General features: G+C 39.7%; 10 protein-coding genes, 2 long non-coding RNA genes, 1 other non-coding gene and 1 pseudogene across 19 annotated transcripts in view; 7 read left to right on the forward strand and 7 right to left on the reverse strand.

Moving 5' to 3' along the window:
- The window catches only part of LOC146484873 (uncharacterized), a 3,231-nt gene extending 3,052 nt beyond the window's left edge, over positions 1-179 (forward strand). For both annotated transcript variants that reach the window (XM_085104177.1, XM_085104176.1), the window contains one exon: positions 1-179. This exon is cut by the window's left edge and continues 33 nt beyond it. The gene's annotated coding sequence lies outside the window, so the exon portion shown is untranslated.
- A 1,913-nt stretch (positions 180-2,092) lies between these two features.
- LOC146484874 (monocarboxylate transporter 10-like) lies at positions 2,093-12,674 on the reverse strand. Its single transcript, XM_085104180.1, has 4 exons — positions 12,608-12,674; positions 4,972-5,371; positions 3,307-3,863; positions 2,093-2,667 (listed from the first exon to the last, which is right to left on the reverse strand). Exons 2-4 carry the CDS (start codon positions 5,219-5,221, stop codon positions 2,101-2,103), a joined length of 1,374 nt encoding a protein of 457 aa, XP_084960306.1. The 5' UTR covers positions 5,222-5,371; positions 12,608-12,674; the 3' UTR covers positions 2,093-2,100.
- Positions 6,442-10,951, forward strand: LOC146484875 (WAP four-disulfide core domain protein 18-like). 2 transcript variants are annotated; one of them, XM_085104178.1, is made up of 5 exons: positions 6,442-6,524; positions 7,571-7,639; positions 9,464-9,503; positions 10,022-10,177; positions 10,800-10,951. In XM_085104178.1, the coding sequence occupies exons 2-5, from the start codon at positions 7,583-7,585 to the stop codon at positions 10,814-10,816; spliced, it is 270 nt and encodes an 89-aa protein (XP_084960304.1). In that variant the 5' UTR covers positions 6,442-6,524; positions 7,571-7,582; the 3' UTR covers positions 10,817-10,951. The 2 variants fall into 2 exon arrangements, with proteins under 2 accessions (XP_084960304.1, XP_084960305.1); XM_085104179.1 differs by having other exon boundaries at positions 6,444-6,528.
- Positions 12,675-21,124: 8,450 nt separating the features above from the next.
- On the forward strand, positions 21,125-38,438 carry LOC146484876 (monocarboxylate transporter 10-like). Of its 2 annotated transcripts, XM_085104377.1 has the most exons (5): positions 21,125-21,200; positions 31,924-32,025; positions 33,438-33,686; positions 36,456-37,006; positions 37,588-38,438. In XM_085104377.1, the coding sequence occupies exons 3-5, from the start codon at positions 33,455-33,457 to the stop codon at positions 38,278-38,280; spliced, it is 1,476 nt and encodes a 491-aa protein (XP_084960503.1). In that variant the 5' UTR covers positions 21,125-21,200; positions 31,924-32,025; positions 33,438-33,454; the 3' UTR covers positions 38,281-38,438. The 2 variants fall into 2 exon arrangements, with proteins under 2 accessions (XP_084960503.1, XP_084960504.1); XM_085104378.1 differs by lacking the exon at positions 31,924-32,025 and having other exon boundaries at positions 21,182-21,200.
- Positions 22,438-57,135, reverse strand: LOC146484877 (uncharacterized). The gene is made up of 20 exons (XM_085104373.1): positions 56,566-57,135; positions 53,398-53,459; positions 49,573-51,553; positions 48,218-48,456; positions 43,970-47,909; positions 43,554-43,662; positions 42,906-42,976; positions 41,980-42,042; positions 41,132-41,188; positions 39,943-40,011; positions 38,546-38,662; positions 30,253-30,387; positions 29,414-29,470; positions 29,025-29,087; positions 28,260-28,379; positions 27,591-27,662; positions 26,793-26,864; positions 26,041-26,098; positions 24,659-24,744; positions 22,438-24,165 (listed from the first exon to the last, which is right to left on the reverse strand). The coding sequence occupies exons 1-20, from the start codon at positions 56,653-56,655 to the stop codon at positions 24,103-24,105; spliced, it is 7,524 nt and encodes a 2,507-aa protein (XP_084960499.1). The 5' UTR covers positions 56,656-57,135; the 3' UTR covers positions 22,438-24,102.
- Positions 57,136-58,655: 1,520 nt separating this feature from the next.
- LOC146484878 (uncharacterized) lies at positions 58,656-62,484 on the forward strand. 2 transcript variants are annotated; one of them, XM_085104356.1, is made up of 2 exons: positions 58,656-58,742; positions 58,879-62,484. In XM_085104356.1, exon 2 carries the CDS (start codon positions 59,009-59,011, stop codon positions 61,694-61,696), a length of 2,688 nt encoding a protein of 895 aa, XP_084960482.1. In that variant the 5' UTR covers positions 58,656-58,742; positions 58,879-59,008; the 3' UTR covers positions 61,697-62,484. The 2 variants fall into 2 exon arrangements, with proteins under 2 accessions (XP_084960482.1, XP_084960481.1); XM_085104355.1 differs by having other exon boundaries at positions 58,708-58,766.
- Positions 62,485-72,465: 9,981 nt separating this feature from the next.
- Positions 72,466-74,956, reverse strand: LOC146484879 (adenosine receptor A2a-like). The gene has a single exon (XM_085104181.1). The coding sequence runs from the start codon at positions 73,552-73,554 to the stop codon at positions 72,640-72,642; it is 915 nt and encodes a 304-aa protein (XP_084960307.1). The 5' UTR covers positions 73,555-74,956; the 3' UTR covers positions 72,466-72,639.
- Positions 74,957-75,599: 643 nt separating this feature from the next.
- Trnav-uac (transfer RNA valine (anticodon UAC)) lies at positions 75,600-75,672 on the forward strand. Its single transcript has one exon. It is a non-coding gene; the product is annotated as a tRNA-Val (tRNA).
- A 3,956-nt stretch (positions 75,673-79,628) lies between these two features.
- Positions 79,629-87,933, reverse strand: LOC146484881 (protein Wnt-1-like). 2 transcript variants are annotated; one of them, XR_014863536.1, is made up of 5 exons: positions 87,786-87,933; positions 87,436-87,683; positions 84,578-84,843; positions 80,460-81,637; positions 79,629-79,736 (listed from the first exon to the last, which is right to left on the reverse strand). XR_014863536.1 is itself a non-coding variant. In XM_085104358.1 (4 exons), the coding sequence occupies exons 1-4, from the start codon at positions 87,869-87,871 to the stop codon at positions 81,143-81,145; spliced, it is 1,095 nt and encodes a 364-aa protein (XP_084960484.1). In that variant the 5' UTR covers positions 87,872-87,933; the 3' UTR covers positions 79,787-81,142. The 2 variants fall into 2 exon arrangements, 1 of the variants encoding a protein (XP_084960484.1); XM_085104358.1 differs by lacking the exon at positions 79,629-79,736 and having other exon boundaries at positions 79,787-81,637.
- LOC146484882 (uncharacterized) lies at positions 79,691-95,229 on the forward strand. 2 transcript variants are annotated; one of them, XR_014863537.1, is made up of 3 exons: positions 79,722-79,790; positions 93,571-93,645; positions 95,154-95,229. It is a non-coding gene; the product is annotated as an uncharacterized LOC146484882 (long non-coding RNA). The 2 variants fall into 2 exon arrangements; XR_014863538.1 differs by lacking the exons at positions 93,571-93,645; positions 95,154-95,229 and adding an exon at positions 87,459-87,587 and having other exon boundaries at positions 79,691-79,790.
- Positions 91,199-92,731, reverse strand: LOC146484883 (uncharacterized; annotated as a pseudogene).
- A 6,371-nt stretch (positions 95,230-101,600) lies between the features above and the next one.
- On the reverse strand, positions 101,601-107,683 carry LOC146484884 (protein Wnt-6-like). The gene is made up of 4 exons (XM_085104357.1): positions 106,885-107,683; positions 106,546-106,766; positions 105,998-106,353; positions 101,601-104,494 (listed from the first exon to the last, which is right to left on the reverse strand). Exons 1-4 carry the CDS (start codon positions 106,950-106,952, stop codon positions 104,033-104,035), a joined length of 1,107 nt encoding a protein of 368 aa, XP_084960483.1. The 5' UTR covers positions 106,953-107,683; the 3' UTR covers positions 101,601-104,032.
- A 19,384-nt stretch (positions 107,684-127,067) lies between these two features.
- LOC146484885 (protein Wnt-10a-like) lies at positions 127,068-134,893 on the reverse strand. Its single transcript, XM_085104359.1, has 4 exons — positions 134,648-134,893; positions 134,290-134,558; positions 132,623-132,885; positions 127,068-129,265 (listed from the first exon to the last, which is right to left on the reverse strand). Exons 1-4 carry the CDS (start codon positions 134,722-134,724, stop codon positions 128,789-128,791), a joined length of 1,086 nt encoding a protein of 361 aa, XP_084960485.1. The 5' UTR covers positions 134,725-134,893; the 3' UTR covers positions 127,068-128,788.
- LOC146484886 (uncharacterized) overlaps positions 134,866-142,337 on the forward strand; it is an 8,559-nt gene continuing 1,087 nt past the window's right edge. The window contains exons 1-2 of the long non-coding RNA XR_014863539.1: positions 134,866-134,993; positions 136,764-136,984. This is a non-coding gene — a long non-coding RNA (uncharacterized LOC146484886). The remainder of the gene's footprint in view (positions 134,994-136,763; positions 136,985-142,337) is intronic.

Here is a 142,337-nt window from a genome sequence, read left to right on the forward strand (position 1 = left end):
TCCAGAAAATTGCTGGCTAGAATGGACAAAGCCTTGATAAAGCTTTTCAGGAAACATAACGTGCAATAACCGTTACGATGTTTATAGCAATAAATGTTGCGGGAATCAGTATGAAGTACTGTACTTAAATAAAGTTACGTTACCTTATGTTTGCCTTTTAGTGCGATTTCCTTTCTTGATGTACAGTATTTACATCAGACCCAAGGACAAAAAAAGTGCTTGCTTGCAGCCCTCCCTCCCCGCCCCCGATGTAACTTACCTTTTTCCCACCCACACCCCTGGGAGAGGTGGGGAGGGGCTGATTCTACAAAAGTAACTACAAAAGTATTTTAGCTACAGCAGTGAAACTTGGAGGACAAGTCGTTGAGGTTAAAATAGGAAATGATGATGTCATTTGAAGTGGGATTACGTCATGAATTCCAGAAGACTGTCATCTTGGATCCGCCATGTTGGATTTCAGGATTTCTCAAAAACTTTAGGAAGCCAAAACAGGTGACCATTAAATTAAAAACAGGAATATTTCAATTTCGTTAAAACCTTCCGGAGAAAATTGGATTGCCATGGAAACATCAACTTCAAAGAACATTGTTCGATGATATCAAAATCTGCCCAGATAAGTTTCTGAACGTCGCCCAGAATCCCTATTGTTCTCGCGACATTTACTTACAGTAAATGAAATATCTAAGGTCTGTCATGTTGGCATTATTATTCAAATACGCATGAAAGGAACGAAATTCATTGGTTGACATAAACGCTGGTTGTCCTGGTTTGTTCATTAAGTTACTCAGGGCAGATCATAGAAACAATGAACCTAGAGGACTATTGTGTTCGCTTTTGTTTGGGCAATTTTTTCCCTGAAAATGCGAATTTACTGCTTTATAAACTACACAACTGTCGGGCAAAAAAGAACTGTGAGAGTTTGCTATTGAATCTTACAGGAAGAAAACAACTTGCGTGCCCTTAATCTACTCGCCGCGCATGAGGCAAATATCAGAAAATACTATCATAACTGTTATACTGAATGTGTGCTAATAGTGTCCCGTTGCACAAGTTAGAATAGTAATAAATAAACATGCATGGTATGTTCTATTCATGCCCTTGTAAAAATTTCGATGTGATCTCGCCATGATCGCGGTTATCTCTGCGTTGTTCGGGTTTTGATTTTCGCGATTTACAACCGACTACAGAATAAACTTGAAGATCTGGGAAAAGTTTTTCCTTCACATAATTAACTTCACTGAAAGGACTGAATACATTGCGAACACAAGAGACATGGTGAATGACAGCCACTCCAGATAGCCGATCTGCTCAGAACAAGGTATTAGGTAGTTGGGTGTCCCAAACTTCACACAGTTAACATTATCATAGTATTCAGAAAGTTTTTTCTTCCTTCATTCCTATTTTTTTAAATCTATTTTTCGTAACAATGAAATGTAAAATTATTTTTTGATTTTTTCTCTTTACTGTATGTACTGTATCCTTTATTCTAATGTGTTTGACCCATGCAATTATCAAAAAAATATTCATCTCAGTCGGTTCTATTCCGGTGTGAGTTAAATAAAATTGACTTCAGTGACTTGGCAGATATTGGTTTAATTTATAAAATAAAGAACGATGTCAATATTCTCTTTATACGGTCTGAACAAGGTAGTAAAATAAATCCAGAAGAAATTTTCATTTCTACGACTCTTTCACAAATTTATACCGCTAGTCTCAGTCGCTAAAAAGACGGTTGAGTGTGAACACGTTTTTTTTTATTTCGTACCCCTTTCGCAAACGTTTTCCTACAAATAGTTTTCTTTTGGAATTTTTCTTGAAAACACAATTCAGTAAATCAAATTGTGAGCTGTGCCATTTTTCAATTCAATCAATTTTATTATTAATTCAATCAATTTACTTATGTCCACACGTAGAATGAGGTTGCCCTCTATATCCGAGCCAGAGGCTCATGTGTAAAACGCATGACGAGAGTTTCAAAAAGCCAATTTAAATAAATATGTTAATGCTTACCCACCCACGTTAACAGTATTAAATAATAATAATAATAATAATAATAATAATAATAATAATAATAATAATAATAATAATCAGCCGTAGCTACTAAGTGTATAACAATCTTTTTCGTGAACCCGATTCCTCAAACTCTGGTGACGACAACAGCCTTTCGTTCTCTCCATCCGGGTAATCAACAGGCCTAACGCAGTTAAGTGTAAACATAACGACCGCTGCTAACGTGGCAACGCCCCCCGTAATGTAAAACGAGATGCTGTAACTTTTCGAGGCGTCAAAAATCCACCCTACTACAGGCGGACCCAGCGTTTTTGGAAACGCCATCAGACAATACAAAGCGCCAATAGCAAGACCAACTTTTTGCACGCCGACAAGATCTCTGGTAATAACCGGAATTAGCATTTCATAGCAACCGTCGCAAAAACCAAACGTGACCGCGTACACGCTAATCCATTCGTATCTGGTTGCCACGGTAACGGCAGAAGAGAAAATACCCATGAGAAGCACGGATGCTGGGCAGACTTTTAGTCGGTTGAACTGTGGGTAATCGCACAGGGAACCCAAGACTAAACTGCCGAGTACTCCTCCTATTGACATGAAACCAGTTAACATAGAAGCCTTGGATTTACTGATGCCTTTGTCTTCTGCGAAGCGGACCTACGAGGAAAGAAAAAGTTGCACTAGTAAGGGAAGATAATTGCTGTTAAGCCACCAGGCTTCGCAGTTGACTATTTTAGGCTGCATACATGAACAGCCTGCAAAATCTGCGGGGGCTGCCAGATATGCGTCCCAAGATCCATTCATTCCATCAACGTTGTCCCATACAATCTTGACTCCAATCTGCATTAGGAGTGCGTTCTTTCTACGTCGTACGCAATCACTAATTCGCAAAGCGCGGGAGACGTACTTCCCGGTGGTCTAGGGTGTCACTTTCATTTATGGTTTGTTAAAGTGTTGAGCATTAAAAAGGAATTTTTCCAAATTTTAAAATTCTCCAACAAGGTATCTACATTATCTAGCGAACTCCTTTTCTAAATTCATGCATTTGTTCTGGGCAATCCACATTTTTCCTTTTCCTTTTTTCCAGACTGAATGAAATAAGCAAAGAAGCACATAATCAATCAATCAATCAATCAATCAATCAATCAATCAATCAATCAATCAATCAGTCAATCAATCAATCAATCAATCAATCAATCAATCAGTCAGTCGTCAGTCAGGCAATTAATCAATAAATCAATGAGTTACTTTGTCCATTAGTCTATCAAAAGGAAAGAGGAGCAATGCAGCACTTACCAAATGGACAAAAGGCACAAGGAACACAATCATAAAAGTACAATTAGCCACGACCCATATGCAGTAAGCTCTGGTCTTGAAAATACTCAAGTCAAATGTGATATCACGTGGTCGCTGATTCTCCCCTGTTACTATGGTTATGGGTCTAAAAGTCAAGGCGCTTAAAAGCATCAATGTCTGCAGACCAGCAAGTATCCGGAACATGGTCGAAATACCAAACTTTGAGGACAGCATCTCTGTTATAGGACCATAAACCAGGCCCCCTGACGCGGCCCCTGCCAGAGCTATCCCGGATGCAAAGGTAAGGCGCCTTCTGAAGTAAATGGTCAGCATCACAAGCGAGGGGAATAAGCCGAGACTTGCTCCTAGTCCCCAAATAATCCCATAGGTTACGTACAAAGGTTTAAGCGATGTTACAAAGGAGCTGGCGAGGAGGCCTGAGGCGGAGACAAATGAACCAGCGATCACCACTATTCTGCTTCCATAACGATCTGCGAGGGAAGTGCCAAGAGCAGCGAACAGATACATCATGCTTGAGGCTATGGAAGTGACCCAAGCTGAAAACATGAAAATATACAAGTAATAATCAAAGATCAGGGAATGCGTTCGATTACATCGGGCCCTCTCGCCAGATACGCGTCCCAAGATCCATTCATTCAATCAACGATGTCTCATACAGTCTCGACTCCAATCTGTATTAGGAGTGTGTTCTTTCTATGTCGAACGCGATAAATGAACGAATAGATGAATGAACGAACGAACGAACGAACGAACGGACGGACGGACCTACGGACGGACGGACGGTCGGACGAACGAACGAACGAACGAACGAATGAATGAATGACGCGTTTAGCAGAGGGTGATCCCTCCGCAAATAGGGGACACATTTCAGAATTCCGTTTACTACTCAACTAAGAAAACCCAAATAACCTACACGATCACACATACAAATAACAGGTATTCAATGAAAAACTTGGAAAGAACGACAGTTGAAAGACAACAAACTAAGTCTGACTGGAATTTTCACTGTGATCCAAGCCAAGGTCAGCAAGAATTGCCAAGCATGTCCATCTCGAGAGCCATCGTTAAAAGACAAAAGTTATAATCAGTCAACTAGAATATAGACGGCAACATTAAACATTTGACTGTGTAGGATAAACTAAACCTTGGGTCATAAGATTAACATGACATTCACAAGTTTTTGAGTCATGCATCTGAAACAACTCGGCTCATCTAAATTACTACATGATGAAATTCCACTTCATAACACTATAAATTAAGTAACTATGGGATAACTACGTAAAAAAATATGTAAAAAATTCAAAATCGCTCTATTTAACAATTAGATTATGAGCTCGAGATTCCTATCACGCAAAGAAATCAAGAGCGAATAATCTTATTGGCATGTTTCAGTATAAATCTACTAGTCGTTCAAAACTTAACAAGTAAATTATCCAAATCCTCCTCACAGACACTTCGAAAACGCGAAGAAGCGGGCTGAATTTTGTTGACAACCGTTACTCACTATATATCACAGAATAGATAACGGGTAGCGTAGCCAATCAGAGAACGGCATTCGTAAAAGAGTACTAGGAGATTTATACTAATAAGAAGTGGAAGGAAAGCGTGCGAGAGATAGTAACGCAACCGAACCAAATAAAATACCTGTTTCTCCTCTTGGTGTCGAAAACTCGTTCATTATCGCATCATACACCACCCCAGCCGCATTCTGTTGTCCAACGGTCAAGAAATTCACTATAGAAACGCCTAAACAGACAGACCATCTCCACCCTCCCTCGGGAGGGTAATTGACCTCACTCCGCTCTCCCAGTTGTGATGTAAGTTGGGTTTCGTCGATAGCGCATGCGCTTGTCCTCGAAGCCTCTGATGCTTCTTTGAGATCTTCTGTCGTCATTGGCACTTGTCTTCGAAAAACTTCGTATGTCAGAAGCTCTCGACTGTCTTTGAAATCCAGTAACTTATTTAACGGCCAGGACTTTTGGGGAGTGTCTGACTTCCTTTTTCTGTAATTTCCTTATTTTCTGCCCTAATTTATTTGGATGACCTGTAGATGTAAATGCAAAGTACTCGATAACATTGTTCGGTGAAGAGTGGGGTGGGGGTAAGAGGTTTGGGTGTACAGTAGAACACTGCCTTACGACCATCACCTCGTTATTACGACCATTAATTTTTTTTGCCCCGAACGAACTGAAATTCCAGTCATTTCCTTAGTTTTACAACCTCGTTAATCCGACCACCCCGTTATTACGACCACATTTTCTCGGCCTGAAGGTGGTCGTATTAACGGGGTTCTACTGTAGTCAGTGGTTACGGATATTGGTTGGAGATATCTGTTGATAACTACTGGGAAAATATTTGATGTTTATCTTTCTCTGAATAGTTTCTTCAGCTGAAGGCGTTACCAACAGCTAAAGAAACTAAGGGAGGCAAAATATGCAGCAAATATTTTAATGTCAGCCAAGTAACCAAAGAGATCGGCAGAGAATGCCAGATTGACCAAGATTGCGAATAAACGGTTTCGTTAAGTAAAAAAATGCTAAAAGTCTTTAGTTTAAGAGCAGTAGGTTGTATCTGCTAGCTTTATCTCAAGACTTTGCACGCCTTGGATAATCACGGCTTGAAAGCTAATCGTTTTTCGTTCCCAGTTGTCATTCGCGTTAATGCGATAATATGTCATAATTTGTGTACCCCATTTTAAGTTGAAATCAGCTGTATTTGGTGATGCCGACCGATCGCTGACACTTTCGGTAAATTTGACAAACACTGTCTGTGTGTACTGTCATAAAATTCTCCGAAATTGCTTTTTACAGAAATTATTTTGACGTGCTTGAAATTTAGTATAATTAGTACTTTGGTTCAAGTATTGTGTTAAATCATTGCTTTAACACCTTTAACTATTTAATTAAAACATTCTTCGTTTTCACAAAATTCGACCTTTTCTTTTACAGTTTTCATTCTGTACACTGAAAAAGAACCTTTTTATGAAGAAACGTTATGACATTCATCAACAGTTTTCGTGCAGTGTGTCATGTACATGAAGTAATGTCAATCAAGTTTTAATTTTCCCTGTTGATAATGAATTTAGCTGCATTTATCGTCTAAAATTAACATCTCTTTAAACTGTATTATCAATTACGAAAGCTCACTTCGAACGAAGTATCCATCGAGAACATTTCAGTTTGGGCGTTTTCGCAGAGGTAAGTCAGAGAATGGTTAAATGCGTTTGGCAAGAGAGGATATTTGGTTGGTAGTTCAGTTCAGTTCAGTTTAATTGTTTTGCCATAAATTGTACAAAAGCAAGAAAAACTAATTATTTCAACACTAATGGCGAGGAAGCCAAAGGGAAACCACTGGGCTTATAAGGAATGGGCTCACTCAGTTAAGTAATTAGAGCAAAGTATTATCATAGTTACACATGGGACCAAAATCAATGGCAGAGCTGCAGGTATATATGAGTTCGCTCAAAAAAACCAATAAGAACTAACAAATCCAGAAGTTTACCAGTGCTCCTGAGAAGCGAAAATTACGCAGATAAAAATAATATTTTACAATTGTTTAGCACCGTTTTGGTACAATAGAATATAATCCGCCGAGGTTTTCGTATGCGTAAACATTTTGTTACGTACCAAGGCTTGTTAAGCGTTTTCATGCAGTAACAGCCTAAAATGCAGTTTAATCTAAAATTTTTAGAACCTTCAAAACCAATTGAATCACTAATTTATCTGTTGGTCTAATAGCCGTGTACGTCAACTGGCTGTATAAAAATGATTAAAACTTGCTTGTTGCGCGCCTAAAAAGGAATGAAAAACCTTGACATGCAGGAGTGCAAAATACTGAAAGCGTATTTATATTCAGTTCAGGCAACTTTACACTCAATCCAAAAGGTGAAAAAACTCCTTCAATAAAAAAAAACTTTACAGCAGAATACGATTAAAGGCAAAGCTGACGTGGACATTCGCTCGCGTCTCCGGCGGGGCAAGAAGACTTCGTTTTAGTGTCAACCACGTTTTATAAGTAAAGGAGTTAAGTATCAGTAACTGGACATTAAGGAACGTGAGCGGTTCAACATACAAGCTTTTATACTCTGCTGTGCTGTAAACCCAATAACATTTTGAAGAAGTCTTTTAATACTCCTGTAAGACCCAAACGGTATTTGCTGAATTTGATTGCTTCTAATGTAGGTAATAACTTCTTTTTTTCTCTGAATTATCACGTTTTTTATTTTCTATATCTTGTATTTTAGGTCGACTTCAATATGAAAGGTGCAATGATTGTTGCATTTATGGTGCTTGTTGCTTGTTCATTCTTGACTGTAAGTAACAACAAGTGTTTTACTTGGTTTCGCGAGCAGTTGTGTTATTTACAGAGAGACTGATCCACTCATCCTCTTGGTTTGGGATTGGGCGTAAGGTTACAATTACTCTCATGCATTGGCCTAAGCCACAGTGTAAGGCAAAATTTCCTGTAAAATCCAGGGCCGAGACTAATCCACTCATCCTCTTGGTTTGGGATTGGGCGTAAGGTTACAATTACTCGCATGCATTGGCCCAAGTCACAGTGTAAGGCAAAATTTCCTGTAAAATCCAGGGCCGAGACTAATCCACTCATCCTCTTGGTTTGGGATTGGGCGTAAGGTTACAATTACTCCCATGCGTTGGCCCAAGTCACAGTGTAAGGCAAAATTTCCTGTAAAATCCAGGAAGACTGATCCACTCATCCTCTTGGTTTGGGACTGGGCATAAGGTTACAATTACTCTCATGCGTTGGCCCAAGTCACAGTGTAAGGCAAAATTTCCTGTAAAATCCAGAGAGACTAATCCACTCATTCTCTTGGTTTGGGATTGGGCGTAAGGTTACAATTACTCGCATGCATTGGCCCAAGTCACAGTGTAAGGCAAAATTTCCTGTAAAATCCAGAGAGACTAATCCACTCATTCTCTTGGTTTGGGATTGGGCGTAAGGTTACAATTACTCTCATACATTGGCCAAAGTCACAGTGTAAGCCAAAATTTCCTGTAAAATCCAGAGAGACTAATCCACTCATCCTTTTGGTTTGGGATTGGGCGTAAGGTTACAATTACTCGCATGCATTGGCCCAAGTCACAGTGTAAGGCGAAATTTCCTGTAAAATCCAGGGAGACTGATCCACCCATCCTCTTGGTTTGGGATTGGGCATAAGGTGACAATTACTCTCATGCGTTGGCCCAAGTCACAGTGTAAGGCAAAATTTCCTGTAAAATCCAGGGAGACTGATCCACCCATCCTCTCGGTTTGGGATTGCGCGTAAGGTTACAATTACTCTCATGCGTTGGCCCAAGTCACAGTGTAAGGCAAAATTTCCTGTAAAATCCAGGGAGACTGATCCACCCATCCTCTTGGTTTGGGATTGAGCGTAAGGTTACAATTACTCCCATGCATTGGCCCAGGTCACAGTGTAAGGCAAAATTTCCTGTAAAATCCAGGGAGACTGATCCACTCATCCTCTTGGTTTGGGATTGAGCGTAAGGTTACAATTACTCTCATGCGTTGGCCCAAGTCACAGTGTAAGGCAAAATTTCCTGTAAAATCCAGGGAGACTGATCCACTCACCCTTTAGGTTCGGGATTGCGCGTAAAGCGACAATTAGTTGCAAAGTTGATGAGGCGGTATCGCAAAAAACCCACCTCACAATAGTAAATATTGGCCTAAGTCACAATGTAAGACAAAATTTCCTTTAAATTCCCCCCTTCCCCATATAACACTTTTGCCCTATCTTTTGCACGTGGTCTAGGCCTGTAGCCGAGGGGGATCGGCGTGGAGAGAGTACAGACTGTGCAAGCGTATTCCATGAAAATAGTACGTTACAGAAATCGATCGACCAGTACCGATACCAGGATCGATCAAACAACAGAGATGTGAACTAACAACAAACCCAGCCCACGGTTTGATTCAACCCCAAAATAATTTCGTTGTTAAATGGTGTTAGATCCTATTTTTTTGGTCAGATCAGTGTGGAGTTGGGTCGAGTCCATTGGGTTCTTGGTTTGGTTCTGTGAAGCTGATGCTTTGAATTGCAGCCGTAACTTTATGTGGACTACCCCTTTGTTAATGTAAGGTTGTGATCCGAGTATAAACTCGGTTTTTTTTCCTTTTTAAGGAGCAAGTTTGGTCAGCCACTTTAGAGAAGAGGCAACCATGTGAGTAAGATTAATGTAGCATTCATCCAATTGTACTTGGCTCGGCTTGAGAGCAAATATATAAAGGGAGTTGATTTAGACGTGAGAAACCTGAGTTTCACTTTTTAGAAACTATCCATCATTATCTCATTATCACTCTATGTCTCTTTACTAATGTCCATATTGTGAAATCAACAAGTTATGGTATGGTATGACATTGCGTGACTACACAAAAATGTCTGTCTGTTTGTGTGTGTGTCTCTTACTTTATTCATTAACAATCTTTTTTGGATGTTTTTGTTGTTGTTGTTGTTGTTGTTGTTGTTGTTTTATAATTCGTTCCTTTGCCAAGCTGGCCGGGCTCAGTCATTCAGTCAGTTATTCTGTCTCTTGCTTTGTTCATTAACCATCTTTTTTTGGATCTTTTTGTTCTTGTTGTTTATTCATTCCTTTGCCAAGCTGGCCGGGCTCAGTCATTCAGTCAATTATTCACAATGAGCTATTCTCGTTCAATACCATGAAACATCTTGTTATTGCAGTACGGTCAGGCGGTAAACCTGGTGAACGGTGTCCCCCGCCTACCGGAGGCGCCTGCGTGGAGGAGTGCGACCCTTCACGGCCAGTTGGTCAGGGTGGTTGTCCGCCAGATCAGAGATGCTGCTTTAACGGTTGTGGCCATGTGTGCGTGAGGCCAGGTAACATGTTATCGACAATCTTTACTGACATCATTGTTTATATTTTGCCTGAGCATATACTGTATCAAGTAACAAGCTATGCACAAATGAACAAGCTAGTTGGTGTAAATATTGATGCGCTTTTGTATTTTCAATTTGATTTCGGCTTATTGAAATAGGGGTAGCCGGAGTCCACTGAATTTGACTTTATTCTATAATTAGGGATTAATTAGGGTTAATTATAATTCTATAATAAGGGAAGCAGAGACACTGATTGCTTTTCAACGTGGACTGTCGTAAGCCATTTTATGATCCTTTTATAGTTCTACTTTTTACTCTTGTATATATATTTTTTTATTTCTTGTTTCTTGTTTTTATAATTTAGGTTTTTATTTGTTCTTGTAATTTTTTAGAGGACCCTTCTGTAAACCACTTTCGTGATGTTGGTTTCCTCATTAAAGATTACTCTCAATTATATTTTAGTGTTAGCGTTCTATATTAACTATAATGATAGGTATTAATGAGCTGTTGTAAATATACCTTAGTAGTTTTAGTATTTCAAATGTAAATGTTTTACTTAATTTACTTAAGATTCCTCAGATAGACTGCACTAATGACTTGTTCGTTTCTTTTCCTTTCTTAGTTTCCAGATTGTTCTAGATTGTTGTCAAGGTTGCTCATAAGCTACATTATCTTAACAATGCCTGTTTGGCCATAGCATGCGTGTAAGCACAAGGATAAATAAGCAAATAGTTAAAAAAAAAAACAATGAGCAAATAAATGGCAGCACATAATAACGTGTTTGTTTTAGATGTTGTCTACTCTATCATCAACAAGATCACAGCAGATTTTTAATAATCTGGTTGGGTGGGCTAGGCAAATAAATAGGTCAGTCGTTGAGGCAGAATTTTAAAGCATACTGTTATCACGAACTTGTCTAAGAGTGGAGGAGAGTTGGCTACGGCCTTTGTCCTGGCCTCCCACGCAGACGTTCTTAGGGGTTCATCACGCGTTCCTGGGGCAGGAACGCGTGACGATCCCCAAAGAACGCAGGCGTGGGAGGCTAACTTTGTCCGAGAACTCGGTGGTTAATCAGGGCCGTACCTAGGATTTTTTGTCTGAGGGGGCAAACAGGGGTCTCCTGTATACAGACAGGGTTTATAGTTGGACGTTTTTGTTTTCACCCCTTCACAGAAAGTTGCCTCTAAGACCTTTTAAGAAAACAAAACACACTGATGTTTATTATGGCATAAACACCTTGTTTAGCTTGAAATTGCCCTCGAGGTCTCTGCTACACAATGATGATTTATATACCATCTTAAATTCAATCTATAAGTACTGTGAACTGAAGTTTAACACTAATTGTATGGAAGGTTTTAAAAATGCTTTGAAAGCCTTCATCAGTTTCAACAGATACAGCGGTATTGAAGGAACTGGAGCTAAAATTCCAGGTTTCGGTATAAGAATATCAAGTCTCAGAAACGAGCCTACAGTGTATAATACTCTTTTAGATTCTTCTCCAATTTGATTTCATGTCATAGTTCTCTGTTGGAGTGGGAGTGCAGCCCATTCCGCGATGAATGAACAGCATGCAAGGCCTCTTAATCGATCTTCTGTCATTGATGACCGCGAGTCCATAGATCGAGTTCACAAGAAAACTCATACTGGCGTTTGCCTCGAAAGAATTTTCAAAATGATTATCCAATACAAACTACAATATATAGCTCAGCAAACTCAAATACTATGCCAGTAAATTTTTCCTGGAGTGAATGTACGCTCATGATACAAATCTTACTTTTTCTGCTCCCGATCATGATGAACTGTTTTCAAACATTGGCATGGCTGGATGCTAATCATTTAAGCCTTAACGTCGTTAAGACCAAATGTGTGTTTATTGGGTCACGACATAAAATTTCACCGTTTCCTGACCAATCTCAAAATAGTCTTCACGGATATCAAATCGAAGGGTTGTGACTCTTAAATGACTTGGGGTTCATCTAGATGTTTCGGGCGAGTTGCCGCGAGTTATGGGCGAGTCGAGTCACGCGTGACGCAGTCTCCCGTCACGCTGTGTTTGTCTCGCTCTTCGTGGCTCGAGCGATTTATGAGCGTGTTGCGCGGGCTCGACGATTTAAACAGAACGAACGACAGCCGAGGCTTTATTCAAGGCAAAACGGAATAGTAGACAATTTTACAACCAGGAGGCTGTTTATACAACTCAAGCTGCAGTTATACGGTTAATCTTTCACGAAAGGAAGTCATAGTATAGTAAACGTGGCACATGCATTTAATAAAATAGCGGTATAAAATCGTACAAGAAACTCCATTCCTTCGCGGTATTAATAAATATATATGGCAAGATTTTTATAACCAGCGTTACTGAACTGATCAGAGTCAAATGTCTGACGCTCCTGTTATGTCATGTCAAAGAGCAAATGTTTCTGAACTCACCTTCAAAACATCGAGGCGAGTTCCAATGACACGTTTTGTCGATTTTCCTTCACTCGGGAATTTGAATACTGTTTGCCCTTAAACTCCTTATTTCCAGTGTTTCAAAGGTACGCTTGTTGAAGAGATAAATGAAGAGATGCGACAAACATTACGAAATATGGGATTACTTAAATCATGGCTTGGTCACGGTGGCGTTGCGACATATCTTGTAACGTATAAACGCACTGGACTGGACTGGACTCGACTCGACTGGACTGGATTTGTAAGACACGGATTTGCCGAAACCTGGATTTGTAGAACGATGATTTATAAAACGAGGATTTGTAAAACGTTGTTTTGTAAAACATGGACTGGTAAGAATAAAGAAGAGCAAAACAAAAACAGAACAAAGACAATTTTATTTCTTTGATTATTATTACTCACATTTTACTTTAACTGCTCCTTTACGCCCATTTTTACTCATCGATTTTATTTTTACTTTCCTCCATTTGCTCTTTAATTCACACTTTTTTCCATTGATCTGAAATCAGAAAGGGGCTCTCCTATTTTAGCCTTGGTTTCAGACGAAATTTACCGCCGGTCACCGGTCTGCAACGCAGGCTAGCATTTTTAGAACATTGTACTTTTCGTCCTGCACATGATGCGGTAAATGATATTGAGTCAGGAACACGATTAAAAAAATGTAAAGTATTTAAAAGGTCGCGGTATACAAACGAAACGAGAGACTGGATAAAAAGGTAAATTATGTATACAAAATTAACCTATTTACGGCTCGAATAACTTTATAATGGGCGAAAAAGGACATTGAAAGTAAAATGTGAGTAACGATAATCAAAAAAGAAAATAAAATTGTTTTGGTTTTGTTTGTCTTTTGCTTTTTTTTTTTTTTTTCTTTCCATTCCATATTTTACAAATTCAGTCCAGTCCGGTCCAGCTCAATCTACTCCATATTTTACAATATGCCACAAACACACGGATGGGAGTGACCTTGGGCTTTTCAGCTGACTAAATCGAAAATGTGTTGCAGCTCCAATTAATACATAGTAATAGTTTAAAATAGAACCCGTCTGTGTTTTCTTTCCACGCATTTTCCTTATTGATAATTATTGTCTTGTATAAAAACGAGACAGATCATGGCCGTAGGATACGGGGAGGAGGGGGGGGGGTTACTTGACCCATGTTTGGGTATCGGGGTGCCGCTTGGGGTTTGAAGCCCAAACCCTATTTACGGTAACACAAAAACCTAGGCTATTTAGGCTATTTAGCCGTATATCTGAAAAAAAAATAGCGCTAATATCTAGTCCTGAAAATGATCTAATGTTGACTGATGACCTGCTAAATAAATATAGATGAACGTCTCTGATCTCGGATTGCTAAATACTCGACGACAGTCTTGCAACCATACCCTGTCTAAGACGGGTCCAGACACTGATTAGGACAGACTCGCTTGACCCTGTTCAGGGCAGAGCTAAAAACCATACCCTATCCAGCGGCATGTCTACCGTATAGGCCATATAGGGGAGTACACCCCCTAGCCCTCCGGTGGTAGGATGTAAACGTTTCATTCACGCCCTTGTTATGGCCTTGCCTACCTGTCAGGACTTGCCGTTCAACTGAAGGCAGATCAATCATCGATATACAAGTCACTGAGAGGCTCTTTTGATTTCAATGATTAGTTAACGTAAGCTTGGTGTTTGAATCAATAGTTTCAAAGTAACCGGTTTAGGTTGACTTGTTATTAAAATCATGGTGCGATCAAATCGAACACTGCACTTCTTACTCATTCATGCCCGTAATGTTGGAGCAGGATGCCCTCGCCGCATGAGGTACATGTACTTGACACACTCCTGTTTGTAGTACTGATCCGGCACTGAACAACACTTTTTGAATTATTTAAATAAATAATTATTTATTTTTAAATTTTCTAAGTAAAAACAACAGCATCAGCAGTTTCTGAATCACAATAATAGAAGACGTCTTTGCCAGGCTTGACGATTAGGAATTAAAAAACAACAACAACAACTTTGTTTTAACGAAGGAGACACTAAACAGTCTGTTTCCCTCAGATTCCATGTCGAATTGGAGCAGTAAACTTCTTTTGTGTCAGTTCATTGTTCTTGCCTCCGATCGTTTGTATCGTCGCGTAATCTTCCCTTCATCTTGAAGTGCGCGTAAAATAATAAAATTGCCCTGGTCGAGAAAAACGAGGTCAGTGGTGAAATGTCCCACGATGCAATTTAAAAAGACATTGATTTCTTCGTTTTTAGGCTTACGTTTATTCTGAGGAAAGTTTATTTAAGCCACACACAGCCTCCGCAGATACTGAGTCCTATTTTTTAGTATTGTACATAGCGGTCACAGACGCTCTTTTAGCTCGTCACTCAATCTTTCCTCCCCAACAAGAATCATCTACCATCCACGGTTTACTTTTTCCTCCTCAAGCGTGGTATTAAAGGGGCAGTATCACCGATATTTAGTGTTTCTTTGAATAGCAGGGGTATATATCTAACGGTCTTTGGCAGTTTGTGAGCACTCGTGAGCATGCGAGTACTGCGGGGTTTTTTGCAAGGTACTGGCAATGATCTGAAAATTTGTCGTGGGCCGGGTAGCTAGCGAGTACTTTAGAAAATACAACTGGCGCCAGCGAGCACTTCGTAAATTTTCCGCTAACAGCAAAGCGTAGACGTTATTTCTATTAGAATGCGCCTATAGTAGCCTGACTGTGACACCTCCACAATACGCAACACTTTTACAGCTTATCGGTATGGCATGTATAATTACATTAACTTACGTTGATCTGAAAATTTGTCGTGGGCCGGGTAGCTAGCGAGTACTTTAGAAAATACAACTGGCGCCAGCGAGCACTTCGTAAATTTTCCGCTAACAGCAAAGCGTAGACGTTATTTCTATTAGAATGCGCCTATAGGAGGGGGGTGAATAGGTCTACGGATCGGCGGATTTGGTAAATATTTTAGACCGGATTCTGGATTCGGAGCGAAATTTTAACGGATCTGCGGATCCTATGATCATAGCGGATCGCGGTTTTATCCAGTTTTGGGGTTTGAATTTTGGATTTTGGTTGTTAGGAAGTTCAAGTTTGCTCTTTTTTCTCGTATCTGCAAGATTTTGTTTCGATACAGACGTTCGTTACATAAATATTTCGCTGATAGTCATCCTCAACGCTAAAACACAATATCACGCAAGGCAACTCCAACAACTGAAGTCGTCTTGTATCTCGCGTATCATCTAATTAAAGTGAACGCGGCAAACAATTTGCGGATTCGGATTTAGTTGATTTTTTGAGCGGGTCGACGGATTCAGCCATTAATGTTAGCGGATCGGCGGATTTACATACGCCTATTCACCCCCCTCCTATAGTAGCCTGACTGTGACACCTCCACAATACGCAACACTTTTACAGCTTATCGGTATGGCATGTATAATTACATTAACTTACGTAGTTGTCGCGCACGTTTTCAACTGAACTTGACAGCCACATTCATTGGAGTTCACTACCACGCTGAGATAAATTTATTTCTGTACCGAAAAAACCTAGCTACAAAGCACGATTTACGAAATTGCGAGCGTGCGAACAGTTGCGAACATTTTGCGAGTTCTCGTTTAATTTTTGCGAGCAAATCGAGCAAAGGCCAAATTTTGCGAGCACCAGATAATTTTAAGGGACCATTCGAAACCCCGTAATAACACATTTGCATCGATGGAAATGTTAAAATAACGGTTCAGAAATGTTAACAATTAGTATTTATTATCTTTTACTGGGGCCTTAGATGGAAATGGATTACAAGTTGAAAAAATTAGCCAATGTTTTCAAGATCTTCCGAATTTTAGAGAAATTGCAATAAACTTATTCATAGTTTATTCTTCATTGGAGAAATTAGTTAACATTTTCCTCCCGATGCCCAACAAACAATTTTCATGTTAGAGAAAAGGTTCTATGTTAAATATTTGAGTAGCTTTGAAAATCTCCGTGAATATGAAAGATGATCAAATATCACTCATTGACATTTCAAATCCTAGCAGTTACATGAGCCAAGAATAACCAGGTCGTCAATTTAGCGCTACCTTCGGGCTGGACCCAAGTTATCTATTGGTTGAATTCCGTCAATTTTAACATCGAAAAATTAAGTGATTATGATAAAACGTTTGGCTTCATCAAGGGTAGACCACATTGGACAAATACCACTGTGCAGATATGGTGCAGTGTGTGAAAATAATACGTAATACGTGAGAAGCCTCATTCCTAGTAGTGCTTTGCGCGTGGTCAAATGTGACATCACTCGTTCAGCTATCAAACTCAAACCCAAGCCTCCGAAACGAAGCTAGGCGCGCTGTGGCCTGAGAACGAGGCTGAAACAGGGTGCATCAGAACAAAAACACACCAAGACTGCAGAAAACAACAAAGTAATTAACGATGAATGGAAACTAAAAAGTGGAAGCATTCAATTGACAAAAGCTCTTTGCTCGGGGAGCGACCTTCACTCCAGATGCCACAGACGTTAGTGAATAGTTTCCTGCAGTGACGTTTATTATAGGCTGTACAAGTTTGTTACGACTTTTGAGTCTGTGAATGAAATCCTAAAGTGTGATGAATCGATTAAATATAAATATATACATTTATTAAGTGGGTACTTTTGAGTGGCTCCGTTTACTTAAATACTGAAGTGTGACCACTTTTCCAAAATACCAAACGTTTTCAGGTCAAATCACTATAGATGGAAACTCTCGTAGGCGACCACCTCTCGTAAGCGACCACTTTTAGAGATGGTTGTTTAAAATTTTCAATTGTTTTTAACCTCCCGTAGGCAACCACTTACAATCTGCTGCATCTCTCACGGGTAGCCTCCCACGCAGACGTTCTTGGGGGTTCGTCACGCGTTCCCTAAGAACGTCTGCGTGGGAGGCTATCTCACGGGCGGAAATTGAAAAATGTGACGTCATTACAGTGGACGCCGTAAATCTTACAGTCTAGTCGGAGCCTGACCGGAAGTGTTTCCCGAAATAGCTTAGCACTGAAACAATTGATAAAATACACATGCACTATACTGTACACTGAAATAAACTAAATAAATAAACGTTACTCACAGGACGATACGTTGATCCCACGTTGACAGAAATTCTTTACGCGCTTTGAACTGAGTTGTTCACAACAATGTTTGCGACAAAGTCTATAGTAAAACAGCCTTTATTGAACCATTACGAAGCGACGTTAATGAAGCGTTACTAGTGAAGCGATTGTACCGTTGAAGCGGTTGTATTTGAAGCAATTGTAAAGCGAAGCGGCTTCGACTCAACTAAGAAATAACGAAATAAAAACTATAGTTAGACTAAGTACGAAACTATTACTAACTTCAGAAAACATACGTAGGACTGACTTAATCCGATGTAACTATAAGGTAACAAGTACAAGACTCACTAGAAGCTAGTATTACAAACTATAGAAACGAAAGTTAACGTTCGCTGATACGAAAGTAACAACTAGATACAAAAAAGGTATGAAAACTTACATCTGTGTCCACTTGAGGGATCTTAGACTCAAAAAGGTAGACGTTACAAACCTGACGTTAGCGCGGTGACTCGTAGACTAGAACTGGTGTTTTTCCTAAACACGTAGCAAGAAAAACTACCTAATACAAAAGGTCAGACTACATTTCTTTGTTCCATATACCGTACGTGGGCAAGTATATCCGTTGTCCTAACCACAGGAACCAAGAATTATCTAAAAAAAAGAAACTCTAAAACGGCTTGAAAGGAAATACTATAAACCATCAAGAATTTGGCAGCAACATCTGGTAAGCGACCACCTCCCGTAAGCGACCACATATCCTTGACATTAGAGATTCAGCACCACGTTTACGGCAAACGGCAAACGGCAAACGGCAAACGTGAGATTCGCGTTTATGTTTTCTTGAAAATATGAGTACGTAGGTGAAAATAGTACAAGATAATTCTGGCCTTTAATTCTAACGCAAAAACTTCAATTTTTCTGAGAAACTGAAAACAGCGAGGGGCAAACGAAGGATAAACCGATGGTCGCGTGGTCATTTCTGCCGTTTGCCGTTTTGAACTGCGGGTAAAAGATTAAATTAAAGAAAGATCCCTGCAGGTATTTACGCTTTATTCGCGAATGCCTTTGTTTTGCTAGTTTGTTTTTCTTCGGTTGTTACTAGAACAAGGTTGGACACCTTATGACATTTACACAACAGAAATCTTCAAACGATAAAAGACGTTTAAAAAATCAAATTAGTGTGCGCCTCGAAGACGGGTCATTTACTTCATATCCCTTATCCACATCCACTAAACCAAAGAAGGCTACCTGACGAAAATAGTAATTTTTAATTTTTTTTTTTTTTTACTTATTGCAGAGAGTTAGCCATGACAGCAAATGACAGCTAACCGTTTTTAAAGGAATGCTTAGACCCAAATAGTGTAGATCTGTTTTTAAACCCCTAAATGGAGCTCTATTCTCTCCGTTCTCTTCCAAACAAATTAATGTCATCTGTTCTCGTCTTAGTCAGGGCTAGCACGATTGAGAATACTACTTTTGCAACTGCTTAAGTTGCGTAAATGGGTGGTCGCTCACGGGAGGTTCGACCGTATAACCGTAGAAGAAAATGGCAGTCGTTATTATGTCATCTAATTGCTAATAAAGCAGAAATAGGCCTTATCACGGTTTTCGACGCCACTTTGACGGGTACGCAAACAGGCTTGAAATAACAGTGTTTGTATGGAAATCCAATGTCCAATAATTTTTATAAAACATCGCTTCTGAAAAATTCATGAATTAGAAACTTTTGGCACTAGGAAAAGGATTTTAAGAACAAAATTGGAGGGATGTAGCTGTGACAGAAAGCGTCCAGTCGTGTTTTGAACTTTCCATACATTTGTCTGTATAGCGAACCAGCCGTGAACTGTTACTAAAAATAGTTCGCGGGAAAAAATACAGGGAAATGTATGGAAAGTTCAAAACACGACTGGACGCTTTCTGTCACAGCTACATCCCTCCAATTTTTTCCTTAAAATTCTCTTCCTAGTGCCGAAAGTTTTCAATTGATGAATTTTTCAGAAGCGATGTTTTATGAAAATTATTTGACATCGGATTTCCATACAAACACTGTTATTTCAAGCCTGTTTGCCTACCCGTCAAAATGGCGTCGAAAACCGCGATAAGGCCTATTCATTGAGGATATTGAATATTTTATAGCTTAAAGAAAAAGTAGGCTCGCTTTTCATCAACAAAAGTGGCAAATTCTAAAAGAGGCTTATTTGAGCTCTTTGCACACCAATATTTACATATTAGTTTTGTTTCCTCGTGTTTGATCCTTTAGTTAATTTAATCTAAGCCTGAAGTTTGTAATTTAAATTAGTATATTTCTGTTTCAACTGTTACTACAAATTTATGTATGTAATGTCAATCATGTAGGAGTTTGTATTATACTGTGTAGCAGGCATATATGAATAAAAAAATTATGGCAGCGCTTGAAGAGCGCTCGGGTATTGGTTTTCTTTACTTCCATCATCGCTTTCAAATCAGTTTTGATGGTCCAAACTTTGGTTTCGGTGATTTCGATACTGGGGTCCGTTTCTCGAAAGTCCCGGTAACTTATCGGGTCCGATAAGTATATTTTTGAATGTTTTTTCGCCGATTACACAGCGATTACAGACATGGTATTTGGCCAATGTTTTCATAGAATTATAAGATTTTAAAATTTAGTACTTAAAGCTAACAAAAATTGATTTCTGTTCAGAAACATTTATCACCAAAGACATTTATCGGGCCCGATAAGTTACCGGGGCATTCGAGAAAAGGACCCCTGCTCAGAATTTAATTCCTCGTTTCGGTTTCTACTCTTTCGGTCGTCTTCGATGGTTTCGTTTCGGTTGTTCATAGTTTCGATCGTCCGTTCCGTTCTGGTGTTTTTGGTTTTAGCAGGTGCAAAAATGCCCGATTTTGCATTCAAATAGAACAAGCACCCGATAATTTGAAGTTATCACCCGCCAGTTTTCGTCGTAAATTGAAAAAATATCCCTCGTAAACTTGCCGGAATAAGGCCGCGAGTTCCGCTCATTTCTGGGTGCTAAATTTTGCACCGTGGTAAGGAAAGGATCAAGAATTTACTTAGACAAAATATGAGGCTGAAAATCTCGAAACGTGGGGCACTGAATGTTGGCACTGAACAAAACAGAGCAAAAGTGAGTAATGCCGACTGACAAATTCGCTGGCTTAACGGCTCTGAAATCACAATTCTCCGTTTACAGGAAGAAAACTAGAATTATCATCTACAATTTGAACAGCTGAATAGTGAAACTCTGGTAATTACGAATCTGTTCCAGCGTCTTGAGTAAACGCTATAAATTTTTATGTGAAAACCAAGCAGATTCTGTGCGAAACAGTGATCACCTGAACACTATTTTCATCTAGACCGTCGCTGAATTTGTCCAAGTTTTCGTACTACTAATAGCATATATATGTGCATAATTATCACCACATGACCGCTGCTAAAAAGACGCCGGAGAGAATAATATTTTAAACGCAAGGAGCCAAAGTGGTAAGGAAAGTGCTTCAGTTATGCAGGTAAGAAAAATGCAATGTCTAGTCTCCGAAGGTACGGGAAAATTGTCGATATGTTTCTTTAATGGAAAACATAGAACATGATGTCCGTACAACGTCCAATGCAGCTCTAGGAACAATGTTACGATGTTATTGTTGCGATCAGTTTTTTGTCTAGCTCAATCAGGTACTAAATTCAAAACAGTGCGTACAAAAAAGAAAAAAAAATCCAAATCAAAAACGCAGATTTGTCGTGTTTTTAGAATTAAAACGATATTTCATCCAACGATCATTATCGCACAGACTTTTAATAAGAATCCTTTCAGTTCATTTTGCAAATGTCTGCCAGTCTCTGATAAAAATTAAACAACTGCGTTTCGTATGTAAATTCGAGAAATTTGCTGGTGGCAAAAGAGTTTTTCATGACAGTAACCTTAGAATCCCGTTGTCAAGGTATCCCAACTTTGACTTTAACAAACTGCCGTTATTTTTTCGTCAGTAACGTTGGCTACTTTAACAACAATAAAATATCATATACAGCGTGAGAACAGCTAACTTCATGCAAGCTCCTGGCGTGAAGTGTGCAATCACCCCTGAGGCCATTTTATGTATATCTTTTCAGTATGGAAAGTATAATCTTATTTTACGCAACTGTACAGTTCAATTATACGCAATCAAGGTTTGGCTTGCAAGGACAATAAGTCACCATTGATTGCACTGCAAATTCTCCTCAAGCCGCAAAACAACGTATTCATTCTCAGCACGGCTTATTTTGGTTATCTTTGGATTTTCTACGAGGACTCAGAGCGTTACGTTACGTTGAGGATAATTGTAAAATCAGTTTTCATTTCATTTCATTAGTTTTTAAAATTATTGTTCAGAGCCATAAGCAAACAAAACTAATTTTCATAAGAAAAGGTTTGCACTTAGCCTCGTTTTCATTATGAGGTTCAAAGCAACTCGGGAATGGCCTATAGACCTTTCTCACTCGGCGGCCATGTTGAGTCTCAGGAGAATAAAAAGCTTTGTTTTTACGGCTAGCCTCGCCCACACGCGAATTCAGTGCGAGGCTGGCCGTGCAAAAACGAAGCTTTTTATTCTCCTGAGACACAACATGGCCGCCGTAGAGTGTACATTTACGTTATAAAGTAAAATCACTTGAAGGGTATAAATACAGGCACATAGAATGTGCATGCCATATATAGGCCATCTACTAATTTTATCGTATCATGACCATTAAAATGAACAAAAACAGTCAATCAATTATAAACAATAACCAAATGAATGCTATGTATTATCGAAATTTCAAATAACAAAAAAATAGAGGTTAAACAGCCGATATTAACGACAAAACGTTCAAGTTCAGCTGAGGACTCGTTTGAGTACGCATTATCAGTTCCCGGATGTTCTATAAATGAGTATCTATACAAACCGTAACAATACTAATTACAATACAAAATAGCATGGCTAATTTAAAAACACCACTGTGCAGATATGGTGCAGTGTGTGAAAATAATACGTAATACGTGAGAAGCCTCATTCCTAGTAGTGCTTTGCGCGTGGTCAAATGTGACATCACTCGTTCAGCTATCAAACTCAAACCCAAGCCTCCGAAACGAAGCTCGGTGCGCTGTGGCCTGAGAACGAGGCTGAAACAGGGTGCATCAACACAAAAACAAACCAAGACTGCAGAAAACAACAAAGAATGCTGGTAATTAACGATGAATGGAAACTAAAAAGTAGAAGCATTCAATTGACAAAAGCTCTTTGTTCGGGGAGCGACCTTCGCTCCACATGCCACAGACGTTAGTGAATAGTTTCCTGCAGTAACGTTTATTATAGGCTGTACAAGTTTGTTACGACTTTTGAGTCTGTGAATGAAATCCTAAAGTGTGATGAATCGATTAAATATAAATATATACATTTATTAAGTGGGTACTTTTGAGTGGCGCCGTTTACTTAAATACTGAAGTGTGACCATTCAAATGAAAGCTACTAAGCAGTACTTTCTTGTGGTGTTGTTTATGAAGCTGTGCAAGGTGGTTCTAACTTTTGAGTTTGCTCATTCAAATGAAAGCTGTACAGAATTACTTTTTTGCGGTGCTGTATACATCTCGACCTTTTGCTCGGCTGAATTTTAACCTTTCAAACGAAATTTGCGTCATTTTTTTTCTCGTTCCTATATTTGAGAAAGAAATTTGTCTTCCTGCTCTACTTTAACCAGATTCGCCACTTTTTGAGAATAAAAGTTTAATACAGAGGTAATTTGGGGCAATGTATGACTACATGGGAAAAACAGATCTTAGCAAGGGCTACTGGAATCCAAAAAGAAACTTAGGGTAACCGCGCATTTTTCAGAGATAATTTCAAAAAAGCTCTAAGACACATAACAATGCACAGTTTTTTTTTGTCCAAACTGAAAGTAAATTACTTCTGAATAAATGCGTGGTTGTCACCAATTTTGTTTTTTGGATTTTAATTAACCTTGTTACGATCTTCTTCTGTATATTTATAAATCGCGCAAAAAACCTTTCAATTAGCAGGCACCGTCCTTAAGAAATCTTCGTTTGTAATGGCGAGCGCAACCTAGGGAGAGTGCCTAAACTACCGAGGGGGTCCTAGTGAGGGTACGCCTCCCCACTCCCGCTCCCCTCAGTAATTTAGACACTCTCCCCAGCTTGCGTCCGCCGTTATAACCCAAGATGGCGGGAGTTCGATCGAAGCGTTCGAGTCTCGAAAATCCCACGGAAAAGTATGGGACTGTGAACAGTCTAGGAGATGTCAGATCCTGTTCAGTACTAGGGTGACCCAATCTAAATTCTTGTAAGACTAGACTTCATCAAAAATGGATCGGATTCCTCTGATATTTCCGATGCCATGAATGTGTCTCACGATCGCAGTTGAGAAACGTGTGGACTTGTTGATATCAGCTCGCCGATTTTCTAGCTGTTCTTGTAATGACGTGACCCAAAACATGCTTGAGGACGGCCTGCAGTGTGACAAAAAATAAAAAAAAAATAGAAGTTGCTGGGGAGGTTTAGGCAAAACGACAAAAGCGACATGGAATATCACTAACCCAATCTTTTTTCACTGAACCAACAAGCGACAAAACCAAACCAATCGCCTGTTCCGGAGTTCAAATGGAGACTAAGGACGAGTTTTAAATTTTCATTTAATCAGAAATTACAGTCCATCACAAGAAATATCACATTAAAATTAGTCACTTTACCACGTTTGAAGTTCTGTGGTTAGCTGGCAACCAAGTAGAATGCTTTCAAAAATCGGAAAAATTAGAGACTGTATGGATTTGGGGTACGCGATCCTTTGTATGGAATTTGGGCGACCTTTGACAGGTCACGGTTATTACGCAGTGAAACATAACTTCGTAAACTTGTTTTGAATATTTAACTGATTATGGAAAATAAATCACCATCACTCAGAGCCTGCAGAATAGAACAAAAACAAAACAAAACAAAACTCACTGAGATATCATCATCCGGGGAGAACTGGTGACCACACTGGAACCAGTGACACGCTTCCACGATGCCTTGCTCCATCACGTGATATTCTATAACGTGACGTAATAAGACGGAGATTAGAAGAAAAATGGTTGTTCCTAGAATGGATACCCCAAAACAAGGCTGGACACCTTATGGTGTTTACACAATGTATATGAATACATTATGAAACACATATTTGAATTGCGAGTGAAGGATTGAGTAGAAGAAAGATCCTCGCAGTTAGTACGCAACTTAAGCAGTTGCGAAAAGAAAGCCTGAAAAAAATTCAGGGTTGAACGGGATTCAAACCCATGACCTCTGCGATGCCGATGCAGTGCTCTACCGACTGAGCTATCAAGCCAACTGGGAGCTGGTCATATTGTGAGTTCGTAATATACCCATGAAGGATGAATAAATGTATATGGATATATGAAACATATTTGAACTGCGGGTGAAAGATTAAATAAAAGAAAGATCCTCGCAGTTATTTACGCAACTAAAGCAGTTGCAATGCAGTATTCTCAATTGTACTAGCCCTGACTTAGAAGAGAACAGAAGACATTTGTTTGGAAGAGAAGGGAGAGAATAGAGCTTCATTTAGGGGTTTAAAAACTGATCTACACTATTTAGGTCTAAGCATTCCTTCAAAAACGGTTAGCTGTCACTAGTTGTCATTGCTAACTCTCTGCAATAACTAAAAGAAAAAATGCTATTTTCGTCAGGTAGTCTTCTTTGGTTTAATGGATGTGGATAAGAGATATTAAATGACCCAAGTTCAAGGCGCGCACTAATTTGATTTTTTAAACTTCTTTTACCATTTGAAGTAATATTTCTGTTGTGTAAATATCAAAAGGTGTCCAACCTTGTTTTGGAGTATCCATTCTAGTAACAACCGAAGAAGAGCAAACTAGCAAAACAAGGGCATTCGCGAATAAAGCGAAGATTGATTGTGCAGTGCCAAGCTCAAAACTTGAGAAATTAAATTCCCTATAATTTCATGGAAAATCAGTTGTCAGTTCAATCTGATTGTACACGCTCTTAATCTAAAATAATCCGGACTAATTTACGAAAATTACCAACAATAAAACCAACATGCGTCGCAAATTTAGTATTTTGTCACAATCTGTCACAACAAACTATCTAAAGAAACTGTGGCACTGCGTCGGTGGGTGTTTCATCAACAGAGTTGACAAGGTATATTGGCCAACGTACAGAGACGCAAGTGCTGACGTTTTAAGAGTTAGTTCTTCGGATTCGCTCAAGCGAAGGGCTTAGCGAACGAAACGACAGCACTAGAATCTCTTTACGGTGGCCAAATTACGTAATTAACTCTGTTGATAAAACCTAACATATGTTATACTCACCCTTGATGTGGTCCTTCAGGTGCGAGGCTATACCGAAGTTAAGTTTGCAGCTGTCCCACTGAAAGACATAGAAACGACCAAAAAGTGAGACGATATAAAGAGATACATTTCGTGTGGAGAGAGGAAAATTGGGAAAAAGAAAAACACGACTTAAGTTGCTAGACACGGGACTGTGTGCTGGTAGACATTTTGAATATTCCGAAAATAGATCAGTATTTGTATTCCAAAACCCTGAAAGAGGTCGATATTTGTCGGCGAATGGCGACACACACATTCACACAAGGTGCACTAGATCAACAGACATTGAGAACTCAACTACTGGACAAAATTCCTGATCGCTTCCAGATAAATTCTTGAGAACATGAGCAAGTGTCCCCTTAAGAGAGGTGTCCACAGTTATGGGAAGTTAAACATTGTATGTGGCTAAGAACATGACCGAGTGTCTGCTTAAGAAAGGTGTCTACTTATGGGAGGTTAAAAATGTAGTGTTTGTATGTGGCTAAGAACGTGACCAAGTGTCCGATTAAGAAAGGTGTCTACTTATGGGAGGTTAAAAATGTAGTGTTTGTATGGAGCTGAGACCATGACCAAGTGTCCACTTACAAGAGGTGCCCACTTATACGAGGTGAAAAATGTGTTTGTATGTGGCTAAGAACATGACCGAGTGTCCGCTTAAGAGAGGTGTCCGTTAATGGAGGTGCGATCGTAGTAGAGACTTTAGTTTGCCAACGAACTCTGAAAACTGTTCTCACCTTACAAGGATGGTAAACCCGTAAATCTAGTTTCGATGCGACGACGGATCCGTCTCGTCCCCCGCTAAATATCTGAAGGCCAAAAGAAACAATAGGGGATCAGTAAGAGCGCATGTATGTCCAGGGTGAATACTCTCGGCTAAAGTGAGCCTCCTCTGTTACAACATATTGACATTGAATTGTTGCAAATGATAGAGATTTAAAATTACGTTACGGCAAACGTAGAACCGCAGAAATGACCACGCCAACATGTTTACCCTATATTTGCCGCTCGCTGTTTTCAGTTTCTCATGCAGTAAAATTGAGTAGTCTTCCTTCAGCATCAAAGGACAGAATTATTTTGCACAAGAAAACATAAACGCGAATCTCACGTTTGCCGTAAACGCGATTCTAAATCGTTCTAATATCATATTTCCAAATTTAAGTTGTAAAAGTGGAAGCGACATCTCTGTACCGGTTGACTCAAAACGTCCCGCGCCCCGCCATTTTGGATTTTATGACGTCATACGTTTGCCACTACTGTCAGAAAGCAGAAGCTGTTTTGTGTGAAATAATACGGCAACCATAGGACGTCATGAAGTCCAAAATGGCAGCACGTGAGAATTCACACCGAAAAAAGACAACGATGAAATCCCGTTTTGTTCGATGATGTAACCTTATTTCCATGCGAAATTTGAAACTACAATGTATTTTCAACAATTTGACTTCAATTTGTTTCAAGAGTAGAGATTGTTTTTAAAGTTTTGTCGCTAGAGTAAACAAACTTGGAAGTTAACGTTAGCTTTATATTGTACTTACCCGTCCATTACTGACAAGAACGGAAAATATCATGTCCATTTGGCCACCATAAACTTGAAGAAGATCACCAGTCTGAAGGACAACAGAAACAAACGGATATTTGACAATGAATCCTCTGAAAGTAGGGGAATGTAGAACGACTTTTTCAACTTCTAAACTTCTCGTAACCGTTGTGTTAAGCGATTACTTGAAACTCGTTGTTTTTGACTTGGAGCGATGCTCACGAGAGACGCGAATCCAAGAACAAAAGAAATCCTTCTATCCAATCACAACACACGTAAACATCCCAACAAACCAATTAGAATTCGAATTAAATCAATGCACCGTAAGCGCGCGAAAAAAGAACATTGAACTGTCACGGTCTCTTTTTAGTACAACTCTCAGTAGGTTGAATAGGCAGGGCGTGTACAGTTCACAAGACAGTAAAACCAAGCCAAGCCAGAATTGTTTGGGACATTCAATACGCCATTCATTTGTTGTGAGGGTCATTACGAAAGCGAGGCTACGTGCAAAGCTTTTCACATGAAAATTAGTTTTGTTTGCATATGAATGAAAACTAATTTTCATAAATGTAAAGACTTTGTATTTAGCCTCACTTTCGTGATGAGTTTTAAAGCAACTCGGATATGGCCTATTGATAACCACTCTAGAAGACAACCTCAAACATACCGTTAAGTCAAAGCAGCGAATGAGTTTGTCCAAGCACGACGTCACTAGCACTCTACCAACAATCTGAAGACCGCTGACACTTCTCGTGTGGCCATCAAAGCTACGTAAGAGTTCTCCAGTCTGTCAATCAACAAAAAACAAAAACGCAGGGCTGTTAAATTATTGTCACACGTATTAAATACTTATGTTCAGAAACACGTCTAACCCTGAATTTGGGTACTTTATATAACACAGACCTTTTTGTGGTCTTTTTTTATATTATTTTTTTATGACTTCATGTTTGACACAATTACTTGTGTTTTAGTAAGAATTAAGGTTAGGGGACACCTTGTGATGTATGTCATGGAGTTCATGCATCTCATTAGTGTACATTTCTGGACATATCTCGTATTCAAACATAACTGATAAAAACAACAATAACAACTCGTGTGCGATATAAACTTTTTATAGAGTGTGTTCACGGCAGCCATATTGGAGGAGCGAAACAATAGAATGATTTTCCTTTAGGAAATAAATTCTCTTTTTATGCAAATATCTTTTATTGCTTGGTTCCTAAAAGATGGCCGCCATGAACACGCTCTATAGATGGTTTACATTGCCGCCATGCTGGTAGACAAAACAAAAGAAAATTTGCTCACATAATTTGCATAGAAATGGCAGTTAACTCCCAGAGGAGAAAAATCTTATTGTTCATGTCCACCAACATGGCCGCCATGACGTCACATGCAACCTATGAATTAGCTGATAAGCTCGCGTTTAACTTACGTTCAAATTATGAGCCTGCACTTTCATGTCAGCAGATCCACTGTACACAATATTATCCACAACCTGAAAAAGCAACATGAAAGGCCATAACGCCCATCTGCTCACACACAAAGGATTGGCCAACATAACCCTTTAACCCCTAATATCAACGAACAAATTCTCCTATCTTGTCCCCATACTTTTCTTATAAAAGTACTGGGGAAAGGTTGTTAAAATATCAAGAAAATTCACATTGGGTGATCATATCCTTAATTCTCATGACCTCAAGGGTTGAATGGGCATCGATGTTACAAGGAGAAATTTGATGCTGATCTTTGTTAGGGCTTGAAGGTTTAAGGGCTAAGAAAATGTATGAAAGAGTATGAAAAAATTTGATGTGAAAAACATACCTGCAGGCATAAGATCGTCATGCTGTGATCACTAATCGTTCGAATAAGCAGGCCAGACTGAGATTAAAAAAAAAAAGAAAAAGAAAAAGAAAATTAGAATGTTACGAGCACTTTAAGCGATCCTTAGGGTGATTCCCTCGAAATAAAAGTTGCCGTGAAATTTTTCTCAAACTATCTGCGATTGTGTACTATATTGTGCAATAAAAAAGAAAGGTGACCGGGCCAGCGAAAGAGCTATCACCCACTCAAGTTACCTCATTATAATGCTTGTAATATTCGCTTTCAAAAACGAGTCTATTTGATCAGTTCTTGCCACATTTGGTGGTAACAGAAGATACATGGATAAAGCAGAACTTAGGAAAACGTTACATATAGAATCTATGAATCATAAGTAGCAATTAAAGATAAATTTCTTGGCAGGGGAGCACAATATGAAGCAGTATTGCCCAAACCGTTTCTTGCGTGCGTGTTCTCAGTATTACTATTTTATGCAGCGAGTGGCGGGAAAGAAAATCTCTGGAATTAGATTATAAAATGATCTAATTTTTAATAATTAACATGATTCCACGAAAACGACCAAGAAATGTTACTAGATCTTGCTATTTCATTTTGCAAGTTAAACCAAAAAACGATTTAATGGCCGCTTTTTCTCGGTACAAGAACTCATTTCTTGAGCGTATTGTTTTGATCAGCAACCCCAAGGGCGTATAAGTGTAACGTTTGTGGCGTTTGATGTTTTCCAAAGAAATTTGACGTTATTCTGTGGTTCTAACAATTTCGCCGAAATTTAAGGCCAAATTGTCGCAGTAGTGAGGATTTGTTTCTAAGACGCAAGGTACCTTGTAGTCCCTAATGGTGATAGTCGAGTCAAATGAACCGCAGCACAGCAGCTTCCGTTGTCCCTCAGTGGCTGAGGTCAGGCAACTCACTCCGCGAGGCTCGTGACAGTGCAATCGCTCAAGCAATTTGTTAGCCTGCGAAACAAAAAGAACAATGGTGAGGACGTGTAAAGGAATCCCTTGCAAGAAGAGCCAAGGTGGCGGCTTGCTATCCGCAGTCTTGTCATTTTACTCTGGCGCCAAAGCTTGGATTAGGCAAATCTTCTAATATAAAATTTTAATTTTCTTGAGAGCTTAAGGACGGCGCCTACTTTTGTTACTGCGCATACGTTCTGTGCATCTCGAGATACTCGGATTTGTGATTTATGTGTGGTGCCTACTAATACAGGGATATTTTTGCGCGGTTTAAAACGAAGAAAGCAGAACTTAGCAAGTGATCTTGGTATCCAAATGGAAAATTGGAGGTAACCATGCATTTTTCAGAGATAATAAAGCGTCAATTTGAAAAAACAAAAAACAAAACAAAAGAAAGAAAACCTACCATACATTACTTTGTATTTTACTGCTTTAAAGAACAATTGTTGTTGAATTATCTCTAGATCTTTATTTTGTCATTTTCTCCCCGACACATGAACTATATCGCAGGATACCTGTTGACTACGGACGACGAATATCCAATGCCCCATGACCATATTTTTGGGCAGTGTTACAGTGCGTTGAATAATAACACGCAACGGCTTTCATCTGAATGGTAACTCTTCGGGACATCATTCACGGACTCAAAAGTCATAATATTACTTAAACGTACAGCCTAATAAACGGTATATCAGGAAAGTACTCCTCACTAGCTTTGAGTGGAGGAACATAAACGTCACAAGCACCTTGAACAGCATGATAAACAGTACTAAAGGAATGCACCACTCAACAGAATTCAACTTCAACAATTCCACTTCAATATTTCATTTACATAATTTTATTCACAGTCAAGTTAGAGCCACCTTGTACAGCATGAACGCCACAGATAAAAGTACTGCTAAGTAACTTTCATTTGAATGGTCACACTTTAGGATTTCATTCACAGACTCAAAAGTTAGAATCACCTTGTATAGCATACAACATACTAGTATGTTTTTGTATATTTCATTTCAATGTTCATGCCATCTACGGTAATTCAAATCAGCGGTGTTTGTCTCAGCTGACGTGACACCAGTCCAAAGGGCAAAAATGAATTGAAACTCGATCAACGGATGTTCCTTCATGATGAAGATTTGCCGCTTTTATATTTTATTTTAGGAACCGGAAGCGTAAAAACGTTAAGCCTTCGTCACAATTTAATCTGAATTTCTGAGGCGGGTATTGTCTTTCCAAACAGATACTCCACAGAAACAAACCAAAAGGTACGTCTCCGTGTTCATTATCTTTGGCTGGGGATTGCAAACTTGAAAAATTTGGCCATAGTTTTTTCAAGTTATTCCAGTGTAGTTTGGAGAAATTGCTTAAAACTGAAGTTTGTTTTTCCCAGGAGAAATCATCATTTAACATTTCCTCGGGGCTCAAAGATCAACTTGATACCAGAGTTTTGACAAAACAGAGGTTAAACATTGCTCACTGCACGTCAATCAGTATACCAACCAATTATCAAACGCACGCACATTTATCTTCAACGTCTAGGAAGAATAAACGCTGCTAAACTTCAAAACATATAACATTTGCCAAGTCACGGGGAAAAACCGCTCGGGATTCTTCCAAGCCGGCCAAGGTTACTGCATGCAAGTAAGTAAAGGTCAAGTTAATTAGAGAGATTTAGCTTGGCGTTTACGGCTAACGCCAAACGGGAAACATCAAGCCGTTGTTTGTTCTAAAATGCATAAACTTGTGTTTCTCGTACTCACTTCTCTCTTTTTCGTGTTTGCTCGATAGCTGTCGCCGACTGGGTGGAGATAAGCTTAAACCAAAAAAGCTTCATTGTTTTTCATCAAAGAGAGAATTTCAGCCTGTCGTTTGCCGTTTGCCGTATTAAAACGCGATGCTAAATCTCTCTATAATCAATCTAAAGTACACACTAAACAAATTAATGCATCTTCTCATCGAATACAAGGATCATACATTACGAAAAGAATTAAGACGCCATGCAGCCAGCCTAGAACTGCCGAAGTTCACGAAAATCTGCTGTGTATAGAATCTCTCGGCTGAGGCCATCAATTTTGTGAAATTTTGGCTGAATAGTTTACAGACAGTTAAAAAATCTAAATCACTGTCATCTGAAAAAGGTGAAAAGAGACGTCTAAGCTTGAATCGAACGTCTAAATACGTATGAGGCTAAACATGTAATGACAAACACGAGAGACGAGAATTAAAACTGCTTCTCTAGAAAAAGAAAACACGAGAAGTTACGTGACCAAGTCTGGTATGTCGATATCCCTGGAAAGACGCCAATTTTCGAGGGATTAACCTTTTTGCACATGGCCCCGGCTAAACACAAAACACGCAAGTAAACGAGACGACAGTGTTTACTCGGGCTTCGCTTGAGAAAATGTAGTTTTTGTTAAAAAAAAAAAAAAAGCAGGGTTTTTAACTCTTATCAATTGTGGCGCCTATGTTCGAGTCCTTTCTTTTAGATGGAAGGGTAAACTACATACGTGAGGTCATATGAAGCTAAACATATAATGAGAAACACATACGAGAGACGAGAATAAGACTTCCTTTCTTGAAAATAAAACACGAAGGGTTACGTAACTAAGTCTGGTATGGAAAATGTAGTTTTTCTTAAAAAAAAAAAAAGCAGGCTTTTAAACTCTTATCAATTGTGGCGCTAATTTCCCAGCCCTTTCTTTTAGATGGGAGGGTTTTCAGTACTGCTCCGCACTTTCACGTCAGCTCTGGTAGCCCCGAAATCTACGCTCGCATTATCTCGTGTCACCTCAGGCCTAGTGCTGTTCAGAGCATAGTTACTGTCATTGGAAACTTGGCCACGCGCCAGTAGTCAGCGCAAGTGGCAGCTGTCATTTAATCTGTGTACAGTACTTCTCACGCAAGGTAAACTAAGTGCTAATCAACATTAAAGTTATTCTACCGGACACTAGAATGCACACGGGTCATAATTTAGAAGAAAAACGCTTTTAACAAGAAACTTCAAGGGCACGCTTGCCGCAATTGTTAGAGGCATTTCTCGTCTTTCTCGGCAGCAAACGGCGTCAGCTTGATGGAGAATACAAGGCCAGAGGAAAAGTGTGAAGTCATCTCGGCCGCAGAGAACAAGAAACGTGAAGACCGGTTCCAAATCCAAAGCGAACCACCTAAAGATGGAGGATGGAGGTGGGTTGTTTGCTTGGGAGCTCTGACTGTGAATTTCCTGACGGTTGGACAACAGAACTCGGCTGGAGTACTGTACTCGGCTGTGTTAAACGAGTATTCCACGCAAAGGGGAGAAACGGGTGAGAAAAGAGAGTATTGTTTTTTTTAGAAAATCTAGTTCATTCTGTGACCTTGATACACGTGTATAACATACCAACAATGATCAAAGCTTACATATAAGGTGGCATGACTGAATTAAAATCAAGGACTAAACAACCAGACCTATACAACATGCTAGACAACATCACAGAAAAGTACTGCTCAACACTTTCCATTGAATGGCTAAACGTCATTTATACACAGCTTAGTCAGCATAAAAAAAAAAGAATAAAAAAAAAAATAAAAAAAAAAAACAAAACAGCACGACAGGAAGGCACTGCTCAGTAGTTTTTATTTGAATGGTCACATTTAAGGATTCCATTCACAGATTCAAAAGTTAGAACCATCTTGTACAGCATAATAAACAGCACCACAGGAAAGTACTGCTCAGTAGCTTTCATTTGAATGGTCACACTTTAGGATTTCATCCACAGACTCAAAAGTTAGAACCACCTTGTGGGGCATAATAAACAGCACTACAGGAAAGTACTGCCCAGTAGCTTTCATTTGCAAGTACACCCTGTAGGATTGTACCCACAGACTTGGTCGTTATGACCACCTCGAGCAGAATGTTGGAACAGTACTAAAGGAAAGTAATGCTCGGTAGGTTTCCGTGCAATTGGTCACTTTATAGACTCATTCATACGAACCGTAGCACTGTAAAGTACCATTTGATAGCTTTGATTGGTTTTGGGTTTAGGATTACAACCAGAAAGTGGAAGATAAATAGATAGATGGTTTATTGAAAATAGATATGCAGCCTGAGGGATGAATTGCGTAGTTTAAAACTATCTAATCAACAATAAAGTATTTACAACGAAACGATATAGCAAATATACATGTAATGTGATAGTAGATGGAAACAAATCAAATAAATGAATAAGATTTAAAGGGGAAGTATCACGAAAATCTGATGTCATTTCAAAACCCAAACATGTTTGTCTGACAACAGAAACAAAAAATAATTGTCTAGGTTTGTTATAAATTATCACCCCACCACAATAAAACTGTCGATTAGTGCCTCTAGCCAGAGATAGAGTAGGTCGGAATGGATTGAAACTTGAAAAATGTTAGGCTAAAGTTTTTCAAGTTCTCTCATTTTTGTTTCCAAAATACGCTAGAACAGATCACGAGTTGTTCCTTTCAAGAACTGAGTTGATTTCTCTCCTCTCGTTGCTCTAGAATTATTTTGTAGCAAAGTTAAGGTCTTATTTTACCATTTTTTTTTAAAAAAAGGTCAAAAACCCTATGATACTTCCCCTTTAAAATTACTACGAAGAAAACTTGTTATGTATACATGAGCTCATTATAAATGTGTTCTTGAAACGGTCGGTTTTCCAGTTCGGAATGGAGAAGCGCCAATTACGTGTTTAAGGAGCACCATCACGGCAAGTTTGCTGCATTTTGGTCAAAACTGCTCAAGCATTTGACGAAAAATCTTTTTGCTAACATGAAATTGCTCTCAGAAAACGGGAAAAAAATATTAACTTAAAGGGGAAGTATCATGGGTTTTTCTTTTATATCTTTTGTTAAAAATGATGAAATACGGCCTTCAATCAGCTGCCAAATAATTCTAGAATGACGAGAGGAAAGAAATCAACTCAATTCTTGAAAGCAACAACTCGTGATCTGTTCTAACGCATTTTGGAAACAAAAATGCGAGAACTTGAAAAACATTAGCCTAACATTTTTCAAGTTTCAATCCACTCTGACCTACTTTGTCTCTGGCCAGAGGCACTAATCGACAGTTTTATTGCACTGGGGTGATAATTTATAACAAACTTGGAGCACTCGGAATTTCTTTTTTCCGAGTATGCCTGCGTCACTTTCTTGAATAATCATCATTCTCATTCATTCACCAGGCTGGAGATATACCATCACATTTCTCTCATATACCACACGTTCGACATTCAAATCCTAGCAGTATGCAGGATGTTTGTCCCATGAACCTAGTTTAATGGCCTTAGCTCCCACGAGTCTCCTGTAGCTCAGTGGTAGAGCATCCGAACTAGTAATCGGAAGGTCTTAGGTTCGACTCCTGATAGGAGCACTCGGAATTTCTTTTTTCCGAGTATGCCTGCGTCACTTTCTTGAATAATCATCATTCTCAAACTTGACAATTATTTCATTGTTCCTGCTGACAGACAAACATTTTTGGGTTTTGAAATGACAGCAAATTTGCGTGATACTTCCCCTTTAAGTGATTTCGCCAAAGAAGAACTAGTTACAATTAGTTTTGTAGCGACTTCTCTAACATACACAAGAACATGAAAAAACAGGCCAATTTTTTTTTTCCATCCAAGCCATCCGCAGCCAGACATAACTAATAATAGTTTCTGGTCACTAGTAGGGTTATTGTTAACAAAACTGAACCATTATTTTAATGATTCTATCGATTGAAGTATAGTTTTTGGCTATTCAGAGTAACATTTAAATAGGTGACACTCTTCCTTTAGCCCTTTAAGCCCTAACAATGATCAGCATCAAATTTCTCCTTGTAATATCAATGCTTGCTCAACCCCTGAGGTCATGAGAATTAAGGACATGATCACCCGAGGTGAATTTTCTTGATATTTTAATAATTTCTCCGTAGTACTTTTATAAGGAAAGTATGAGGACAAGATAGCAGAATTTGTTCTTTGATAATAGAGATTAAACGCTTCGTGATTGGTAGCGGGCAACAACTTGTTTCTTATCCTCCTGACTAATGAACGAAAAAATCTTTAAAATCTACTTTGTTTTGTTGCTAGCCTGGGTGTTTTCTCTAGCCTCAAGCATGATGTATCTGTTCGCTGGTGTTGGCACCTTTCTGGCTGAACGATATGGAAGCCGTACAGTGGTGATTGTTGCCTCATTTGTCTCCGCCTCAGGCCTCCTCGCCAGCTCCTTTGTAACCTCCCTTTTACCACTTTGTGCGACCTATGGCGTCATTTGGGGACTGGGGGCAAGTCTTGGTTTATTTCCCTCGATTGTAATCCTGACGAAGTACTTCAGAAAGCGCCTGGCCCTGGCATCTGGGATAGCGCTTGCTGGGGCCGCTTTAGGAAGCCTTGTCTATGGTCCTCTGATAGAAGCACTATCGTCGAAATACGGCATTGCAGTTTCATTCCGGATCCTGGCTAGTTTCCAGGGTATGATGTTCCTGAGTGCCTTGTCCTTTCGCCCAAGACAGGAACAGAAAGCTTACATCAGAGGCCAAAGAACATGTGACTGCAGTGTTTTTAGGAACAGGGGTTTCGCGATCTGGGTTGCAGCACTCTGTACGTTTATGCTGGTGTTTCTAGTGCCTTTTGTTCATTTGGTAAGTTGAATGGTTAAATGATAAAACATTTTCGTAGCACAAACTTTCAAGTTGAAATATGCCACACTTGCGGATAGAACGAAGGCTGCAACCAAACCATTTAGGATCTCTATACATCCAAACCTATACTCGATATCATCGATACTTAAATACTCGATACTAAATACTCGACACTCCGATACTAAAATATCGATACTCAGCACCGGTTTCGACCTCATGAGTTTACACTTGACAAGTGACCACTTGTCAAAAATAGAAAAAAAAAACAAAAAGGAAAAAAATTCGTCACCTCTGCATGCATTAGGTGCACATGTTTTTCATAGCGTGGAGGAAGGAGGGGCGGGAAGGGGGGGACATCCAGCCCAACACCCCCCTCCCCCCCATGAATGTAAATGAACAGAATTCGAACAGGGAACAAAAGCGAGGCGGTGTAAAAGAAATACAAGATAGAAACGAAAAGAAGAAAGAAACTACTCTCTTTTCTCGTCCTTCAAACATTTTGTTCCTTCTCATTTTCATCTTGATCTTGTAAATGACTTACACACAAGAAAGTAACCATTTATAATTTTACTCTCCTTCAGGTTCGCTTTGCTGAAGACAGAGGAGTGCCTCAATCCAGGGCTTCTTTTCTAACTGGTTACTTGGCCATTGGCTGTCTCGTTGGAAGCTTAGTATTTGGACTTGCATGCGATAAATTAAACCGAGTCAAGATCTGCCAGCTGACTCTTCTCTCAATCGCAATCTCATCCTGCCTTGTAACCCTAACAATCAAATACGACTGGATTTGCGTGTACGCGGTTGCGTTCGGCTTCCTTGACGGCGGCTATGAAATGTTAGTGCCCGTAATCACGCGCGATCTCGTGGGTCCACGCAAAGTCGCGCGAGCCATAGGCTTGCTTTACTGTGTAATGGCGTTCCCTAAGACGCTTGGACCGCCCATCGCAGGTTCGCTGTTCGACAGATTTAATGACTACAGCGCTTCATTTTACCTCACGGGTGCAGTGACGATCTTATCTACAGCCATTATGTTTCTTTTAAACTGGGTTCCACTTGACAAAGGCATCCAAGAAGAGGAAGAAATTGCGATGCCATCTTCCAAGTCTGACGCCATTCCCTTGAACAGAGATGACCGCGACGGCCTGAGACAGGGTTTAATGGTGGTAACCGCTGACGGTTTGCAAGCGCAGCGATACGGTTCTAAGATATGGTTTCCATATTACTTTGTGGAAAGCAACGGAGAGTGTGTATACCTAGAGAAACTGACTGTAGTTTGATTCACTTTAAACTGGTCTCTTTCCTTCTATGATACGTGTGCCAAAATGCTTTTGGCACCAATTTCGACACTAGGCATCAAACAGGATTGCCGTATACTACTTATTATTATTTATTTATTTTTTGTCGGAAATAGTGTGAAAATGATTGATGTATCAATTTATAAACGGGGAAACGCAATCGAAATTAATTTGGCTCAGACAGGTCTACATCAATTTTTCCCAATTTTTGCACCATGCGTACAGCTAAAGTGTTCCCGCCACTTACCACTAAGTCTATAGAAGCCACTATACCAGTGTTGAGTCCAACAAACAGAAGATCAAAGGCTCCATGAAGACACATGACACGACCATCAAACGTAAATTTGTGAGTACAAGCACCACTCTAGCACAAAAAGATAAAGGATCTGGGCGTTAATGTTTTTTATTAGTCCGTTTCTGTAACATGGGGTGCTTGCCATTTACATGGAAAACCCGAAAATTCCAGTTGCAAAATCAAATGGTATGCATCATTCTATTTGGGGTACTTCTGAAATTATGGGATTCTGGTCAAAGTGATGTATTTTTATTACTCCTCTTAAGATTTACAGCAGATGTTCATAAAGTTTGCATGTTATCCATCTTCTGTTAAGACAAGCTAAATCATTTCGTATTTATGCCGAAAATTTCCATCCGGGTGGTTTGCGTAAATGGTAAGCACCCATGTTCTCCTTTGTCGTACCATTTTATCGCTGCTGTTTCATAACCAAGTAAGTGATTTTTAGGCGCTCTTGTGCATAAACTGTTCACTAAGTTATCAAATGTTACACAAGATGTCATTTTTATTGTGTTTAACGTGTATTATGTGCAACCTGTATTAAGCGGTCAACCTTTGCTAAGCAGTCACTTAGCCATTCCTTGAGGATGACCACTTGATACAGGATAGACGGTATGCAGGTATGTGCGACACCAACGGGTATGGGTTTTAGTTTGGGCCGTTTTGGCCTGAAATGGGGTATAAAAATTCATCATTCTGTGCTGAACGTCTGAAAATAGGTACGGGTTTTTCAGAAACGGGGCTGAACTTCATAGACCAGGGGCCCGTTTCTCGAAAGTCCCGGTAACTTACCGGGCCCGGTAAGTATATTTTTTAATGTTTTTTCGCCGATTACACAGTGATTACAGACATGGTACTTGGCCAATGTTTTCATAGAATTATAGGATTTGAAAATTTAGTATTCAAAGCTAACAAAAATTGACTTCTGTTAAGAAACATTTATCACCAAAGCCACTTATCGGACCCGGTAAGTTACCGGGACTTTCGAGAAACGGGCCCCAGGTCTAAGGGTTGAATTTTAGACCCAGGTCTGAAAAAAAGGTATCGCAAAAAGGCATATTTTGATCAGAAACAGGGGCAAGAGCTGCCTCACCAAGAATCATAGGAGCACACCCCCCCCCCCCCTCCCCTTCCCCAACCCTTGGAGTTGGCGCTCGCCGAATTGTACAAAGTCTTAATGTAAAAACAAGTCGTAACACCGTGTTTTGAAGCAACGACTGGAGATCACTTCACGCTACAAAACGTAAGATGTGAAAATGTTTCCCTAATAACCGCTCATCGGACGTGATGACGACATGAGACGATCAATAACAGTTAATTATTCCTAATATTTAACATTGGTTATTTACCTTTATGTTGTAACTTCTGACCGTTTGGTCATTGGAACCTGTGAACAGTCTCTCCTTGTCTTCGGATATCTGTTTTGCAAAACGCAGCGAATAAGTAAAAAGGATTTCAACCAAATTTCAATCGTTAGTCAGTAAGACTTTTCTTCGGGGTTAACGGTAGCCTGCGTAGCGGAGGGTCGTGGGTTCAAATCCCATCTGGAGCTCGGATTTTTTTCCGAGTACTGCGCGATGCAGTTATGAGTATGTGACTGTATGATGCAGTTCTAGTAAAAGACCCACATTTCACCCTTGCCTCCAGTAGCTCAGTGGTTACAGCATCCGACTAGATCACGGAGGGTTGTGGGTTCAAATCCCATCAGGAGCTCGGATCTTTTTCCGAGTTTCCAATTGATGCAAAAACTTGTCATGTTGTGATTTATTTTAAACAAAGTTGATTTATTTATTTATTTATTTATTTATTTATTTATTTATTTATTTATTTATTTATTTATTTTTATTTCAGCCTGCGAAGCAAGCTTTTCAGTGGGGTTTTGTGCTTTTTTTCGATGCTTGCCAAATAAAATAAAATCAACTTTGTTTTCTTAAGAGCGGTTTTTAATTGAATGTCGTAAGACCAAAACCAAAGTAATTATTCTGGCCAATCACAACAGACGCAAACAGCGTAATGAACCAATCAGAAATCGAAGCAAATACATGTAACAGGCGTCAAGCCACGTGCGAACACGTGCGAACGAGGCACGCTTGGTTTTGGTTTTACATCTTATTGGTTGAGAAAGTGGCGCGAGTTTTATCAACCAATCACAGAGCGTAGTAATGCAAAACCAAGGCAAAAACGCAATTACTTTCGACACTCAATTGAAAACCGCTCTAAACAAAGTTGATTAAAATATTTCTTTCTTTCTTTTTATTTTAGCCTGTGTAGCAAGCTTATCAGTGGCTTTTCGTGTTTTTCGCTGCTTGACAAGGATGCAGTGCCTCTTATAACTTTATACAGTTTAAAAATATTTCCTCACTTTGGAAATTGTGGCAGAGTATTTGAGATCGAAACTAAGCCCACAATGGCACTTGTCTTAGACTAGCTTTTTCGCACTATTACAACTATAGCTTCGTTTGCAGAAATTTGTGTGTGAAAGTGGACCCCTCTCATACAGCGTAAAAAGCACAAGGTACCATAAGCAGCTATACAAACCTCGATACAGTTGACAGCTTGATGATGGCCTTGGTAAACTTTGACGCACTCTCCTGTCTGTAAAAAAAAAAAGTAGCCCTTGATTAGATCTTCTTTTCCTGCATAGTCATGAACCGCGCAAAAACACCTTTGAATTATGGGCACCGTCCTTAGAATTCAGTTTCTCAGACAATCCCGAGTTTCGCAGAACGCATGCGCAATAGCAAAAGGAGACACCATCTTCACTAATCAACACCTTCCTACGATTGAAAGACCTCAACATTTGCATTGTTTGACCGGTGTCATATGTTAGCGGGCCAAATCTTTGATAGCGCAACTTCTTGTTTAACGGGGGGGGGGGTTCACATTTCAGCGCATGCGCATGAAATCTAAATGCTTTTTTCTTTTTCTCATCAACTTTATGACCTTAAAAATCCCACTCACATGCACTTCAGTAATCACATTCTATAATTAGTCCAAGCAAAATGACTGATGACCAAAATTCACAGAAAATGCTAGTGGATTGCACTCATATTGTCCCTATTGAATTTAGTGTTGACCCGAAGGATTTATTCCACGGTTGATGTGTTTACAGTTATTTGCATGCGAAATAACGCAATCATATGAAAAAATTACCACCCGAGTTGCCTATTCCCTTCCAAATGGTTCACAAACAACGAATTAAATTAATTAGGCTTGGGTCATAGCGATCAAAGGCGAAAAAGTATTTTGATTCATGGACATGCGCAGAACCGTGAACCCCTCCCTTTAAACCCTTTATCCCCCGGTATCAACATGGAGATTCTCCTCGCTGTTCGGTTCATATTTCCTAAGGTTCTAGTTGGGAGAATTACAGAAGCGACACTGACCTGAATGTTAAATGCTTTGGTGGTTTTGTCCGCCGAACAAGTAAACAAATGACCATCGTGTACCTGAAAATTGCGACAGATTTAGAGATGTTACACAACATTCGCAAAATTATTCTCCTTTGCCAATGAAACGTTTCTCAAAATAATAATGATCATCTTTACTGAGGAGGAGAACTGCCTTAAACAGTTACAAGTACTGTAGACTGTTCACAGTTCCCCTATTTTTTTCGTGGGATTCTCGAGACTGGTACGCTTCGATGGAGTTGCCGCCATCTTGGTTTGTAAAAGCGAGCGGGATCTGGGGAGAGTGTCTAACCTACCGAGGGGAGCCAGAGTGGGGGTTAGTTGAGCCGCTCCCCTCGGTAGTTAAGACATTCTTCCCAGATCGAACTCGTGCAAGATAACGGCAGCTCAATCGAAGCCTACCAGTCTGGAGAATCCCACGCCTGAAAAATAGGGGGACTGTGAACAGTCTACCAGTACACGTGAGCGAATTAAATTGCTGGCACCTCAAGAAATAATAACGATTTTATCCCTGAGAAGAAGTAAAAAATTAACTTTATAAACATGTGCAGCCACGCCTAGATGCTCCCTGCTCTCTCAGCTGGGGTCAGTTTAATAGACGATTTGCACTTGTGGTTTGCAAACTGAACCGTTTGTAAGCATGCGCACACACAGTAAAGAGTTCAAAAGCGAGTTCAATAATTATCGTTTAAGACTCCAAAATGTTTATTGAACTCATTTCCTGCATACGCGTGTAATAACAAGGACCCCTGATTGTTGGTTACAAGGGTTACAAGTGTCAACATTTTGCTGAAAATGCAAACGTTGTATTCAAAATGTGACAACCATGGAAGTGAATTCCAACCACTGGCTTGAGATTCAGAGCCACACGAACTTATGCATTTTCGGGAAATCTAACTCACCTTCAGACCACACACGGCTCCTGTATGACCTTCAAACTTACAGGCCGCTGGTCCACGGTGCCTTTTCTTTCCTGGGTAAGTAACAACAATGAACGTTACAAAACTACATTTACAGGACACCGTTCATTGGGCAAAAATTGGCCTCTGAGATGGCGTTTCATTCCTCTCTTGGACTAAGAAATATTACAGAAATCTAAGTTTCAACCAGGAGCCCATGGTTTCAATGTGTTATCGTGTTGGCCATCGAAACTCGACGCATTTTCTCTACGACGATAAGACCTTTTTTGATGTGCTTGAGTGTAACATAACAGGTACGAAAGGCACGCGGAACTCGCGCGTGATTTCTCTCTTTTTTTTGGGGGGGGGGGGGGTGGGGAGCAAAAAGTCTGAAGTGCGTCAGCTGAAGAATTCTGTGAAGACATGTTTTCTGAGAATCAAAACGAGCCCTGAATTGAGAAGCCAACGCTTCAGAAGGCTTGATACTACCAAATAAATGACCCAGTCATGCCTTAGTTTCCATGGCAGAGGGTTCACAAAGAATAAGTAGCGCGCGAGAGAGGATATACGGGTCTCCCCTCGCGTGAGCCTCTCGCACGATCACACCGACGAAATCACGCTCTTCAAGTACTCAAGCGCCTGTCACCATACCTTTAGGGTTCTGAAGAGTTCTCTTTACGGACTCTACAGTTGAAGACGGAATTTGCAGGTGACTGGCACGGGAAGGGGCACTGCTTGATGTATCATCTGATTGGCTATCCTGCAGAAAATAAGTACGTTACTATCAATCATTTATGCGATAAAAGAAAAGACAGCCCTACTCTTATCTTTGTAATAGTATTCAGTTTCCATGCTAAAAACATCATAAAACAATTACGGAACTTGGATTGCATGGCTTTTTTTATCAGTACAGAACAAAAATTAATCTGTGTGAAATGTTTCCGACTTTTGAATTTATGGATGGGCAAGGCCAACAAATGGGCACAACAGTAGCGCTGTCCTTTCTGTAATTGTTCGACAGATAAATAAACTTTCTACAATGATGCTATTAGAAAGCATTTACTTACGATATCACGTGTGGGAATCTCGTCCCCAATTTTGGGCCTTTCCTCGGTTCCAGATCCCCCAAGGTCAGCTGTGGTCGTGTGAGCCGCGGCACTGACAACTTGACCTTTTCCTTTTGGAGATGTTTTCTTCTTGGAGGAGACGCTGAACTGTGGGTTACATGAAGTATCGACCTTTCGCCTCTTAGAAGGAAGCTCTTCTATTTCTTCACTCTCCTTATCTCTCCGCTGTGATTTCTCTGCCTTGTGTTTTCGCGATTCCTTTGAACGTTTCTTACCAGAGTGAAAGAGGCTGGATTTTTTAAGCTCTTTTGTCGTCTTTCTAGGAGAAGGCTTGTCTTCAATTGGTATTTTACAAGGCGAAGGAACGTGCTTCTCATTAGAGGGAATCTCAGAGACAATTTCGACGCCGTCTCTGCCGGAAGAAGACGGAAAAGAGCTGCTATGATGCCCAAGTTTCTCTTCGTGTGATTCAAGCACGTCAATGCCCTCCTGATGTTGCTTCCATCGCTTCATATTCTCTCTGACGGACTGAATCTTCTTCCTGCTCGCCTCAATAGTCTTGGACACATTCACATCGGAAAAGCTCTTTTTCCTGAACAGACTTTTATCTGTCGGATGGAAGTGCTTGGCTTTGTCCAATGATTCTTTCCTGCTCCGCTTTCTAGAGACTTTGCTCAGCTCTTGCACGTTTGAGTTTTCATTGGATTTGCTAGGATTAAGAGAACTCGGATCGACAACGATTCCCGGAGCAATAACAGCACTTCGGTCTGAGCTCTCAGCAAACCTGCTGAGTACACCGACTTGCTGCCTCTCAGGGATATCTTCAACAAGGTCTCTTGAAGTAACACTTGTTTGTGTCCCTGAAGTTTGCACAGCGATGTTTGCTCTTCGAGTTTCGCCACTGCATGATCCACTCTCCTTCACTGTAAGTTTTGGTGCTGCGGTCAGTCTTTCGGCCAGATTTTTCTCCTGTGTTTGTTCATTTAGCGATGTTCCTTCCCTCAAAACAAACTTTGTAGCTGTACCAACAGATGCAAACTGTACACGAGACTGAGTGATGTAGCTTGAACTGCTCGCATGCAATGGCAACTCCGCACTAGAACAAGCAGTAGAGTCGCCATCACACCTCTCCGCGCAATCTCTGTGCTCCGTGTCTTTACCACCCTCGCAATAATCACTCAGAGGACTTTTCACAACGTTAATACATGAAGTATCTTCCCGCGGAGAATTAATAGAGTTATCACCAATCTTTGTGCGAAAGTTTCCAAAAGTATCGTCGTTATTAGTTCGTATCCCTGTCTCAGAAGACACCGTGAACATTCTGCTACCGTCTCTAATACCCTGTGATGTAGCTGAGCTGGTGTCCCTCACCGCCTCGATCCTAGCTGGTGGAGGCAGTCCTTGCCTCTCGTAACATGCGCTTTCAAGAATGCCCAGTCGCATATTGCGCAATTCCCCCATTCTCAGTGAGATCCGCTGCTCGTCGCTGCTCAAGGAGTCCAGCTCGGTACACAGTTTCTGAATTTGGGCCCGAACGGATTTTAATCTGGACTGTACTGTGTGCAGATTCTGCAACTGATTCTGTTCTTCGCGTTCAATAGTTAACAATTCCTGAACATTAATTCCCGATCCGTAGGTCACCGCTTTGTCGTTTCCAGCGCTTTGGTCCTCCTGTTTTGGTCTCTTCACCATCTTTTCATCTCCTAAACTCGAAACACTCTCCGACGTATCCGATGAGTTAAGTCTCTTCCGTTTCATGACCGACAGCTGTGCGTCAAGACTTTCCACAGGTGCCTCTCGAGCACGATATTCCACACTGGTGTTCAAATCAATTAATCCTCGGCCTTGAGGAGCAAGAGGTCTAGGAGGCGATCGTAGGTTATCAACGGTTAATCGAGACGCGTCGGTCGGTCTTCGCACTGACATTTGTTCAAGGTACGAAGTGGAGCTTAAATCGATAAGCCCTCGGCTTTGAAGCTCGTCTGACGCCTGCTGTTTAGGTGCACTAGTATGAGATGACGCACTTACGGTCGTTACACCGAAAGGCGGGACTTTTGTAGAAGGTACGTGTACTCCGAGTGAAGGAGCGGTAGTCGACACCGCGGGAATGTTGTCCAAAGACGACAACCCCGTCGACTTATTTCCATCGTTATTTATGCGCATATTAAGAAATTTATGCGTGTCAAAGATATTTCCACGCTCAAGAAGCCCTGATCGTGACGTGCCTTCCACGTTCTCTCTCCGTACAATAGGTGAGTCTAAACTGACACTCCTTTGAGCTCGACCCCGAAGCCTTGCCGGCAAGGGAGAGGCTTTAATGCCTTGGTCAAACGTCCTCTCGGGCTTGTGTTCTGAGAAAAGAGGTTGTGATCTGCGGCCTTCAGGGGCTTCAACCGAATGACTACTTGTGCATCCGCTCCCTTTCTTTCCACTGTACCGATCCGCCAACGCTTTGCGCACCTCTGGAGGAAGATTAAACCTTGACAGGTCAAGTGACAGGCTGGGAAGCGAGATGGTAGACCCAGGGGACTGGTCAGCTGGTGACGGCGATGTGGTGGAAACTCTTCTAGCTTGGCTTTTAGGTGAGGATGGTGCAAGGCTTCGAGGAGAAGAAAGCACAGAAGATTTCCCGGAAAATTCGGATGGTGATTTTGTAAGTTCCCTGGGCGGTTTTGTATGTTGTGGAATGGTTGCATTAAAAGGTGTGACAACAGAATGGGGAACGCCCAGTAGCTTGGTGCTAAAGTTCAAATCCATCATTTCCGTGTTCTTACCTGGAGGCACCCTTTCCCCATCTTGATCGGGTTCAGTTTTCACTAAATGCAACTGCGGATGTAGAACATCACGTTTTAGGCGTGACGCCACGGAACCAGTTGCAGCGGGTCGATTTAAACTTGGCGCCTGTGATTCTTTGAGGTCTAGACTAGCGAATTCATGCGTGGTTCGAGATCCTCCAGGTTGTGGTATGGTCTCATTCAGGTCGATGCTAGGGCCACTATCACTCCCAAGAGATGGACCACGATTCGATTCTGTTACACCCCGGTCAGTATTAGACCCGCTCTCGCGTAACGTACCCAAATGCTTCCAAGATCGACCGTGTTTTAGCACCGTTTTGCTCAGATCAATTTTCGAACCAGTTCTTGTATCTACAGTGGACGAGCCATGTAATGCCAGGAGACCTTCAAGGTTGGGTACAGTACCACTTAAATCAATACCAGGACTAGTGTCACTATCCAAGGTGTCACCATGGAGGACCAATGTTCCTGGCCTTGGTGCTGTGTCGCTTAAATCAATGCTGGCACCAGTGTTGGGGCCAACGTAGACGACTGTATTCGCACTACTGCTAGCACCAATGTTGGCGTTTATGCTGGTACTAGTACTAGCACCAATGTTGCCACCAAGCCTGGAAGCTGTGCTGACACCAGTGTTATCACCAATAGTGGCACCAATGTTGTCACCATTGTTGGAGCCAGCGTTAACACCAACACTGTGACTGACGCTATGATCAATTTTAACATCTGCTGAAGACCGTTGCAAGATCAAGCTCCTTGAAGGTCTTCTGACCGTTGCGCTGAGATCAATGTTTCCCGAAGCAGCAGGTACGCTAGAACCAAACACTTTGTAGGTTGAAGTGGAGTTAAGATCGATCTCCCTCTTAATGTGGTCACTAACTTCTTTCTTTTCCTTTTCCCTTGCATAAGCCTTCAAGAAGGAGAAGCCCTGAGCGGTCTCTACATCTAATCCTGCATCTGCACCCAGATGTTTGGAAGGTTCACAAGACGGAGTTGGTCTAAAGATCTGTGTACTCCCGGCTCGGCTACTGAACGATTCACTTTCACGGGTTTTCTCTGGCGTCTTATCACCTGCCTTTGAGGTGAGAGTTTTGTCGGGAAAGCTGTTTTCCTCGTTTTGGAACACTCTCTGGTGATATGAACAATACCTGCAGAGAAAAAAAAAGAGTTAAATCCAAGAAACTTGTTAACTTAACAAGACCGGGGATAAACGAGAAAAGTTAAGTTTTCCAAACTGCTGGATCTGAATTCGTGTATGCCAGCCGGCAGTGCGATCATTTCCACGAAAGCTCATAAGCAGCATTTTCATGGCGTGGGGCGGGGAATTGGAGGGTGCCTGTTTGCTTGTGCAATATTTTCCAAAAGTAAGTTTCAGCCCTTTTCAGGTGTGTTACATACACATAGACTTTATTGCGTAGGCGTGAGCTCCATATTGATTGTTTCTTTAACGACTTACTTGTTCCACGTAACAGCACCACACTGCACTCCGTCAATGTGAACAAAACTGCATTGCGGCCGCGACAACGACAACGGGGAGAAACCTGGGATGTACCGAGAGGCAGCAGTTTGAACAGACCCAGCGCTCGAGGTAACTGCTGATGAGGTAGTGCTGGTGATAACAGGTGGGCGTGTCCCACTATCCCCTGCTCCTTTATTGGATTTGGACCCTGTACAGGGAATGGTGTCCTCCTCTCTCTGAAGGAAAGGAAAAGGAAATAAAAATTGTACATAACACAGGAATAGACCGTTCTCCAAAATGGCGGTCGAAATTCAAATAAGTTAAAATTAAAAACGTATACCAGCACTAGAAAGAGCACTTTTACATTAGTAACCCTGCAAAGTTTCAGCATATCAGGTGTTATATCAGTTGAGAAAATGTAAGTTGAAAAATGGAAAATTTACAGACGTTTGTATGACTGAGGGTATGACGTATACCCTCAGTCATACAAACGTCTGTAAATTTGTCAAATTTCATCTTACATTTCCTAAGCTGATATAATACCTTATATGCTGAAACTTTGCAAGGTTTCTAAAGTAAAAGTGCTCTTTCCAGTGCTGGTAACAGTTTCTCATTCAGTTCAATTTTAACTCATTCAAATCTGTTGCCGCCATTTTGGAGAAGGGTCCATTAGACCAAGAGTTGTCCCTTGTTTTTATTAGGGACGGTAAAGCGAGTAAACCACGCGAGTGCGCGCGGAAATTGCCTCTCGCATCGTGTCTCCTCGTGGGCAGCAATTTTCGTGCTTGCTGGCCTGGTTCCCTCGCCTAACAACAATACAAACTTTATTAATTCAGCCAGCAAGGTTTTTCAGAATTAATTTACATTTTCATTAGTATCCCTAAGAAATAATTATAAGGGATTGCTCATACATGTATGTCAACACAGGAATGGATTCACAATAGAGTTGATGTTATTTAACGGAATAGTTAGTTGTGTAGGATATGCAGTTTCGGTTGTGAACAAGACTCTAGCAGAGTCGAGAGCTTAGAATTTTACTTTCGTACAGTGTAGAGTCAAAAAGTTATAAATTCAACCGAAATAGAGTTGGTATTGTTATTTGGGGTAAGCAATCAGTGTGGCTCAAGTGCAGTTTGTACAGCATCACGCATCACTGAGTAAAACAACACAATCAGAAATCTACATGGCAGATTATAGGATTACATGATTGAGTTGAACAAAAATTTAGAACAAAATCTGAGTAAATAAGAAATAAATATATAAATAAGAAATAACATAATAAGAATACATTAATATTCTAGAGCAATGAAAAAATAATTTATAACATTTTCCAAATACAAACTGTAGGTTACCTCAGAATCCTTTGGTTCCTTCTTTATTCCAAGCAAAGACCTTAATCTCTCTTCTCGCTGTTCCCATGGTAACGAGCTTATGTTTTCTGAGGAGCATGCTGCGTCATCAGGTTTTTGTCTGCTTACACTGGAAACACTGCTATCAAATGCCTTTTCTTTTCCACTGGAATTTCTAATAAAAGAAGGTAATCCTTGTTTGTCTTCAGTTCGTGATGAGGTAAGTAGTTTGTCTGTAGTCACTGATGACTCATTTTGTTTTTTTGAATTTGATGCCAGCTCTGTTTTCCCCAATGAGGATAACAAAGGCACTCTTTCCAAAATAGAGCTTTGCAGCTCTATGTGTTTTTCAGTTGATGTTGGCAATGTCTCCTCTGCCTTCTTGGAATTCCGTAAGCTTTCTTTTTCCTTAGAGTTTTTTTCATGTAGAAGGGATAAACTGATCTCTTTGTTTCCTTTTGACTGTTCAGATAACTGGTCTTTGTCCATGCGAGAGAGCAAAGGATTTTCATCTTTGTGTGATACTTTCACAGAGTCCTCTTTCTCTTTGTCTGCTTTTAAAGGAGTACTCTTTGTTGTCTCCAGGGTAGGGAGGGTACCCTCCTTGACTACTGAAGATGTGTCCTCTTTGAGTACAGTATCCTTTTTAAGAGATGAAGCAGATTCTCCTTCAGAGCTAGGCAACTTAGTTAGCCATGCAGTTTTAGTCAATGTTTCCTCTTTGCTTGTCGAAGTACCTGTACTTGATTGCACAGTTAATGTGTCCTTTTTATCTTTGACATTACATTTGGAAACTGCTTCTGTGCCATCCTTTTCCTTCCCTTTAACTGTAATCTCAAGTGTATTGCTTCTCAATCTCACCACCTGCCTCTCCAAACTCTTAGCATGCGTCGCATCTTTCACATCAGAACCACTGCTCTCTGTTTCTGTTACCTCATCCTTCTTTTCTTCTACAGGCCTGGCCAGCTTCCGAGGATTTCCTTTCCTTGTGCTTTTGCCGCTGTGACTCCCAGAAGAAGGACTCCGGTCTGTGGTTTTTGGAGGTGTCTTATTCACAGATCCCTTTCTTTTAGTTCCATTTTCCCCCTGAGCCTGTTTATCTGAAGGCAACTCTTTCTGCTTCTTATTAGACTGTCCTTCAGTCTTATTATTTCTAGAATATCCTTCAGTTTTGCTGTTTCTGGAGTTGGGCCTTCGACCATTTTCCTTTCTAGAAGGCCCAGCTGTTCCAACTACACTTTTTAGCTTTCTCTTTTGCCTTGGTGGTGAATTACTGTTACGTCTGATATTTCTGTTGTCATAGTGACAAGGTTGATTTTCTCGCCTCGACCTAAACTCTGGTTGCAAATCATAGGGTGGTCTCCTTTCATCACCACGATAAAAATCCCTCGAGGAATACGGATCCTCATCTCGGTTTTCATAATTCCTGTCATATCGCCGCCCCTCGGGGTTTCTTCTCCATCCAAAACGATCATCTTCCTGATTTGAGTAATTCGTTTCAGGAGGGAGAGGTGGGCTATCTCTAAATTCTCTCGGCCTGTCTCTGCCCTCTCCATTCCATGGAGGATATTCTCTCTCTGCAAAATGATCCCTTCTATCCCTTCCCCTGTCAAACTGCTCCTGATATCGGAAATCCAAAAGACTGGGTATGTCTCTTGGGTGTCTTGGTGGACCTCTACCACCGTGCCAGTAATCTCCCATGCTTCCTTCTACTGTATTGTCACTGAAATAATCTACTAAACCGGTAAAATCATCTGTACTCCAGTCAGGTGGTGGCCTGTTTTCTTGACGCTGATTTGGACTACTGTGTTCCTGTTGTTGTTGTTGTTGTTGTTGTTGTTGTTTATCTGGGCTCCATTCCTGATGTTGATCCTTTTGCCACTTGTGAAGCTTTTCTTGGTGACTCTCCCTGTGCAGGTGGTCCGTAAATTCCAGCAGTCCAAAAAACGTTTTCTTACATAAACTACAGCTATGAGTGCAATCTCTGCAAAGCAAGTGGAAAAACAAATTCAGTCGAAAGGTAACTTGGTTTTATTGAATTTCTCTAACAGGATCTGTGGGCAAAAATTGACCTGATTTATGAAAATCTGTGGCCAGCAGTGTTACAGATCATTTAAACGACACCAATTTTCAACCTATGCTACATCAACAGAAAAAAAAAATTGGCCAACAAATTGCATGCTTAAATTGGCCCATGCGATTGAACCTGCCAGATAATGTGGTTTACCCTATCTACATGTACATGTACTTGTAGCGACAGAAGTGAAACTTCAAATAGAAGAAAGATCCTCGCAATCATGAGTAACTCTTGAGCAAGTAACTACAACTGCTCTTGCTCATGATTAACTATTGCTCCTGTAGTACGCAACTTAAAGGGGAAGTATCACAAAAATTTGATGTAATTTCAAAAACAAAAAAACTAATTGTCTAGTTTTGTTATAAATTATCACCCCAGTGCAATAAAACTGTCGATTAGAGCCTCTGGTCAGAGACAGAGTAGGTCGGAATGGATTGAAACTTGAAAAATGTTAGGCTAATGTTTTCCCAGAACAGAGTACGAGTTGTTCCTGTCAAGAATTGAGTTGATTTCTCTCCTCTCGTTGTTCTAGGATTATTTCGTAGCAAAGTGAAGGCGTTTTTTCATCATTTTTAACAAAAGAGGTCAAAAACCCCATGACACTTCCCCTTTAAGCAGTTCCAAAAAGAAAGCATGAAAAAAATTGTGTTTATCTTGCTGTTTAACAAAATGGTTATAACATCTGTCTGTGGATGAAATCCTAAAGTGTAACCATTCAAATGAAAGCTAAAGGCTGTATTGAAAAGTACTGCTTACTACACGTATGTTGTACAAAATGGATAACCAGGTCTTGACTTTGCATTCTGAAGATGAAGTCCTAAAGTGTGACCACTTAAATGAAAGCTACTGAGCAGTGCTTTTATGGTGCTGTTTATTATGCTGTACAAGGTGACTCCAACTTTTGAGTCTGCAAATGAAATCCTAAAGTGTGACCATTCAAATGAAAGCTACTGAGCAGAACTTTCCTGTGGTGCTGTTTATTATGCTGTACAAGGTCACTCTAAGTTTTGAGTCTGTGAATGAAATCCTAAAGAAAAAGAAAAAGAAATTGGCCGACAAATTGCAATGCATAAATTGGCCCATGCCATTGAACCTGCCAAACGGGCCAATAAATTGGTATGTGTACATTTGCCTTAAGAAATTACCATTCAGGGCCCAGGACCCGGTTGTTCGAAGCCCAATTAAACTAATCCTGGATTAACGTGAGCTTTGATTCAAGTTTAATACCTAATCAATAAAGATCCTTCCTTTTATTTACCTTTAGCTTGACATCAGCCTTTACAAACCCATTTTAAACAAGCGTGATGAAGACCTTGTTTAACTTCTAATCATGGATTAGCGAGAATTGGTTTTGGAAAAACCTGGCACAGGTGTTCAAAGTCCCATTAAGCTAATCCTGGATTCAAGTAAACTTTGATTTAAGTTTAATTATTAATTGAAATAAAGATTCTTCAAAAATATATTTGTCCCTCAGTTTTGATTTTAGACTTTTCTTTAGCAAAATCTTAAAATTATCCCTTGACAACAGTTTTAATGAGTTAAAGTACATGTATAAGAAAACCTCAGTTTACATGTAACTTTTAATCATGGATTAGTGTTAATCAGCTGCTCCTGATTACTGAGATGATAATGTTTAACTGTTCAAAGGAATAAAGCTGAACCAAAGTCTGTTGGTCACATGTACATGTACATTAAGAATTCAAAGATACATGTAAATAACAAAAAATAATAATTCACAAGATTTTACTCACTTTCCTTTCTTTCTGTTCAAATTTGTGTTATGTAGCAAAGACCATGTGTGCTCTTCTAACTCCTGTTAAATAAAACAACAAGTTCAGCTTTCAACAACAATCAACATCCATTTTCTCCTTATAATACTATATAATTCTCAATGACACAGGTGGTGAGAATACAAACTCTGTCATCTCTTATAGAAATCACTGATATCCTTAGATAATTCAGCCAGGTCGGTTAGCGAGAGTGAGGCTTTTGGGAGGTTTCTGAAATCTGCGCGTTGAGTGGGGGGTAGGGGGCAGAATTAACTGGTATTAATTGAAATTATACATACCATGTATTTGTTTGTGTATAATATTTTAATTATTAGGGATATAGGTTTCATCTTAAATACATGACCCCATCAGCAATGCGCTGTAATCATATTTAATTGTGTCTAATAAATGCTTTTGTTGTTGTTGTTGTTGTTGTTGTTGTTGTTATTGTAAAGCTTCTTACCAATTAGTCTACTCTTATAAAACCAAATTTTAGCAGGGCTGTCATTTGTAGCCACCACCCAGCTCTCTGTCACTAGATACCCACAGATTTGAGTACAAGTATGAGAATCATTAAGGTCCGTGCCTACTAATAAAGAAGTATTTTTGTTTGGTTTATGACTATGCCTGGAAAGCAGATCTTAGCAAAGGTTATTGAAATCCAAAAAGAAATTTGGGGGTAACCACGCATTTTTTAGAGATAATTGCACAACAATTATTCTAAAAAACATTTAAATACAAAGAAATGTATGGCGTTTTGTTTGTAATTGAAGCTTTTTTATCTCTGAAAAATGCATGGTTAACCCCGATTTTCTTTTTGCATACCAAGAGCACTTGCTAAGTTCTGCTTTCTCCGCATAGTTTTAAACCGCGCAAAAATACCCCTGTATTAGTAGGCACCACCCGTAGGAAACCGAGTATCTCGAGATGCGCAGAACGTATGCGCAGTAACAAAAGTAGGCACCGTCTTTAAGTGCAAGAACAAATAATATTTTCAAATTTCAAATCAGTCACATTCCCAGGACTCTCGCTGTTTCCTGTTGCTTAACAGTAGAAGAGGACACTATAGAAATAGAATTGCCGTAACAAGTGGTTATCTAAATCACTTCAAAAACTCATTAATAATTCATAAGCCCATTGACCTATCAAATGGTCGATAAAACATCACATGCAGTGGTTTAAAAACCTGATAACACCTCCTCCTTATTATGTGGTGTTTTTCTAGTATGCTAATTTCCAACGTTCACAAAAGCATCATTGTTACGAACTCTCTTGACATGCTTATCCAGGAATGTTTTTGAAGCTGTTCAAAAAACTCGCAGCTCGTGTTTTATTGGGTCTTAAACCACTCGGCTGCGCCTCGTGGTTTTAAATCCCAATAAAACACTGCTGCTCGTGTTTTAAACATTACATGAACTAGATTTGAAAAGTTGTTGCCAAATTCAATCTTGTTCCATTACTTAACTCTAAAGGACCCTGTCATGGATAGAAACTACTAACAGTGAAGATAAGCTGGTTAGTTTCTGAAGAAATCTATGGCGCTGCATCAGTGAGGGAGTGGAAACGAATGTTTGATTTTATCAACAGAATTGATAAGATTTGACCAGCATAAAGAGGTTTAAGAGCTGACGTTTCAAGAATCAGCCCTTTATCAGAGCAATCCAGTGCCAGTGATAGTAAATTAATAACAGTTAAGATACACGTAGTGCACTTCTTAGAGTTCGAAAATAACTACAGTCGAGCCTCCCATAAACGGACACCCTTGGGGCCAGAAAAAAAAGTCCACTTGTAGGAGGTTAAAAATGTAGTGTTTGTATGTAGCTGAGAACATAACCAAGTGTCCACTTACAAGAGGTGTCCGCCTACAGTGTATAGGAGGTTAAAAATGTAGTGTTTGTACAGAACCCAGAGAAAAACCTTTCGGAGCACATGAGGCAGAGTCCGGGAATCGAATCCGAGACAAATTGTTGGTAGGTGAGTGCTCTCACCCCTGCGCCACCCCTGTTTCCCTTAAAAAAATAGTAAAAACAACACTGTACATTCTGCAGTTGAGATTATGCTGTATAACACATCCTGCAGTATGTACTTATCCCCTAGTTACCTGAAACTACCATAGGGTAGAGACACAAGAAGTAAAACCCTGTGGTCTAACCTCTCACAAATGACCACTTCCCAGAGGTGACCACCTACTGTAGGCTTGACATTAATTTTTGGGTGATCACTTGTGGGAGGTTCAACTGTAGTTAATGACGTGTGGTGCACCATGAAGCTTGACTTCCTGGAATAATCAATTATCAATTATCCTTATAATTCTCACATTGTCACGTTTCATGTTCATTTTGTTGTCATCGTTTATCATAATTAGCATTTTTGTCTACTTATTATAAATTCAACTTCCAATGCTTTGTACATTAACCAACTGAAGATGACAGAAGTCTCTGTCATCTTCAGTTGGTTAATGTAGAAAGTTTACAAAACATGTTTTGTAAACTTAAAGGTCATTTTCTTTAAACTTTTGACTTGCCAGCTACTATCAAGACCCTTTGAATAAATAAATCATTGTTACATGACATATTTCTGACCAATTAAGTCACTGCACCCGATATGGCACTGATGGCAACATTCCATCTGGACATGAGAGCATTCCTTGTATCAATAACTAATTAACTGATTTGCCATAATTCATTTTTGAAGAAGATAATTATTGGTAACTACTCAAACTGATTTATTAACATTTTTACTCGGTTTAGTTGACAGCTGGAGGTCAAAAAGTTTTTCCGTTTTGTGAGCTTAAGCTTACATAAATATATTTTCTTTTACAAATGAGGACTGACAATTAAAAGGACGGACATAAAGCTTAAGTTTTATCCTTACATTAAACGTAATAACTTCTGTAAACATGAGCTTAACCTAAGCTTTTTGTACATAGCGAAATTACGAAAATTATGTTCCCCGTGTACTGTTTTGCTTTTACATTCCATAGACTCTGCAAACATTAAAGCTATTTATTCCGGTTAAAAAATACACCATCGTCCCCTTGGAAGGAGTTTGACATAGAGAACTGAACGTCTACAAAAACACACTGGTGCGACATCGAAATTTACTCGTCCATGCAAATATGAACAGGTTTATAGCGAAACGCGTACTTACATCTTGCGTTGTGAAATCCAAGCTGCACAGTTCACAGAAGTATTCGCCTTTTGAACAATCAGCTGCATCTTCGAGCAATTCAACCTCCATGAATGAAACGTCAAATTATCGCAAAAATTATCCGGGTGACACGACAAAACTCACGCAGTGCTATCCATATTATTTTAGCAAATATTCCTTGTGCCTTCCACGTACGCAAGGTACTACTTGAAATGTTAATATTCCATCGAGCATGTCAACAAGACTCATTAGGTGACATAAATCGAAATTTCCATAACAACATAACCACCAACTTTAACACACGCGAGATAAATCGAGAAGACCCAAACTACGTGCTTGTCCTTCGTTGAATTGCACAAACTCCAAGCCTGCGTGGTGTGACACAGTTCCGGAAACTGGAGACGAGATAACCGGGACGAAAGGAACCACGCAGGAATTCCTTTACGGCGGCGTAGCCATTTAAAATAATATCCCTGTAAGTGTGCTATAAGAGTTGGAGAATTTCATATCGATTGACTTTTTTTGTCACTCAATCGTGGCCGTCTGGTCGTCTCTCGATCGGCTTCCGACAGGAAGGTTACATTTCAGCGGTCACTGGTAGTAAGCCTCGTTTTGGAACAGAATTGACCGGAAGTGCTGAAACACTTCTGTCACGTTTGCAGGAAGGGTGTTCCGGAAGAGGAAGTGAATAAGGGAAACACGTTTCCTCCGCCTGCGCTCAAAACTTGAGAAGCGGGATGAAAGTTGAAATGCCAAAGGATGCAAATACATAAAGAAGTAAAACAGCCGAAAACAACATAAAAAGTAGAATATAAAAGAGAACAGAGATAAATTCTCGATTTGATTTTTTTTGTGTGTGCGTGTGTTTGCTGACCCATTGTCATTGGTTTTTCTCGAATTTATTTATCCAAAAATACCTTTCGTGTCAGACCCGCAGTTTTTCAATACCACCAAAAAAAAAAGTGGCCATAATTTGAACAACATTGATGACTCACTATTTTGCACTCTATCGGGAAAACAGCTTACCAGATTATGATTGAAAGGAAAGAAACATTTTGAGAAAAGGAAAGTACAACACTTCAAAACAAAAAATTAAAGTGGCCATGTTTAACTCAAACTGAGACTTAACTATTGTCCTGCATCAAAGTCAAAAGGAAATAACAAATTAGAACAGAAGACAGCATTGTTAATTTGAAAATACAAACGAAGGCCTAGCTGGCTGATGTTTACATAAACTATATGCAAACAAGTTGTCAAAATGAGCTTTCAGCAGAGAAATTTACCATATAAACGTTTATACCAGGTCGTAGCCTGTGTAAAGCTAAGTCGGTTTCCTTTCCAAGTGAGCGAGAGGTCCCGCGTGGGAAAGAAAACGACAAACGTACGACAAACGAACAAAAGCATAACAATTTGCCTTAACTTGAAACTACTGACTGAATTTGTGCGCCTACAGGAAAGCCTGAAACTCTTGCACTCTAAAAGCGAACGACGTTTCGACCGTTCAACGGTCATTTTCAAGTTCAGTGTTTCAGTAGGATAACGTAGCATGTTCATATATATACAATAAACCGTATTCGTATTCTTGGTATTGAACTGGAACTAGCTTGCACACGAGGCTTATGCGGGGAAATCTTTTCACATGCAAATACTTTCTAATATATTCCAAAGTGTATGAGACCGCTAAAATATGTACATACAAACAATAAGAAATGGGGCATGAAAAGCTTGTAGAATAAATAACCTTATGCGGATCACATACAAACGTAATTCAAAAGACAAGTGTTAATTAACTGTTTAGTCTCGAAAATATTCTGAAGAACATTTTGCAAGAACATTATTAAACGGAAGCGTTGAAGGTCAAATACGTTGAAGTGAAATTTTTAGCCTTGATTGTCGTCACTGTTTCAGCTACAGAGAAAATAGCAAACTTCTAGGGCAGGTCCACGTGCACGACACTTTTGCCGTAAATGGTCGATCGAAACAAATCGTAGAGCCATTTTGATGTGCCACAAGGGCATTTTTGTGAGAAAGTCCGCGTGACATTGTGAGAACTGCTGACTCAACCTGGTTCAGGCCGTCTCGTCATTGCCTCGTCAGAATGCAAACCGAAAAGGGTCTGGAACTTGTGGTCCACCGATTTTCGTGACTTTCGCTTTCTAAAGCAGGAAGTAAATATGGTAAGGTTCTATTTTACATGCAAGGTGAAAACATTTTTTTGTATTCGCGTGTTATTTTCTTTTCTACATGGAATTTATGATTCTGTAACTTAACTGTGAAGCTCACAGACAATTTTATTTTGACTTTTGTTCGCAGGCAATCAGACACTACGTGGTAGCCTTCACGCCGATACATGTTGATGGATCGGTCACTTAAAACGCCGTCGATTATGAATGATACTGAGGCATCAAAACGAAATATCCAAAGTTAAGAGATTCAGGCAGACATGGAAAAGTACTCGTATCACGAAATAATTGAATTTTTTAATGGTCCACCGGAAAATATGCAAAAGGTTTCGCAAGATATCGGACTTAACGCCATTATCAGACCAGACAAATGGACCCTACTTCATGTAGCATCAGCTAGGAACAGACCAGATGTAACAGAATACCTCATTGATAAGGGGAACGATGTTAATGTTCTTGACAAGGACGGTAAGTCTCCTTTATATTATTGCCAATCTGAGGAAACAGCCAAGATGCTGATCAATGCCGGTGCAGAAGTAGAGCGCCCAAGCATTTTAGGTAAAACACCTCTACATTATGCATGCATATCAAACGCTACCCCTGCAGTAGTGGAAGTACTCTTGCGGTCTGGAGCCCGAGTTAATGCTGAAGACAAGTTTGGTAATACGCCTTTATTGTACGCTTGTGACATGGCCTACGGCTGTATAAGTGAAGAAGAGTTTTCAGAAAATCTGCCAAAATTAAACATCCTAATTGAACACGATGCTGATGTTCATCACAACAATTTAAAAGGTGAAAACGGACTGCACATCTGCAGCCAATATCGCGCTTACGAAATAGCTGAGATCCTGTTGAAACATGATGTCATGGTCAATGCCCTGAACAAGAAACACCAGACACCTTTGATGATGGCTTGTTTCCGGAATGCTTGTGCACTCCACGGGAACGAAGGAGTATTGACTACCTTGGAACTTCTGTTAGAGTATGGTGCCGACCCTACGATACCAGATGAACAAGGACTGACTCCATTACATGTGCTGATGCTAAATCTTTGTGACTCCATACCAGAAACGGATGTTGCAAAGTATGTTGACGTTTTAGTCAAGAAGGGGGCTTCTTTGAATTCTGTTGACAAAATGCTTCGCACTCCCGTACATTATGCAGGTTATGCAGCTGCTTTTGAGAAATGGTCAAGAGTACTAGAGCAGTTGATGATGCTTGGAGGAGACGTCAATGCGCAAGACGTGGAAGGGTTTACAGCATTCCATGTTACTGCCACACGCGATCGGAGTCAAAGGTTAGTGACTGGATTCCAGTGGCCATGGGATGGCATTGATGAGAGTGAGAAAGTGGTACAAGAGATCGATTGGAACTGCGCTCGAAAGCAAGGAGTGACCTTGGCCCATATGGTTTTGGCACACAGAGGACTTCCGCTTAGAGGCTGTAGGATACCGTGGGACATCAATGCTCGAGACGACTTTATGTCAACGCCAATGCATTATGCAGAATTTTCAAATAGCACCACTGTGATCAGGTTTGTCGAATTCTCGGACATGATAGCCGACGTCACTTTAAAAAACTGTTTGGATGAAAGTCCAATCGATTGTGCTCTTTCTGCTCTCAACCAAGACATGGTTGAGTCACTTAAGAAACATGGGAGAATTGCCACCCTTAAAGACGAGAGAAGATTACCAGACAGTTCTTGTGAACTATGTGCCTGCTCCTATCATCCCTTTAGCAAGCAAGAAGAGCCAATTTCAATTGATGTAGCAGAAATTCAAATCAACCCGATGAGAAGGATAGAAGAATACTTGTCCCACGTTCTCCATACACCGAGGATTGGAAAAGTAGCGGTTCATAATGCAGAGGTGGTCCAAATATACAAAGAAACAGAAAACCTGATAATGGAGATTCTTCGGAGAGTAGCTGACCATGATCATCGTTTCCGGTCGGCAATGATTGTGTCGGGTAGTGTCCGAGAGCAAACAAAGGCCAGTCTGCCCAACGAGTTCGACTTTCTGTGTAATCTTGAACACTTCAGCTACTCTTTGAAAGTAGTTGATGATGATTCATGCTCTCCTGGCTTTGTACGTTTGAAAGAAAGCGGCGACAGTGTGAATATCGACGAATTCTTTGATGCAGACGGATTTCTTGTGCCATATTTGGTCAGATCAAAATTCGAACAAATTGTAAGGTTGGTAATGTTTGATTCCAGTCTGTGGAAATGTTGTCGGATCTGCTCCAACTTCACACTCCCCAGTTCCGATCCAGGTATTGTCCATCCCAAGCCATCAATCATCATCGAACTCTGCTGGAATGGCCCCATCTACAAGAACATGTGTTATTCAGTCGATCTTGTGCCGGTCATGGATGCTGGAGTGTTTTGGCCAAAGGGTGCAATTCTGTACAGTCATGTTTTGGAAAACATTCAAAAACGGTGTCTTTTCACCATGACCATTCCGCGCTTTGAGCGTGGCATTTATGGCAATGAAGTGAGAGTATCTTTTTCTCTTATGGAGAGTGAAATTATTGACAAGCTTCCTGAAGTCGTCAAGGATGCTTACATTGTGGCGAAAGCTATTCGTGAGGTATGTCCGGCATTAGTAGACAGCCAATCAGTGTTTCCCGATGAAGCGAATTACAATGCTCAATCGTTAATTCCCTCATTTTGGCTCAAAATGGCTTTGTTTCATGAGTTAGACAAGCATGGCCTCAACGCCAAAGGCAGCCTTACTGAATGGGTCAGACGAATTGTTGGGCGAATGTACCAATACGTGTGTGAAGATGAAGCGTTTCCATCCTTCTTTATGCCACAACAAGACCTCGTTGCCTCCAAATTGAAAGGAAGAGACAAAACCTACTTAGCACATGAGAAGCTAGAAAAGGAGTTCGTGGCTGTCAAGAAAATGTGTCAAATTATTCGTCGCCTGTTGTTGAGCGACGGCTGATCTATATCTCTTTACATGAGCTAACATATATTTGTTTTAATAATTTTATTGAAAGTTAAATTAGAGACATCAATACAAGACAAAAGATACACTTAGTGGCAATACAAAGTAAATAAGTAAGTAAATAAATTAAAACCTACAAAAATAAATGGAAAAATACATAGAACACTAAATAAATAAATAAATAAATAAATAAATAAGTCGGTGACTAGTGCAAAAGGCTCTCAATAGCCTATTATGTAATGTCTCAAATAAATAATTAGGTGATTTCTTGTTGATTTAGTATATCATAAAAAGAAAGAAAAAAGGGGGTATACTTTGATATTTTCTAAATAGAGAGCCAAAGAAGACGAGTAGGAAGCAACCAGATCACCTAGTGCGAAGAGCTTTTCAACGTTCCATTTGTATAATTAGTTTGTGAAAGAACTCATTACAATTAATTGATCTCTGACTTACTTAACATGAATGGAAGTAATGTTTGACTTGCAAGAGAAGGCGTAATTTTTTCTTCAAATTAGAGGATAGCCGGTGAGACCTGGGTGAGCTAACATATATGTGACACATTAACGGAGCAAACAGTTGGGTTTATATAGTGGTTCTTCATGGATCGGCTTCTTCTTCGAGAATGAGTTAATCTATTCGTTCGATATGTTTTAAAAGAGGCTTAATATTTAGAAATTGTGTGTTGTGATTAATGGTCATCTAGTAATTTAATGTCAGCCCATAACCACACCTAAAGCAAGAAGGTCCGGTAAAAAGGAACCTGCATGGTCTGGAGATTCTCACGCCCGATTGTCAATCAACTATCATAGCATAAACAGCTAACAAACAACTTGTGCTATTTCTACGACATTTTCTGATAAAAATTGTTTCTTTTTAGCTCATAATCTTCTGTTAAAAGAAACAAGTTATATCATATTTTTGACACTGATACTTTGGTTTCATGAGGTTTTGAAGGCTGTTTAGTTTGGAGAACATTTTGCTCTGCAATGTGCCACGATTACAAGAGTATAAATTTACATTTCGCAGTAGTAAGGTTGAACAAAATGTGGGATAATCTTCATTTTAGCAGTAGATCGAAGTCTAAGCTAAAGTACGTTGTAGAAGAAGAATGGCATTGCCTTTAAAATGACCGGCTTCGCTCATTGGCAGACTTTTGTTTTACTTTATAGTTACAATAAGAACTTTTAACCTGAAGTAACGATGTAATTAATTTGTTTAAGCTAGTTGAATTATCTTACCTCTGACAATTTAAGCACTTAATTATTGCAAGTAGGGAAGGGGCGCCTTTTAAGCAAAAACAAAATCATTTAAATAAAGCTGCTCTGTTAGGGATAGTTTCTTGTACAGTCGAACCTCCCTTTGCGACCACCTCTCATTAGCGACCACTTTTCCAAATACCAGAAGTTTTCAAGTCAAATCACTATAGATGAAACCTCTCGTAGGCGACCACCTCTCGTAAGCGACCACTTTTAGAGATGATTGTTTAAAATTTTCAATTGTTTTGAACCTCCCGTAGGCGACCACTTGACAAACAATCTACTGTATCTCTCACGGGTGGAAATTGAAAAATATGTCGCTGTAAAATATTGGCCACATCATTACAGCGGACACCGTAAATCTCAGAGTCGGAGCTACCGATTCAAGTGTCTAAATAGCTTAGTACTGAAACAATATTTTGATAAAATACACATGCACTATACTGTACCAGGAGCCCATCTCCTGACTGTACACTGAAATAAACCTTAATCAGATTGAATTCCTTGTAGGAAAACACTCTCTTATCTCGTAAATAGCATGCATTGGTTTTGATAAGCACTGTCAAAAGGGTTAGGTCTCCGCAATTACCATACGTAAATTACCCGAAATTTAGACCCCCGTGGTCTGACCTCTGGTAAGCGACCACATATCCTTGACATTGTGGGTGGTCGCTTACGGGAGGTCCAACCGTATTTGGAAAAGCCTGGATGGCCGTGAGAGGATTGGGACATGAAGCCTCTGCCCCAATTCTCTCGCGGCTTCAGCTAAACTCCCGCGGCTGACCAAACAGAGAGCTTGCTCGCAGGCTAGGATTTGGAACCTGATAAAAAAGCACCTATTGCCAACATTATAAAGGAGTGTATGAACCATAGATTCTAGCTTGTCTTTGTGGGATGCCGAAAAAGTTTTCAAGAATTAAAAAGCAAATAATCTAAAAAAAGAGCAAGGCTGATTTCACGGTTAGGGAAGTATATTCAAGAATTAACTTCGCAGTCTTCTTTAGGCATTTTAGAAGAAGAAAGCTTCATATATTTATATATATCTTTAGTCAGTTCTTGCAAACTAATTAAGTGAGAAAAAGTGAGATTTTGAAGAAATTATTAAGTACAGGATGGCAGATCCAAGATGGCCCATCTAGATATCCCGGGGGGGTTACTTCCTTATAAGAGGCTAATGGGGATGTGCCGCTGGATGGGGTCGCATTTTCACGACTGGATTGACTAGAATGGGGTCGCATTTTCAATAGAGTTACTAGAATGGGGTCGCACATTTTCAGATTTTTGGGGTGAGAAAATTCTATTAAGTAGGGATTCAAAATGGTCTCGGTTAAAAAATTCAGAAAGTTGTTGTTTATTAAATGTAACAATCACCTCGCATTACATTCCGTTCTTGAAAGTAGATGCATAAATAGAAAGTGACTTAGTTGGGATCGCGAAAATTACATTTTCCCAAAAAGTGACTAAGATGGGGTCTATAACTGGCCACAAAATTGCCCATAATGGGGCAGGGGTTCTGAGAGGCCAGCGGCACATACCCAGCAAAACTTAACCCAAGTACCCCCCCCCCCCCCCCCCGGGCTAGATATAATTTTGACTGAATAGTGAATCCCTTAAAATAAATATATATTCTAGAACATTTCTGGAATAGATGGCACAAAAAGTAGCTTACTCAACTTCGAGAGTACCATCTCGGAAGAAAAGCATTACAATCAAGGAAGATCAAAGTTGGCGAGATTTGTGTGGCTGAAGGAAGATTTCGTGCCTCGAAAAATTTAGCCTCCCACGCACCCTAAAAACGACTGCGTGGGAGGCTACGAAAAAAGGGAAACATTGGAGTCGAAAAAAGGAGTTTCTTCCAGGAAGGGATCAATTGGTGCGTGCAACTTTAGCTCTGATAAATTCTCAAGGCCGGAGAACCGAGATCAAACGTCCCATTCAAAGATTATAAAATATCGAAGTTCCGGTTTGCGAGGAGAGTCACGTTGACTCCCCAGTTGAACTGGCGATTACGTTCGTGCCCGATGATGATGTGGAAATTGTACAACGTGGTTAATCAGGATAGATTTATCAAGAAACAGAACACCATTGAATGAACTTTTAATGCATGGTTGACATTTACCTCATCTAGTTTACGGAAGCTTTGATTGACTAGGTCAATCACGTTTTCTAAAACACGTGTATTCTAGCATAGAGGAATGGATCTTCTTTGTTGCATAATCAAACGTTTAGTCTCGATTGACATTTCTTAACTAAATCTTAAAAGGTTCGCTTTGGATTGCTTTTCTTAGGTTTTTTGTTCCTCGGCTTGTGACTTCTGCTGATATCGTGCGATTTTAAGAAACGTCTGTTAGCAAGAAGTTTTCTCCAAATTCTCCCATTAAAAGACAGGGCAAGTCTAAATCGAGTTCGGAATTATTCAAGGAAGTGAGTAAAGGATTTTATACATCACTCCTTCATTATTGGCAACTTAGTTATTCAAAATGCAAAGACATTCACAACTGCACATTATGAACACGCTACGTTATCCTAAACACTGAACTTGAAAATGACCGTTGAACGGTCGACAGATCGTTCGCTTTGATAGTAAGCGTTTATGTTTATAGTTTAATCGTTCTCCAAGAACTTACTGACTCTTACACTCACCTCTTAAAATATCCTTGATCAAAAATTAATTTTGTTTCAGAGCTCGTATGTACGATACCAGTGAGAATTTTTATAGGAAATTAAGTCTTTGTTCTCGTAAACGTTTGGCATAAGTACAATCAGGCTGTGGTCATGATTCGCGGGGGCAGTCAACGCCCGATGTAATCCGGCGTTGAAAAGTCACCTCAGTTCCGCCGAATGACAATAAATATTGATGATTATTAGTCTACGAAAGGAAGGATACTGACTCAGTACTCTACGAACTCTTATGTTTATTGAAAACAAAACGAAACGAAACAAAAAAGATTCTAGCGATCGTACGTGATAACTCAGCGTTACGTTAAACAAATCAGTCTTTATCAGTTTATACGGGAATCCGCGAGCCGTTTCAAGATTTGTACGTCAACATATATCATCGTTACCCGAGCCATTCGGGCTAATGGTACGTGATCGACGCAGCCTCGTAATAAGTAGGATTACACAACGAAATGAGCTTTAGTAACTGAACAAGGAAACTCATTACGTTGCCAGAAGTTGACTTTGTCACCCTTTAAGCTTATCTTCTTATCTACCAAGCAAGAGAGGATATCCTGCCTTGGGGGAACTCGAAAGATATTCAGTGTCTTGACAAAAAGTCAAAATTCCGCTGTTTATGAGCCAATTCGAGAAGGAAGTGTCAATAAAAGTTTATCGTAGCCATCTTTTTGGCCAGAGTTGAGTGAGAATTTGACACCAGTATACCTGAAGAGACGCAGAGACAGACAGAGACAGACAGAGACAGACATGTGTAGAGAGGTCAAGAGATGCATATGTATCGAATGAGGCTGTTCAGTTTCTCTCTCGTCCACGACAACAACGACGACGACGACAATTTTATTATGAATGTACACACCCAAAAGCAGAAAGTCAACTCTACAGTAGAAATCAAAGTCTAAATGAGGGATTTTTCAGGTAGCGGGATACGGGACGGGACCTTATCACACTGAAAAGCATAGAGCGGAGTTAAATAGACAGGAAGTGAGCGAGGAGGGAAGGAAAATGTTCTTACCTCCTGCCCTCCCCTCCACCCTCCTTTCTTGCCCATGCCCGTTACTACTTGCTTTCATTGATCACGTTGTCAGGCTGAAATTGCCGATTATTTTTATACCGATTTATTGAGTGAAATCACGCAACGAAAAAAACTGTTCTACATAGTATCTTGTTATTGTTGTTGTTGTTGTTGTTGTTGTTGTTGTTGTTGTTGTTGTTGTTCATATTTACATCAGTTGGACTGATTGTTATATAAATTAAATGTGTGTTCTGGCAATTTTTTTTAAACATCGTTTATGACCAAATTTTCGCTCGAACCTGGTAAACATACTCCCGCTATTGTGTACGGAGGTCGAAGTTGTTTATGCATGCACCAGAGAGGTCAATCCAAAACTACCCGATATCCGAGTTCTCGGCCGATACGCCGTCGTCATTGACTAATGTATCAGTCAATTCCAAGCGCGATCATCCCCCCCCCCGGGCAACCCCCGGGCATTTGACCCCTGTTCGGCTCCACATAGTGGGGCATTTGACGCGATTAGAAACCCGACCCATCGGGCATTTGACCCGTCGAAAAAATGCTGGTCAGCGGTCGCATAAATTGTCGGAATGCTTTATTCACAGCCAGAATTTACGCGTATATTTTGCGTCAAACAGTTTTTTATGTAGTAAGCCATTTAATACTACCATAGAGAAGCGTTCCAACAAATATATCTCAGATTGTTTTTGGCATGGCGGGGTTACATATTGCCCTTCGCTTCTCATTTTCAGTGGTATGTCCAAGTTCCCTCAAGCTTCGTTCTCCCTTTGCTCAGCGTTCGAAGCTCGACTTGTTGGCATGTCTAGGTTTCATAACATAGTGTTTTTTATCATTGTTCTTGTTATCACACGTATTAGCAAACTTCATGTACATTTAATATAAAAGAAAAGCGAGTATCGGTACATATATCGTTAAACTCTCTGTTAGTTGAGTTTCATATGTGATGTTATGCATTATCTTTAATAGTAAATTGTTTTAAATTTATTAATGTATGAATTTCGTTGATTTTTATATAAACAGAGCTAGCGAATACAAAAAAAAAACCAACACGATGACTTTCCAGCCCCAACCAGTGGGGCATTTGACCTAGAAATCGGCCCATATAGAGGGGAATTTGATCAGGCATTTTTAAAAAAGTCAAATGCCCGGGGGTTTGCCCGGGGGGGGGGGGGATGATCGCTTTTGGAATTGACCCAGACATAAGGATTTTTAACTAAAAACAGCAAAATGGTAAAATACTGAGCCACCTCGGAAGACGAATGGAAAAAGAAATCAAATGAAAATCCAATCCTAGCAGTATGCAGGATGTTTATCCCATGAACCTAGTTTAATGGCCTTAGCTCCCACGAGTCTGTCTCCTGTAGCTCAGTGGTAGAGCATACCGGAACTAGTAATCGGTAGGTCTAAGGTTGGACTCCTGATAGGAGCACTCGGAATTTCTTCTTCCGAGTTTGCCTGTGTGATTATTGAATAATACACCATTCTCATAAATTAAATTGTTCTAAAAACAGAAATGCTAACTGTCTTGGGTAAAAATAACTGAAATCGGATTCAGTCCACTCTGAATCAGGATGTTAACATGCGCGCCAGGAAGGACACTCGTTGACTCCACTGGCTAACAGAAAACAAATGGATAAAATTAAATCGCCTCGGAAGCTTACGATTTTTAAACCTTTTCCGCTGAAATCGTAATTTGAGTTTTAAAAAGGTTAAGAAGATCCATGGCTTATCGGTTATTATGTCTAACGTAAAATGAATAAAACAAAATACCGACTAACCGCGCGAATTTATATTGCAAACATATGATAGGAAGCCAATGGGCGCAAGAAAGGAAATCCCTGCCGGACTTCTTGATAGCTCATTTGTACGGCTTCATTTTACATTGTTTCCCAAATGATCCCCAACCGATACAAAAGTTAGAACCAACATGCACAGCATAGAAAAATCATTATTAAAGGAAAGTACTGCTCAGTATCTTTCATTGGACTTCTTCTAAAAGCGTAGCTAAAGTATGAAACACCTTGTACAATACCAAACTGAACTGGAGAGCCATGACGATCCGGCTAGGAGAGAGTATAACAAATTATATATTTCCACAAGCTAAAACATAGAACCGCCTCTTCAAGATAGTACGCAGCTTACATGCAAGATGGTACACATGTACAGCTTACCGCAAGATAGTTCACAGCTTTACACTCAGTTATCCACAACTGAGCTCAAAACTTTAGCATTGCTCAAAGCGGCGAAAAAAGTTCATGTCCGACTCTGCCTTGACGTAATCATCGATTACTCGCGAACACTGAGACCGTTACGCGCATTCTACAGTCCTTTTCGGAGCGAGTGTAACCAACTAGCAGACTTTTCTTTGTCGCTTTTGTTAAAGAGACCCGACAAGTGACAAAAATATAAGAAATGATAGACCGAAAAAACGACAAAAACCATCCTCTGCTTGCAGGGTAGCGCGAGACAGTTAAAGCGTAACAGAATAAGAAAATGGCCACGAAGCATCAAGCGAGTTCTTTGTGCTAAACAGCTGGGCCCGGTTTTTCAAAAAGCAGATAACGTTATCTCATGGATCAATCCCTATCCAGCGCATGAAATGTTCTCCAACTTACACATTTTATCCACTCTATAGCGACGTAATCGCTGGATAAAATTATTCAATCTTTGAACAAATGGGACCTGATGAAAACATTCGTTGATTGAACTGAAGTCACGTTTGTGCCGGTTGAATTCGAAATGGATGACGGGCGAATTTGAAAATTTGAGGTGAAAAGAGAGCAAGACTGGCTCACTTTTCAGTCTTGGTTTTCGTTTGATTCCAGTAAATAATTCCCGATTCTTGCCGGCAGCAAAGTTTATAATCATACTGACCAGGCCCCAGTTGTTCAAAGAGCGGACAACTTTATCCAGCGGATACGTCGTTATTCACTGGATACAATGTATAAGTTGGAGTACATTTTAACCTCTGGATAGTGATTTATCCACTGGATATAACGTCAGTTATCCGCTCTTTGAACTGAACCGGGCTCAGAACAACAATTTCTAAGTGCTATAGCATGTGAAATGAAACCGTAATTACAACTATACCTCTCTCAAAAGACAATGAATTTCTTTTGTGTTCCGCCACGCTCCAGTACAAGTACCCGAACTTTATATATTCACAGACAACCGTGTGGTTCTTGATCGACCAGTAAACGCTACCAGGAAGGTTAGATTATTTGTCAGTTGATTCTCAGTCCTTCGATACTGATTTTCAGCCATGTAAACGACTGAATAGCGATGTTCTTAGCAAAGCGAGAACCGGGAGAAAAAACGACCATATCACGCAGTCATGAACGACGAAACCAAAGCTTATAATCACCGAAAGCTTTTAAAAATGATATGACTTTCCTGTAACAACAAAAAATTAAAATTGCTAATGCAGGTTATTGTACTAGTGGCAGGTGAGTCATTCGCAAAACAAAAGACAAGTGTGAAATCGTCAGAGAGGTCGGGCGAGGTATCAGACGACATGTTAAAACCCTTTAGCAAAATTGTCCCAACTCTCCTTTTTCGACAAATACTGATAAACAAACGAATTAATAATTTCTAATAATTTTTAAAAATTTCTAATTTATATTAGCTACGTCTTTTCTCACAGCTGCCAGTGTATATCATAAACATTTATGTGCATTTAATTATTTTATAAAATGTAATTATTTCGATCTCTTAATATTGTACTGCTTCGATCATTATATTCGTCTAGTGCGTTCATGTCTCTTCAACATAATTGTACATTTAATCCCTTTTCTCTTTCACTACTCAATTAGCTTTCGCTACTTGCGGTCAAGTAATGCGTTTGGCTAGTTCACACGCCCAGCTAGCGCTGGCTAGTTTACACCTCACCCCTTCCTCCCCCCCCCCCCCCCCCCCGCATCCCTCCTCCCGTCCCAGCATCAAATCATAGTAGCTTCGTTTGTCGGCGCAGCTGGGCCATCTGGCCTTTTGTTTGTCCGCTCGATTTAAGTCAGTTTTAATAACATTTATTGTCTATTGTAATACACAGTTGTGGAAATTGTAAACAATTCATTGTATTGTTATTCTCAGAAGTAAAACAAACTCTGCAATTTTCCGGTTAACCGGCTCGCTGTCATAGTAATATAAAAGACAAGACTTTGAAGACTAATACACTATATTTCCGGAAGTTTGAAAGTCGCCAACGAACTATATGCTTTTGTGAGTTTCCAAGGCTAAATACATTCCAACCGGTGACAGTACAGAAGAATCGACCGTTGACCTACTGAATGAATAACTGATTCATTCTGGTTGTAATTTAAAAAATAATTACAACACTCGATCGATAGGCAGCTCCTGGCCGGCAATTTACAACAATCTAATTATTTTGTTTTCCGGAAAGACTGAATTAAAAACCGTCCCCCATATACTGTTTCTACATAATAAATTGTGGAAAAGAACAGGCGCGCATTCATAATTTATACGTAACCGCTCAACGCAAACGACAACTTTGATGAGTCAAAATTTTCCAAAATAAATCACTTTAAAAGTAGATCAAGGGGCTCTTAATAATAACTTCAAGTTACATAACTCACCTCAATTCCTATTGGCTTGGTAAACGACCCGCTAACAAATATAGAATGAAGTCGACCAGCTTTAACACAGTCGCTCAGTACATACGTGATCTATTTAAGTAAGTTAATACAGTAATAGGTAACACATTGTTTACATGCAAATGTAGCCGGAAGGCGCTCATCAACATGAAAAAAGAAACGATATTCAATACAATGGAAGCTCTCTTAACGGACACTCCTGACACTCTCGTAAGCGAGAAACCTTTTTCACGTCCCGAGGGTGTCTGCCTACGAGAGCTTCCACTCTATTCATTTTTTGTTTGTTTTCTAAGAGTTTCGTATTAACTTGCACAAAGCAAATAATCTTATAAGCATGTAACAATCACAAGATGAAGCCCACATAGGTCGCCTTCGTTGTCAGTAGCTTGTATCACTTCTATGATGCGGTGCGGCGATTGATTTCGTCTTCGATGTAGACTGTTCTTACTTTCAGGATAGTTAGCTTGACCATGATAAAGCGAGCGAGAAACGCGAGCGCGCGTGGAGGAGGGAAAAGACAATTTTCGCGCGCACTCGCGTGTTTCGCACGCATTACTAACCCTAACTAAGGGAACTGGTCATAACAAGTTCGTTCGAAGAGGACCCACCTCGTCTCGGTTGGGATGGGGGTGGGTGGAAGGTTATCGAAGACACCACCTATCTCAGGAACATTACCGACACAATTTTATAGGCTTTAAAATTTGAGTTGGCACAGATATATTTAGGAGGGGGGTGAATAGGTCTACGGATCGGCGGATTTGGTAAATATTTTAGCCCGGATTCTGGATTCAGAGCGAAATTTTAACGGATCTGCGGATCCTATGATCACAGCGGATCGCGGTTTTATCCAGATTTGGGGCCCGGATTTTGGATTTTGGTTGTTAGGAATTTCAAGTTTGTTCTTTTTTCTTGTATCTGCAAGATTTTGTTTCGATATAGACGTTGGTTACATAAATATTTCATTGATAGTCATCCTCAACGCTAAAACACAATATCACGCAAGGCAACTCCAACAACTGAAGTCGCTTTGTATTTCGCGTATCATCTAACGCGGCAAACAATTTGCGGATTCGGATTTAGTTGATTTTTTGAGCGGATCGACGGATTCAGCCATTAATTTTAGCGGATCGGCGGATTTACATACCCCTATTCGCCCCCCTCATTTAGGTAGCAAGAGTCAGTATTCGAGTGCTGACGTTTCAGGCGTTAGCCCTTTGGGTCGTTCGGTGTCCATCTGGATGGTGTCGAACTTTTATTACAAGACCCAAGGCTCGAGAGACTGGAAAATCGCTCCTAACTGATCGATGAACGCTAACTTATTCTGATTAAATCTTTCAGTTTTTGTTTTCTCTTCCTTTATGGCTACTGAGTTCTGGTAATTATTTTCTTGAATGCTTTTCTGAATTCTTGACTCCTCCATGTATAAACACCTGGATTGATACAGGCGCTCATAGAAGCTATTATTGATAAAATCTGCATGGTCTTCGTCATACCTTTGCGTCGCTCGGACTCAAACTGTTGGTACAAAGTTCCAACAAGAAGCGGCAAAAAACACAACATGAACGCCCCGACGACGATGCCGTACGTTAGTGCTACTTTGATCTCAATTCTGCGCACAGTCTCCTTCTCAAGATGGGCATCTTTTTCCAGTTTCAGCTGCTGATCACGTGACGCTTTAATGATGTAGAGGTAGCAGCTGAAAGTGACGAGAAATGGAATAATGAAATATACAACAATCAGTAATGCGGCAAATACTTTGGAAGTCTTCTGGAACCCATGATCGTGAGGGCGGGTCATGCACAAATGGAATGTCTCATAGTAATCGACAAAATCTTCGTATTCTTCTGTGGGGAGAGCATGCGGAAAGACAACGGTTCCGATTACTGAAAACAGCCAGATAGCGACGATTGCTTTCTTTATACGACGGCGCGTCACGATCATTTTGTAGCGAAGAGGAAATTTGATTGCGATGAATCGATCGACGCTTATACACATCAAATGTAGAATAATCACGCAGACTACAGTGAACGCGAACTCGGAAATAGCGTGACAACCATTGAGGAACTCTTCCTGGGTTGAAAGAGCGATAATTCGAAACATGAAGACGACTGTCATAAGCAGATCAACCGATGCTAAGCTGAATATAACCACGTTGGAAACAGTTCTCAGTGATCTAATCCGCCATATGGAAATACAGACCAGTGAGTTTCCAAACCAAGTCACTAGGAACAAGAAAATATGCAAAGCAACTAGCCCAAATCTGTGGAAAGGAGTCATCTTCCGCCTAGCAGTACAAGAAGTATCGGTTTAAAATGTAGTCAAACTTGAGAAGATTTTGGATTCTGGGTATCTTGAAAGCCCGTAGCGTCTACGATTATGATCCACCGATGGCTAGACACACTGATAAGGAATATGTTTATCCCAGAGGCGTCTAACGTGTACTCTTATTCACTACCAGAGTGACGCAGCTGTCGAGAGAAGGAGCGATAAGAATTGCGCACTTTTTAATGTACCCTTCGAGGCTAAGGTTTCAGTTGCGATGCGAAGATACACCTGTCCTCGTGATGCTTTCAGCTCTTTACTTACACAGATGATGGAAAAGCCAGAACATCAATTTTTCCACACGTTTGTGCATGGGGAGTTTTCACAGCTCAGTCTCAATGTAGATTGTCACTTGGCTGCCAAATAGTCGTTAAGTTATCTTGTATTGGAAAAATCGCGTTCATGCAACGATGCCCTCAGCCAGTTTTACTGAAACAATAGCAAATCGAAACATCTTATCCATTAAGAATATTTTGTTCTATAAATGTTTGCATTCTTAGTTAAATACAACTACGAGCTGGGAGACTAACGTTCTTGATTGGTCTACAACTGACATCTGTTGTTGGCATCGCAAGAGATCAGCCCACATTATAATGTGAAGTTGAAGCTTTTGTCAGTCAAGCTGTCTTTTAATTTAAACAAGGGCGGCTTTTGTTATTCGTAGTACTTTTTCGAGTTTCTGCCATCCGCAAAAGATGAAATCCATAGAAACAATTTACCCATAAAATAATTTTAACTTCTATAGAATAAAATAAATTACCAATTTTATCCGAAACGGTTTAGCACAAAGTATCGACTATGTACGTCATGTATGCTCAAGTTTTGTTCCTTATTTTTGCTCTAAATTCACTTTTACGGCAATACGTGTGATTGGAACTTTTCGTTCTGTTGGTTTTCGCAGTAGAACTAACTCAAACTGCATATTAAGTAAACCGAACCGCACTGAGATGAAAAGGGTTTCTTTTGAAATATTGCCGTGAAAATGCAAAAAACGGCCGGTGGTGCGAACTATTTCTAAATAGGTCCTTTTCATCTCAGCGCGGTTCGGTTTACTTAATTTGCAATTCGAGTTAGTTCTCAGTATATGACAAATGAAAAGGCTTTCGCCTGTTTAGACTGCAATCGGTAACTTTTCTTTCAATCGGATTCGGCATCTAGAGAGTTAGAAGTAATTAAGAAACGCCTCTGTGTGCATGTAGAACCAGAAAATGTCGTGAGCGAACCGAGTTAAGCCAACATTTACTTAGTAGACCTCCCTATCGGCGTATAATTCACGAACGCGAACTTGTTCGCTTCTCGGACGATAATCCACGATAAAAAGGACGCACATAGAAAGAAAATTACTCCTAGTCTCGGAACTGACTCGAAAGTTGGTTAATACAATAACACACTGTTAATTTGACCAATTTTATTAATTATAATTAAAGAAAACGAAATATAATTAATTCCCAACTTTGTTCGACGGGAAATGTGATTACAGCTGGCATGGTGTGGTGAATCGCTCCGAATCATGAGAGGAAAGCAGGTATAGCAGATGTCGCGATCTTTTTTAAATGGAAACTTAGTTCAGTTAAAACATCACTCAGTCACTCGATTTTAAGACAAAAAAATAGTTAAAAAGGTTTGTCTCCCTTTTATAAACACAGTCCTGACGACATTTACTATACCAAATGCAATATATTAATTCATTATTATTTGTAATTTATGTTTTAAAACAGCTGAAAAAAGAATTGACATTTCGACGGCAAATTAGCCATATTAATCAGGAACACAATTTGCGTAAGCGGACGAAAACATCAAAAACATGGCACGGATGTTAGGTTTGTTTTGGCATTTCGTTTCCTGCTGTGAAAAAAATGAATAAAATAAATCAATAATTTTCTATAGCATAATTTGGATAAATTGAAAGTTGTCGAACTGTCGAAACCAGCGACGCATTTTGACCAATCGCAAGTGAGAGATAATATTTTTCTATATTTAAGTGGAGATTTGTCACTCTAGGTTTCGTAGTGTAGTGGTTATCACGTCTGCTTTACACGCAGAAGGTCGCCAGTTCAAGCCTGGCCGAAACCATCACTTTTAATTTTTCATCGTTTCCGTTTGGAATTTTTTCTTTCATATGAACCGGCTTCTTGTGAAGCAATGGCGATCTGGATAAACCAGTTAATCAGGTTCTAACTAGCTAATGGCGGTGCCGCCTAAAACAGAAGCGCAGCTTATGAGCATGCGCGGGAAAAGCAGATCTGAAAGAGGGCGATCTCGTTCCCAGAGCCCTCTTTACCCTTGTCCAGCTCCGCTGGACAATGGTAACGAGGGCTCTGGGAACGAGATTGGAAAGAGGGTCATTGAAACACATAATTCAGAAAGGGAGGGGTTCACGGTTCTGCGCATGTCCATGAATCAAAATACTTTTTCGCCTTTGCTCGCTATGACCCATGCCTGATTAATTTAATTCGTTGTTTATGAACCATTTGGAAGGGAATAAGTAACTCGGGTGGTAATTTTTTCATATGATTGCGTTATTTCGCATGTAAATAACTGTAAACACATCAACCGTGGAATAAATCCTACAGGTCAACGCTACTGCAATATCGACAATATGAGTACAATCCACTAGCATTTTCTGTGAATTTTGGTCATCAGTCATTTTGCTTGGACTTATTATAGAATGTGATTACTGAAGTACATGTGAGTGGGATTTTTAAGGCCATAAAATTGATAAGAAAGAGAAAAATGCATTTAGATTCATGCACATGCGCTGAAATGTGAACCCCCCACCGTCATGAAATGGTGTAACCAAAATAATTAAACTAAACTATAATTTCAAAAAAGCCTTAAAATACATAGCAATGTATAGATTCTTTTGTCAAATTGTTTTGACCTTCACTTTGGAAGAAAATGTAATTAAAATTACCTTTGAAAAATACAAAACTTGCTTTTCCCGGATAGTCATAGGCAGAGCAAAAACTGTTTTGTATTGGTATATAAGCACAATGTCAGCTGAGGCACATGCGCAGTAGAGCCCGGTTGAAACTTTGCATACAACTCGTTGCGGGATTTTTGCTTTTCCGCCATTGCAAAAGCTTTCAGAAATATCACAAAAATCAGCTTCTGTAAATACTAAAGAACGTTTGTAACTCCAATCAGAGCGCACTTAGATTTTACCTTTCCCCTACATATAACGTTTTCCCTCAGAATGAAAATACATATTGTCTCGTATAGTGTTTACCTAATAGCGCCGTATGAAACGTTTCTTATATCGGCAGTCAAGGCGTTCCCGTCAAACAGGGCGCTAATTCTGAGAACGAGTAGCTACCAGTTCTTAATTGATTTTAAAGTGTTACTCGTATAGTGTCCTTTGCACGCGTGTTGCGGTTGTGAATGTCCAGGCCTCGAACTATCAGGTTCGTTTTGTCATTATCATTTAAAATTAGATTGTAAATATAGATACAGCGTTGCAGTTGTTTTCTGCTGGTCAAAACCGTCCAGTTCAGATCAGACAAATCTGCAGTTGATGAGAAACGCGGTGTTCTATCCAAAGTTAGTTTGGTTGCTTTGTTGTGTAGGACTTTAATTGTTGTTCTTATAGACCCAATGCCAAAATGGCAGACATTCTTTTGTTTGCACTCAAATTAGCCTTACTTACCTCGTTCTTGAGTTCAAAAATCAAAAGAATATTTCACCTTGAACGGGGCTAGTGAGACTAATTTCAATACAGACAGAAGAATATGTCAGCCATTTTTTGCATAGGGTCTATCGCCCCAAACAATATTGCCATACTCAAGTATAGGGATACGTAATTAGGCCTGCGTGGCAGGTGCATGAAAAATATCAGTAGGGCAGGAAAAAGAGTGGGGAGCGCGAGGGAGGGAGACACGCGAGGGCGTCCCCTCACATGTCTCCCTCCCTCGCGCGCCCTATATTTTTCATGCGCCTGCCACGCAGGCTATACGTAATCATTGTCGTGGCATTTATTTTCCGGCCAGACATAAATAGGGATTGGTCTGGCTCCAGTTGTTCATAGGCCGGATAACTTTATCCTGTGGATAAGTCACTATCCGACAGTTTCAATCAGGGCAAAGATTTCAGTATTTTCGAATTTCTCTTGAACAAGCGAATATGCACACTCTAACCACAGTTAAGTTTGGGAGTGTACGAAAACCTTGGACAACGTTGAACGTAAAGTATATTTTAGACCCTGAATAGTGCCTTATTCAGCGGATAAAGTTATCCGGCCTTTGAACAACTGGGGCCTGGTCATTTTAAAAGGGCAATGCTATCTTCTTTAACTATCTCTTTGATACGATCAAAAAACATTTGTGACCAATGCAAACATTAAAAATACCGATCCAGTTTCGTTACAAGGTACTGTAGTATGTGTTGGTGCAGATGGCCAAGATAGACTGGGGAAAAGGATTGCAAGTTCTTCCTATGGCGCACTGGATAAATTGCCCAAAATAATTATGGCTTTTCCTTCTTTGAGGAATTACTTTGTATTTTCTTTTGAGTACTCTAAGAGCAGTTTTTGTTTTGGGGGGGGGGGGGGTGGGGGGTGGGGGGGAGGGCAAAGGTACTTTGTTCATTACTTGTTATAGTTTACGCCAGATCACAGTAAAATCAGGCCTCAAGGTGCTTATCGAAGTAACCGAGCTTGTCTTTGGGGGCTTGGGGTCGAACGTTTTTCTTCCCAATCAGCTCAACGGGTGACGTCATATTTGACCGCGCCAAGGATGACTGGGTACGAGGCTGATTAATTTTACCCTTCAGTTTTACCGGCAGCCAACTAGCGGAAACTGATGGTCACAAAATTCATGCCACGCAATCAAGGATGGCAACCTACAACTTCGCAGAGAATAATATATGAACCACTTCTATTATATTAAAAATGATTTTTAATTATTCCTTATAACTAAGTCACAGTTTTTTCAGTAAGATCCTATATGTTAGCGAAGGAGTTACAACAATATAAAGCACCTTGCTTTCTATATACAACTAAACATCTCTTTACAAAGTCTTGGACTACCACAATAAAAACACTGAAAACATATTGTAGCTTTTAGTTCGATAATGCTATGCAATCATAAGCAAAAGGACGGTAAAATTTCTATCTTCACCCTCCCTTGGTAAAAGGGAGAGCTTCGATACTTCCTAAAATTAATCATACAGATAGAGATATCTAGTACGTTCACTGATACAACGGGTTAAAAGCTGTCAGGGCCACCGGCATTTAAATATGACATTTAAGTATCTGATCTATATTATTTTACCACAAAATAAAGCAAAAGAACAAAAAAAAAATGTTAACATAAAAGACAGAAAGTGGTGAAGGAAGCCTAAAAGGGAACCATAAGGCTTATAATGTTAGGCTCCCTCAAGTTGAAACAAAATAAATTTACAACAGGTAAAAAGCTTAAAAGGGATTCTTGCATGAATTAACACAATTTGATCTGTTGGATTCTTAAACGGAATATTCGGTTGGTAGAAGATTTTAAAATATTCTGTGTATTCAGAATTTTCCGCTAACTTCTCTGCCTTTCCATTTACGATAACCAGCTGGACTTTTGCAGAAACTAAAGTCATTCATCAATTCTATGTTACGAATGTTCTACTAACATTTTAAAGAAAATAAATAAATGTTTTATTATGTATAACAGTGTAGCGACCTCCTATCATGGAACAACCAAAATGTAACACTTTCGACGCGACAAATGCACGTATGAGTAAATTCGCGTCAGGCCCTTTTCAGTTTATGCAAATTCCCACGTGTTTTCAAACTAAACTCGGAAAACTTACAGTTCGCTTCGGCGTTTTGTGGCGTTGAACAGTTACAAAACCCTTCACCTTCCTGAAGATATAATCACTCACAAGCATTGAACAAATTCAAGGCTAAAAAAGAAAGACATTTTGGACTACTTTAAAGAGGAATGGCCGTTGTGAAGCCAGCGCTGTCATTGTGGTAAACAACTTTTTTCGCCGGTAGGACACAAGACTTCATGCCGAACGTTTACAACGGGAATTACCCAGAAAAAGCCACCTCGTTGATATTTGACTGCATGGCGGTTAATTTATAAGAGGTACTTTCATTGACACCAAACGGAGCAGGCACCCAGCAAGCGTGATATATGACACAGATGTGGCTGCCAACATTTCATATTCTCCTTCGAATTAAACCTCAGGTGAAACTTTCTCAGGTATGTATTATATTTGTCTATTTTAATCTCATACTTAACGGTGGTTAAGCTAACTTTTAAGTTTAATTTTCCTTGAAAAAATAGAATCAGTAGTAAAGACTAATGTCAGCAAATTGTCAAACCTCGAACGAACCGAGAATAGTCGATTTAAACTTACCAGTCAGCTAAGATCTTTCAGGTAAAAGCTGGTATGCGCAAAACACCAAGGTCACGGGGTTGGTATATAAAGTAATTCTTATGATACTAATTATTCTCGTCTTCTGTATGCCTGATGAAGTAATGATATTGTATTAAAGTAAGTTATTGTAATTTAAACGCTGCATTTCAGGGACGTTTATTGCATACAATTCAAGCTCAAATCTACACTCTGTTCGACTTTGATGCCAGTACAGTGTGTTAATTGTTTTTTGGGTAGTAATTAAGTTGTTTGATCTGTCGCGATTGTTTGTACTTTTCTTGGATTTAATCGAGATCCGACGCGACCCAATAACGTATGAACAGGGCACAAGGTCTTCGGAATAGCCGGTGTTTCCCCAAAACAAATCGCTCGGTGCCCTTTTCCAGTGTCGGCTACTTACCCCACAACTGCAGTGCAGTAAATCGTAGTTTGCTGCACAGCTGTTGCTGATATAAAAACGCCGACTCCGCTTTAAAAACTACAGCTTCAACCCGAGTATGCTCATAAAACTGAACGTACCACATTCTCTGAGTGTGCAAATTCTCAGAATCCTATCCTAAGAAAACCGTTCGCAAGAACTAGTGGGACTTCTACACTGATACTTCTACCAAGAAATCTAACCACAGTCAGTCTAAATCTAAAATATAATCAGTGGCAGATCTAAACCTTGAGGCAAGTGGGGTCGGTCGCGCTCTTGATTACACACACTCGACTTGCTCGGCTCTCTTCGTGAAACGAAGTGCTTTCGCTTTTGACAGAACTGGGCGGCCAGATCGGCAAGTTTATAAATCGAATGCGTCATTTTGAAGGGATGGTGCTGCAAAATCTTTACACTGAAAAAATCACTCCGAAACTGGTGCGCGCTATTTTGAAGAAATTCGAAGGAGTAGGATAAAACTTATCCTTCAAATTGGTACATTCCGTTTACGAACTCACCCGCCAGTTACGACAAAAGGAAAGCACCCGAAATCTCACGGCGCCTCCGACCTGCGGGCCATGGTGTGGACTGAAATATAAGGGAGGGGAGGGCGGGGAAGCCGCTCCCTAGATCCACCACTGGCAATCTATTCACGTCCTCTTCTAAATTATTTGCTCCATCAGAGTTCATTTTTAACTGAACTTCTTTAGCTCCGATATCAAACATGCAAATTCTATTCTCTTGTTATGCCATTCATTAATTGCACCTGTGCACAATGTGCCTTGATCTACAGTTCTCGCATTTCACCTTGCAGCACCAGAAGAACCGACAGTTGCAAAGTTCTTCCATTTCACTTTCACTCGTCGTGTAACCTCTCCGGCAGCACATTAAATCACATCCATCGGTCCCGAGGGACGTGTTGTTGCACAAACGCCCCCTCGTCCCGAGAGAACCCGTCTCGGGATTCCGTCGGCAAAAGTCTGGTGACTCTTCATAGTAAACCAAATCAGCAACAGTAGGGGCCTTGTGAAGTTTGTTTTTGGGACGGAACGCAGGTTTTCCTTTCTTAGCGACATGACCATTGCGATTGTTGTTTTCTTCAAATTCTACCATGGAAGCGCTGTCGAATTTATCCTTGAGCGCCTCTCCGATGCGTCTGAAGTCGGGTAAGCGTTTCCAACAGGTGCGAACTGTACACGCTTCAGAAACGCCGTGACATTTGCACTCTCGTACCATGTTCTCTCTTACAGCCTTGAAAAAGAAGCAAAATAAAATAATAAAGTAAATAAAATAAAAACTGTTAATTAACTGACTCATTTGCAGCTGACATGTAGCTGAATTACAAAGTTAGCAGCATGATACTATACTATACTATACTATACTATACTATACTATACTATACTATACTATAATATTCTATACTATACTATACTATACTATACTGTACTATACTGTACTATATGATCCTTATTACTAGTTTAGTAAGTTTGAGAGTTGAGTTATTTTAGTTGGAAGGTCTTAGGTTCGACTCCTGAGCATTCGGATTTTTTTTGCGAGTATGCCTGTGTCATTTACTGATCAATACATCATTCTCATTTATTCACCAGGCTTAACATATTCGATTACATTATTTCCATTGCGCATATGCCACACATTGACATTCCGATTCTAGCAGTATGCAGGATGGTTGTGCCATGAACCTAGTTTAATGGCCTTAGCTCCCACGACTCTCCTGTAGCTCAGTGGTAGTAAGAGCACCCGAACTAGTAATCGGAAGGTCTTAGGTTGACTTCTGATAGGAGCACTCGGAATGTTTTCCGAGTATGCCTGTGTCGTTCACTGAATAATACATCATTCTCATAAATAAAGTTATTTGGAGTTGTGTTGAGTTGCAGTTAGTTGCAGAAGATTCTCGTTACTTTTCGTGCAGCGAGTCGCTTTCTGGGTATCCAACCACAATAAAAAACACTCTTTTCGTTCTAGTGAATGTGTATTCACAACAAAGAAAAACCACAAGGAAAAATAAAATGAACATAACTTTTCCTTTTTCTCATGCTTACGTTACTTTGTCCTTATTTTACAAAATAATGAAAACCGGTGCAACAAAAACACAGGTTTAAGCACAAGAACTCAGCAGCACTGGGCATGCGTGTGCCACCTAGCACATCAGCTGTTCGTGATCGCGGGATTTGAGACGCTTATTTCACATTACAAGTGGGAGTCAGGCTTAGACTGAGAGAATGTTTTAGTGTGTCGGAGAAGTACCAGACACCGTGGGTAGTTACACTTGAAGCGAGATTGATGAGCCATAAAATGTAAATTAATCACGAACGCAAAGCCGCAAATTCATAACAATAGATAATGATTTTACAAGCGAGTTTGCCGGCAATTATTGATGCGGTTATTCGTGGGAAACCGCGATTTGACCGTGTACCATGGACTTCGGTCATTAGAAAGTTTTTCTTCCTTCCTTGGATCTAGAATGAAACTATTTGACAAAACTGGGATGCCGACAAATCAAAGACAAAGAATGTGCGATTCTTGACTTGTGTACTCAGCTTCAACTGATCTTCTAAGTTCCCCTGACTTAACCTCAGTGCCAAAGAATTCTTTGCATGTTAGGTCTGTGTCGAGAATTCAACAGTTAACAGAGGCACGGGCTTACCTGAAACACGTCGAAGATTAAAAAAAAAACTTAACGATATCGCTGCCATTTATGGACTCCTACCATTTCATAATAAGCATAACCTCTTGTAAGCCTAACCTCGCGATGCAGATAAGACAGATAAATTTAAATGCTCAATTCTCTGGAAACGATTTGGGGAAGGGGGAAGGGAAGGGGATGGATTTGAAAAATTGTACGTTCTTCTTTCCACTTCATTGTTATCAGCATTACACAGACAAAATTAATGTCGACCGCTCTTGTCCATTCCCTTTTAAAATGAAACGACCAAACAGTGCCATCATAATTTAAGGTTGTCATTTGAAAGGTCAAACCTATAAGTTCATCCTCGTACAGCATAATAAACAGCACCACAGGAAAGTACTGCTCAGTAGCTTTTATTTTAATGGTCACACTTTAGGATTTCATCTACAGACTCAGAAGTTAGAACCACCTAGTACAGCATAATAAACAGCACCACAGGAAAGTACTCCTCAGTAGCTTTTATTTTAATGGTCACACTTTAGGATTTCATCTACAGACTCAGAAGTTAGAACCACGTCGTACAGCATAATAAACAGCACCACAAGAAAGAATTGCTCAGTAGCTTTTATTTATAAATGGTCACACTTTAGGATTTATCTGACAGACGCAAAAGTTAGAACCAACTGATACAAAAGAAACACCAATGGAACGTACTGATCATTAGCTTCGCTCTTAAGAACTTCACAGGCTCAAAATTTAGAACCACAACAACCGATTCAAGGTTAAGAAGACTTATTAAACAGGACGGAAAAGTAGGTATATAAAAATTCTCTTAGCTTTACTGAATAATTTGGTAAATAAAGGATTGACCGCTAATTATTTCTATATGAAATAATGTGTAATTTAGTCAATTCAATGAAAGAATAAGGAAAACTGATTACCAAAGATTGCCTCACAAACCTCTGGCTAACTGTTGAGCCATGTCAAATGGGAGCTGCTACAAGTAATTACTAAATTAAAGCCGTCCCAATTTAGCAATTGACACACAGGGTCTTAAAAAATTGAATGTCACGTAGCTGATGGAAAGCTCTCTTTTTACGCTGTACAAATACAGACGACCTTGCCACCCCTATGACGCAATTTTTAATTGCTCTGTATAAATGAATGATCGATCGGAAAGCGCTTGAAAAAGAATTACTCGTTGCCCGAGGCCACGGCTTTCCTTGTCGTTTTATTGCGGCATAATCTTTTCGCCGAGCTCGAAATTGGAAACTGAAACCCCCCTCAAACTTTCCGTAATGAAAAAAAGTGGTTGAATGAAGTACAAATAACCATACAAAACCATAGGTAATTAATATATATTTTTCCATATTCCTCTCTCGACTGGCCACACTAAATTACTTCTTCCAAAGACCCAAAAGTTAGGGTCATTTTTAATTGCCATTCACCACGCTTAGAATTAAAATATTAATTCAGTTTTTTTTTAATTTCCTCGGTAGCTTTGAACTAATATTACATTCACACGCAAAGAGATGAAAACTCACCGTTCTGCCGGCTTCGTTGTTGTGCAAATTTACCAACGTTCGAAAATCGCGGCCTTTCTCCCCCGCATCAACAAACTTTCTCGAAAACTGATCCGCAAAGTGGATGTTATCACTGCAGCCTCCCCACTGCCATCCCTCGTTGCTTACTCCCTTGTATCTGTTGTCACATCCACAAGCCGACAGTTTACCATCGCTACAAGCTCTCGCAATGGCGTGGGACACACCGGCTGCTGTTATTGAGTAAGTGAAGGCGGTTTCCCTGCAAGCTGAAACAGAAGCGTGCACGCTTATAACTCAAGCAAAATGATATTGCTACAGCTCTTAAGTTTATAACTTTTTATTTACAAGGCTACAATCGCTGGTCAGAATTTCATCCCCTAAGGCACCTTAACAGATTGAACCAGTGACCGTGTACTCATACACTATATGGAAGTAAAGTGATTAACCAGAGTTCTAGTGTTCCACTTCAGTTAGTCCCCTCCGAGCTTGAGCTGAGCTTGAGAGCCACCGGGCAAAATCACAGCTTGCGGTCAACCTCTTTGTCCCCGCCAAGGCCACAATTTCGTTAGATTGCTACTGTTGCTATTTATATGACACATGGCCGCATTTTACGGTGCCACTAAATCAGTGATATAAATGATATCAAAATCAAACAGCAACACAATGTTCGTCTTTCAGTTTGGATAAGGGAACGACTTCGTCAAGTAATAGTACCAAAAAGCTCGAACAATATAACAACTTTCAAACAGTATACAAACACTTACACTGGTATCTATATAGCTATATAGCCTGTCCGTTTCCGGAAAGATGGAGATAGCATAGATAAAGAGAAAATAGATTACGCCCAACTTCATGTCAAGACAAATCTGAGTGTAAACAAGACATGCTTTCACGATATGGTTGTATCCAGTGGTATGCGGCATTCATAAAATAAATAGTTGGGTTAAGACCAACATTTGTTTATTAGCGAGTCAAGCTTACAGAGCAGCTACAAGGTATGAAGGATTGACCCAATCGTGCTCACTTCCAAAGAAGCTCAAATAAAAGTTATCATTTGTACTTATTTCTAAGAATAGAATCTGTACTCTTTTTTGCTTTCAAGGACGGTTTATTTTACTTTCTCACTTGTTGTTTAATACCTAGTTTTGCCCGGGTGATTTACTGTCATTTTCACACTGCATTGATTTTGCTGGAGCTCGAGTAGAATTCGACGCGACACAAATACGCCATAAATTCAGGAGCACTGTCAAAAGATGCTTTTTAGTAACTGACTGTGCTGTAAAAGGTAGTTCTAACTTCTGAGTTTGAGAAATCCTACAACATGACCAATCGAAATATGGGCAGTACTTTCATGTCGTCCGCTGACTCTATTTCTAAAGTATTCTAAAAAATAACTGAAGTTTCTGCCAGTTCTCAGCTTCATTAACAAACCGAGAGGCAGTTGTGTTATGATTCCTTCCCATTCTTATACCCAACGCGGAGCCAAAGAAGAACCAAAGAAGATGCTTCTTAGTTAATACACTAACAAAGTGATTGAGTATGAATTTGGATGATATTGAAATATCACGGTCAAGGATGTGCGATGAACTGCACAGAAATCGCAATAGTGAGTGTTACAACTCAAAAATTACAGCTAGAAAAACTTGTCTCTTTATTTCTATCAGAGGTTTAATCGTTCTTATTTTTTCTCAGACTATTGTATACTGGTAACTCGTTCCCTCTCACTGTAAAATTAACACTTGTCATTTCTGTCATGCCTTACGTTTCTATTTATGTATTATAGCCCATCGTTTCACAAAGAACCAAATATCGCGAAGATTAGCGAATACATGACGAAAATTTTGTAAATGTCAATCGTCCATAAATTACTAAATTTGTCAGTGTTTTTTCTCTATGGTGAGTCATGATTGAATATTTCTGCTTGCGTGGGTTTATACCACTTTTATTGCCCAACCTAAGCTTGGGTATAGCCGTTCGTGTTTACTTTATTGTGGGCGAAGACGAAAGCAAAAAAGTGTGGCCCATTTTCCTAGCTTACGTTTTATAAAAAGAATTTTGTCCCCCGCAAACGCAACAGTTTCTTGCCTTTGAGCATTTCTAAAAAAAGAGGAATTTAAAACGCAATTTTACGCGGTTTACATGCATTTTAACTCCCACTTAATTTAACATTTCAAGGACCCTTTCGGGGCGGTGATTTATTTCTGCATCATTTAAAATGGTCAACAATAGTATCCATACATAACAGCATAAAGTTTGGTATGTTCGGAATGATTTCTCTATTTGAAATTTGAGTAAATGAAGTTAACATTCAAGTGGAGAAATCATAGTGAAAGAATATGGGAAAGAGGATCACAGAAGCAACATTATTGACAATTTCACGTCGAACCTCATTCACCATCCGTATAAGTTATTTACCTCGCAAACGTACTACCCGAAAAGATTTTCATCGGAAAAAAACTGACTTTACCTTAATAGTTGAGGCTAGGAAGGACATCATTTTTAACTTTCCGAGGGTCAGATGATGCAAGATATCATTTCGTATCAACTGTTTCTAACTTTTGCGGGTCTGTGAATTAAAACTAAATGTCGGACAATGAAACTGAGTACTTTTATCAGTTATGGTTATGGTACTTTTAGGTAATGCTTCGCCAAAAACAGCTTATGTGCTTTTAGTTTTGAAATTTGCTTATTCCTGTGGTAAAATGAGTTTAAACAAAGGGCAACGTTATGTCAAAACAACTCCTTGAGATCAAAACAAATTTGACACGGTTTAATAAAGTGGGTACCGATCTCGAAAGAACATAAAAAGCGAAACTCGACAGAAGGAAGACTGAAAATAACCTAAAAGTAAATCTTACCTATTTTCACAATTTTACCAAAGACATTTTCAGGACTATGCGCGGAACAATTCCATCTTCGGTGTTTAAACTGGTATTGGCACTGGCTGATAGAGAACTTAGCTCCGAGCCCAATGTATGGAACCAGTTCTGGGTACCTTCGACAGAGTCGCTGTTGCTTCGGCGTAACAGGTTTGACTCCGTTTGCTGGCGAAAGCTGGAAATTATAGTTATCTGGCGGCTTTGACGAACCACTTACACCGAGATTCCTAAAATGGAAGAAGGGCAATCGTCAGGTTAGTTTTACGTTCATGAACGTTATGATAACAAAATTTGTTATGAACAGGAAGTATCTATTGACTATGGCTTACCACCAAGCGCCGTTGCCTTCAGCGAGTACATTAAGACTTGTTAAACCAAACAGTACGATCATGTAAAGAGCTTTGAACATGTTCATCTCCGACTTCTAACAACCTTGTTCACTTGTGTGTATAGAGCGTTGTAATGACCTGAAGAATCTTAATTTGCCTTCATAAATCGGCTGGCATGTGCTTATTGCCGTCACAAAAAAACAATGGATTAGCCAGCAACATTGACAAGGACCACTAAAAACTATCAGGTTTGTTTGCAGTCTGCATGTCTGCATACATTTAAGCGCTCAACAATAACGGGAGCACGGTATATCTGGGAGTTTCTAATTAGTTCAAATCCTCGGCTGGCATAACTCGGCCAGGCTGTTCCCGCCCACACAGAGAGTCGGCAAAATTATTACTTCAAGTTTAATCCGTAAAACAGAGGACAATAAATGAAAAAGCTAGAGGGTAAATATGCCATGAAAATATGTACTCATTACTTAAAAGAACTGTCTTATAGCCGGTTCACTTATTGAACATTTACTTTCCATTTTTAGTCTGAAATTGGGAGTTTTGTGCCGTGACCACAATTTGAGAAGTTTAACCCGGTGTTTTACTATTCTCTTTGATAGCCCTCCTTTTAATTAATTTGGTCTCCTTTGAAGGACTTGTTGACAATGAGGAAATTACGTGACTTTGTGAACGGAGATTTTTACCACTTCCTTGCTATAGATTGTGAAGGAAAAAGCACTTCTATCGGTGTTAGATAGCCCAATATTTAACGATTTTCTTTTCACTTTGCTTTTCAAGAGGCGCACACACTAGCCAGTTATTTAAGTAATACCCACTTCACATTCGAGGGAGGTAATTTGTACGATTCTATCTTCGCCAAGACCCTTTCAAAGCTTTAAATTAAGACACAGCGAAAAAAGCAATTTACAGTCAATAGAGTCATACAAATTAGGTGATTAAAACTTGAATAGGAATTTGAAAGAAATTACTTGTGTCACTGCTCCTCAATAGGCTCAACAGGGACCGCCACTTCTCGTAAATTTTTCAGTCAATTAACTCTCCTCGGAAACGGCTTTTCAACGTGGTTTGCAAAACGTTGCGCCCTTCTAGAATGCACGTCATGAAAAAGCTTTCCCCCTCTAAATTTAGACCTTTTGCGATCCAGAAAAGAGTAGCATATTGACTCCTTTATTTCCCAAAGATTTGCCGAAGGTGTTCTTCTGTTTGTTTTGGGTTTCGCTTTGTTGTTATAACGTTCAAACGATAAAGCTGAAAACCTAAAGATGGCTTAATCTCACCAATAAAACTCATAGCTGTTTCACAAGGATTAAAATTAATAAGTATAGACTTGAATAACATCACTTTTCACTGTACTGTAGAATTTGTGTGTAATTAAATCAGCGCTGGAAAGCATCCACGTTTTCCTGTCCTCGTAAAAAACTATCCCATTAAATTGCAAGAATTCTTGGACATTTTTATGAAACAGGTTCAAGAAGACTGAGTTACTCAGAAATAATCTTTTTCAATAACTTGAAGCTCTATCGGAAGGGATGGAAATAAAACAAGCATTTTGTTTTTACTCCGCACGAACTTTATTCCAATTCACGCGGCGTAGCATACCAACCGATCGCGACGTTCCTTCGAACTGATTCATATGGCGCAAGCGGCCAAACGTAACACACAAATAATTCGAGAGAGAAAATACAACAAACGGAATAACAATAAGACACGTATCTTTTATTACGACACAATAACCAGCCCCTAGAGGCAACGTTTCTATTCATTGTGGGGTCGAAATAATTAAACTATACAATAAGCTTTTGTGTTGTCTAGAAGTTGTGGTATCCCTTCTTTTGGCCGCTCTGTTCAAAGGGATTTTCGACAGTTTGCGCTCTTTGAAAGAAAAACAAGGAAAGACGAGAGGTGCTTTTCCGACTAAGACGCAGTTCGACTTCTCGGTGTTTGTTTCTTCGTTTATTACTTGTTTGTTCTAATGATCACGGGATATTTGGTGCCAAACGTAACGGATTCAGCTGTTTTTATTAGAATGTATAGGCCTTCGTTGTTTCCGCTTCGGCTTAACAACTAATTGCCGGCAAGCTTGTTTAACCGACAGCATTTTGTCATTATTACGCTACGTAAGAGAGGTAAACAGGCGAAGAGGCCACTGAGAATGGGTATTGATTCATCAACGAATTGCGGCAATCTTTGCCGGATTTGTCCGTGGATTCTCGCGCACACCCCTTGCAAAAGGGGTGCATACATGCAAGTTCATGTACTGGAAAGAAAACAGTGGGCGAGGAGCGAGAATGACAAATTTGGCGCTCACCCTTTCCGCCGTTAACCGACGACCGATCTTTCTCCTGGGCTCAGTGTTAGCTTCATTGGGTCTCATGGCATGTCGATGTACGGTGTCAAATCAAACCAAAAAAGAAATCATTTTAACCCAGTGGCTTCCTAAACTGATAACTTTCCCTTTCTATATAGTTGAAACAGAGAGCTGAAATAGCAACGTTAGCTGGATGAAACTGGATCGAGCAAAAACAACAACAATGAGAAGAGATTGGGACAAAGACCCCTCCCCAGCCTTCCGCCTCCCCTTATTTCCTTATAAATGGCTTCTTTGAGGTCATGAGTTACGCAAAAGCCGCCGGTAGTAAGCATGAAAACTGCTTGAGTCTGAACTTTGCTTATAAAGAATGACATGATAGAGGGGGGGGGGGGGGGGGGGGGGTAAAAAATTGCCCGATTCACATCAACAAAACATGCTTAATTAAACCAGCTTTAACAAAGCGAAAATTGGTAACGGAAAGCGGAGCTATTGGCTTTGACATAGGATTCAAGTAAATTCAGTTAACTTATACTTTCATTTGTGCTAAATCTGTAGTCAATGACTCCGAAAGCAGATTTTATGAAGGAAACAACTTTAAACTGTGTTTAACTAAACAGCTTTTAAACGTGTTTAAGCCTTGGTGTGAATGGGACATAAGACTATGTGCATATATTTGACAATTATTCCGCGAGCACGCGCTGGATATAACATGATAGATTACGCGCCTCGTTGGCTGTAATCATCTCATATCCAACAAGCGCGACTGGAATAATTGTTTTAATAAAAATCATCAAGAAATATTGCTAGGTGTTCCTGATTTTGCTTTGCAAGAACAACTAGAAGACAAATTTTAAATGGTCGCTATAATTCTTAGGCATGGTATAATGGCTCATCAGTACCATGGCCGCTAAGCCAATCAAATCCATGGAATTGTATTATACAATGATCAAGTTTTTTTATAAATAATGTTATAAACCGTTAAAAATACTATGTCGTGTACGCTACTAGTTAACCATTTCTTATGTTCACGTTCAACCGTTACTCTTCTTTCATTAACAATAACAATAAGTCGGTATTATCGTTTGTCTCACGATGTAGTCACGTTGTGATGTAAATCGCGACTTTTCGACTGCTTACTGGTAGTCTTCATCAGGCGATGAGGTCGACTGGTTACGCGGCACCATTTATATCGAGATGGTTGGTTGTGATTGGTGCATTTCGATCCTCATTGTTCCGGCGAGAAGTTGCTCCCTCTGCGGGCAGTCGTTGTACCACTCTCTTGTTGTGTTTCTTGATCGTAAGGGCATCCACGCTTCGGGAATTTTAATTCCGTTGTTCCTGTTGATGTTATTAGGGTGAAGTCTTATGTGGATAGCTTCCTTGACCCTACGAGAGTACCAGTGCAGTGAGAGTCTTGATTAATACACTTTACCTCGTTCCAAAGCGGATAATGGCCGGTCTCGTGGGCGTGCTCAGACAACGGCGGAGGTCTGAGTACGGGCAAGTCGTATATCCCTGTCATGCTCTTTGATTCTCTCATGCATAGATCTCCCTGTTTCGCAATTCCCCGATGTAGACTTGACCACATTCACAGGGAATCCTGTAAACCACGCCATCTTGTTTAGCCGGATCGACGGTGTGCCTAGGTCGCACCAAATGTGACCTAAGTGTCGTTTCAGATTTGAAGACAGTGCGAATGCCTTGTTGTTCTAGGCAGCGGCGAAGAGACTCCGATACTCCCTTTACCAAGGGTAAAACGGCGGTGGATTTGAACTCTGCCACGGGCTCTTTCCTTCTTTCATTGTAGCTCTGGCCCCGGTGAAGAATTGCGAAGACTAGTTGTACTAGTTGAACTGATATTGGCTCAAGTAAAATTTCCCTTTGCCGTAGAGTCAACCCTGCAATCACTTTCGTTTATTTTCTCAGACAGTCATAAGTCTTTCTAGCACCATTCGGCGATGCACAGAACGCATGCGCACTACAAAAGGTGGTCATGGTTGGCGACCGCTTGGCTATGTATTGCAAGCAAATACAGTGGAACCCCGATTTTACGATCGTCGATCTAACGATATTCCCGATTTAAAGATCATCATTCTGTGTCCCGACAAAAGTTATTTATAAAACCGGAGTTCGTTTACAACGATATCCCGATTTAACGATATGATTTTGCTGTCCCCTTGCCGTATCGTTCCACTGTGGACTTGGTTTTATCACCTGTGCTGACAGAATAAATTGACTACCGCAATACGCGGTAAATAAATAAACTAATTAATAAATAACCTTTGTTTACCCTCGGCAGTGTTTATAGCGCCAGTGCTACTGGGGCCGAGCATTAACGTCACAAAGAAATAATTTAAATTGAAAATAACATGGTTTAAAATCCCAACTGGCAGGAGGCAGATCAGCTGGCCGAGGAGTTGAACTTGGGGCTACCGAGAAACAACTCCATCCAGTGGTCAGAGCGAGACTTGAATCCGGATCCTCAGGATTTCAAGTCCGGCACCCTAACCACTCGACCACGCTGCCTCCACGCGGTGGGATGGAGGGGGGTGGGGTACTTCCTATAATGGTCTATAAAGGGAGGCACTCGCCCGTAAGTGGTACCTTTTCCAGGCTGCATGGAGGTGTATAAAAGGGTAGGGATTTCACAAGGTGAAGTATAATACAGTTGCACCGGAAACCGATCGATATAAATTGAAGTGAATGTGTTTGTTCTTCTCTCTAGAAATCACAATATATTTTCTTCTTGGGGTTCTAAGTTCTAAGGGCAATTTCATGTTTAAACGAAGTGTATTGACAAACATTTTGTGCAATTTGACAAAAACACAGATCCCGGGCTTGCTTATCTTTAAAACAAAAGATATTTCAGTTATTCTAGCCTTTGTTGTTTATTCTTTCAAGCTCGTCACCTCCGCCGTTAGGATCAGTCTGCCGTCATTATTAATTATTTTGGTATTTTGCTTAGTTGCCTCGTTGCCTTGTGTATGTCACGTATAAATCAGAAGACAGCGAGAAGATACAAAAGGAATGGAAAATAAATCCAAGTGTTGCATTTATTAATCGCCGTCTGCGCCGTGCGAAGCATGCATATAAAATTAAGTTGATTTACCTGTGTACGTTGCGATTTTGCAGCTAATTTCTGAAGGAGATCAGGGAATCGTCCGACCATTGACATTTCGCTTTGGCATGATTCTAGCGGCTCATATTCTAATGAGTGGTATTAATTGTTAAATTATTAAACATATTTAATATAAACTACCAAATATGAGGCGCGTACTTTATTATGTTTATACTCTCAATTCAAACGAATGTGTTCCCTCTCAAAATCGTGTCCTAAACGCTGCCAACACAATAAATCGAGGTAAGCCAGTTTATTTGTTTTTACTTTCATTCTTTTAGCAGCTTGATGGTACAAGACTAACAAACTTAACTTTACAATTTCGTTTTCTTTTCGCATAGTCAGAGTGTGTTTATACAGACGCGTACCAAATAATGCCCGAAGATGTCGAGTCCTTCCTAATTCGAGACTATGAGGTAAGGTTAATATGAGTTTTGGTGTTATCAGCAGAGTTGATAAGGTAATTTGACGGCCACCTATTCGCTCTGACGGAGGGCTAACGCTAACGCTCGAAACGTCAGCGCCCGAATCTCTTTTTACGGTTGCCCAATTACCTTATCGTTTCTGCTGATAAGACCAAACATTCGTAATATGGGTTTTCTCGAGTCTCTCGGAGACCAAGAGAATTCCACGTGGTAACAGGAAGCCTTCCGCCAGGTTCATGTAGATAGAATTCAAGTTGTTGAGTCTGAATTTCCGAATGTGCTTTGGCCTATGTAGGACAAATCACTCTGGCCAGGATGACAGATCTGTGATAATCGTAAATGACAGTGCGTAATCAGTGAGCAATCAGCTGATTTAATATTACAACCACCGACCGTCAACGAACAATGGACGATGAATCCACTGAAAATCTTCAGTGGAATCAATAGTCATGGATATCGTCGCTGTCATTGGTGTATAGATTTTATTGGTTACCAATCGATTACTCATCAACCATCATGCTGAGCAACTGTTATGACCAGGGTTATGACTAATTTTGGTGTACAGTACTTCTTCATTTTCGAGAGTGTGCAGTTTCTGCCCCGGGGAGGGGTGGGGGTGCTCCCCTATGTAAGATATAGAGGTATGCGCGGGCCAAAGAGTTTGGTTTTTCAGTCGTTTTGGTCTGAGATAGGGTATAGATTTTAACTATTTTGGTCTGGAAGTTTGAACACGGGTACGGGATTCTAGAAACTAGGTCTGAAAATGGGTATGAAGATAAGAGGCCAGATCTGAAAAAGGGGACAGAAAAATGTTATATTTTGGTCTGAAATAGGGTCAGGCTTTAGAGAACTTAGGCTGAAGTGTGAGTTTAACTGTTATGTGAACTTATGAAAATTCCTACTGAGCGCCGCTCAGTAGCAAATTTCATAAGTTCACATAACAGTTAAACGGTTAGCCCTAGTGAGAAAATAGGAGTGAGGCAAAGAAAAAAACCTTTGACCTAGGCGGGAATCGAACCAACGCTCTCCGGATTTGATCGTTTCTTTTTCGTTTAGTCCCCGAGGAAGGTTTGTTTTGCAAACCGAAATATCGGGCAAAGAATTGTTTTTAAAACAAATATATTTCAGTTATTCTAGCCTTTGTTGTTTATTCTATCAAGCTCGTCATCTCCGCCGTTGGGATCAGTCTGCCCTCAGTATTTTGTATTTGAAATAATTTGCTGATCCAGGTGTACAAGTGATCCGGCACCACTCATCGGTTTGTCGCTGTGGAATTGCAGATTTTATTGTATTTAATCCCGAATCCCAGTCTTGGTGTTACATATATTTCAGTCAGAAGTCGGTTAAAAAGAAGTATACTTAAAAATCCCTACTTTGTGTTTCAGTATATAACTAAATTTCCTTATATTTTTCGCGAACTATGTCTATTTGGGGGGGGGGGGGGGGGGGTGAGGGTTATTACGTGATGTCTGACGTAGATTTTTTGTATTGCCCCTTAGATTTCCGGCAAACTAACTGGCCGGACAGAAACGGCAGAAACGTGATTGGATATCAATACCGTGAAGCAAAAACTTAGGATCACAACTTAGTGTCCAGGTAAATTAGCCCTTAGATGTCCGACAGACTCACTCGCCACTTAATCCACGTAGCCTGCAGAACGCGCGTAATATTTCAGGCGAGAGCGGGGCGCGTAGCCTACGTAGGCAAGGGGCGCGAGTCACGTGTGACGGGAGGGGCGCATCACACGCGCTCTGCGGTTGCTTGAAAAACGCAAAAACAAAAAAAAAAGAGTGACGCCTGTTCTGCAGGCTAAATCCACGCACAGCAGAAACGTGAGCGAGTAAATAAAAAATAAGCGAGAGTAATGGGCACTGTGCCAGGGGATTTGGGAGGAAAAATGGTTCGTGCCTTCTTCCCGGTTTTTATACATCTAGTGGATCGGACGTAGCTTCGTTATAGTTAGCGAGAAGGGATGTTTAGAGGTGATTTTAACTTATTCACCTTCCACGCAAAACTCCTACGATTTAATTACACTGAAGAAATAACAATTTTCCTGTACGAGTTTCAGCCAATACTACTTACAAAGTAGGAAATTCTAACCAAATTTCTTTTGTGCTCCTTTACCGCAAACTAAAACTCATTCTACGTTCCAATTGCACAAACCGCAATTTACGTCACAAAGATAATAGGAGGGCTCGAATATTTCTGATATTGAGTCCATACACCCCCATCAAGATGACACAAAGCAGCTTGGCAAGGATAGGAATTCTTTGTCGTTTGTTTGCAAGCTAACCTCAGCGATAAGCTGCTTAAATTTTAATACTATGATTATATTACCCCATGAGTGGTGCTGAGTAAACACCATGAGCTTATCTCTTACATTAGTCAAAATTAGTCAAGAAAATACCTGCCTTCGCGTAATTCGCAGTCGTTTGATAGGGAAGCAGGTAGGAGCATTCTTGCTACTTTGGATGGTGTGCTAGTCTCTGTAAAGCATTTTCTTGTACTCGTCCTTACACCAGCTGGAGAAACTGAAGAATTTCCGTAGACTATCCTGTCCGAGGAGGCTTGTAAAACGTTTTTCCACTTCTGTTTAATTTAAATGACAATGAAAAAGAATATCTTCAATTTTATTTCAATACTTTAAAATATCGTAGAAGATTACCTCCATTAAGGGATTGAGACAGTACTTACCTTGCCAAGACGTTAATGTGGTATCCGGATAATGAGACATTTGCCTCAAATGGGAGTTAACGTTTCCTTTCAAAAAACATTTGTTGGCCTCTTGTGGAGCCAAATCAAATATTTATTACTTCAAGGTAAGAAGAAGCGCCTTCGAATGCGTGCGGAAAAGACATCCCGGTGCACATGGTTCACTGCCCAGAGTGCCATGAGTTTCGGAGGTAGCACAAATTAGCATTTGTACTTTCAGTTGGTTCCACTGTATTTTCTACAATGCCGGCCTCTTTACCCGCCTCTCCCCCCCCCTCTAACTCTAACTTGTGTTACTGTACACACGGCTATTCTATAAAGCAGTAGTCATTTACTGATGTAAATTCTTTGGTTAAAAGAACATTCATTCATCGGTTCTAACGTTTGAGGCTGTGGAGAACATCTTAAAGTGTGGCCATTCAAATGAAAGCTACTGAGCAGTACTTTCCTGTGGTGTTGGTTATTATGCTGTACAAGCTGGTTCTAACTTTTGAGTCTGTGAATGAAATCCTTAAGTGTGGCCATTCAAATGAAAGCTAGTAAGTAGTACTTTCCTGTGGTACTGTTTATTATGGTGTACAAGGCGGTTTCAACTTTTGAGTCTGTCAATGCAATCCTGAAGTGTGGCCATTCAAATGAAAGCTAATAAGTAGTACTTTCCTGTGGTACTGTTTATTATGCTGTACGGGGTGATTCTAACTTTTGAGTCTGTCGAGGAAATCCTGAAGTGTGACCATTCAAATGAAAGCTGCTAAGCAGTACTTTCCTGTGGTGTTGTTTATTGTGCTGTACAAGGTGATTCTAACTTTTGAGTCTGTCGATGAAATCCTGAAGTGTGGCCATTCAAATGAATTCAAAGCTATGTTGTGCCAGTTGGTTCTGGACCATTCAAATAAAATCAATTCAGAAACTATTGGCAAGTTGTTCTAACTTGGTTTTGATTCTGCTGATTCATATCTTAAAATGCCATTTGAGAAAGTTAGCCAAGTTTACGACCGCATCAAACTAAAACAGCGCACTCTGTTATGAGGATCATGACCTGCTTCAGTTTGTTGTTTGTTTGTTTGTTTGTTTTTTGCCTAGTAAGATGTTCCGGCAGGCTATATATATACTAATAGTAATCATGGCTTATTAAGTGTGTTAGAGTTTAGCAGTATACAGTAGGATGTGTCTATTTTTTGTAATCTATATACAACTTTTTAGCTACACCAAAACTTAAAAAAAAAAAAGTTGAATAACAGTTTAACAACAGCTATTGTTTGTGTTAAAAGCAAACTATTATCAGTGAACGCAACTTGAGGTATTTGAAAACAAGCAAGATAAAACTAATATTGTTGAGTTACCAAAGCTCTCAATCCGTGGATTTTGTTTGTCGTTGGAACGATAAAAACGGGGGAGTTTTTGTTGACACTCAACTTAATTTTTTTGGTTCCGCAACAGCTCAGCCAGCGAGTTTTGGGAATGGCTTCGTTTCAATTTTTACCACAAAAGGTCAGTTGGCTTAACCACCGAGCTCCTTGGCTTGGATTTTTTCAGTTGTTTGACCACAACGGGTCAAATTTGTTTGGCTCAATGACCAGCGAGCAAGGCTCACTTCTTGTTCACTTCTTCTTGCGGTCACAATTAATTGTGACCGAAACAGATCAGTTTGCTCAAATATAGCCGCTAGCTGTTCAGCACAATCGCAGATCCTGAGAAAACGCAAAGTGTTCGGTGTATTCTACAGAACCCAGAAACAACACACATTCCCTTCAGGCTTTGGTAAATCGTACATAGAAACTGTCCACATGCATTGCTAATTGTCTGCAAATTGAAGGAAAAAAGCATTTACTTACCAACAAATGACGAGACCGTACAGGTACCAACAAATGAAAAAACCGTACAGATCGAGTCACGATCACATTCTAAAATAAATCCTTTATTCAAGATGGCGCCGAAATGGTACCCGCCAGCCCACTGAGCCAACCCTACGCAAAAAATCCGGACCGTTCTCCCGTTGGTTACACTGGACACGCAAGAAGTCACAGGACTCCCAACAGATTAGGTTGAGTTCTCCAAACGTCGAACAGAATAACAATGTTTTATGAAACTATTGAAAAACTCAAAAACTTTAAGGAAAAAAACCTGCTTTACGTTTTCGCCTATTCAGCCATCTTTACGGTGGTATTAAAGCAAGTGAAAAATGATTGAAAGCAACAATTAATGTTTTCCACTATAATAATAATAATAATAATAATAATAATAATAATAATAATAATAATCTTTATTTGTGCTTTTTTCAATGTACATAGTGGATCCTTACAATCTTGTAGAGGTAATATATAGAATTTAATTAATCTATAGATTAGAGTATACTTTTCTCGTCACTTTCAAAATAGCCTGTACCTTTAAAAACTGAGTCAAAGATCAGTACAGCGCTATGCTGAAACAGAAACTGTACAGAAGCTATGGGCGCTTTCCTTTCTGTTGGAAATCCCGGAAACTTTTCGTTTCAAATGGAAAGGCTTTTTTCTGTTCGTTCCAAAATTGCAATCGCATTGGTAGATAAAAAAAAAAAAAACACTCACGTGATGGCGCAAGAAGACAACATTTGCATTTCAAAGACTTCAAAAGGTTGAACCGAAAAGTTTGGAAAAATGGAAAGCGCCTCAGGATACAATTACTTAGTGTTGGTAATCGAATGAAAGCCGGCTCAGAAAACGGTACCATTTAATCAAATTTTTTTGCAGATTAGCATTAATCTTCTGAAAGCCATTGCTCAACTTAATCATGTCTTACAAATTATATGAATTGAGGTTATTTTTCCGAGGGGCAGTGTCAGCTATTTTTAGTGTCACTTTGAATACCCAAAAATATATATATATATATTGGTATCTATAGAAACGTCAAAACATTGGTGCAGTTTTGTTAACAATAACTCTACTAGTGCACAGAAAACTAGCATTAATTATCTTTGGTTGCGGATGGCTAGGACACAAATTAATTATATTTTTTTTTTTCAAGTCCTTTCTGTGGTTTTTGTAGAAATCACTAAAAAAAATACTAATTATAGTTTGTCCTTCCTCCTTCCTTTTTCTCCTGGTCCTCTAAGAGCAATTTCATATTAAAGAAAAGGTTCTTGGTCAAATGTTTGCGTAGGTTTGACCGAAATACAGCCAAATCTCTGTGACAGTACCCCTTTCAACCCAATGGGGCTGGCCCAGTAGTGAGAGCACACCCCCGCCTACTCCCGCCACCAATGTGGGCTGAGTTTGTTGTTGGTTCTCGTCCCTGCTCAGGGAGGTTTTTCTCCGGGTACTCCGGTTTTTCCCTCTCCTAAAAAACCAACATTTCCAGATTCCAATTGGATCCACAAAAATCCAAGAATCACAGGTTTGTCAGTTGTAACTGGAGTGTTAATTGGTCGATTTATACTTTTTTGTTTGTTTATTTCTTGTCAACACGCGCAATCTCTGCACATTTCTCGACGTATTTCTCCTGGTGCGAGTTGAAAGAATTTCCATTTCAGTTTTGCTGATCATTTCCTTTATTCTCATAACCCGTATATTTTATTGTAGGGAGAAATTAGACATTGATCACTATTGAGGATTAAATAATAACAATAATAGTGTACAATTTATATAACACCTTTTCTGAAGGCATTTAAAAGCGTTTTACGTAAAATCTTAAAAACTATCAAAATATCTAAAACTAAAATCATCAGTCAAACACTACAAAACTACAAACAACCTCTCACTCGCATAAAAATAAGTGTCCAATGAAACGCTTTTTTAAAAAGATACGCCTTTTAAGTCTCTTCTTGAAAACATCCACTGAAGGGCCAGATTACCGTATACCTTCAGAGGTGTCTCGCGTCCAATCGATGTAGCGCATCCAGTTTAAACTGTAGATACCTAAACCCCTATATCAAATTAAATCTTATAGAGCGGGATATCAAACTATAACAAGAATTTTGAAATAAAATGAATTGTCGCATTTTTCACGACCTCTAAATGCAAGCGTCTGAATCATCTTTTGAAAGCTACAAGTCAAAGCGAATTTTGTTTTTCGCTAATTTAATTTGCTCCTCAGTTTCCGGACCGAAAGCTCTAAACTGAAAACGTTGCTGCGTTTTGCCATATTCAATCGCAGTGGAACGTTACAGAACATTTTCGAAATAGGATAAAATAAATGTGGAGTGATCGTACAAAAATCGCTCTCGGAGATAAATATTTCGAAAGAAAAAATTCGGAGACATATTTTTGTGGTTTATATGTTAAACTAGCTACTGTCCAAATTTGAAAGCAAACGAACAAATTCCCTTTGAGTTTTAGCCCTTTAAAGTGTTTCCTCCAAATGAAAAAATTGGTACGAGAAACCAGTGCTAAAAATTCGGCAATTCCTTTTATTTCGAAATTCTTGGTATAGTTTGATAGCCAGCTCTATAAGCTTGAATTTTATATAAGAGTTCGGGTATCAACAGTTTAAACCGGACGCGCTATATAGATCGCTTGGACGCGAGACACTTCTAAAGGTATACGGTAACCTTAATATCAAAAGGCAGGGAGTACGAAAGCTTTGGTGCGCAAAAAGAAAAGGATCTATATGCGTATGATTTAAGGTTACTAGATTTAAATCAGGGCGACTTCACCATCAGTTTTGAAGGAGATCGCAAACCACGTTCTGGAGAGTAGGGCTCTGGGTCAAAGGATTAATCCAGTTGACTCCGTTCCAACTTGAACTATAACTGAACAGTGAAAGCGCTCTTGAACCAAGGAAAGCTGCACCGTTTCTCATGGAACGGTGTCAATCGGCTTTCATTTTGCTGCCTATTATTCTTAATGAAGATAATAGTAAATCTGTAGACAAGTAAAGTGGCGAGGGCCACATAGGTTAAGGGGCTTGGAATCCAACAATTTGTTTACTCAAACTGAGGGGTTTAGTAAAACCCCTAACAGAAAAAGTTACAGGAAAATAAATAAGAACGACTATAAAATGAATAAAAGGCGAAAAAGACAAACGAAGCCAAACTGGACGACTGAAAAACACTTACCAATTTCTGGATTTAGGTGGGCGAGTGATAAAATAAAAATGTAGTAGATGTCATATGCTGATTTTACATATGGTGCGAAAATTGTTCAGGGTGGAATGAGTGCTGGATGCAATTAACACCGAAAGTGAAACGGAAAATAAGGACTAAAACGTAAAGTGTTAATTAACAAAACCCGCAACAACGAGATCACAAATTACAAGTATTCTGTTTCATTGCATTTGGGTTTATTGTTATAACTATATACAAAGTATCTATAGTGTACTATTCGTTTCGTATATTACAACAGAAACACGTCTAAGCTTCTCAAATGGAAGACTATCGGCATTGTTCCGCCTATACACTAACGTTACAAATAAAATTAAAACATTTCAAATAATAATGGATAGAAATATATACATATCTCAAAGAGACGATATGGTAAGTGAACTTTATACCTTATATATAACTCGGTACTGAAAGTGTCACCTTTCGGGTGAGCGTTGTCTCGAGAAGGACCTGAGAGCCTTTTAGATCAGTTCAACGAGACAGTTTGTCGGTAACTCAACTTTATGAAAGTTTTGTCAATTATTGGTTTTCATCAATATGATAAAGTGATTTTGTTTACAAGCGACAAGATCCAAAACCAGATGAGTTGATCGGAAGGTAAAAAGAAACAAGTACAGCAATTTCTGGTTCTGTAGTACTTCTCAGAACAAAGCTATGGAGAAAACAGTTTTCAGAAAAATACGAACTTAGTATGTGTGCTAGTAGTGTCCTTCTTTGGAGCACCAACGAGGTAACCACAAACATCAGTACAGGAAATAGGGCAAATAATGAACTGCATATTTGAACCAATTAGATTTTACATTATTATCGTAATTAAAAATGAAAAAGTAACCTAAAACGTTGTTCTCCTGACGGCAGTGCTTTATTTCTATATCGACATGAATTGTTTCTCGAACATTTGTCGCCCACATGTGTTGAATATGCTAAGAGTGCAACTTCGTTTTTGGTGACCCAGTTTAAGTGACATCACATGAAGACACTTTCCGATCGTAGAGCAAGGCCCTTCGATATAACATGTGGTGATAATATTTGTTTTGTCCTTGAATACAATCCTGAAGTGTGATGTTTTCGAAACAAATGCTGTTTTTCACGCAGTATTCTTTTGTTATAACTTTGCTAATAGGGGATTATGTAACCAGTCAAATAACAGTCGAGCGATGAGCTGTACTTGTTTAGTTTACTTTCTTTCTTTTTTTCTTTTCCCTGTACTTTCTGTTGCGTTTCTAAGTACGAGAAAGTGCGTAAAGGCTTACTTTACTCTAAAGAGACAAAACGTTAATCGAAAGGTATTTTGGATTGAGGGACGATTTGTTGTCAAAGGAACTTCAACAATGTGTTTAGTCATTAAAGGAAAATATTAAAAATTACGCTAAACAAAAGTTTCCCAATTTGTTGCCCCACATAAGTAATATAATTACTTACTCTCTCAGCTGGACATGAAAAGAGTTTATCATGTCTATCATCCGGATAAATACTGAATAAACGGAGATTTATAAGAACACACCCATTAATTTTTTTTTTGCTCCCTGCAATGACATCAAGTTCAATAATTGTAATTGTTATAATTTAATTAAACGTTCCCAGCACATCTAACCTATTTAGCAGGAGGGACCTTTGCATGCCTTTGGATTTCATCCCTCAACAAGAGTAAATAAACGATGTTTGAATCTATGAAAACTATTTTAATAATGTCTGCCTCCCGAGTTCACTAGACTTTTCATTTTGGATGCTCTCCAGGCGCTCAAGTCGCAATTTTAAAATTTCGATATCAGCTCGTTTGATGTGACCGGCCATTACATAAACTCAGTTTCCGGATCAAAACTGGTACTTCTTACATTTGCTAAGCCTTCCGATCGCTTTAAGCTCTCTTACGGCATTAATCACTTGAGCAAACAACTATGCACCAAATTAGACCGTTTAAAATGTTTTGAGTGTAACTTGAGGAGATGTGGAGCATCGTCACGCACACTCAGTATTTGTTAGAACATACTTTCAAAAGGTCAAATTGTTTGCACGACACTCGTATACGAAACACGAATCCCTGCTGTTAATTTCAATGTTCCTTATAAACGGCAGCAATTAAAACACCCCTTCTAACCTCATAGTGCTAATCAACTAAGAGCGGATTAAATTAAGAGTGCCTACTTTGATGAAACAGGTTCTCTTTGGACTGTCCTTCACTTTGCAGGTGGCATATGCTCTACTGTGGTAAAATTTCGACGAACTAAGCTCTCACACCGAAATCAAAATGCAGAAACGTCTAGTAAACGAACATCAGCATTGAACAACATTGCATGACTCGTCCGCAAGTGCAGATTTCATATCTCTTCCAGACACACTTTTCAAGTGTTTGACTTTTCAAGTGGTTGCAATTTAGTCATGCCGCGACCTCCAACAGATCTGTTTAGATTCCGTTAAAATTGAGTATTTTGAAAACATGTATTTCTCTGGGGTATCACCTGTCATAAGGAGTGGTTCTTGTTCAATTCTGAAGTTGACCGAACATAATTGAAACCATGCAGCCAGTCGAGAATTCATGGCATTGAACGTGGACGTCTTGTGCGAGGTTAAGAAAACCGCGCGGCGGGTTTACTCACAAGTGTGCACTTGGAGCTCTCGTTGGCACTTCTTGCAATTAACCGTACAGCACCACCTAAAACGACACTGACAATTTTCAGTGATAATCATCTTTCTCATGCGTGCGCCTCGGCCGCAGCAAAGCAGTTGACATCCGCCAACGCCCATACTGGTTTCGTTACACTGCCTGCCAACAGTTCCAAAAGAACCTAAAGAGGGGTCCGCTTTACAGAAGTTTGGAGAATCGGTAGTGTACACCAAATCTAGTTCAGTCGGGGGCTTTATTGTTTCTCCCTCTTTGATCAACCTATCGCCTTTGTTACTAATTATCACTTTAATCGCACCATCGAAACGCGCTTTTAAGCGATCACCCACATCTCTAAAGTGAGGCATCTTTTTCCAACACGTTTTTACAGAACAAGAACCCGAGAGACCATGACATTTACATTCTGTTTGCATGTAACGCTTCACTGCCTGGGAAAAGAACAAACAAAACAAAAAGCAGGTTAGTTCTCTGTCTATCTTTCGCGAGGTTAATCTAACTAGGTCATCTATGGCATGTTAGATTTTCATTCTATCACTCAAGGGATCTTTTTCACAAGTTGCATTTTCAAAACGCTATCACCTTCGGCAGCAGGGGCTTATTGTGTTTATAAAATGCGGCGCCCTTTGTGCAACGTCTTCGGAAAGCAAGCATTGTTCAGCACTGGAATGAATGATAGCAAACTGTATAAAGCGACCAGATTAGAGCTTGACTAAAAATGAAGCAAATATTTATTCTAGGAATTCGTTCATGTCAAGCTGTCATCCGCAGGGGCACTTGTCTTTCATTGTGTTCCACTTCTAAGATAAACTGTCAAAATTGAATTAACAACTCTGTCAATAAAGTTTACACTAGAAAATTAAATTCCTGTGAAGATTTAATGTGATGGTGCAAAGAACTGTTTTTTTAAAAAACTGAACCATTTAGACGTCAGGGGTTTTCTATTGCAGCGTTAAATAAAGGTTATTAGGTGCAAGATATGTTGTTGCACTGTTGTTATCTAAGTTCACCTTCGAGGTTCAAGAGCGAAAAGCCCTGGTTGTCGGCGCGTTTTGTTGAATACCGCCTAAGGTATCAAGAATTAAAGCTATACTGTTAACTCACTCTATTTGTGTGTAAACAAAGGCATGTGATACTACAAAAGGCATGCAAATATCGCCAATTCGGCGATTAGCGGAAGGCGTATGTGTAATTTATCCTTTCTTCGAAAGAAATTAACATCAAGATTCGACAGCTCAGATGTAATTGTTCTCCTGGCAGTATAGGTGACAAATCAAGGGACTTCACGCCATTTGCGTCCAAGCTATGCTTTGTACTCTCTACTGTTATGAGCTTTACCGTCTCCTCTGTGTAGCTTTCTTTCTGTCATGACACTAAGAGCAATTTGCTCCCGCCGGAAATCGAGGTGGTGGGCTTGCGCAAGCAAACACAGGCCTCTTCATCAACCTATGTTGTTATCAAAGCTTAATCCTTAATCAAAATGGCACGATGATCTTGAAATAAACGATATCGACACTTACAAGACAAACTGAAGCTAGTCCCTTAAGCCTCATACCGTGCTTTCCGCAATGCTACTCCGAATTACTGGCCTAAAGTGTTCCTCATTCTTGAAGTACCGTGGAATCGAAAAGAATACACGCATGGTTTTCTGACCTCGTTAATTCTAAACAAGCTTATTACTTAGCGGTAATTGTATGACAATTGTTTCACAGCCTTTACACAAAAGCGTCTGCTATGAACTGTGTGTGCGATATCTTCTCTGTCCGGACGATTAAGTTCGGTTGAATCCCTCGACATAGCTGCAATGCCAATATTCACGGCCGGAACGAAAGGAGCGATAAACTTCTTAGGGTCGCGTGTTTATTCAAAACCAAACGGACGGGGCTTGGACACAGAAAATAAACTGCGGAAAACCGCGGAAATGCTTAGCTTACCAGTCGCCCTGCCTCATTATTGTGCTCGATTATCATGGAGCGGCCATCCCTCGCTTGGTCTCCTTCCATCAGTTGCCTTGACATGGTGTAACCGTAGTGAATGTTTTCGCTACAGCCTCCCCACTCGAACTCGCCATTTTCTCCGATGGGAAAAGCCTCGCTGGGAAGATGGTTATCTGTTTCGGGAAAATCATTTCGCGGTTGCGTGGCCATAACGTTGTTGGTGTGGACTTGTGGTGACGGAGTGCTTTTGCGACAGCCACATTGCTGTAGTTCATGCATGCTGCATGCACGCGTGACAGAGAACGTAACTCCGGCCGATGTGATGGCATAGATAAAAGCTGTCTCTCTGTAGTCTGATGGGAAAAAAAATCACAGTACAAGCTTAAGATTAATTTTTTCAGTTACGTATGTGACTATGTGGGATCGCGTGGTGTTGACTCGTGCGATCAAGATACGCGCTACAGCACGGAATTAGCCAAGTACATCACTATGACCCGCGCCAGATCAAGACAGAGTTTGTTGCCATTTCACCATTTAATACTCACCGTATCGAAGAATTTTCTTGACCGAATTCTTGGTCGTTGAGCAATTCCATCGCCTGTTTCTAAACTGCCATTGACACTCTTCGACGGATGCTTTCATCCCTGCTAGCACAGTTGAAATCAGTTGAGGCTTTGATTTGCAGAAGTCCTCTTTTCTGTGGAAAAACGGCTGCGTTTTCTTACAGACGGCATTTGGGTCTTGTTGCAGTGACGTCTCGAGTGACCTGCATTGATGATTAAACGTAGAATGGTTTAGTAATCTATTAAGCCGAGTAGTATGAGGATTATTTAACCGCGGATTTCTTTAGTGGCATACTTTTTCGTACTTTGAAAAGTACTCACCACCATAAAGCAATAACATCGCTTGAATAAATAACAAATAAAAATACACTTGGTAAACGTAGCTTCATGGCTCACACTCAAAAGAGTCACTTATCAATGAACGAGAAGAATGGAGAATAAGTGCAGCGCGTAGAATTAATATGTTTTATAAACAGATGAGGGAATTCTCGACGCTGATTGGTTTCCGACACCACACGTCAATCTACCAATTTAATACTCTAATACTCATTTAAAAGTCATTCCAGCTAATCTCAGAGACATCAACACAGAAATGAAAAGAAATTATGTTAGGTCTTTCATCGAGTCATTTTGACTGGCGGGCTCGCAAAAGTCTGTATCAGAGTTATATACCGGATTAGATGCATCTTTGTTATTCGTCGCTTGTGACCAGTAGTGTGTCGCACCAGGTCATGATTAACTTAACTAATAAATCAAATGACTTTGCCTGTCTCAAAATTATAGCATTTGTCTGGTTCATCTTCTGAGCACAGTAAATCGGACCACAGACAAGATTCTTAATTTTGCATCTTAACTTGTAATCTTATCTTCACTAATGTGCCTGAGTCCTGAGCCAATTTGTTCCCTTAATTGGTTCTTTCAGATGTCATCGTTGGGTTTTGAGAAGGCAAACCTGAATGACCTTATCTACATTTGTTTTGATAGCATTTTAGAAGTCAAGGTATTAAATTTCTTTCCAGTTGTATTTATGATTAAATTCAGCTGTTTCTTATCACCTTTTTTATTGCAGCTTTTATTGAGGGGGAAGAGCAGTGACCCTCGAATTTAATTGCCAACATTTTCCCTTCGCGCTAATTTTAGTTTCCAGTAATTGCGTAGAAATCACAACTTCAAATAAAAGTGGAGATGTAGTAAAAATTTCGAGAAATACTGTGTACTTTATGTTAATGTATGACGTCCATAACCACGATTGATTATTTTAAACGGTTCAAATGGTCGACAGCTTTTATTTCAGGAATGTAAATATATACTTAAAGAGCTACCAACCATTAACCCCTTTTTCCGTTGAATTGTCAAGCCATTTTCTAGTTGTTGCTATTTTTTATGTTAAGTGATTCTGATGATTCTAACATTCGAGTCTTTGGATGATTAAGGCATTTACTGTTTTACTTTCTTGTGGTTCTATTTAATTAACGTTCGGTTACCTTGGCAGCAATTTCTAAAAAATATATATTTACAAATTTGTCGTTTCTGTGCAATACTGACGTAAAAGCGTAGAATGCCTGAAGTAGCTGGGTCATAGGTTTTTATAAACATTGGCTGCAGCGCAAGAACAGGAAATTTCAAAGTAAACAAGGCCACCAGCTATTTACACACGAACGAAGAACCTGTTAGCGATGGCATTAACAATGATGCAGGATGCTTGCACTATCTAAAAATAAAACGAACGATATGATTTGATTTAACATTCTTCAGTAAACGCATTTGAATTCTAGGATTTATGAATTGTTAATGAACAGACCGTCACTGGGCGGATGCCTCCCGTCCTCTCGATAACTGGTTGTCTTAGTCGAGCCTCTCCGTCTTCTGTTTGCTTTGGATATTGCTGGCCTTGAACTTTCGCTTTCGCCGACGAATTTTAGTTCCCTTTATAGTTTTTTAAGACAACTAGATTTTACTGTGCAAGTTTCAGCCACGGATCTTGACTGGGGCCGCTACCCAGGCCCTCCGGCTTTTTCTGACTTCAGCATACGGAGTTAGAAAACCTCGGGTCACGTCACATTATTGCGGGTTCTAAATTTTGAGTCTCAGTGTATCTCCTTTGCCTGCTACGTTTGTGTGTAAGCTTGCAAATGATTTTTTTTTGTCTATGTTTGAACCGAATCCGGGGACTCTTACAAGATGAACAAAGTGAGTGTTGTCTGGCATGCGCACTGCGCATAACTGTAACCTCAGTTGTCTTTCTTCCATACCATCGTCAATTTAATATAGTTGAATTTTTCGCCGAGTCATGACAATAAAATTCGCCGCATCCCTCAAGTTCTATTAGCCGTAAATTAATTACCCTTTCATTTATCACTTCTGCCCCCAGTGTATGAACCCTCTCAATTTCATGGTTACATTTTTCATATTTTTAGCACTTATACACCTTTTTCCTGACTTCCTGACATAACAGGCGCCTTAATTCGTGCGTTTTTACTCGTTTCTCTATATAATTTGATTAAGTGTACGTGTAGGAGTTCGATAATACAGCGCCCTCTGGGTCGGCTTCGAATACATCATTTGTAATAAACATTGAAAATCAAACATTTTCACACGTATTATCATATCTTTAGAAATTAAACCACCTTCAGTGCACAACATGAAAACCGCCTTATTAGAGAAGGTGTTGTTGCAAGCTTTCGTTTGGATTGGTCTAATCGTCATCTCAAAAATTGCATGCATTTAGCTTTGATTTTCTGGGCAAACGGCTCAGCCAAAAATGCTGTATTTCCAGCTGGTAAACAAAATTTTCTTTGTATCGCGTCCCGTGGTTGAACTGACGCAAGGAATGAACCCTGTTTAGCTTTTTATTCCAAACGTCACTATGGAACAAACAGTTCCTTTAATTGGTTTTTACAAAGGTCTTTTTTGTCTGACACGTGGACAACCCATGCAGAGTCTATAATTTTACTGTTTTACATTTTGAGAAAATCTGCGCGGAACTCATTGCTAATGCAAGTACTTTACCAGGAAAGTTGGAGATCAGAACTCAAGAGCCCTTTAGAGTCAATTTCAAAAGATGAATATTCTAATCCGCACGCTGACAATGTTCAATTTTCCTATGTGTTAAGTAGCTGCTAGACTGTCAGTGATCTTCTTCAAATGTGCCCGACATTCCCCGATAGAAGGTTTCTTGTATCGCACTTATCTTCTCCGGGCAAACTTGAAATACCTATCTTAAATTAAAGATACCAAAGAATCAGTTTACCGAACTTGTAATTAAAGGGCAACATGTATCAAATACGAGGCCAATGGCTGAATTATCATGCAAGAGCGTTATGTCGATGACTTACATAAGTTAGTTTCTTTTTTAAGTTGCTTCTTTAAAAATACCTTCTTCCATGCCAAAAGCCAGCTTTCTACGCTGATTCAGCCACATTCAGTGCGGGGACTTTTAATCACGTCCAGATCTTCCAGATGGGAGACTTCCAGGTTAAAGGCCACACACACTTCAATTCACTTAATAATGTGGTTTATCCCTTAAGGCAGCTTTCCTTAGTTCACAGTTGCGCCTCGATTCATTTGTTACTCTTTACTTCGGGTTAAAATTTTTCTTCCGATGACTTCTACATAAAGTCAAACAAAAAAGTTTTAACTTGATGTATTGGGTGCAATGTCAGAGTCGTTGAATCCTTTGAAGTATTTTTCTTTGAGGTCCCCAGGAGAGCTAACCAAAGATCAGTATCCATGGGTTATCGACGATTATCTCAACAGTTCCATCCAAAGTTTGAATTTGTGGGGATCAGTTGCAAAGAGGTTAAACGAGGGATTGTCTCACTAAAGAAAAAAAACAGTATCAATCCAACAGGTTTGGTATTTAAGCTGATTATAACAAATGAAAATGAACTGATAATTACACGTGTTAAATTCGGCAAGATCTTTGATGAAATGAGAACCCTGAGGAGGAGCCGGTCGGCCGCTACTCGAATCAGTCGAGTTTCTCTGAAGCGCCGGCTATCGTGATACCCTCCTCAGTCCTGCATGCAATGTAAGGTTCCTCTAAAAGGCTCACTCGTTTCAAAGCTGTTTTAAGAGTTTCTGAAAAGGATGGAATGAAAGCAGTTCCTTTATAATACCTCACTCTTCTAAAGTAGAGATTGCGTTTCATTTACGTACTTCGAAATCTATGCCTTAAAAAATGTGTAGCTTTATGTAGTATTTAAAGAGTAATTATCTATGAGTGGTTTCTATCCATCTACACAGGCGACCATGGATTTACACTTTGTTAATCAATTTGTAATCAGCATCACAGGTGTAAGAATTATTGTTCTTACAACGAGGTTGGTTATAAACTCTCAGTCTCCTTAGGTTGTTACAAGAAACTTGTTTAGATGGTGGTGGCGGTGGTGGTGGTGGGGGGAGGTGGGGGTGGAGGTAACATATGATCTCGAATAGCCTACATGTAGCCGTACCCCCCCCCCCCCCCCCCTTCCCCCTAAGATTAAACTGGGACTTTAGTTATATCACCGATAGTCCGATAATAATTTACCCACGGTAACTACATTTAAAAACAGACTGTCTTTTTTTTTTTTTTTTTTTTAATTTCAGGCCGTGTATTCAAGGAAACTCTAAACTTTATTAAAACTTCCTTTAAAGAACACATGAACTTTCCTCTTTTTTAGATACAGCAATCTCTGGTTCTGTTGTTCTTCCTTCGTCTTAGTTCTCCAGTAATTCTTTCGCCCAATTTCGATCCAGTCCCCTCTCGACCTTTATCCCCCTGCAAATCATCGCAGTCTTGTCGTGACATAATCGTGGATGTCAGTGCTACTTCTTTCTTGCCAAATTTCTTTACGCAGTCTTGCTTTACATTGCTGCATTTATATTCTCGCAAAGAATACCTCAACCCTTTCGTTAATCTCTTCAAATGAATTGCATATGGCTGTACTTCTTCAGTTGAAAGTCTGATTTATTTTTCCCTGACCGTGAAATCAGCCCTGCTCGTTAAGTTGCATTATTTGTTCTACAATTTGTTGCTGATTAGATCCTTTACTGCAGGATCGTGTACTTCTATGTTGTCACGGTGGTCGTTCCAAACACATTTACTTAGTGGTTTTTACTGAATGTACTTCTTTGTCTTCTCTCTGACAGTTTGACCTCTTTTACCACAATTCCCGTCCTGTCCTTTGCATTCTTTCCGCTCTACGTTGTCAACTGCAATGATCATAGAACAGCATTAAATTGTTTGACTTTTGCTCCTTACAAATGTCTTCCCGAAAGTTTCGCCAAGCTATAATATGATTTTCAGTGCAGACCATTTTATCCCCCATTTAAATTATATCCAAGGCTCAAGAACCCAAGCTGGAATGTTCAGATCTTAAAGAGGAACTGTCACGAAAATTTTTCTGTATGCTGTCCAAAACTGCCCAAATATTTGACAAAGAGCCTTTTCTGGCTCTAATTTGAGATTATTCTTAGGAAGCGCGAGGAAAATATTAAGGGATTTTTACTAGCAAAAACAATCTATTATCAGTTTTAAGCGATTTCTCTGTAATACACAGGAGGAACTTCAAAAAATTGGCCAATTTTTTCAAGTTGTAATCCAATTCCGTCCTAGCCATCCGCCGCCAAAGATAATTAATGCTAGTTTCTGAGCACTAGTAGGGTTATTGTTAACAAAACTGAACCACTATTTCAATGTTTCCATCGATACAAAGATGTTTCATAGCTATTCAAATGGACACTAAAAATAGGTGACAACGCTCTTTTAAGGAAAGGGTGAATAGTTTTATTTCCGTACACTCATTCTCAAAAAGCTTTTTCATTGAGGAAAAAGACACGATACTCTGGTTTGCTTTGTTTGTGAAAATTGGCTTTTTTTTTCAATGTTTTGCCTCAGTAACTCGCGGGGGCGTGATGAAGTTAATCGAATATAATGGGATCTGGATTTGACAGTTGTAAATGATGGACCAAAATAGTTTATTCACTTAGTCCACTTATTATTCCGCATATTTACAATCACAGCGTTCTAATAAAACTAAGATAAATCACAGTTAATGACGTAAGTATTCAAAACATTTACTAATCCAAAATTCTTTAGAACTTTAATTTTGCAAAATACAGTCCATAGATTAAGTGTTTGTAAACGTAATAACGTGAAAGTTGAACTGAACGTTAAAATGTACAGTTTGGTCTAGGTCTCGACTTTATTACCTGCAATAAAATTTCCTTAAAGCTTCAAGATTTTCATTCGACGCCCAGCTGGTGAAAAAGCGTACCAAAACTTTGAGTAAGTGAGGGCTTTAGAATACTTTATAGTTTAAACATTGTTTAGGCCTTTTCATATTTACTTCACCATAATTGACATCAGCCTGAACCCTTCAAAAAGGTCCTTTTTCGGCTGTATTTTATTTTCCTTTCATCGTTGCATAACAAATATGATTTCACCATGAATATTTTGAAAAGGTTCTTGTGCAAATTATTGTTAAATCGATTTCTGTCCTCCCTGCGGAGAAATAATAATCAGGTTTTGATGAAAGGGTGATCTGTTTTGTACGAATAAACCTGTCCCTCGCAAATGTAAACAATATTCATAAAGGCGAAGAAATCAGTTGAAAATACTAGTAATTTGTGACAAACAAAACAATATGAAGATGATTTTAAAGCCTGTTGGTTTTGGCCCGTCCACTATGGGGCTCCAGTCGTTGTTTAAAGTCCTGAATGGGATTACAGGGAACAAATTTTTAATTAGAATTCGACAATCTTTACGATTTGTTTTCATTCTTTCTGGCTAGATACCTCTGTCTAGACAGTTGTCAATAACCTTGACTTTAAGCACTCAAATAATTGCAGCCTTTCTCGTCAACGTAATGCCCCGCTTAAAATAGCAAGTTTATTCTGCCTAAAGTTAGTTTTTAAATTGTTACCATGCAACCCTGGTGATGCGATGTACATATAAACGTTCGTAATTTGGCAATTTGAGCGATCAGTTCGTGTGATATCGCTTCCAACTGTTAAGAATTTTCTCCAAAGAGACCAAAACCACAGCCGTTAAATGTCGCAAGCGCTAAAATTAGTACATGTAATTACTGAATCTTCAGAGCAGAAAACCGCTAAATTTGACTGTCGCTTTAAAAGGTAATCCTGAAGAGCTTGATTTGGAAAAAATGTAATGTCCTATATGCGCCAATAGAGACAAAGATTTGCAGCTGAGAGTAGCAGAACAGACTTTAATTTTTTGTACAGATTGTACAGGCCTCACTCAACAAAGTTCGATTTTTCCCTCTCCTCACAAATTAAAATCTCCTTTCCATCGCACTTGTCTATCTATAGACTGTTCAAGGTCACGCCTCAGTCAACTCTCAAACGAACCATCTGATGTGCGTTAGACAGCAAATTCTTCAGGTCTCATGAAATTTCAAGAACAAAAATGTTTAAAAGCCAATTTCACAAAGATAGTTCCAGCGTTTCTATAAGAAATGCGACGACAAAGATCTTTCTAAGTTGATTATGAAAGTCAAACAACTTAGAAGTGCCTACGGCATTGTGAACACAATAATAATAATAACCACATGTTTCAAAGCATATTAATTAACTCTGTTTGTTTATAATTCAATGTAATTATAGTGTACGTACTCAAATATGTGATCACACAGAGCGTAATAACAAGGTTTATTTTTGGCTGTGCAGGAGTTTCGCTCCTCTCGACTACCCGCTCTGCGGAAGTGAGCTGATGTCGTAACCGGCGAACTTTTCGGAGAATACGCTCTCGCTTATTCAAGCAGTAGCGAATTTAAAGCCAGCGACACACTTGGCGATTTCATACGCTGATCACGGCGAATTTGATCGTTCGCCGCCGATTGATTCGGACACACTTGGCGAATTTTTTCGCCGATGTGGCAGTTTTGAAAATTCGTGTGATAAAATCGCCCAATCTGAGGGGTTGGCTTTACGGGCGATTCGCAGTAATGACCATAGAAAATCGCGGGAAGGAGCACACTTGGCGAATGCCGACGAATTAAATCGCCCATATCTGACATGCCAGATATCGGCGATTTTAGACGCGATAGCGTTGATCGGCGAAAATCGCAATCGCTCCACCTGGCACACCTGGCGATTTTCGCCGATCGTGGTTATCGCCGTATAAAATCGCAAGGGAGAAACAAAATGGACCGCCTCACCCCTCCCTCAATATTAGAGGCAAGAGAACTCCGTAAAATAAGAGGTTTAATTAATAGATTAACTGCAAGCTAGAGTGTGTGCGAGCAGTCTCTCTTTTGCTGGAAATTCCGCGAGGAAGAACGAAATTCGAAGTGCGAGCGGGAAAGTGGCGAGTAGCGCGGAGCGGGCGAAAATGGGGCGGTGTGCTACAGATTTTTTTAATATCGGGCCGATTTTCACCCCGGCCGACAAATTTTTAACGTGTAAATTGGCCCATATGATTGAACCTACGTTTCGATGTTTCGTTGCTGGCGTTGCTGTTCTCCGCTCAATGGCGACTCAAAATGGCCAAATTCAAGCATTCGGTTACATTAGAAAAACTGGAAAAGTTAGAACAGATAACTGCGAAGTACAAGCATTTGAAGAAAATATGAATATAATGTTTGAGTGGCATTGCACTTGGCAATGCCATTGTGAATGTCAGTAATTTATTTATCCACGAAGCACCAAAGAGGTCCAGGAGTTCGTTCAAAGGTGTCCGTGCGTTCCAGGTCGAATTGGAATTTGAAGATGTTGGTTTTTGTGGAGAGAGAAAAAACTGGAGTACCCGGAGAAAAACCCCCGGAGCAAGGACGAGAACCAACAACAAACTCAACCCACATATGACGCCGAGTCCGAGAATCGAACCAGGGCCACATTGGTGGGAGGCGAGTGCTTTAATTTACGACCGCGCCATCCCTACTCCCCTTGTGGTTGCGTAAAGTCCCCAAAAGGCCCATCAATGTTTTTCATCATCATCCATTTTCATCCACTCCCCTTTGGGTTTTTTTTTTCACATTTGTAGGTCCTCCAACACAGCAGGTTGCTGGTCAAAGAGGCACGTTTCAATAATACTGTTGATAAATTATGCAGTTACTGTTGTTCGTGTTCGTACATTTTATTCCTATGCACTCCTCCTATTTATAGAGAACTGCGAAACTCTCGTTTTACCGGAGAAGAAAATCAAATAATTATTAATAAACAGAACTGCGATCATCTGATACACCTCACTATACCAGTTGGGGACACCAAACTATTGTGCTGATGTTACTCGCGTACAACACTCAGCGCCATTGAATGGTTATGGAATCATAGAATAACTTTGTGTGAAAGACTTTGCTCTCTCTGCGAGCTCAATACTATCAAGGATGTAATTCATTTTCTATTCCATTGTCCTAATTATTCATCTATTAGAAATGGCTTTTATAATAAAATTTATTTATATATTTATTTGCCGCACAAATATCACAAAAAGCTACATTAAAACTAATAATAAGAAAAAAAATAAGGAAAGTGCCCAGAAAGCCCAATAGAAGCTAAAAGCTTATAAGCCTTGGGCTTCCTCATACGATACACTAGATGGAAATCAGAGGATGGGCAAGTTTAATTAAGTGCTTGGTAGATGAGGATTTTTTTACCGAAATCTTAAAACTAGAACAGCTGGGGGATGAAGTCAAGTCATGAGGTAGGGAATTCTAAACCTTAGGTCCTTGGTGGAGGATTGTAAATTGTTTAATGTTGGTTCTACGGTGATGTGGCATTTATGGCGTTTGTTGGTTCGTAGTGAAGAGATTGTCAAACGTATTAGGAAGGAGATGGCTATGGTAGGAAACAAAGCAAACAATAAGAAAGGCATTCATGTTGAAAATGTCAAGGATATTTAGTCTGTGGAACAAGGGCGCGGAATGAGCAAGATGTTCTGCTCCACATATGATTCTAGCTATGCCTTTCTACAGAAGAGTCTAAGTTAAGTTAGAAGGCACTAACAGATTATGAAAATGATGTATTATTCAGTAGGTGATACAGGCATACTCGGAAAAAAATCCGAGTGCTCCTATCAGGAGTTGAACCTAAGACCTTCCCATTACTAGTTCGGATGCTCTACCACTGAGCTACAGGAGACTCGTGGGAGCTAAGGCCATTAAACAAGGTTCATGGGACAAATATTATGTTGTTAATAAGCTGATCATTTCTTCCTGTTTTGGGTTAGTGTTATAGGGTTTAGGACTGTTTTGTCGCTTTGTAATACTGTAAAAATTTAATATCAGCATGAAACTGAAAGCTATTGGTGTTGTTGTTGAACATGAATTCTGGATTAAAGGGAATTCAAAAGTACCTACAACCAGTCGGACAAAATGTTAGACCCTTGTAACACGTTCGCCTTGATGATGATGATGATGATGATGATGATGATGATGATGATGATGATGATGATGATAATAATAATAATAATAATAATTGAATATTTATACAGGATAACCCTTCAGTGTGGAGTACTGTTATCAACGGAGTCCTCAAAACTTACAAATCGAAGAATAACTAAAATATGTAAAAGCAAAACATGCACTAAGTTAGAACTACAGTAAAAATTTACAAGTAATAATCGTTCAAGGCTTTCCTACATAATACTCTAGAATTAATGATTCTAGAACTTAAAGGCAATGAATTAAATATCGAGGCACCTAAAAAATAAAAACTACGGCGCGCAAAATCCAGTTTGTCCTTGGGCAGTTTTGCTGCTTTCCCATTGTTTCTAGTGTTTAAAGCGTTATGATTCAAACGTTGAAAATAATTCTTAAATGCATGGAGAACATGCAGTTCCATTGAGACAGTCAAATACAAGACAGCACGCTTTCTTTTGTAAAAAGTTGTCAATTGTTAAAAATGGAAGATCACAGTTCTGCGGACTGCATTTTGGGGAAATGATTTCGAGGCTTTGTTTCTCAGTGGAGCGAATCATGGGTTTACGGGATTCCGACCAACCAAGACTATTATAGCCGCAATACGAAGGTATTGGCATATTATTAAAAACTGGATCATTGTATAATGCAATTCCAGAGATTTGATTGGCTTAGCGGCCATGGTATATGAGCCATTATACCATGCCCGAGGAATGGCGACCAATAAATTGTCGTCTGATTGTTCTTTCAAAGCGAAATCAGCAAGATCTAGCAATGATTTTTGATTGTTTTTAATAACACAATTATTTCACTCGCGCTTGTTGAATATGAGATGATTATAGCCAACTCGGCGCTAAGCGCTTCGTTGGCTATAATCATCTCATATCCAACACGCGCTCGTGGAATAATTGTTTAAAAATATTTGCGTCTCCTTCCCTTTCCCACCATTCAATGTTCAATTGTCGAACCACTGATTGGTCCAAGTCCAAGGCAAGTAATTCATGGTAAGGTACCATATAGTCACCCACAAGTCCAAGGCTTGTATTGTTTTCTCATTATTGTCGTGTGGCAGGACAGATGGACAGCTAAGACGATCCGACAACGATCATGTGTACAGGAACGTTTTCGCTCATTTTCACTGAAAACAATGGAACTATTGAAAATTCAAAATTCATGAAGTGTAGCACGTTTTATATTATGTTACAATAAGTATTTCTTACGTCTCGAATTTGGCAGAATTAAACCCTTCTTTCATCGTCTGTTGTTAATTGCTGTCGAAACGCTATTTCTATTCTTGCCATGTTTTCCCAATTTCCAACATCGCAGATTTTGCCACTACCTGCATTTTTACAGTCAGTATACGAATTCCTCTTCCTAATGTCCTGCATTTGGATGGAATCTTGAAGATTTCTTTGGAAATCTTTCCGAAAAAGACACATTAACTGAAAAAAAATTCAAAGTACTTGGGAAAATATTGTTATTTTGGAATACAGTTGACGCTGTATTAAAATGTAAAAAAAAATGATAGCTTTAGTACCGTCATCAAACTAGGGAAATTTGTACGGAAACTGAAATCTCGCTGGCGATGTTCAACATGTAAATTTCAAAACTCCGGTTAAATTTCAAAAATACTGGTCACGCTCCAAGAGTGAAAAAAAAAATTGGAAGCGTGTGGCAAAGCTCTATTTTTTTTTCGATCCCCTTTTAGGTGCAAGGGCAGATGTACTAAATAACAGCAGGTTAGCAGTCAATTGTTTCGAATCCTTTTAAGTAGCACGTGTCTGAACATTTGGAGTCAATTCTCTTCTAACCTCGAGGTGAAAACCGTTTTTCGAGAAAATCCAGTCCGAAATCATCGGAAAGAGAGAGGAAAAACCTACACTGGAACGGGCATCATAGAACATTTAAAAAAGAAAAGAAAAAGAAGGTACAGTGTTGTGATGTGTAATTCAAAACTTCGGTGGTGCTCACTTTCAAGCTAATGTAAACAAAACTATTTTTAATGATCTGGCTTGGATATTTTTAACTTGTATAACTGAACACCTTTGCAAATGAAGCACGTAGGCTTGCAACGGTTATCTACACCTTGATCATAAGCAAGACGTTGATTTTTTTTTTTTTTGAAAAGAGGATGTTAATTTGTAGATAACTAAAAAGTGACAAAAGAAGACACAACAGTAATTAATTGGGTGCCTTTGTCTTGACAACAATGTCGTCTTTCAGGAAGTAATTACTAAGCAGGACAGAGGCAAAAAAGGCAAATAAAGGTATGGCTCCTCTTTGAGGCAATTTTCTTTTTGAAGTTTGTATCTCTAGAGCTTAAAATTTCGTCCACCGCCCAGTAACAATGTAGAACCGTGATACGGAGTAGAAATTTTTTGACAAAGTTATTTTCACTGAGGTTGAAGGGCATTCCAGTTATTTCCCCTACATGGCACGCAATCGTTTTAAGGATGAACTTTTTCATGAAATGGATTATTCAACGAAAACAAACGCAAAAAAATCTGCACCTGAAAAAAAACTGACAAGAAATCAAATATACAGGTATTTATGACGCCAAACAGTTTAAGAACAACTTAAAGGAAATACTCTTTCGTGATGTTTAATTAAAAAAGATTTGGCTGTTTTCAAGCCCTCGAAAAAGTTCATGTAAACAAAACTGCACTTAACGATCTCTTGGATATTTTTAACTTGGCTTGTGGTCAAAGGTTCTTTCCGAGGCCAAATAAAGGAAGGCGTTTTAAAGGGGGCACGCACGCTTATACATTTGGTTTTTATTATCTCTGAAAGGATTTTAATCTCCGTTAATTGGGATTTGAGATAAAAGAAAGTATGTAAACAGTTGGCAACGAAAGAAAAACAACTTAAATTAAAACTGTTGTTTTCAAAACAACGTCGTACGACTTTCGGGCTCTGATCCAAACCTCGACTGGTCGTTGGCAGGCACGCGCGCGACTGCTGGGAAATTGGCTTCTGTTGTTTATTGTATTGATAGAAAATATATGATGAACTGCTTTCTTGGTTAATTGTGTGGGAAAGTCTAAAACAACAAAGGTATTTTCATTGCCGCCATCTGGACGGAACCCCGCCGTTTATTCAAACCAAGAAGCAGGAAATAATTACTCGTTTTTAATTAGTTTTAGAATACTGGGAATAACGGAGCAAAGAATTGGCGATGCAATTTTTTCTAAAATTTCTGCGTGGAAAATAACTCCTTATTTTTATTAAAGAAGTGAATTGAAAGTTTCAATGCAAACCTTTGTTTCCCAATAGAACTTATCACATGAGTGATGTTTAGTATCATAAAAGTTCTCAAAGAAGCCACTTATTATACTCATTGGTATATATGAGCTACGAGACTGAAACTTGGATGACCGAGATTTTATTTGGACATAGGAAACTCAGTCAGTTACAAAGTGCTTCAGTGCAAACGTTAAAGGGGAAGTATCACGAAAATTTGATGTCATTTCAAAACCCAATAATGTTTGTCTGTCTGACAACAGAAACAAAATAATAATTGCCGGTCTAGTTTTGTTATAAATTATCACTCCAGTGCAATAAACCTGTCGGTTAATGCCTCTGGCCAGAGACATAGTAGGTCGGAATGGATTGAAACTTGAAAAATGTTAGGCAATTTAATGTATTTTTTTTCCATGAGCGCTAGAACAGAGCATGAGTTGTTCCTGTCAAGAATTGAGTTGATTTCTCTCCTCTCGTTCTAGAATTATTTTATAGCAAAGTGAAGGTCTTATTTCACCATTTTTGACAAAAGAGGTCAAAAACCCAATTATACTTCCCCTATAAAACAGTGAGTTAAATACTGTTAATTCTAGCTCTCAAACGGACGCTCCATAAGATAATATCCAGTGAAAGCGAAATCAAATTAGACAATTCTTTAATTATAATGTTAAACTATGTCAAGAGAGGATGAAGGTCCTCTCTTGAGTATGTGAGTGACTCGAAATAATTTTCCCCGTGTCCTCCCTCCGCCAAGTTTCACCAGCGACCCCCTCCCTCTCTCTCTCCCTCCCTCCCGATCCCCGCCTCCGTCCTCATAAAAATGAGTTTCCGCCTACATTCATGGGCAGAAGTCCTACGGCATGTGCATATTTTCCCCACCTTGCCCTACAGGTTAGAGTTTTGGTAACGGTTATTTTGGCTTGGGGGGAGGGGAGGGGGGTGCAAATGCGCGCCTTATTTCAACAGTCTTTAGGGAGGAGTCATGCAAACTACTTAAGTGTCAGGTGTCACAACAACTTTTGGTTAAGATTGTAGGTAAAGGTAAGGTAAGGACACCGTGTTTCCTTCAGGACTATACATTATATAATTTAAATAAATCTTACTACCTAACTAAATTAATGTTATAAATAACTACTGATAAGAGAAATATAACAACCTGCTTTACAAGGAAGACGTGTGTAAAAACAAAATTTAATTTATATAAGACTACTGTCAAAATCATAATTCTTCAACTCAAATTTAAATTCATTAACAGACAGGTCACGAGGAGTTTGCTTCATTTCATCAAACCTTTGCTAAAAAAAAAAGCAGGATGCTAGAGGTAGCCTTTACTTGTGCCTTTGGATTTTAAGCTACTCTCCTCACAAGGTACCAAAGAAGGAAAGAAACATTTAGATATAGGTGTCAACAACTATCATAAGCATCTAGTTAATGAAGCCGTTATTTTGGATAAGTTCTTAAGTTTATATTAAAATTTTGCAGGGGTACCTATGGAGATTGTTATACCTGTGAAAATTTGCTGCACGAAAGAAAAAAAAAACGTCGGCCATTTCAAGACTTGTGGCCTCAGGGCACAAGTAATTACGACTAAGTACCCCGCTCATACACAAAATGCTCGTTCAACACGTAAGGGAAGGTATCCAGTAAATTTTCAGAGATACGATGTCAGTGGACACAAAGACAGAACTTTAAAACAATCGTCAAAAGTCGGCAAGCTGGAATTCATTTCAATCTTTGCCATCCTACCTGAGACGTGTCAGTGCACTCATAAAGTAGCTTTCAATAACAATAAAATTTGGCATAGGATAAAGGAACAAGAAATGAGCAGTGGAAATGGTAAAGCACTAAAACGAGATTTAGAAAAAGAAACTGAGAACATGAAAATTTAGACCGATTTGAAAATCTCGAACGGAAAGCAAAAGAGGTAATCATCGTTGAAGAGAAACAGTCTACACCACCACCAAACATCACTGCACTTCCTGAGAACGTCATAACCATCATCACTGTAACCGTCACCATTAGCATCATCATTAACATCGTCATCACCAATGTCGTTATAATCAAAAACATCAGGAGCAGCGGCAGCAGCAGCAGCGTCATCAATATTCATGTTATCGCCTCAGTTGGCATGTCCTTCATTGGCATCATCACCAACAACTTGGGGAAAAAAAACAACAACAACAACAACTTGGGCATTACCATCTCTTTTACCATCAGCCTTACCAACAGTCACCATTGCCTTTCCCACGACCATCATCGTTACTATGATCATTATCTCCATCACTACCATCATGATCTTTATCCTAGCCATCACAATCACATCCTTCACCATTGCAACTTCCGATGAGCACCATCGCTATCATTAGCACCATAATCATAACCATCATCACTATTTTCATGATCTCACTAACAAGGCATTGTCACCATCATCGTTATTATCACTATCACGACCGTCATTACTAACATCATATTAAAGGGAACTTGAGCAACCGCAACGACAAAGCCGCAAAACAATAGGTTTAATGAGCAAAAACAATCGCTCTACACGTGCGTTTTAAATTTTGGTACATTTCTTCATCGTTCTGTGTAAAACAACAACGTGAAATGACCAAACTCAAGGTTTTGTGAAGAACATGAGCACACGACGGGTAATTTTTCATTCTCTTTCTTAACTTGAACACAACTCCTACCAATTTGGTTCCTGGGTGGTGGAGGGGTTCACCGTTTCCATAGAAGTTAAATGAGTTGAAACTATCGTGAAGTAGCACAAATGAAATAAAGTTATATTTTCAAGTGACGTTTTCGTTGGCGTTACCGTCGTCGCTGCTTAAAAGTTCCCTACTATCACCAGCACGGTAATGATCACTATCACCTCATCATCACCGACATGGTCCCAAAGACTATCATCACCAACACCATCATTTTTGCCATCACCATCAATTTCTCAATCACTCCATCTTTACCACCATCACCACCGCCATCCATATCACAATCATCTCCAAGACTACTATTATTATTATCATCATCATCATCTTCATCGCCAGTACTATCACCCTCATCGGTGCTATCACTTCTGTTAACTTCACAATGACTCCATAACCATCGTCAAATAATAACTAACACCTTCTTCACATGGTGGCCATCATCACTACTCCCAATCACAATCGCCATTACCATCACTACCATTTATCATCACCACCATCACCGGTACTACCATCGTCACTATCACCATCACTGACACCAGAACCATCATCACCCTGACCATCGTCATCACTACCATCATGATCATACCCCCCACCAACTACCACTTCGATCAACACTATGGCTATGACCCTGACCATTACCACCACCAATAGCCAAAAGCACCATCAACAATCGCACCGCCATCATCGCTGCTGCTATCACGAACATCAACACCATCACAATGAACATTGCCATCATCATCATCATCACTCGCATCAACTTACCTCATCGCAATCATTGTCACCATCTCTATCATGACCATTACCACCGCAAACACCATGATCATCACCGTCGCCATCACAAAGATGACCATTACAACAATCATCGTCGTCGTCATTATAGCCATCACCTCCAAAGTCCACATCACGACCACTTAAGGGGCATCTGAAAATTAATCGATTACCCTCCTGAACACCCTACTTTAAAGTTACGAGAATAAGAGCCTGTTCCAGGGGACCAGATAGTGGAGAACGGTGCAAAGTAAATTGCGATGCGCGCGCACCACACTCCGCTTTCTGAACAACTGGAACAGGCTTCGAGAATATGACAGAGACCCACACGGATGAAATAGTTGACGCAGCACGTTAATGATGATTTTAATGGGAAGTTACAATGTGTTCCATCGCCATCAGTGCGATTAACACCAGGATTTGAAAGCCCCTCTCCATTGTTTACGCAAACCAGGAGCCCATTAATCGGCTCCTGTGCATACAGAATGTATTCCTGGGTAACTAATATCATGTAACACACATGTACCCGTATAATTTTCAAAGACAGAAGACTGACCAATTGGCTATGCCCCTTGCTATTTGCATGTACTTAGCGTGGCCTAGGAGTTGAACACGAGACTAATGCGTGCAAATCCAAGTAGTTTGTGAGGAGGACTTGAACCCAGGACCTTCCGATTGACGAAACAGCGCCCTGCAGCATTATAAACCGGAAAGGGAAACTACTGCTTCACTTGAAGGTTCATACTTTAAGGTTTCATCAAGCTAGATTAAAAGTTCGATACAGATTGTACGGCGTATAACCAACAACTAACACCACAGCAAAGCACAAGTCAAAAGAATTCATTGGAATGCCTGATTATACTCGGAGTCCAGCCTCGACTCAAAAAAGGTCCATTTAAAACGGATAATGCGGCATATTAATTATACTGCTTGAAAGAATGACTAGATTAGTGGTTGCAAGGATAATATAAGGCGTAAGCCATTCCAATTTATCCTTTTATTGTCAGTCGGAGACACTGGCAACTGTGCATGGCCTTCTCGGCAGGCCTTGTGTGCAGTCTCACTTTTCAACTGGTTTTGGTTTCATTTGAGGGGTTTACTATCTGTACAATTTTTTCTCTCTTCTGGCCTGACTGACGTTAATGTATTTTTTTTTTTTTTGAACGAAGTACGATTAGGTCCAGTGAGAGTATGCAATACATGTATAATTATGAAATCATATGAAACTTGGGGGTGAATGGTTAAATTTTGTACGTAAGGGAAGATTTCGTAGCGTTCAGTTTTAACAACTACATAAGTTCAGTTGCTACTTTTTATATGCTTGAGTTGTACTCGAACCATAACATTGCAGTGCCCGTGTGCACAATTCTCCCTTCTACTGAATTATCAACCGATTGGTCATTTGTGAATTTGTACGATGAATACTAAGATAAAGGTGAGATAAGTCGCAGTTCTCACTAAGTGATCTGGTGTCTTATGCATAAACCAACAAGGAATATGACCTATCACCCCTGGATGGATCCTAGTGTATGGCAGGGTTACCCCAGTGTATCATAGGGTTAGCCTGGGTGAAGAGAGACGATGAAAAGTGTCTAGGGAAATGATAGTGCAGAGACTGACCAGCCTTGCCTCGAACCATCATGATTGAAAACGGATGAACGCTCAAGTCAGATGAATGTGGTGTCTTCATATTAAAGAAGAAAATATGCAAAGGACGTTAGATTAAAACTACTCCACCTTATTTAACATAATCATATAATCGCAAAGAATATAGCTGAAATGATATAACGAGATAATGCACAAAGTTAAGTGCCGACACGTACTTTCGAACTGCGGGTAGACATCAATCAATTTACACTCTCCTTTGTACAATGCTCTGTTATAACTTTCTATTCAGTTCCATACAACTGTTTGACCTTGAGGCAGGACGATAAGCTCTCTCGAAACACTGGGAGGCAACTAACAAGCACATACCCGGCTTAAATGGGAACAAAGGTCAGGTCAGGTGCTTTCGCATTTCGTAAAACTTTCTCAAGAAAATGTTTTTAATAATGTCTGAAATTATTAAAATTTTTATTATCTTTATGGATTATTCAGTTGAGCCTAAGAATGCTAAACTCTTGTCGGTTTGTCCTTCTTAAGGCATTATGTTTTTGACTCACGAGTTGTAGGCGAATAAAACAGATTCAAAGATACATAAGATTATTGGAAACATTCTAAGACAATTGTTCGCTGAAAATTTAAAAACTCTGACGAAACAAAAACATCTTCAAAACTGATTTAAAAGACTCAACGAAATGACAAGATTTTTGAGGGGATGGCTGAAGTTTCGAGGAGGCGAAATGAAAAGCCCTCGTGTAATTTTCCGTAGTTTGCATCTGACATGGTAGGTGGAGCTTACAAGGTTGGCCATAACAGCGGAGTTGACTGAGCTGGCAGTTTAAAACTCTCTGACGTAACAAAAACGTCTTCAAAACTGATTTACAAAAAACAACAACAAATGGAAGGACTTGAGGTTGAATGAAAAGCCCCCATGTAATTGTCCGTGGTTCGCATGTGACAGATGAGGTTTACAAGGCTTGGTCATATATAACAGCGGAGCTGACGAAGGTGGCTGATGATACAATTCAATTACATTAAAAATATACCTTATCTGGTGATAAGCTTTGGACTTAAGAAGTAACGAATGTAATACTCTCCCAGACGCAAAGTCCTAACTAATCCAATTCTGTCATCCAAAGTGACCGGAACTCATTGCATCCAAAGTGACCGGAATGCGCTAGTTTCTTGAAATTTTACCAATTTAATTCCGGAAATTTTGTCAAAAATTTGACTACAATCCGAGCACTTCACATGCCAAGATTGACCGCTAGGAGTGGTGTCTGAATCTGGTTTCGATCGGATGGTGCCGAATTCCATGCATTGAGTGATCTCGGGTCTCGTCCTTGATAGCAGATGATCACACAGAGGGCAAAGGAACATGTATTGCTGTTGTTTCCGGATTTTGTACCAGCCGATGAGTCACGAAAATCCAAAATCTTTGAAGTACGACCACCTCGTTATTACGACCACTTTTTTGTGCCCTGAACGAATTGAAATTCCAGCCATTTCCTTAGTTTTACAACCTTGTTAATCCGACCACTCAGTTATTACGACCACATTTTTACGCCGGGCCGAAGGTGGTCGTACTAACGGGGTTCCGCTGTAACTAAATTTGAGACTAGAGCGATTGAATGGATCTAAAGTCACAGGCAGTCGTCGCAGCTGTATTGCAATCCCGTTGCCTTAGCAATCAGGACCACAGTATTTTTACGTTTCTCAAACAGCTGGTAGTAGTCTTTTATACAGCTGTCTAGAAAGGGTGTTTTGTCTCGATGAGACCAGCTTCGAAGCAAGAATGACATCACCAAGCTTCATCTTGAAACACATACACAGTAATTAGAGAGCAAATTTATATTTAAAAACAACTACGGATTTATTGTCGCTGTCTCTAATAACTTAATATAGTCTTTCATAAAAATTACTGAGATAAATACAAACAACTCTAAAAGGTTTGAATTATAAGCAAAAGGAGTCATGATTGCCATCTCCTGCATTAAAAAAGTATGAATATCACTAAATATGTTCAAAATTTCCACGGAAATTAGAAATGTACTATCTGGCCTTTGACAATGCCCAAGAATTTACAATGTCTATCAATTGAATAATACATTACTGGGGGATAAAGGTCAGCGAAAGGGCATTGCCTAGATTTGACGGGACTAACAGTAAAGCTCGACATAGCACGTTCTCGTGCTGGCTGCCCTTTATTAGCCTCTTCCGGCTCGTGATACTGATCAACCTTGGTGAATTGATCAACATAAGGTAGAGAGACTAGGCTAGACAAACGAAAACCCTTTGGTCCTGCAGGTTGGTGTTGGGAGTTCGTTATAAGTAACACCATTAAACTAAAAATCACATGGTGAGTAAGACATTCAATCCTAGTGGCCTAAACCACGTGCTTGTTGTAAGGCCGCTAAGAGTCGTTTACCCCTCTGGATGGGATGCCTTTACACTGACCAGCACTTTGTTAGATTTTGTAAACAATTCGTCGGAACCCACTTAGCTACGTAATAAGGATTAAATATTTAAAGGCTACGACTCAAAACGAAAATTTTACCGGAATCCGGACACGTGCACATTGAGTGTTATAGACCATAGCTGCATGTAATCTTTTCTCTTGTCCAAGACAACCTCTTTCGAGACGTTCTCTAGCCTTGGGATCAGAGATCATTTCTCATCTCAGAGTCAAACCTTGAGTTAATATGTAGCGTGGTTAATGCAGGCTCGTAACGAGGTATCAATATGGGCCACGGGTCAGCGTCAGCAGTTGTTGGAGCGATCAGGGATTGACTTCTGTTTTAATTGTGGAATTAGGGATCATATTCTTTTTTTAGGCTTTAGTGGAAGTAAATGAAACATTTGGGTACCGAGAAGATGAGATCAATGATAGAAAAGTATACCTCGCTATGCCATTGTCAATGATTGGGTGACGACATGAAATTCTAATGGTGGTGCTCAGGTTTCCATTCAGCTATCAGTTTTCCATTCATATATTTCTTCTCATTGTTCTTAGATTACGGCTACGTTCAGTCTTTTCCTCATGGAGGAAACGCTTATTGAACAACACAAGGACGATATCAAGACCTAACTAAAATGATTTGTAGCTAGTTTTCCAAGACACAATGGTAGACTGACTTGAAAAAGTTGACTCAACGTTTTCAAGTTTGAATCCAATTCCAAAACCCCCCACCCCCACCCCCTCTTCTTAGCCCAATACGCATTTAAATACCTTAAAAGAAAACTGGGCCGTTATTTTAAAGTTTCCATTGTTACAAATGAGTCTGTTAGCTTTTTAGAATGTGTCAGAGCCCCTTGAAGATTAAAAAACGTCTTTCTAAACTTCACGATATTGCTCAAATGACTTTCCTTATTAGATGGTGTACGCGCTCAGGATTACATATAGTATATGTTCATCGCGTCCTGGAGCCCATAAAAGGTATTTTTTACCATGGCCACTCAAAAAAGTTTTCGAGGGTACCAGAATTCCTCAACGGCCTTCGACGCAGAAGTTTCAAGTCAAAGGTCAAGTTTCGAGACTAGAACACAACGCTATTTACACATTGTCACCCAGGCGTTCTCCACACACTTGTCGCACAAAACGTAACAACACCAGTTAAAATGGCAGCGGCATCTTGATCTGATTGTCATGTGTACCGTGTCGTAGCCTCGATCGCAGCAAAGAGTGTTGCAGTTATCTGTGCCCAAAGAATCGACTTTGCACACTCTTCCTTTAGTTCCTGGAATGCTCAGAGACCTGTCTTCCTCGCAGTAGTTCGGTGAGGATTCAAAAAATACCAGATCTCTCTGAAACTCCTCCCGGTGCATTGCCTTTATCTTCCGTTGGAAGGGTCGTATCTTGCCTCGGTTTCGGTTGCTCACGCGAATTGCTGTGGCAAAATCATATTTCTCCTTGAGAATTGTTCCCACTTCATTGAATTCAGGGACAGTCTGCCAACATGTTTTCAGGCTGCATGAACCAGAAACTCCCATACACTTACACTTGGTCTTCATGAGATTCTGCACTGCCTACAAAATAAAGATACATTAATAGTTAGAGTCACTAAATTGAGGAAACCTTACAGTCAATGATTTTGTGTTTACCGTTTAACCATTAAACTCCATTAAATGACAGAGACAACTTCATTTCAATCCGGCAGTCGGCGAAGGTATGGAGAGGTCAGATATTTATAGCATTAATTTAATATTAAAATTACAGCGGAAGAATGTAGCAGGAAACCGTTCCCAATTTCCAAAATGGGATGTCACCGCGAAAAGGTTATCGTTTGCCAAGTGTCCGCTTATGACACGTGAAATTGTTTGCATGTGGTTGTGTCTACAACTTTGTGGTGTCCCCCTAAGAGAGGTGTTCGCCGGCGTCCGTTTCACTGTATTAGCGTTCAATTATAGTCGTAATAACTTTTTAAAAGTTAACGTGTTAACACCCTTTTCTCCCCTGTAAAGACGAAAAACCACAAGAAGCACTTTTTTCAATTGCAATCCGGGGGACGAAAGAAGGAGACATCAATATGTGCGAAAACGCAAGGCCAAATGAGTGGTCTTTACTTTTTCCTGATTATCAAAAGGATTACGTCTTCAAGGATGTTTTCGTTTTACGTAACACCGCATTCCTGTTGGGATATTAATTGTTAATGCTTGTGCTTAGTAAACTTCTTTATGAGTTTGTAACAAATACCACTGAATCACATTTTTTCGTAGTCTTTGACAGTCTTGAGTTAAGTTAATGCATCAAAACTAATAACTGTAATAAATAGTCTCTCAGGATTTGTCTACTATTCTGTAATTCTTATAATTCTGCCTGACCTTTTGAAAACAGAGGAACTACGCAGTTTCCAGAGGAGATAAACTCCTGCTATTTAAAGTGATCCTTGGTTTAAAGTCTCAAACTACAAGCCACAAATCCACAAAAGGAAATGGCATATCCATTTTATGAGAAAATCTTAGCATTATTATTTAACCTAAAGAGGATTTAGTGAGATTTATCAAAACAATACCTATCTTGTTGGTAGAGTATTCTGAACTATTGTATTTTTTCTTTTTTTTTTTTCTTCTTCGGTACTACGGTTGTCCAGCATCAGTTGTTTTAAAGGTTTGTCGTAATAGGACCAGTTTGTTTGTATTTAAATCCGTCCAAACCGAGAACAGAAATATAAGCAACTTGGCAAACAAAACATTTAGCATGGTTAAGACTAACCGCTAGGGTGCTTAAATCCATTGAGGTTTATACGGAGAGGCCGCCCCGATGTGTAGAACCTTACCCTTTTATACATCTGTTTCGACAAAGGTTGTCCAAAAAAAGCGTAAAAGCCTACACGACAATGCCGAAAGGTAGTCTGAGAAATACCCAATAAATTTTAATAAAAGCTCAGAATCCATTATGCCCCGACCGTACAGCGAAGACTTGAGATGGCGGGCAATATGGATTTCGAGCTTTTATTGAAATTTATTGGGTATTTTCCAGACCACCTTTCGGCATTGTCGCGTACGCTTTTACGCTTTTTTTGGACAACCTTTGTCGAAACAGCTGTATACCATGTTTGAGAGGAAAGGTAATCCTTTCATATGCATTCCACAGAAAATTATATCTTTCACGTACGTACTGTAGAAACAATACATCCCTTTTCTAGACCCTTGGAAATAAATTTTTGAAAGGCCCTTCTTTGAAATACCTAAATGACAATTTTCCCTAGCCTTTTCTATACATCAGCTCGTAAAATCCCTACCTTTTATGTACCTTCAGCCTGAAAAAGGTACTGTTTCCCGGGAACGGGAACACAGATAATATTTCCCGTACTTAACCAACACATCTGGTAAAATGGAAAATCCGTTTTATGTCAAATGTAATATATCATTTCTCTGTTACTTTAGTCGACAATTGTCCAGAAATAGTCTGAAAAATTACCCGGTCTCGACATGTGTGTTTGTTGGTGAATGGGAGACCACTGTAGCTTAAGTTGTTCCGCATGCGAAGAAAACGTTTGTGGTAATTAGATTTGCAAATGTGCCTCTTTTCACATCTTAATGTTTAAGACTTCAAATGCTTGCCCAGCTGATTGGTACATTGATTTGTAAGATTAGAAGATTATGTTTAAATGTGCTTTTCTTTCGATAAGACAGGCCACGGAACAAATTTGATGCAAGAAAAAGGTTTGAGTTGGGTGCATCCCTAGATAGCCGATCGCTATTTTTACTTGTTTTAAAAAGTGATAACGTTTATTTGCATCCTCCCGAAGAAATCATTCGTTATACAAACTAGCTGGTTTTAATTAGCTTGAATGGCGGCTGATGTTTTGAAAGATGCCCTTTTGAACTTCATAATTGAACATAACGTGTGGGGAATTCCAGAGCTTTTGTTCTGCACGAACGTTGGCAGACGTCTTTAAAGAGCAATTAGTCAAATGAGACAAAACCAGCAGGGAAAAGCTATCTCCAACTGCTTCAAGGCTTTTCTATTAAATTAGCTAATTACCTATTTCGGTCTCAATACTTCGTGTCGGAAGTTCTAATCAGTTAAAAATAAAACTTTACTTTGCAAAACATCTAGAAAAGATTGCATGATAGGAAGGATGTCGCCATAGCTCAGTTCACTTTGAAGAGTCGCACTTCAGGATTAAATCCACGGAGTCAAAATTGACTGCAAAGGGTTAACAAGGTTTGTCGGCTTGAGCTAAGAAGCAGCAAAGGAGACGTTTTTCTTGTCTTGCATTTGGAGAGAAGTTTCAAAACAAAGTAGAGTTTCCGAAAAGGAAATGACCTATTTTAGTGATAATGAGGCACCGAGGTGCTCGGACGTTATGAAACGAAACTTCGAGAAAAAGGGATATCTTGTTCATTTCTATCAAAAAATAACAACACCAATGTCAGAAATTTCCCTGACAAGAGTTATCAAAATGGTTTCCTTTCATAAGAAAGGGTTAAGGACTTCATTACTGGATTATGAAGTGCATATTTGCGACTCGAGTTGCAAACGTCTACTTTGATTTCAAAGGGTTCTCACGCGAGATTGAAAAATCCAATTAGCAACAAGCGCGTGTAGGAGAGAATCTTCACACAATCGGATAAGGGAAGTGCAAAGTACTAAAATTGTTGGATTATGAAAAAGTTTTGACTTTGTTACGTTTCCTTGGTAGTTTGAATTTTAATCCAAAGACAAGAACGGCTTGTTGAATTCCGTGCTCATTTTCCATGATCGTGTCCCTGGAATTTTACACGATGTAGTCGGGATAGATAGGTTACCCTGTCGCGACATTAGGTCCACAGAATTTAAAACCAAGGTTCTACTCTAAGAATTGATCAACATGTAATTTATCAATCTCAAATTCCTTACATTAAATGTTGAGAATTACAGGGAAAAAAAACACTCACCAGTCGGCCTGCCAGATTGTTGTGCAGATTCATCAGTGATTTTATATCTGTGCCTTTCTCTCTGGAATCCATAAACTTTGCAGTAAAGTCGGCAGCATAAACTGCGTTGTCACTGCATCCGCCCCAACTCCATCCTCTACCTTCACCAGTTATGGTAGCATCACATCCGCAGCTTGCCAACTTACCCATGCTACATGACGTAGCGATGGCTTGTACCATTCCCGCTGAAATAATGGCGTGCACAAAGGCGGTCTCTCGATATCCTGCAAGTTGCAATGGCGGCAATACTTTGTGAGATTACAGGAAAACCTCGATTGCTATCATAGAAAAATCCGGAAGCAGTCGATGGTGAAGATAAATTTGGCTTAATGCTAGTCGAGCAAAATGCGCCGACACAATGTTCGAGTCAGAGAGATACGACGCAATCAAGGCCCCAACAGCTGTTCAGAAAACGTCAATAATGACCATTCTTAACATATTTGAATAAATAAGCTATATCAAAATTAAATGCATCAATGCCTCTGCTACTATGTCCGAGATAGTGGGTCGATTCGCATGAACCCTATGCAGTCAACTGAAGGGAGAGCCACTGTAAAAAATGAAAGGAAAAAAATTAACAGATGAAAACCGGAGTTAGAGTTAACGCATTTAAGTTATTTCTACATTAAATTTGCCACTGATCCCTCAAGAAAATCAAGACAAAATTAATCTCATTAAATTCGTACCTAAACCGTTCATTCCTAACATCGGCAAAGTTCGAAACTGGAAGAAGTGTTAGATGATCGAAAATCTCATATGACTGCGGGACATTCATGCTCACCAACTCAGCACAAACTCAAAAGTTAAAACATAAAGCAGAGCATTCACTTAAGGTAAAGTAAGACCCATTCAGTGGGTTACTTTATCAAGCACTTCAAACACCTTCCATCCCAAAGATGAAATTCTGATGAAACGATTAGAACCCTTCTGATAAGTATCATGTCCTGTTTGGCGATTTTCATTTTAAGAGGAATTTAAACACCTCGAGAGTACCTTTCAAATGAAAATTTTCAGTCAGTGAGCGTTCAAATCTGAATGTAAGTCAATCGGATGAGCTGAGATTGGCCAAGGCGAGCAGGCAATGGATTAATCTTCTTATTTCCAGGGTCAGGCAGCTTTAGTACACCCATGTTTACATATACAAGATCGGTTAATTGTTAAACGAGAGCTTTCGCGCTGGAGAAAGCCATGATCATGATGAATTAATGAACCTTAATTGGTATTTTTGGTGTGACTTGTTTTTGTTCCATTTAATCTCTGTAACCGGTATCTATTTGTTTACAAAGGTACTTGCACAAACGCATAAATAGCACAGCTTCCTAACTAGTATTGAAGTACTACCGATAGAGATCTAAGAAACGATTTTAAAACTCTAGTCTGAGATGAAGTGCAAAGGCATTCGAAATTCTATTACGGTATTTCTCGACATAATGTATTTCGCAGATGTTTGCTACTCTGATAATCTGTCATAAATATCTAGTATTTACGACCTCCTACCCAAAACAGCCATACAATGGGTCTTTATAAAAGTGATATAGAAGTTGCATAGCCCGCCAAAAAAGACCAAAAGACAGAACTAAAATATGTCGCTCCGTACGCTACAGCGTGCGTGCTTCTAACAACTTTACCTCTGGCCAAAAGAGGACTTGTCAAAGGATTTCTATTTTTGGTTTCCAAAGCAGAGCAGTTCCATCGCTGGTACTTAAATTGTTGCTGACACTCGTGCACAGCCATCTGCGCTCCTTGCAATGCGCTGGCAACAACATCAGCGTGCGCCTTGCAAAGTTCCAGTTGGTCTTTACTTAGAGAAGGAGTGTTCTTACACACAGTGTTTACGTTGAGTATCGGATCCACTTCTAAAGGGAGTCCGGAGGTGAACACGTCGTACCCTGAAAATCTGACAAACCGATGTGCGGCAGCGTGTTGGTTAATCCATCTAAACATCCGGACCCTGCAGCAAGGGCCTAAGAAACCAAAAACACCTACCTGGTATCGCTTGAAAGCGCTCCCAGACACATTAGAACACATGCCAACGCTATTCTTGTTCGAATCGAGAGATTCATGATGAAACTGTTTGAACCGTCCAATTGCCCGACTACTCTGAGCGCACTGCTTATGTACCTTTAGTACTCAAAAGAGGTCTCCCGTGGGTGAGATAATGAGCCAAGCAGTGAGTTTTGAAATCCAATTTCAGTTCATTACTAGCAGACCGCCGACCTCGTGAGTGACACATCAAAGGCTTGAGTTCTTGCTGCTGCGCCGGCAATCAGCGTATCACTGCGTCAGGAGCGATTGGAAATCCATCAGCCTTCATTTCTCGTGGTAGTGACAGGTAACACAGCTTTCTTTGGCATGTTTTTGACTTTGAATGAGTGAGGTCGATTACCCTCGACGACAGACAGGCATGAGATACCCAATTAAGCAACAGCGTGATTTAAGGCTTGTTTTGATGCGGCTTGTGGATAAACTCCTAAACTTGTTAAAAACAGCAATAGTATAATTCTAGAATGTTTTGTCTCAAAATTGAAAAGGCATGACAAAATCCTAAAACTAACAAAATGAAGTGTCACATATACACAGACATAAACATGACGGTACTAAGCAAGAAACACGTCATGAGAAACCCCAGGTCATATCCCGGGGGGGAAGTACTCCACTGAATTTTTGTTGTGGGTGTGACTTCCGGTGCTCAAAACACTGACCCTATTTCAGACCAAAACTCCGGAGGGGGGGGGGGGGGAGGGGGTACTCAACAGATTGGGTTGGGTGGCTTGGGTGGGGAGGTGCGGCCCGGCCGTTCAAACCCTGACCCTGTTTAAGACATAATTCTCTGATTTCCTTATCCCGTTCAAGACAGAATTCAAAATTTTCAGACCCTATCTAAGACATTTAACCCAAAATCATACCCTGTTTAAGACTAGAATGAAATAAGAATACAATAGTTTCTTCCATTGACGGTCCTTTGCAAATTACTTTTACTTCATTGAAATATGCTTTGTTCTTCAAAAAACCAATAAACAGACATCTAAGCTTGTCCTGTTTAAACCATTAGGTCATTTAGCGATACCCTGTTTTAAGACAGAAAGTGAAGAAATAGATACCCGTTCAAGACAAAACACCCTGAAAACCATACTCCATCCAGCCGCACGTCCGCGTTAAGGTCACATAAGGGAGTACCCCCCCCCCTCCCCCCTGGGCCAAAACTGTGCCAGGTTTAGAGCATAAGTTTGCGTATCTGAATTGGTAAATCATTTTCATGATAAGAAATGTTTCGTTTGAAGATTTAGATCAGAAGGCAAACCCCCTAAAACCATTTTGGCAAATAAATGTTTCACCCAACTTTTTGACCCAAATGGCTTAAAAACGAACCATTTAGCAGAGTACCTGCCTTGCTTATACAGGGAAGAACCCCCCCCCCCCCCCCCCAGGATCACATCCAGACAACTATGAGTGCAACTTAGCAAAAACACCAATGGTCATTTAGAGAAGGTCTATTTGAGTAATTCAATTAACAGCCTTTTCAAGTATCAAATAGAGTCAAGATATTCAAGATTCGGCATTACGTGGCGTTAACTTTTAAAATTCTAAAATCTTCAAGTAAATCGTAAGTGATATCAAGCGTTTGATGACGAAACAATTTTGTAGCAATGCTTTTGATGAGAAGAATTTTTGATGAAAGTGTGCCAAAAGTCCTTTTAAATTAAGCTGCACCACACAAGCGCCGTATGCGACTCAAGCGCCAAAAAAATCTGGCAGAATATTCAGCAGATCAGCCAAAAATAACCTAAAAACAACAAATAACATAGTTTATTTACGAGGTGAATGGCATTTAAGTCGAGCAGAGTCGACAGTGTATTTTTTCCGGTTAATTGAATTGCTGAGACGCCCCAAGCATAGCGACGTATAAATTAGCCTTATAACTTGTTATTGACACACCGCAAATAAAGTTTAATAAGCTTAGCGATTTTAACAGCGGAATGACAATAAAGAAACAGCGCGCCAACTAACCACAACAATTTGAAACGACTAATACTGATGGTTGAATGTGATCATCCAATAAAGGAAGGCAAATACTACACAGCTTTTTCAATTTACGTTGTAGGAAAGCCCACGCGACAAGACCGCAAGGTGATATTGATAATCTATTAACGATTTACCATGGAAACTCAGCAAAACCTCACTCTAAAGGAAAACAAATCATTGGGGAAATTCTTTATAGTATTTTTTCCCATCCTTTGGCACTGCCAATCGTAACATTGCAGCAAAATTAGAAGAGTTACAAGCTACCCATAGTTCCTTTTTATCTTGTCACGAAATCTTGAGGTGAGTTTTAAAGAGGCAATGTCACCTATTTGTATTGTTAATCTAAATGGTCAAAAAAACGTACTGTGTTTGTATCGATGGAAACGTTAAAATAATGGTTTCAGTTTTTTTTAACAATAACCCTACTAGTGCACAGAATCTAGTCAGTATTACCTTTGGCTGCGGATGAGTGGGATGACCAGGATTGAAATGGCTGCAACTTGAAAAAATGGCCATTTTAAACAATCCATTTCAATCCTGGTCATCCCGCAGCCAAAGGCAATAAGGACTAGATCAGTCCTTGTGCATTTTGAAGAATTGCCAAAGTTTTTTCTTTCTCGATGCTCTGAGAGCAATTTGACGTAAGAGAAAATCTTCCGTGACAGTTAAAATCAGACAACGTTTATTGAAATAGCTGCATATACGTTACAAAACTGACGTTCGCAAACTGAATATTTATTTATGAGGGATTCGTGACTGAATTTTTAACTGACATCAAATGAATTTCATCTCAAAAATACCTGACAGTGGCAAACACGCCTTGTTCAGTCGACGTTTCGCGATCGAACATTGCCACTTTCACAAATTTCGAAACACGCATATGGGTATTAAGACTAAACTGCCGGAAGTAATAAATTTTTTCAACAGGTTGATGTCTGGAACTGAGCAAATCACGATGCAAGTTGATAATTTTTCAGTGGGGGAATCAACTTACTGTTAGTCCTCGGTTAGCAGGGTACAGGTTTGCCCTTAAAGAGGGTGGTGCGGGGATAAAATATGGGAACTGGCGATTTGATTTGCCCTTTTTGGCTGGAAAAGTAGGATTTGATGCACTGAGAATGGGGTCTTTGAGATCTTTGAGAATGAGATCTGGGGCAAGCTGGCTGGCTGGAAAATGGGATGTGTAAGCTTCCCCACCTCCCTCTCACGACCCTTATTAAACTGTTCACTTATTCCCATTATTTGTTTTATTTTCCAACGTTTTTACACGAGCAAGGCTCTATCAACTCGCCCAGCATACACAATCAAACTCCGTGTTAAGAGCCTTCAACAGTCAACGTTTTGCAAACCATGCTGTGATTAAATTTATCCTATTATGAATATTATATAAATTACGTCAAAAAAGTGCACTTTCCTCTTTGTTAAAGCCAAACGGTTCTTATAGAGGGATATAATTTATCAAGGTTAATCAGTTAAAAATTACGATTCTTTAACAAAGTCGGTACAGGTGAAAGTTTAACAGTTTTAAGGGAGTGATGTCCGGAACCAAATCACGGCTATATAGTTGAAATTTCCTCAGGAAATCAACTTACTGAAAGTCTAAGTCTAGACTTAAATCTTGATTAACAGATTACGGCATATAGTCCCTTTTCTTTGTTGTATAGTTATTTCTTTAGTTGTTTACTTGTTTATTTATTTGTTGAAATTTATTTTACATCTTTTTCTTTGATATAAAGTATATGAAATGATTCATATATGAACTGCGGATGTAGATGAAAGTGAGAAGTGTTCAGAAGCCTGAAAAACGTTCAGGCTTCAACGGGATTCGAACCCGTGACCTCCGCGTTACCGGTGCGATGCTCTACCAAAAATGAGCTATGAAGCCACACATTAGGAGCAAGGTCAATTGTGGGTTCCCATTTTCCCGTGAAAGGAGTGAAATGATATAAAGTATATGAAATGATTCATATATGAACTGCGGATGTAGATGAAAGTGAGAAGTGATCATCGCAGTGAATTTTCCAATTAATGAAATGGGAATGATCACTGCGATGATCACTTCTCACTTTCATCTTTTTCTTTCTTGCACTTGAGAAGGCGTACCTAACCCGCCCTGCATGCAATCTTACTGTGGAGTGAGTCTCCGGTTTTAATCTTGGCAAAGTTGTACATTCATCCTATCATGAATACTGTATAAATTGCGTTTAAAAAGTACAAATTGCTTTAAGGTGAAGCCAAAACGATTGTTAAAGCGGGATACAGTTTATCTTGATCAATGCGGTTAAATTTGTAATGCTTCACGAAGTCGGTGTAATCTGACCAAAGTTTAAGCTGATCAAATCCGTCCAAATAAAGATTAAATATAGTTATTAACTCTTTAAATCGTGCTACCCTTTTTTACTGCAACCCTTAAGAATTACAAGCTTAAGGTAGATTCCCTATAAGAGGTATTAATATCAGCTAATTGTCTTGCCGAATTCAGTTGAAAAAAATTCATCCAAGTCACCAATTTACTTGATACTCGCTGGAAATTTCTTTTTGTATAATTTACCTTTCACTTTTTAGCATTATCACCTCAAATAAGCAAGCTGCAACCACCGCGACAAAATCTACGAGACACTTGGCAGAAGAAGCCCAACAACCCCTCCCCCTCTCCTCTAATCAAAGTTGAAATAACCAACCTTGGAGCCAACCAAGTTTTGAACAGTCAACTTTACTGCGAGGAGGAAGGGGTTGTAAGGGGCCTAGCTGTCACGATCTTTTCGTCTGGGGTTTAAGAAAGGTAAAGCTTTGGACGTTCTCCACTTGACATGTCTTAACCGTAATTTTCGTTGGTGCTTTATACCAGTGCTGTCGTGTTACGTCATTTCTTTTCGGTGAGGTACTGGCCTCGTTGAGAGAGTCTACGACTCGACCTACCTCATCCTATTAGTGACGGTTTCTCAGTTGTCTAAGAAGAAACCAAAACAGATCAAAACGGTATTATGCCTCTTGTGCAATGCATTGTGCTTAACCTTTCAAGTCCCAAGAATGCAATGGACAAATGTTCTAAATATTTCTGGCAAAAAAGTTTGATAGCATAGCAGAGAGATGATGCACGCTTGTTACAATTCAGCGGTGAAGTTTTAAGTTTTGGATCTAACAGACTCAAAATTCACAATCACCCTGCAATGAAACAACACGAGAAAAAATCCGGTTCTTGTTGCTGTTGTTGAAATCACTCTTCACTTGTAGACTCGCTTCCAACCGTTGCCATATCATCTCAATAAACAGCACCGCGGAATTGTATTGTGCAGTAGCTTTTATTTACTTTGGATGAATCACCACACTTCTGGATTCACTGACAATTCAAAACTGGTTAGAGAACTGAACCACCTTTTAGAGCATGATAAACAGTTCCGAAGGGAATCACTGTGCAATAGCTTTCATTTGAATGACTAAGCTTCTGCTCTCAATCATTTCATCCACAAACCTATGGTACATATCACAACTAAAGGATTGACATCGAGAAGGCAGGATTATGCTGGTACTCGAGTTCACTTGACCACGTCAAGGTCAAATTGCTTGTCCTTTCTTCAACCCTCTCCTTGCTCCTACGGGATAAAGAGAGAGGGAAGTTTCTACGTCCGGCCATCGAGAACTTATAAGATTAGCAAAGTATAAGGTTGTGCGGTTAGCTTAGCTGAGGTTGTGAGTGTTGTGCGTTTATCGAGAGTTTTCTATGCCTACAGATTGACGTAGATTTAACAATTGATTCACGCTTAACATGTGCGTATATCGAGTTATGATGCACGCTGAAAAAGAGCACGAGAGAAGTCTGTGTAAGAGTTGTTCGAGGCGTAGCTCGGGAGAACAACTCCCCCAAGTGTACCAAAATGATGTACGTACAACTAAATGTGGTGGACCAACTGTTTTCTAACATTGCCCGTGGAAATAGACACAGATGTACGACAATGAACTTGGCGAAAGCCGGGGAAAGAAGTCAAAAAACAAAAACATCCGCGCGAAGTAATCTACAAAGTGAAAAGGGGGTTAGCGTCTTTAATTCTTTTGTCCATTTTCTCGACCGGAGATGTATTAAATTAACTCTATTGCACTAGGCCGCTGATACGAGAAAAAAAACTGATCTGCAAAGCACGAAACGGGTCGACTTTGCTTACGATCAGCATGCTCAACAAGATTACGACTGATGCACGCTTGTGTGTACTGAATGTGATTGTGTTGATTTGCTAGCTCAGTATGTTATAACGAGAATAGAGAACATTTAAATGGACATGTCGAAGTTGGGTTGGTTTCATCAGTTTTTGTTACTGCACTTTCCGTGCTTTATTGGCAGTCACTGTTAGCAATGATGGACCTACATAACGGTGAGACCTGAATAATTCTTTTCCGCTGTAATCTTCTCTAGCAAGAGGACTCAATAAATTGTCAAGCTCTAGTTAAAATAATTCAATGCTAGGAAACAATCGCAGAAATCAGATGTTCTTTCAAGTTCTACTGGGGAACAGTATAGTCTGGGATAATATATCATTCAACTTGACGGCAGAAGCGACTGAAAATTATGACATGATACCTTTCATGATACGAAAATTACTGATCCAGCAACGTATGCATATGTGTTTAACTTTAATTCTGTTAATCATGTAACCCCAAAAGAACTTTCTTCTCTCTCTTTAAACATTTTGGACCATTTTGTTGCAGAAATTAATCCAGGCTTTCGTTATGTCGATCGATAGATGCATGCCAATTCCCTTGTCTCAAATAATTTTCTCTAATGTCTGTTTCCCATGCTAAGGCTTAACCTCGGCATGCCATAAGCCCTTGAGCACTGGGAGGTATTAAGAAGAGCATAAATCTGCTGCCCCTTTGAGCTTGTTAAAAAGGCCACGAGGTTACTTTATCGTGGATGATCTTTGACTATCCCCTTCAAACTTGGCCATATCGCTTGGATTATGCGGCCTCAGGGTTAAACCTGTGAAACCATTATCACTCTTAGCGTAGTCGGGCTTAAGCACGAAACACTCCTAAAGAAGCACAATGAAGACATCAAAAAAAATTATAAATAATTTTAATTCTATCAGCGAGAGAAGAACTTAAAATTCGTCTTACATTGTAAAACCCATTTAGCCAAATTAATAATTCAATGCAATAATGCAGATAACGTAGTCATTTCAAAACAGGGCCGGTCCCTACACAAGATGAAGTTCCTTTTTGTTAAAGTGATGCTTGAAGTACTTATCAAAAGAGAAAACTCGACTACATAACGTAGGCATCCATTGTCCGCCTCTGCATTCTCCAGGTAGAATGTGTGGTCGATGTTCAAGATTGTCTTCGTTCAAGTTAGGTTGTCGTTTTTGTTCTTCTTCATCATTGGGTCACTTCATAAACAAACTGGAAGATGAGTGGGTTTGTTTTCGTTTTAATTTTGAGCTTAAAAAGTTATGTGAGACAATACTTAATTCATCAATCATTGTTCATTCACTCTCGAGGTGTAGTTTCCTCAACCCAATCACATTATGTCTGGCATCTCATCTCATTTCCCTGATTCAGTCTTATCTTGCATGCTCTGTCCATACACCTGTTGTCTGTCTTTCAGGACCCGCCCATTTCTGTTTAGCCAATTTTTAAGGAATTTTGTCATGGGGTTTCACTG

This window comes from Pavona decussata, unplaced genomic scaffold (genome assembly GCF_977016875.1).
Source record: "Pavona decussata unplaced genomic scaffold, jaPavDecu1.1 SCAFFOLD_29, whole genome shotgun sequence".
Taxonomy (NCBI): Eukaryota; Metazoa; Cnidaria; class Anthozoa; order Scleractinia; family Agariciidae; genus Pavona; species Pavona decussata.

What these genes read in the sequence shown, in the direction of transcription:
- LOC146484874 (XM_085104180.1), bottom strand. Translation starts at nt 5,221, where the DNA reads ATGACGACAGAAGATCTCAAAGAAGCATCAGAGGCTTCGAGGACAAGC. An exon ending in GACACCAAGAGGAGAAACAG is followed by an intron (nt 3,864 to 4,971) that starts GTATTTTATTTG and finishes TCATGTTTTCAG; the next exon opens with CTTGGGTCACTTCCATAGCC. An exon ending in TTGTGCCTTTTGTCCATTTG is followed by an intron (nt 2,668 to 3,306) that starts GTAAGTGCTGCA and finishes CTTTCCTCGTAG; the next exon opens with GTCCGCTTCGCAGAAGACAA.
- LOC146484875 (XM_085104178.1), top strand. Translation starts at nt 7,583, where the DNA reads ATGAAAGGTGCAATGATTGTTGCATTTATGGTGCTTGTTGCTTGTTCA. An exon ending in TTGCTTGTTCATTCTTGACT is followed by an intron (nt 7,640 to 9,463) that starts GTAAGTAACAAC and finishes TTCCTTTTTAAG; the next exon opens with GAGCAAGTTTGGTCAGCCAC. An exon ending in TTTAGAGAAGAGGCAACCAT is followed by an intron (nt 9,504 to 10,021) that starts GTGAGTAAGATT and finishes TTGTTATTGCAG; the next exon opens with TACGGTCAGGCGGTAAACCT.
- LOC146484876 (XM_085104377.1), top strand. Translation starts at nt 33,455, where the DNA reads ATGGAGAATACAAGGCCAGAGGAAAAGTGTGAAGTCATCTCGGCCGCA. An exon ending in CACGCAAAGGGGAGAAACGG is followed by an intron (nt 33,687 to 36,455) that starts GTGAGAAAAGAG and finishes TTTTGTTGCTAG; the next exon opens with CCTGGGTGTTTTCTCTAGCC. An exon ending in TAGTGCCTTTTGTTCATTTG is followed by an intron (nt 37,007 to 37,587) that starts GTAAGTTGAATG and finishes ACTCTCCTTCAG; the next exon opens with GTTCGCTTTGCTGAAGACAG.
- LOC146484877 (XM_085104373.1), bottom strand. Translation starts at nt 56,655, where the DNA reads ATGGAGGTTGAATTGCTCGAAGATGCAGCTGATTGTTCAAAAGGCGAA. An exon ending in AACTCTTCAGAACCCTAAAG is followed by an intron (nt 42,977 to 43,553) that starts GTATGGTGACAG and finishes TTACTTACCCAG; the next exon opens with GAAAGAAAAGGCACCGTGGA. An exon ending in TTCGCTGCTTTGACTTAACG is followed by an intron (nt 27,663 to 28,259) that starts GTATGTTTGAGG and finishes GTTGTCCTTCAG; the next exon opens with ACTGGTGATCTTCTTCAAGT.
- LOC146484878 (XM_085104356.1), top strand. Translation starts at nt 59,009, where the DNA reads ATGGAAAAGTACTCGTATCACGAAATAATTGAATTTTTTAATGGTCCA.
- LOC146484879 (XM_085104181.1), bottom strand. Translation starts at nt 73,554, where the DNA reads ATGACTCCTTTCCACAGATTTGGGCTAGTTGCTTTGCATATTTTCTTG.
- LOC146484881 (XM_085104358.1), bottom strand. Translation starts at nt 87,871, where the DNA reads ATGAACATGTTCAAAGCTCTTTACATGATCGTACTGTTTGGTTTAACA. An exon ending in GAAGGCAACGGCGCTTGGTG is followed by an intron (nt 87,684 to 87,785) that starts GTAAGCCATAGT and finishes CTTCCATTTTAG; the next exon opens with GAATCTCGGTGTAAGTGGTT. An exon ending in ACAACGAAGCCGGCAGAACG is followed by an intron (nt 81,638 to 84,577) that starts GTGAGTTTTCAT and finishes TTCTTTTTCAAG; the next exon opens with GCTGTAAGAGAGAACATGGT.
- LOC146484884 (XM_085104357.1), bottom strand. Translation starts at nt 106,952, where the DNA reads ATGAAGCTACGTTTACCAAGTGTATTTTTATTTGTTATTTATTCAAGC. An exon ending in GATGTTATTGCTTTATGGTG is followed by an intron (nt 106,767 to 106,884) that starts GTGAGTACTTTT and finishes TCATCAATGCAG; the next exon opens with GTCACTCGAGACGTCACTGC. An exon ending in ATAATGAGGCAGGGCGACTG is followed by an intron (nt 104,495 to 105,997) that starts GTAAGCTAAGCA and finishes TTCTTTTCCCAG; the next exon opens with GCAGTGAAGCGTTACATGCA.
- LOC146484885 (XM_085104359.1), bottom strand. Translation starts at nt 134,724, where the DNA reads ATGAATCTCTCGATTCGAACAAGAATAGCGTTGGCATGTGTTCTAATG. An exon ending in AAGTCCTCTTTTGGCCAGAG is followed by an intron (nt 132,886 to 134,289) that starts GTAAAGTTGTTA and finishes TGCAACTTGCAG; the next exon opens with GATATCGAGAGACCGCCTTT. An exon ending in ACAATCTGGCAGGCCGACTG is followed by an intron (nt 129,266 to 132,622) that starts GTGAGTGTTTTT and finishes TTTATTTTGTAG; the next exon opens with GCAGTGCAGAATCTCATGAA.